This window comes from Caloenas nicobarica, chromosome 9 (assembly GCF_036013445.1).
Source record: "Caloenas nicobarica isolate bCalNic1 chromosome 9, bCalNic1.hap1, whole genome shotgun sequence".
Lineage (NCBI taxonomy): Eukaryota > Metazoa > Chordata > Aves > Columbiformes > Columbidae > Caloenas > Caloenas nicobarica.
In genome coordinates, this window is record NC_088253.1 from 17222802 (window position 1) to 17351291 (window position 128490).

Sequence of the window (128490 nt, forward strand, 5' to 3'; positions counted from 1 at the left end):
CCCTGCAGACTGTATTGTCTGGTGTAGTGCAGATCCTTGGTCTCAGGCCAGGCAAAACAGCTTCTCTATTGAGCTGTACCTGCGCTGCCTTCCTCAGCTCAGTACTTTTCCATTTCGCTGATGGTCTGATGGACAACGTTTTCCAGAATATACAGTCTAGTCTGTAAATCATGTTCGGGCAAGATCCAGAGAGCAGCTTGTGCCCTGGTGGGTCAGGCTGTTTCTCAGAGCTGTACATCTAAATCAGGACTAGGATTTCAAATCCTTGCAGTCAGTGACCTGAGATATTGGTTTGACCACCAATGTTAGTGCAATACGTCATTGCCAGCTACGTGTTGCCAGCACTGCGTTGGAATATTGATTCAGTGCCATTTTAGAGGGAATTCAATTAACTAAATTACCATCTTCCCAGCACTGCATGCTGGCTTACAGTGGTTAATAACTCTAAGAAACTATTCAAAGAGATTGATAGCATGTGCTAAAACAGCTGGAGTGCTCTGATTGCAAAAGGCAAGTCTTCTTTCTCTCATTTTGACCTGAGATACTTCTTCTAAAAAAAGCAGTTTAATCAGGCCCAGAATATTCCTGGCTTTCCACTCACTGAACTGGCATTTTTGTATCTTGGCTTTAAAGTCTGTAACCAGTTCCAGCCTCCTGGAGCATACAATATGCGCTAATGATCACCAAAATAGCTCGCTCATGTGCCAAAGCCCCGAATTCATCCATTTGCCAGAAGTGCAGGGGTATTACAAGAAACACACATGGCTTAGGACCAGAGGAGCTCTGCTGGGACACAGGTGCCACCTCCTGCTGCGACAGGCAAGCTGCAGACCCTACCTGTGACCAGCCCACACCTCTGGCTGTCCTGCAGAAGGGCCCTGGTCTCCTGAAGTTTGGTAAGTTGTTTCACTTCCAGTCTTAGAAATTCCACCTGTGAACTCAGACGGTCATTCTTCCAAAACAGCTCATCTGAAGGAAACACAGGGAGAAGGTTGATCTTACAAGTCACTGCTGTGCTGAGCGGCTTTCTAATGGGCAGGGTTGTTCTGAGGGACCAAAGGGGACCATGGGATCCAACAGCTTGAGGTTACACTCAGCAAAAAGTCTCTGGAGCTGCTTGGAGGGGTTGTGCAACATTCTTTGTCACCCAGAGTCTTGAAAACTCAAGGCTGTAGAGTGGCCAAAGCCCATCCTGCCGTTCAGTGCTGCTTTCCTGTTCCTGCAGCATCCAGGGCATGGAACCGTGGGGCCTCTGCCCCAGGGCAGGTCAGAGGAGATGCCCAGACCCCCTTGGCCTGTGAGGCTATCTCAGGTGACATCACTCCCGTCACCTTTTATACAGGCCATTGAAGTGTGCTGGACAAATGGGCATGAAGGTTTGGGTGGCTGTCAGTTTGCCTGTCTGAGGGCAAGGAGAGACTGAAAATACCTGATAATCACATCCAGTTTGTAGGAAAGCTTGTTTTGGTCCTTTAGCAGTCCAGGTATCCATCCTATGACGTTTCTGGTTCCTTATTACCTTACAGTAATCTTGTTCTTGCTATGCAGTGAGTCGAAGCTCCTAAAAAAGGCATATATGGCATGGCTGGCACTGGCGTAACACTTGTATGGTTGCATTGCATCATTTCTTGTGAGCCTTGTAAAGCTACAACAGCCACTATTTTCTTGATGCCCAGGAGGCTATAGAGGAATCTTTCCATTTTGCCCTGCTGTATTTGGACGTTTGATTTCTTGAGACACAACGACTAGAAGTAGCAGCCTGATCCATGTTTTGTAACATGGAAGCTGATACACGTCTCTTGTCCAGGCCTTCACCCAGCTGCTGCATCAGATAATCCATTTGCGATGAGAGAAAACAAAACAAAACAAAATCCCCCAAATCACAAAGGGTCACAAATGTTAAGAGAAATGAGTCACTTTTCTACAGTTTTGCCAGTTCCTGGTAAGTCCCTAGGAGTCTTTCCAGTGATGCTGGTGAGCCCTCCGAAGAGTGATGAATGACAATGAGTGTAACATGGTGTGATTTTATGCTAACCCTTATGTCACTGCTTTGAAGTACTTGTTTGAAACACACTTCTAAAGAAAAAAAAAAGACATTTTCAAGGCACTCCTGCATAGATGTGCAAAAAATAACCTAAACAAACAGTAAAATCTGAAACACAAAAATATATTCAGGCATTTTGGACAGGGAGCTTAGTTGATGTCAGAAAACAAATCTAAACAGAAATGTTTCTATGGATTTTTTTTTTTTGAGACCTAATTGGAAACAGATCTTAGCTTTGGATTTAAACATTTCCTTGCAGCATCTGCAATGCTATCCCTACATTATGCATTTTAGTCTCAAGGAACATGGGTATGAGGCTATGGAGCAGAGAAGGGAAAAACTCAGCATCCTCTTTCTCGCATTATTGCCACAGGTTTGGCCAGTGGTTTTGGGAAAGTCGTGCGACCTGGTTCTCCTGCGGTTTTTACCCAGTAGACTTCAAGATAAATTACAAAACCAAAGGACCCTTATGCATTGAACTCCGCCTTTCTGCCCTCATAAATCCAGTACTTCTTGCTCCAGTGAGATGGAGCTTTGAGAAGAGTGAGTAACGTAGGGTGGGTCAACATCACAACTGGATGAGCTTGGGCTCTTCTCTGGGTGGACCATGCAGATTTTGAACTCCTGTCATGATAAATATCTCATTCAGCCCTGACATCTCATTTTCTGACTCAGTGCGTCAGAGCGAGTTCCATGGGGAAAAAGATGACCAGACTTCCACCAGATCAAGAGTCCGATTTGATTTGATACATCCCGCAGCCATGCGTTTGTTAAACCCAACCTGAGGAAGGGAACGGGAGCACAGCTGGAGGCAGTGGAGGGGACCAGGACCTGCGACAGGTTGTGGTGCAATCGTGTCGAGTAAAACACAAAACCACAGCCAAAATACACGCACAACATGTGGGAAATGCAGAAATCTGAGCAACTATGGCACTTAGCCCTGACGATGGCCCTGAAGATCGCCCAGAAGGTGACAAGTGTTGCTAGAAGTTTTGCTGTGTTGATGGACCCAGGTCTTTCCAGGGTTGGACACGAGACAAAAATCGGTATGAACACGATGGCAGAGGAGTGTTTGCTGGTTCTCCCGGGAAGCAGGAGAGGCCAGCTGACAGCAGGACAGCTCTGCAGCATGGCAGCTGCCTGGCCAGCACGGGTGGGCGGCGGGGGTTTTCAAAGTGAAACGCTTGGCTGAATATAGATAAAACTCTACAGGCATCATCTAAAAATGGGACCCATCCAACAGCAAAGCTTTTGAACCGTCAATGGGTTCACACTGTACAGGCAGGAGAGGACAACGGTGATCATCCTTTTGTTTATACAGTATTTATTTAAATGCTTTATGTTTTATTTTTCATAAAACAAACTCTTCCCTTTTCCCCCTTATGCCAAAATACAGTCTGGCAGCCTTTCCTTCGCCTGCCAGGACAGGAGGACAGAGAAACCAGCAACTCCAAAATAAAAAATCCAACACAAACATCTGCCTCAGTGCAGCCTCCAAATTGCTGTCTGGGGAGATTATTAATAAAGCAATTAAATAAAGTTATCTTTATGCCATCTGAGACTTCCAGCAATAACACACAGAGCTGATAATGGATAAACCTATGTACATGTTAAAGACAAATAATCCCATTGATGAGGTGTGACAGTCCCAAGATGCAGTTATTATTTTACACATTTATTTATATATTAACATTTAATATATAAATTATTCCTATATATACAATTTATATATTAACACATGGGGTTAGCCTGCATTCATATCGATCCCTCTTTTTTTTTTTTTTAACGCTGACCTTGTCCCCAGAGAAATCTTAAAAATGTTGATGAGAACTCTATATCTTTATCTAGAGCCCTCCTTAAACTATTTAAAAACCAAAACCCTAAAAATCCTGCATGTTAACAATGATTAGTCAAGCAATGAGCTGTCATACTCCAGATTTCCTTGGCTTTTTTTTGTTCCTTGGGTCTTGCTTCTCATCTGTTTCCTATTTTATCCAAGAGAAATGACAGAAACAGCATCTAATTAAAAAAAGCTGTCATGTTACCATTGTGTTAATTGGCTTTTAAAATAAATTGTGGCCCCGCCCCTTCCTCTGGAGGCTCAGCCCCTGTTTGGGATGGTTCCTTCCCCTGTAGGGATCCTCATTTGGGAGCTCTCTGGTCCTGGGGCCATCGTGGAGGTCTCAAAATCCTCAAATGCAGGTAAAACAGGCATTGTAGTACTTCATGGTGAAGGATTTTAAAACCGAGCCTCTCCACAGCACTGTCAGCTTTATATCAAAAGAGCAGCAGCATGTTGTTTGCAACTAAAAGAGTGAATTTAAATGGGGTCTGATCACCAGGTGTACAAACGAGCGTGAGCGCTATGCTTTTACTGACTGATATAAAATTGAGGATCTTTGTTTCTGAATCACTTCTGAAATCAGAATTTGCCGTTTTGGTTTCTTGTAATTAAATGAGCCCTAAAGCTTATACGCTCTCTTCATTCATTTTGGCTCAAGGTGTGAACTCCTCTTCCTCCTGCCTGTAGATACTTACTCATACAAGCATTATGAGAAGTCATAACCCCTTTTAATCTTCCATCATACACACAGACCACAAAACAATAAGCTCAGGAGAAAGACTCAACTATAAAGCCACCAGAAAAAAACACTGATGTTCACATTGCTATTTTCAGCAGTAACGGAAGAAATGAAAAGCCAAACTGAGGTGCAGCTTGCTTAAGATCCCTTCTTTGTATCTCACAGGCTTGTCCTGTTGGGTTTTGTGTTTGTCGTCTCATTTACTGGGTCAAATAACACGTTATCCCTTTTGCTGCTGCTGCTTCTGCAGAGCTGAGGCAGCTCAGAGAGGCACCGCAGCAACAGATTCTGGCACGTTTTAACTAATCTTCAGAACTGTAACCTCTGTTTGAAACCACTGAGACAGTAAAAAAGAAAAAAAATAATCTCTTCGGTGGTGTTTTATGGTTTTTTTGTGGGTTTTGTTGTGGTTTGTAGTACAAGTGGTACTTTAAAGATCTTTAAGTAAATACTCCTAGCAATGCCACATGCTTGTATCTTATGGTGAGTTGTTCAGCAGTAGTAATTATGGGATTACTACCATTTTTTCATTGACTTGCCAGCTCACAAAAGCATAATTAATCTCTGTCCTAATGACGGGAAGTTTACAAAAGTGAGTACTGGAACAGGGAGGAATTGGCTTCTCTGGCCTCAACCGCCGACGCGGGTGCCTCGACCCCTCAAACGAACGCGGCTAACGAGCCTCTCGTGGCGAGAGAGAGCCCTTCCCACACCAGGTAAGCGTTGCTGGGAAAAGGCTGTAATTATAATTTGTTAATCACACTACCACAGCATCCTCGGGGTGTGTGAGCAGCCCCTGCTCCAGCTTTAAACCTGGCTCTGTGGTAACGGGCAACCTTGGCCTGCTCGTGTGTCCACCATCACCCCAAGCCCCCCAGCTGCCCATGACCCCCCTGCCCCAACCGCCGGGCTCCTGTCACCCGCTGCCCCGCTTTGTCACCCTTGTCACAGCCGGGTGTTCCCCCTGGGCCTCTTGCCCATTGCCTAGCAACGCCATCATGTTAGGACCAACCTTTTTCTGTACCCCCTTGTATACAAAATAGCCTAAAGACACTCCAAACATCAGCTATCATCTCCCACCGCTTTTTTCCGCTTCAAGAATTGTGTTGTTCGTTGTCAGCAGAAACTCTGTCTCCTCGGCTTTGGGGGGTAGCCGCTGTGGCAAAGACAGGCTTTTTTTGTTTGCTTATTTTCAGCCATGAATTGACTTTTCTGTCCATTTTAGTAGGCCACAGACTAACCCACGTCTCAATGTGATACAATAACGTGAAAAGTGGCTGCAAGACTTAGCTGCGTGTTCGTGTCCTGCTCTAGGTCGTTGTTCTCCCTGCTTAGCTGACAGCCATGTATGTGCTTACCAAACATCCCTCCACTGGGTATATTCATTTTCTTTCCTGTCTCATCAAGAAGATTGTGACCGACATGATAATAAATGTCTGCACCTTAAAATAGAAACTAACTGTATAGTATGGTGTGTCCATAGGCACACAGGCTGTGTGGAAGGGTGTATCATATTTATTTGCATTTTATGGCTTTTATTTTAATATTTAAGGAAGACATTTGTCAGATTTCACTTGGTGTTCTGTGTGACAAGCTCAGCATAAATATAGACCTGGTTGTTCCAAGGTTTAACCATAAGTATTACACTATGTAAAGCCTTACAGTTTGCTGACTTGTCAAGACCCATGATCATAAACATATATTAACTAAGAAATGTGCATGTGCAAGTCAATTAGAAGGTAATTCTCTAGGTCAGTTACCCCATGCTTTATTTTTTGTCATGCTACTGCGGAATGGAAAATAAAATGTGAAGTCCGATTGAGTTTTAAAATAAAACATCACATTGTTTCAGAGTTTACGTGTTCATTCTTGCCTCTTGACATGTTTTCCTCTTCTCTTTGAAGGAACCAGAGGGCATTATGGAATCTACAGGAGAAGAGTTAATTAATTTTAATGTTGGTGGCTGGTATTTCTCAATTCCCAAAAGTAAAGTCGCTCAGTTTCCTGAATCTCTGTTGTGGAAAGAAGCGTCTGTACAAGATCAGGGTGAAAATCTAAGATTATTTATTGACCAAGATGGTTTTATATTTAGGCACCTTCATTATTACATGCAGACTTCAAAATTATCTTTTTTCAGCTGTGCTGAATTGAACTTATTGTATGAGCAAGCCTTAATTTTGCAGCTGACACCTTTATTACAGGTAAAGTAAGATATTCTGTGTGGCTTTTCTAGGTTTTTTTTTTGTTCTTAGATAATAATGTCTGTAGAAAGATGTCAAGGAGTTTGCATTTATCACTTTATCAATGCTTGTGATAGGTATCCAAACAAATAATTGCCACATTCAACTTGTCTGCCTTGGTTGGTGAGTGCAGAAAATGTTACAAATTTCATGCTTGACCTTTCGGTAAGAGCTCATTCAACAGTCATTACTTGCTTTTTAAAACTAAAGCTAAAGCGAGCAGAGGCTTCTATCTGCTGTTGTGCTTGATGACAGTTACAGTGACTGATCTGGTTGAATATGAACCTTTTAATCTGAGGAAAGTCACACTGCCCTTTCTGTTGTTCCCTGGGAAGGTTCAGTCTGCCTGAAAACAAATTCATCCCAATGGGACACCACTGAATTCACTATCCTGTCAAACGGGGAAATGACAATTCTTCCTCTCCTCCTATTCTGTAGCTGTATAAACAAATGTTAAATGCATATCTGTAATGAATAATTTGCTATTTAGCTACAAATATTTTTAATTGTAAATACAGTGTAGTTGTGCCAGTGAAGACTGAGTCCATACTTCCTGGCTGGATGAAATGTGTGTTTTCATACTTTAATATTTGCTTTCCTCTAAGTTTAATCTAAACTCTGAGTTTCTTTTTGTGGAATTGTCTCAAAGATACTATTATGCTTGCTATTTTTAGCCCAAAATATTAACATTTGGGGTTTAACATGAACGTTTTTGGATTTTCTTTTAGGACTGTGTTTAAATATGTAATATCTCCAAATAGGTTGGGAGAGGAAGACCACCCAACCTCGGTAGTCTTTTGTATAAACAAACTATACATGATCACTTGTTTAATCTGTTGTGTTATGGCTGGGAACACATTCTGGTGAACTAGAATTCTTGCATTTTCTAGCTTTTAAGTTCTTGTCAGTGTAACCTTATTAATTCTTGAAGGTATTTTACACTTATGTTTTAGAAGTCATAACCATGGCTCTAAAGTTACTTTATACTTAATATCATACAACAGTACATAACTGTTTGTTCCAAGTTTAAACTAATTTGTTTATAATCCAGTACAAGATCAGGAGATACAGACTGTTAATCATTCCTATCACTGAGCCAAACATTGATTCCCCTTTCCCACCACTGAATTCTTACAGCCTATCATAAAGATGTTATTAAGAAGAGCCCAAAGGGTCTTTCCGGCTTTGTGTTGGGTTCTTGACTATTTCTAGTGTTGTATAAATAAGTATAGTATTGTATGCTTTTACAAATGTCAGTGTGCTGCCTTGAATTGCAGAACTAGAATACAAGGAAGTGCCATTAAAACGCGAATGTTGAAAAATAGTTGGCTTTTTTGGAATATATTAATGGCTATAATTATATTACAAGTTCTTGTAAGTGTTCTCTACAAGTTCATTCCATTTACCTTTAGGTGCCTAAAACTTAGGAATGTATTCGTTCTGGTCTTATACAATATTCCATGACATATTTTGGTGGATGTGAATTATAGCACGGCATCCATTAGACTCTTTCCCGTGGTTGCTTTTGCTTTCTTGATTAATTATTTGAATTGAAGTAATACATATCTTTATATATCTTGGCAGATTTTAGATAATTTGAAGGACAGGAAATATGATTTACATGTTCAGCCTGCAGATACACCAGTAGCTGAAAGAAAATCTCCGAACTACTGGAGAACACGAAAATGTACCAGCAAGTCATCGGAGATTCCTCCTAATAGTCCAGCATTCACAGGTAAGTATCCGAAATTGACAAGTTCTTTTGCATCCTTAGGAATGCCCAGGGACCGTTGTCAGTTGTTGCACACATGGGATGTTTTAGTCTTGCAAAATTTTTTTTTTGAGATTTTTTTAAAAATAATTATCTTCATTTTAAAAAATAGCAAAGTCCATGCAAATGTTTATTCCTTTGTGCTGGGCTGTAAGACTCCATCCTTTGGTTGTACAAATCTGGTTGCACAAGTTTTAAGTGTTGCACAAGATTAATGCACTTTTATTTGCTTTGCTGTACTAGTCAGATCTCCAAAGTGTATATCTGAGTTCCATTTTTCTTTACTTAAGTCTTGATTTTTCTCTGATTTTCTTTGCCTAGGGTTGCATGCAAGAGCTCCCCTAGGGCTAGTGGATACACCTTTACTAGATACAGGAGACGATGTGAATTACTGTTTTTTGCCACTAGAGTTGGTGGCAAAATATCCTGTACTAGTTAATGATGATAATTTGCTGTGGCTGCTTGAGAATGCAGCCCTGATCGAGTGCGAGTGCAGTGACTTCCGCTTCATAGGTAACTGTTCTTTTTAAAAAATATTCTGATATGTCTAAATCACTTTAATATTAAACTGTTTCTATCTTCAATAATACTTGTTAAAATATCACAGTCTTTAATCTTTTGGTTTTCAGAAGATTCTAGGTTCGACTCCTGGCTGGCTCGCCTTGCTTGAAACCTTGACATTTTCTTTGGCTTGTTTTGCTGTTTGCCAGTTTTACTGCCCTGTTTACCAATCAAGAACCAAAGCCTCTACCCGATGGCTTCCAGAGTACATGTGCCTAAATTTCCTCACTTGTGGCCCTACTTATTTGGGTTTTATTAATCCAGTGGCTTTCCAAACTAAAACACATTAATGACATCAGGTACTAGAACTGCTGTTAACAATCAGTAATTAAGGTAGAAAAAGCTTACATGGTACCTCTAAATACCTACTCAGTCTTGTATCTTTTCACTGGTAAAAAATCTCATGTTTCATTCATTAAATAATCTTCCAGCTTCAAAAAAAGACAGGTACTTCTCAAAAGTACGTCAGGATCACATAACTCCTCTATTAACAGTATTTCATCCTCTGTGAACCCAGTTAAGACGAGATGGATATGAAATTGCCACACTTTTTCCCTGCCAGCCCTCTGATATTTGCATATGAGAAAACACGTGTTTAAATGCACAGTGGGATGGGACTGTGCTTGGGAAGAAAAAAGCAGCCAAACAAACAGGAAACCTCTTATAGGAATTTCTCAGGATGCTGTGATAAAACAAAAGTAACCTAATTCTTTGCTTCTGCTATCGTTTATGCTGTGTCTGGTCTCCTCTAGCATAAAATTTGTTTTCGGGATTGTGTTTTCAAAGTGCTTCCTAGTGTACATGTATTATCTGCTGTGTATGTGTGCATGTGCAAATAGCAATACTGAAGGAAATAAGAACCTATTTTTGCTAGATCTGGACAGTGGACAGAAGATGTCAGCACACATTTCCTGTATTTTATTTTTATTTTCAAGTTAATTTTCTTCGCTCAGAGAAGATGTTGTTGCCTGACGACTTCTCCAACATAGATGCCTTGGAGGAAGAAGTTTTAATTCTGGGAATTCCTGAGCTTATAGATGCTGTGAAGATCTATAGAGGTAATACAATGTACATAGCTATATATTTTCTTCCTTGTATGCATTGATTTAATGTTATCTTGTGAAACTGAGGGTTTGAAGTGGAACTTCTATTGATACGATCAACTCTGAGGTGAGTAGTCTTAGCAACTCATTTGCATAAAATGTTGAAAACAGTGGCAAGTTGTAGAGTGATTATTAAGTGCTGATCTTCTGGGGTGCCGTCTTGACGTCCTTTCCTTGCAGGCAGCTGCTCCACGGTGTCCCCCGCCGTGGCAGAGGCCGGGGGGCAGTGGGGGGTGGCGGCGGCAGGGGGGACCCCACCACAGTCCCCGCTCTATGCCATGGCACTGGGGCTGCTGGCCAACTACCCCGACTCGGCGCTGGGACAGCTCTGCGTGGGCAGCGACCTGGGCAGGAGCCGCCTGCACCTCTCCGGCGACGGCGTCCTCTTCCAGCACACCAGGTACTTCACAAAGGCCGTTTCGACATAACTTCAGGTTCTTTCAAAAGACTGTCTCATGGGTTTTGCAGTTGAAAAGGAGTCCTGTTCTCAGCAGCTTGTCTTTTAGAATTTCTATTCATTTTTCTGTTAAACTTTCAGGTGACTCATCACGCGAGCTGGCATCCTCCTGTTCTGTTGTAGGGTGGTAAACCTAAAATTCCAAAGTAGTATACGGAAATTCTTTAATGATCCCATGTTCTTAAAATGTAAGATTTACGATTCGTTCAGAAAACTTTGTACAAGATTTTTAAAAGCATCTAAAGCCTATGGGTACAGGCTTTTCTGAAGTCACAGAGACGTCGCCCTGCTATGTCTAGTCCAAGAAAGAATGTAGGTTTCTGAATACTGCGTTTGAACTTGATCCTTTGAGACATAACTTCTCCCTATAGTTAGCCTTATTGCTTAGATTTACCATACCAGTGTACTGGTTTAATAAAATCTCTATCGTGTAGGAAAATGGGTCCTTAGTGAATCATTAGCACCTCTTTCCTGAAATAGGTGAAAATGTAAATGTAGAGGTCAGACATCTTTCCTGTGACAGACGGAATTTTTTTTGACTGCAAACAGTCACTAGGTGAGTCATAAAGCTAGACATTAAAAGACAAATTTTAATACTCTCTATTAAAAACTATCTTCCATTTTCTTTCACCTGCTTGTTGTGATTTGAATTAAGAAAAGCAAAACAAATCACAATGAACCGGTTGGTTGTTCAACCCTGCCATGCAATTAGATGGTCAGCCGCACATAATTCCATCAGCCACATATAGAAAAACTTCCTGCAGCTTTTAACCAACTTCAAATTTAGCGCCAACAGATAATACCTAGTCTGTAAAGGGTGACAGAAAGACAGCAAGAAGATCAAACATATTCACCTCATCTCTGTCCTTGGCATCTTGTCTGCACTTGCTGTTGGCGCTAGGGAATGATCCAGTAGAGGAGAAATACCATGTTAAAAGCTTTATTCAAAACTATTGCAGATCATTATTGGATCGCTCTATTGCAATAGCTTTAATTGTCTATGTTGGATTGTTCTCAATACAAAAATGATGTGGAAAGTTATAAGTAAAGCTCGGTAGGTGCAAAAAAAGCATTTTTAGGATAATTCATGTTACCTGACTTGTACTCATTAAAAATGAGCAATAAGATGTAAAACAAGGATTAAAAGTGTATCGATTCCCTTTCTTTTGGATAGGAATTGGCTAGGAACTTGCCGACTCCCCCTCACTGAAAATATTTCTGAAATCGAAGAGCTCTGTGCTTATTTGGACAAAAGAGACACCACATATGAACCAATGAAAGATGCCTTAAAGTGCTACTTGAAACAGCAGATGCCAGCAGAGAGCCAAGATTATAGTAAGTCAAGATCTCAAGAACTCTTTCATTTTAAAGTAGAATGAGCAGTATTGCCTGAATACAACTAATTAGTCAATGATTTACATCTACATTTAAGGGATCGTTACAGTACAAAAATGACCTGAAGGTCTCACTGACTGACAGTGTTGGTTTTCCTAAAATGTACTGTTAACCCTGTTGTTTTATTAACTGGCTGCTGCTGATCAATGAACACTCGAGTAGTTACATTATTTTTTAGGTGAAATATAAAGCAAGTCTACACTGGCTTTAGGTAGTATTATTCATATTTTTTGATAATTTTACTTTCTAAACTTGTCAGTCTTATTAATTACTGAACTAATTACCTGAATCCAGTTCCTTCAAGTGTAGACCATCCAAGTTACTTTCATCAGCACATGTTCTACTAGGTTTCTTTTGCTCTCATTTTTCTGATGTGGGACTGTTCTTACAACTCTTAATATTAAACTAAATCATCTATTTCTAACCTCCAGCCTAAGTGCATTCACAGCTACAATCAGCCCTTGCTAAAACTGACCTCTAACTTAAATGCTGTTTCCTCTTCTCCTCTACTGCATTTATAGAAAAATCATGACATTTTTCTGTCAGCCCATATTGTGGCTTCTTAACAAGAGTTAATATGATTCTCTGATTAACTGAGGGATTTTTCTTTTCACCTATCCCAGTTCCCTCGTATTAACAGAATTTAGGCCAGAAGAGATCTCTGGAGGTTGTTTAGTCCAACTCTGTGCTCAGAGCAGGGTCACATAGGTTGGGTTGCTCAGGACCTTGCCAGGGAACACTTTGAATATCTCCAAGGATGGAGATCCTGGAGCCTTTTGGACTCCTGTTCCAATAGTTGAAAATCCTTGTGCTAAATGAAGTCACACGTGTAATTTCCTATGTTCCAACTTTCTTCCATTGCCTCTTGACCTAGCATTTTGTACCTCCGAGAAGAATCTGGCTCTGTCTTCCCTACACCCTCCACCAGCTGTAGAAAATAAGACCCTCCTCTAACCTCTTCTTCCTAAGGCTGAACACAGCCAGTTCTTTCCACATTTCCTGTTATGCCATGGGCTCCAGGAAAGATAAATTTAATCACACTCCGTACAAGGTAATCCAGTTGAAACCTCTCCAATATTTTAGACTATGTTACTACTAATTCTGCTGGAGTTAGCTTCCTCAGTACATCCTACAGTCTCATTTGCAGTTCCCTGTTCCATTGGTGGCAAACGATCACTTTGGCATGAACGAGCGCAGACATCCCTTTGCCCCATCCAAGCACAAGGTTCCAGTTTGTAGGATACTAACTGTATTTCCTATTGTTTATTTGCAAATCTGACTTCTTATTTTGTAGTTGTGACCTTACTTCACAGAATCTCAGAATGTTGGGGTTGGAAGGGACCTCTGGAGATCATCTAGTCCAACCCACCTGCTAAAGCGGATTCACCTAGAGTGGATCGCACAGGATCACATCCAGGCGGGTTTTGAATGTCTCCAGAGAAGGAGACTCCAAACCACTCTGGGCAGCCTGTCTCAGTGCTCTGGCACCTTCAAGACACTACTTCCAGTTTACTCCACCCTCAGGGTCCTCTGAGTCTTTCTGTAGGCAATGATTATCCTTCCCATCTGGAGCCATCAGCATCTTTCCCCAGAACAAGGTGAAGTGGCTTATGTTTGAAGTATTCTTCCCTGCCCCACCATGTGATGGGTGTGTATGTAGAAAGGAGTGAATCTTATCAAGTCTTAGATGGAATTATAATCCTGGAGAAGGAGGGTTTGATATTAAATTGAAACAGCAGTTAATGATTTCTGTGTCATTACTGTGTGGTCTGTTGGGTAACACATGCTACAACAAAATAACTCTGACTTAAATGTCTTAGTAAATGACGCTTCAGTTGTACATGTGTTATGGAAGATGGATAGTCCCACTATAGCAGCCACATCAGATAAGCATTTGCTAGTTTGCTAATTGTTTAGAGATAGTAGAATCATTATGCATAGCCCTCTAAATAATTTCATTAAGAGTGTGACTTGCCTATATCTTCTGTTAAGGTGTGGGCCATTGTAAGAAATAAAATTCTCCAATCTGGAGCCCTTTTTAAAGTTAGTTGTTTGGGGTTTTTTTAAACCATTGCTTTTGAATGCAAATTATTTTGATTTTCCTAAAACAGTGTCCCAGAATTAACTGACTATACATAGTAACGTGAACTATACTAGTAAAGATTTTGACAGAAACTTTCTTGGATCTTTGTTGCCACACTAAGGTAAGATGTGGGCTGAACCCAAACTAAAATATATCCAAAGCTGTTACGTTATGCTATATCTGCTCTCTGTGCATAAGAGCTCTTTGAGGCTCGCACCTGCCCCAACACTGTCATCTTCAAAGGAAATAATGAAGTGCGGCTCCTTGCAAAGATGGGAAATTATGTGATAGCTCAATTCCAGGTTGCCCTGGAATTCCACTAACTTCACATGTGCTTACAAGCTGAGTCTTCACTTCAAAAAAGTGAAAAATATTTAAATATTTCAGATTTCCCCCTTATTTCCAGTACTTTGGAAATTATTTCTTTCTGTGACAATGTAACAGTATACTTAGATTCACTTATCTTAGCTGACGTGAATGAGCGAACAAGACCGTGCTACTGCACGTAGCCTTCTTGCTATTATTTTACACCTAATGAGGAGAGGCGGTTTGGCTGCAGCATGGATGCACCAAGTTACCCACGACTCAGATATTACCTCCCGACTTGCCTTTTGCGTGTGGTTGTGTATGACCCCTAAACAAAACAGGAGAGTTCCAGCTCTGTGTGCATGGACTACATGTCACTATTTCAAAGAATTATGATTTGCAATATTTTGATGCAAAATCCCGTGTCCTATTAACTTGGTATTTATAACAAAATAATTACTACTTGCAGTTATTTTAGCCATCACCTTTCTGTTTGTTACTCCATCTCTAGATGCAGATTGGACAGCAGAAGTATCCGCATGCTCCCTCCATCAGATTGTGAAAGTTTATGTGGGAAGTAACTGGTATGAAACTTGCCTACGGACTTTATTGAAGGTACAGGTAACTAACTGTCTTTGCGTTGCCTTCACATGAACCTTCCTAAGACAGAATCTATAGTTCTACAGACTAGAATATGTATTTCTTGCAATGAGAATTATTAGAATGGTTTTGACCTGGAAACTTGGAATTATCAGAGCTTCACATGTAGACTGGGAATTTTATATTAAGGGAGTATGTTCAAGTATTTGAGGGAAATAAATCTTGGACTTCCCAAGGAAGTACTTTCTGGGCTAATAATATAAATAGACTTGATGGAACCGGTTTAATTCTGTTACTGAGAAAGGAAAAATCCTGTTTGGATTTCTTTCTATAACTAACACCAGAAATCTGGTCTTAATGTATTTTTATTTCTGTAGTACCCAGAGCTGCTTTCAAATGACAAGAAAGTCTGTTGGATCACGTATGGTCAAAGTCTTCTGATCCATGGAGATGGGCAAATGTTTCGGCACGTTCTCAATTTTCTAAGACTTGGGAAATTGTTTTTGCCAGTTGAATTTAAGTAAGCAGAGTGAATGTGTTTCTTTTATATGATTAGATGTTGTACAGGAAGCAAACACGGGGATTTGTTTTCTGATTTTCATAGAAACGTTATACAAAAGAATTAAGACTTTTCTTTTAGTCCTGAAGCAAACTATTCCATCTGAACATAGATTATTTGGATTTAGAGATTATTGTGAGATACGTTTTTGTTTCAGTGTGTATGCCTTTATTTTAATGAGGGATATGGCAGACGTACTGCAGGGTATATCACAAACTGGGGCACTGTGTGCACGCCTTTAGCGAAAAGGAAAATGTTTTTATCGATGAGATCTTTGCATCCCTCTTCAGATTGTTTTTGTTTGTTTGTTTGTTTTAATGGCAGCTAAGTCTGGCTAGTCAAGTTAAAAAACGCTCCATCTGCCCCCTCTACTGGTACCTCTGTTCTAATGCTGAAAAATAAATCTAAAATTGCGGTGGTACGGGAATGGAGGAACACGGGGTGCTTAAGAAGAGAGGGCCCCCTCCCTCCATATACACATCAATCCGTTATGCCTCCAAACTTTATCAAATGTCAGAAATCGAGATGGCTTAAAACCTCAGTTTCCTGGGGATATTCCTGGGATATTCCAATGTGTTCCACTTGCCCTCGAGATTGCCCAGAACGGATCCTTTCGTGCTGAAGCTTCTCAGAGGAGTTTCCCTGGGACCGATGCTTCTGTCACTGCCACACCTTACAATTTTCTGCATTCCGCCTGGCATCAGAAGATCTTTTGGTCTCTTCAGTTCTCACATCCCTTGTTTGTTGGATCGTCTCTAGTAGGCAGAATATCTTCACTACTTATCACCAGCTGATGTGGTCATTTTTAGCACATGTAGCTGTTTCCACAAGGAGTGTGTGGGTTGTTTTTTTCCCCCAAAGTCAACAGAAATGTTACACCAGTGGCTTCTTTGATATAATAACCACCGATTGCTTTTATGTCTGTCATCAAAGGCATGGGCGGCCAGATGTCAGACAGGACAGTTATATATACAAGCAAACTGAGTATGTCTGGGAATGTTTCTGGTCTCTGGGGCCAGCTGCCTCTCTGCAGCTGATCTGCTTCAGCCTCCCGGAGACATGTCTTCGTTCCTCCTGACCCTGCAAACAGCTCCAGGAACATCTGGATGGCCAAACCGTGCCTGAGGACTGTAGTAAATTGGGTAGGACCATGTTAATAGCTTGTTAGCAGGGATAATAATGTTCTAGGGCTAAGAGTGTTTCTGGGAATGGTGGATGTTCCAGCAGCCCATCGAATCCGTGAACCCTCCTTAAGGGATTCCCTATGGAAAATGCTGTGGTGAATTTTCCACTTAAGAAAAGTGTCATGAGCATCACAGAGCAGAGTAGGACTCTGGTTTCTCAAAATCAGGTCTTACCATCAATAGCCATGCCTAATTAAAGAAAAAAGGGAGGACAGGGGTTTCACTTAACTACTATAGAGGGGCAAGAGATGGAAAAAAGTATTAAAATTAGCAAGTTTCACAAAGATTGAGAGGCATGCTGCTGAACACCTCTGGTTTAGGAGCTCATTTATTTTAGTTGCACCTTTTCAGAACTATGTCCTCTAATTTGGGGTTGCTGACATAAAATGCTGACTCTGTGGAAGTCAGTGATAGTTGATGGTAAAATTTCTATATATGTCAATAAAACCAGGGTTTGGTTTGGGTTTTTTTTTAATTGTTGTTTGGATGCCAGATGTGAAACAGAAAAAAAAATTGGTTTGGGTACTTTTCAGTATTTAAAATGAAAGACTATTTGTCCGTCTGTTAAAAGAAAAATCACTTGTGTGAATGCATCTTTTGTTTTGTGTACTGACTGCCTAAACTTTCAAAATTAATGCATATTTGGAAAATATAATGTGGTGAGATTGTTTTGTAGTGATTTTACAGTTCAGTTCATTTGCAACTTACAGAGAATGGCCTCTCTTTTGTCAAGAAGCAGAGGAGTACCAGATCCCTTCTCTTTTAGAGGCACTTTATCAATCTGATGCATACAGGTAGGTAAAAATCCTCTTATTTCTTTTTCTTTTCAGTCATAGAATGTCTTTTGATCTGACCTAGCAGTGTTTGTCCTTTGAAAGGAGCACAATTTTCTCTGTTCCTTCTGAAACAGCCACTGGAGGATGAGCAATTCCACTATCATTTGGGCCACATTTTTCCCCTGTCAGTTATTTGGAACAGTAACAGAATAGTCCTCAGGCTGTTCTCCAATAACCAAGGAAAAAGGCAACCGAGATATCTCCCTAAGCCCAAATACTGAGAATATTGCAATGCACACTGAAAGCCATTGTACAGGGACACCAGACTGAGCAGATACAGTCTGATTTATGAGCTTTGGCTCAGCCTTGGCTTTGCCAAGCCCAGCTGGTTTCTGCAGACCCACTGGATGATTCGCCAGCACCACAGAGTGTAGAATGGCAAATCTTTGGTGCAGCATCACAGAAAAGGATTGCGATCAGCTGGAATTTAAATCTAGACAAATTAATGTTGAATATGAGCCATAACTTTTTGTATATTAATTCAGCGTTGGACATTTTCTCAGGATTTATTTCTCAGTTGCTGACAACTTTTAAAGTAAGATTGGATGTTTTTCTAAAAGACATTTTGCCAATAAAACTGGAATTAGCATTCAGTGTTACTGGAAACCAGGCCTCATAATCGCAGTGGTCTTCTCTGGCCTTGTAAAATCTGTGAATCTGCAAACACTAGTGTTTTCTTCTCTAGTGTCTCACTAGAGGGACAGACAAGATGTTAAACCACAGGCCTTTTGGAAGCCCACAGAACTGAGACGTTTCAACTCCTGAACACAGAGAACTTTAGAAAATGACCTGAAATGGCCCTTCTCATCAGTGTTTTCCTGGGAGAGCTCTAGAAGTTAGTGGATTCTTATTTAGGCTGCTCACAGACCATTAAGGTATTTTAAAATCAAAATACATCTGACGGTGACTGGAAGTCCTGGCAGCTCCTTTTACAGGTTGACTGGGTGTCACCTCTGGAAAAAGTTCTATAATAATTTTAAATACTCGTTTTCTAGATTATGGATCCAAAAGAATGAATTGCACAATGGAGTTTATTTTCCATGTAGAAGATTAAGTACTGAGTCTTGGAATAAGGAACTTGAGTTCAGCAAAGACCCCAAAGAAGTAAGGAGTGTTCTGAGTGCTGGGCCTTTATTTCTGTTTGCATCCAATGACTGTACGCTGTAAAGTCATACAGGTCAAGGTCCTATGGTCTGTCTTATCTTGGTTTAAACCCCACAAGCCTACATTCTTTTAGATTCTCCTTTTGGTCTTGTGGTTTGCACTCCTGGTTACTCAGGGAGTTTCTATCCCTAAGGGTGAGAAGTGTTTTTAGGCAGATGTCAGTGTGACTTGGGAACTGGGGCACTTTGCTGGGTCACAGGAGATACGGGCTCTGCCCCGCTGGGCAAGGAGGAGCTGGGAGCCAGATCTCTTGGTTTGCGGGTGGTGAAGATGGGAGCAGCAAGTTTAAGCAGTGCACTCAAGCAAGATAATGTCCTGCAGAAACTTTATAGTCTTTGAAGTCAGTGGAAAGGGGAAAAGGACTTTCTGCTGAAGTCTTTGAATACTTTTAGTGCTTGGTTGGACACCAGCAGCTGAGAGTTGCCTTCAGTCTGCTGAAGAAGGTGAAATGCAGGTGCTGCCTCTGTAGCATTTACACGCTGGCATCAAACTGGTCTACTCTGTAGTTTAACACCGGTTTTAACATGGTAGAGTGGTTGCACAGCTTGCTTTAACTTGCCAGGCAACCTTTCTTGTACAGAATGAGCTGCTGTCAGTTCAGATAATCAAAAGCAAAAATTGTAGCGGGGATGTTGAGGTGCTGCTTGTGTGCCTTGGCCACTGCAGTATCTATCTTCAGGTTCAGCAAAATTCAGTGATAAGAACTGAGGTAATTCAGGACAGCACAACATCAGGGCTGAGTTATCAGGGTTGGGTTTGGAGAGCCTTGAGGCACTGGATCCTCCCCAGAAGTCAGAATGCATTTTCCAGGATTAAGAACTCAGTCCTTAAATGCTTATATTACAATAAGTAAAATACATTAGTTATTAGAAAAGACAAAACTTACACTTTCTTCCATACCAATTAGAAATAACAACCTTTCACTGTATTTTTAGGTGTACTCATTTACAGCTGTGGATCCCAGTAAATGCTATATTAATACATGGAGCAATATAAGAGATCTGATGGGAAAGCAAGATGCCAGTGAGGAGAAGGCAAAGTACTCCAGAATGATTTCACGGGTGAGAGGGACAAAGCGGACGAATACACTTGGAGGATACGATGCATCCTTGGACAGCCTGGTCGACTCCAGCTATCACAAGGATTTGTTAAGCCCTCCGAGGAAGAGGGGAATGAGAAGCAGCTTAACAAAGAAAAGAGGAGAAAGTAAAGACTCAGCAAGTCACATCCAGAAATTAATTTCCCTGGTAAAGGAATGGGACACGGTGAGCTCCGAGTGGTGTGATTTTCAGCACATGAGAACGTCTGACAGTTGTATCGCAGAGTATGCATCTCAGTGCAACGCTCCCGAAAAGGATGGGGCTGTCAAAGCTCCCATTGCCTCTGCTCCTGGGAAAATAAGCTTCACAGGTCAAGGAAACCATCACATTACCCAGTACAAAGTCGGCGCTGAAGGAGAGCAGCCGGAGAAATATGTGTTCACACAGAGTTTGCCAGTTGCTCCAAGTGCTGGAACATTTCAATTCAGCACCATAAAAGCTACTGCTGCATTAGGAAACAATGCAGAGAATATAAACAGGGAGCAACCAGAAGGTAACTGACTGCTTTGGGATGGTTGTTTTCAAAATTATGGGAGTAATTAACTAAATGCCTTGCATAAATAAGATACTTTGATCATGTCGATGAATTTCAGTGACAGTCTCAACCTTTTAATTGTTCTTCTGCTCACAGGAAGTTTTTCCAGTGAAGAAAGACATAAGACCTTGCAAACGAAGCTCATCCCTCTAAAAGACAGTGAGTTGATTGCCAGCCGCTAAGCAAGGGCTGGATTTTATTGTTTGTCTGTGAAGAGTTTACTGCTAAAAGTGTTTTTGCCAGAAAGTTGGAGCTGCTTTTAGCTTCACTGTCATCAGAGTTGTTCCTTCACTGTCTCCTTGTTACTCTGCCTGTGAGCTGTGCAAGGAACAGTGAAGCTGGTTTGATGTGCTTAAGTTATCCAGGGAGTTGGTTACAGAAATCTGTAAGATTTTTAATGCTAAATGTGGAAGTTTCTACAGAAATGTGTAGAAGTTAAAAAACATTTACCTGATTAGCCAAGACACTAAATGCAAACTCAAGAAACCTCAGTGGAAAGTCCCAGTCTAAGACTGGTTCTGACACCCTGAGAAGGATGGGATTTGCTCTTTTCTGCTTCCATATGGCAGGTTTTCACAGAATCGTTGACAAAACAAAATGTATTAATGATTGTGGATGTTTTTGTTACTACAGCAGTGCAGGCCAGGTTGTTATTTTCATAGGAAAAAAAAAAAAAACCACCTCTTTCATGTCACATGAAAGAATCCCAGACTGAATTATGCCTGGGTTCCGTTAAGCAGTATGTACAGGTTACTCTGTCTGAATTTTCCATGTGAAAGAGAGAAGCAGAGAAGACCTGTAGTGTTATACCTGAGATCGCAAATTATTTGGTGTAAAGGTTGTAATTTACTGTCTAGTGGTGTTTCACCCTTCCTGGCAAAACATCACAACAGGATAAAGATAGGAGGAGGCATAACTTTGAACAGAAGTTGACAGTATTATTGTCATACTTACAGATGTGTTTCTCTCGTTACTGCTGATCGAGGCTTTCCTGTAAAACTTGAACTCTGTTCCTTCACAGAGACAAGGGACAGCGAACCAATGGACCTCGCTCTGGCAAACCACAGAAATGTGGGGTTGATTCTTAAGGTTGAGCATCCTCCGGTTTTAGGCAGCGACGGCTTTTGTGCGTGCGATGAAGAGAGTGTTGTTTACAGCGCTCAGCTGGATGGCAGCCGGCTGGATGCTCCAAACGCTCAGGCACTGTCCAAAGGTGAGGAGCTGTCAACACCTCTAGGCCTTGCTGTAGAGTTTTTGGTATGAAAACCACTCTGTCTGTCATGGTTTGCTGTCAGTTCTGACTGGCCGAGTAGCTCAGATTATTGCAGCTGAAATGCTGCTTACATGTAATTCTTCAGAACAGCTGGACAGCAGCTGCCCAACCCAGCAGGTGCCTTCAGTATTTACCAGGGAAGCTCATGAGGAAAGATGCAATGGTGTCGAAATCTATACTATTTTTTTTTTATTCAGGCAGACTCTTAGGTTAGGCTGAGATATGAACACTGGCTGTTAGGCCTCAGTTGCAGGAAAACCGTGGACAGCAAAGGCATTAAAGAAGCCAGGGGGTGGTTAACTGAAATGGTGAATGCTAAAACTATGTATTTTTATTTTTTTCCTAATGTATTTGTGTTCTTTCAACTGTTCCTTGTAGATATAGTTTTTCTTACCTTTGCTCTCTCACACGAGGAGATATTCTATGCCAGGAAGTGCCACTTTTTCCTGACTGATGTCATCCTGGACTCAGTAAGGCAGAAGGATCCCAAAGAAATCACAGCCAAAGTCGGGACCCTTGTGAACAGACTTTGGGTAGGTACAAGTTCCCAACAGCCTGGACAAGCCGCCCTTGCTCAGCTTCCCCAGGCCATCGGGGGTGGCAGGAGTTAGAAACTCGGCTCTTTGTTGCTCATGCAGCAATTATTATAATAAACAGCAGCGTGTCCTGTCCTTGGCAGCCTCCCGCTGCCTGCACACCGCAGCATGCGTTGCTGTGGGGTTGTGGCAGAAATAAAGGCCCAGCTTCCAGAGGCCAGGAACTTCTGGGGTTTTTAATTTGCAAAGGAAGTAACTGATCCCACCTGTGGATCTGCTTTAAGAGCTCTGACCAGAAGCGTTTTTCTTCTCCCCTGGGAGAGGAGGAGAAAGGAGTAAGGAGAAGGACTTTGGGGAGCTGGCGCTGGACTGTCCCTCTACGAGTGTGCAGTGCGGCCGCTTCCAGCCCGTGAAGGATCCTGCTGCCCCACACCGGCCTTTTTAACCTTACTGACAATTAACCCTGGCCAAGGCTGGACTGAGAACTTCTCCCTCCCAAGCGTAATGTCACTAACACACAATATTGCTCGCCGGGCACCTGTGAGCGCACCCGCCTGTTGATAGGACAATGTCGTGTATTTTAGACTCGGCAGATCACACCCAGGGAGTTTGTTGCGGATTTACTGAACATGGAGTGTTTTGAAGGGGATGGGAATGTTCACGAAGAGCTGCTTCAGTGGGTGGAAGTAAGTAGTGTTTGCCACCAGGTGATGCTGCAGGGCTGAGCCTTTTCCAAACACTGCTGGCTTTCTGTTCAAATTAGTTCACTGGTCCCACTTTTGTTTGCAGAGCAAGTTAAGGGATAGGGTGAGTATTTTATGTCATGTATAGTCCTAATAAATTTAAAACTGTGCTGCTTATTTACAAGATGGCCCACAAAAAAAGTAGGCAGAAGACTTCCAGAGTTGTTAAAAAAACCAAACCAAAGCAAGTCAGTGATGCTGCTGTTCTGCAGTTGAGTGATTTAATGACGGCCTCGGTTTTGTCCTTTTCCAGTTTACTCTGCCCCTCGCGTGGAAGTACAGCCGCTGCCTCGACTTACTGATCCAGAAAGGGTTTGCTAGATCCATCTCATACTTTGCTGTGGAAATGTAAGTTCACAGAACATTAATAAAAATTTGACTCAGCTACTTCTTGGAATGTTTTTATTTTCTTGTGGGGAGGGGAGGGGACACAACTCATCTGGCAATTAAGAAAAAGCCTTTTTGCTCAGCCCTAACTTTGAACAGTGATTTTGTTTAGTCAGGAATCAGTAGCAGCCTTCTGCTTCAGGTAAGGAAGGAGGAGATGTCTTACACCTTCATTAGTGACACGTGGGGTTTATTTAACAAAAGATGATGCTGTCACAAGGCCAGATTGCAGCTCCAGCCCCCAGGCACCTGCAAAGCTGCTGCCTGCTCTGGTCACGCTGCTTTTCCACCCGTGACCCAGTGCTCACCTCACTCGTGACTGCGGCTGCAGATAAGCTGCACCCTCAGATGACTCCCTGGCACCTGAAATGAAAATATGGCAAAAGCTTGTTCCTTCCCCAGAGCCTTATTTAGCCAAAATGAACAAAAGAATCCCCTCTGTCTGCTAACATACTTGTTAATATTATTCGCCCAATAAACTTAGAATAATAATCAGAGGTCTAGAGCAGTTACTTCATGATTTATTTTAAGCACGTTGTGCAGACGTGACACTTTGCTATTCCTGTTTTGAAAGCTCTGCAGCTCTGGGGAAAAAAGCTGACACTTCTCATGGTGTGAACTCAAGCGAGACACCGTCACTTTTATCCTGTCTAACCACCTGATTAAAAAAACATCACTTCAATCTCCCACCTATATTCTGAGAGGGCATTAAGACACCTCAGGGAAAACTGCACCCCTCAATGCACCCATATCCTCTTCTACAGCCCAGGTTCCTGTGCTGAAATCAAGATACACTGCAAACAATGTTCATATAAAGAAAATAACCTTTATTAGACAACTCAATCAAACCCTGAAAAAACAGTCAGGTAAACATTACTAAAGGTTTTTCCAGCAATGCAGAAACCCTTGAAACTGAGAAGTTCAGGAAGTTTCATGTTCCTCTTGTTGCATTAGTAAAGTCTCTCCCTCTTGTGCCATGAGCTATTGCTGTCTTAACAGCTCAAAAATCTTGCATTAACTCAGCAATTATTTTAAAATAGTAACTTCTAAAGCGTTCCCTGTGCAACTGTTTACCACACAATTTTGTACAAAGGTGTCAAACTCTGTTCTCTTTGTCTAAAAACCAAACCAAAACAAAAAAACCCCAAGGTTTAAAAAAAATCCAGCTTATTAAAAATAAACAAGTTTTCTGTACAGTACAGGAATTTCCAAGTGTGAAGGAACATGGTGTTTACACTGAGGGTAACTCAGTTGGTTGTGAGGTTTAACACCCGCGACTACAGCACAGCACTGGAGAGGACCAGGCAGCTCCCTCACCCCAGCAGCTACAGGCAGAAAAGCACAGATTAACAAATTCCTGCTCCACCTTCTTCTGCAGGGTAAATGTGACACCAGCTGGGGGAGCCTGATTGACAGCACTCCACAAACCAAGAGTAAACAGGAGCTCGGCAGCAAGTAACTACAGTTTCCAAAAATGCTAATTTTCATTTCCTCCAAGAGCACAGAGAGGGTGTCACAGCCACGCAGTGAGCTTTGATATTACTCATGAATAGGCAACATTGGAACACTCCAGATGAGATGCATTTAAGGTTCAGCATTATAATCAACCTTTTATACTCAAAACCTGTTGGTCTCAAATGCCACCACCATCCAAAGCTCCTCAAACAAGCCAAAACCGATAGGGTCGAGTCAGAGGTGAGGCAAGCAGCCAGTCCCCACCACCCCAAAACACCAGGACACAGCACGCTGCAATTTGAACACTGCCACTCACGCCCTGTGTGACTGGAACCCAGCCCAACAGGGAGACAGAGAGACTTACCACAGGGCCAGCAGCCACGCGGGGTACCAGGCTTAAAATTAGAGACAGGAAATTTGGTGATTTGTGCTCCCGCGTTGTCACTCTGTGTGATGTCTCTGTGGCTGCTCTGGAGCCCCTGCTCTGCCTCGGCCTTCCCACCAGCATCAGGGAAGTCTCCACCTGGGGATCTTCCCCCTCTCCTGGGGAACATGCTCAGGTGTGAGGGGTCAGCTGGCAGTTGGTTAGTGCAGAGATGGCACAGGGAGACAAAGAGCTGACAGGTGGTTAAGACAGAGATATGCTCAGCACTGAGGCACTGCAAGAATCATCTGAAGAAACAAGTCATTCTAACAATGAAATTGCTTTTATTAAAACAGAAGTGTTAAGCCAAGAAAATAAATTATTGCTATGATAGACATATTTAGAACATAAGGAAGGACATTAAATCTTGAGCTCCAGGTCAATATAACCCTGAAACAGAAAGTTACACTACTTTTCTTAAATACCTCAGTTTCTCTTCATGCCCTTCCAAAAACTTTATAAAATGTGCAGCTTACAGAACAAATAGTAACAGAGTCACTCGTAACAAAAATCTGTACAGCTCATAGCTTTAAAAATAATTTTTTTTTTTCCAAACTGCTATGTTACTTATTACTCATAAATATAGGGCTAACAAGTTTTAAATGCCCAAGGTCCCATCCAACACCAAAGCTATTGCATGTAGTTCACAGAAACCTTCTGGGGACTTGCCCCCAGCCAGAGGTCAGGTTCTGGGCTGTTTGAAAGAGCCTGATCGTGTGTTTAAAAAAAAAAAAAAATCTTCACGGGTGAAGACTGTCTCCTTCTGCTGGTCAGAGGCCTGGGGTCTTCAGAGGGTTTGAAATGGCAATCAAACCTGGAACACAGCACCGTGCAATGGGTTAGACCGGCTGCACCCCCGTGACAGGGCAGGATCCCACGGGTCCCTCTGTCCTGGCCAGCAGTGATTTTTGCAGAACGCTTGAAAACCACTGTTTGTCAGAGCTGTGTTTTGGTGGGGAAAGAACATTTTACCATAAGAGCCTCACGCGGAGGGCTGCCTCTGCACCTCAGGACTCACCCCAGGGTTGCATGCTGCTGTCCCAGCAGCAGTGGGCTGGCAAACCCCACCGTTTATGTGGCCACTTCAAAGGTCTTGTCTGTGTCTCACCCCCAGAGGGGGTCCAGAGCCCAAATTTTAACCTTGGCTGGTTCTGTTTAGCTGGTTATGAACTCCAGTACCTGCAGATCACAAGCCAGAGGCCTGTGTGCTTGTAACACCCCCACGGTGCCAAACCTACGAGGCATCTACCTCCCTGTGCCTTGACTGTTCAAGCCCTAATCCTGCTGCGTTCATACCCTCTGTTCCCTGTCAAAAGGGCAGCTCTGTCCTAAGGACAGAGAGGAAAAAGCTGAGCCAGAAGCAGGCTAGTTTGTGTGGGTCGCGACATGACTTTCCAAGGGCTGTCACCCACATGTAGGAAGCCCTGCCTGGCTGCAAGTCTTGCCAGGGCTCATCCCTCCTCAGATCAACAGCGACTTCCTCACAGACAAGACATCTGCCAGAAATCAGTACGTACAGGAGAAGCTGTACATACTGGCAGCTCCCTTGGGACATCCTGACCATAACCTAAGCAGGTTCCTCTGCCTGGTGATGTGCAGTTTCAAAAGAAACTGTGGGACAAATCCAGCTTGGGGACAATACCCTGGATTCCCCACAGCAGTTCAGAGGGACTAACAAAGAGCCAGATTTCAGCAAACAGCCACAAGAAACAGATTAGTAGTTAGACAGCTGGGCAGCGTTCAGAGGAAAGCAGCTCATCTGAAAGCTCATGACTAGATGGTGCTCAAGTCTCTACAACCTGAAAGTGACTTTGCTTGTTTGGCTTCTGCTCCTTCAGGCCAGGGAGGCATCAGGCCGGCCATTTAAGGTGACGTCTCTACAGAAGCCATCTCTGTGGGAGCAGGTCTTCTCTAACCAGATGAATCAGAGTCTCAGAGATGGGTCAGGAATGCGTGTGGAACACTTCTCATCAAGAAGCAGAGGGTGAAGTTCTCCTGACTCAGAGCTACTGACAAACCTGACCAGCACTCAGAGCTGCTGGAAAATCCCCTTCAGGGGCTACTTACAACAACTCCGCTTCCTTAGGCGGTATACGTGTGCAGAGGGGCTCACACTATTGTCGAGGAACTTATGGTGACCTGGCCTGCTTTCTGCAGAGGAGAGAAGCCAGCATTAGTACAGGGTTAGAGGACAACAGCGTCAGGACACAATCTAGTGAGAAGGCAAGCAGCTGAGAACTCTAAGGAACATGAGACACACTGACACCTCAGAGTGACTGGCTCCCACTCCTCCATCTCACTGCTCCCCCAAAAAGGCCCACATCTCCCAGGAAAGGAGCTTAGCAGCATCCACAGCAGAGCTCCAGCCATCCCAGGAGGTTATGTATGTGCCCCAACCCATGAGAGCATTACAGCTCACGTGTGCAGCATCCCCTCCTGGTGTAGTCTCCAGCACTGCGGGACCTTTCCAGTGCATCTCCTCAGGGACCTTGGCCACCACAGGGGAGGCTCTTGTGACAGAGGGGCTTTCGCCTGCCCCAGAGAGAGGTCACTTCCCCACAGGGACTCCCAGCCCAAAAGCAGCATCTTCAGTCCCGCCATGAGAGACAGTGGCTTGAACCAGGGAGGCAGTTGCAGAAACAGGCAAAGCGAAGAGAGTATTTTGGCTGCTGGCACTTACTGCAGAAATGTACTGGCTGTTTGTGAACCTGGGTTTCTCCTCCATCGCGGAGCTGTGTTGTGAGCCTAGGGGCATGTAGGGGGGTGAGCCCACGTCTTCACAGAAGCTTTCTTGTGGGATGCTGGAGACACAGCCGCTGTCGGAGCCGCTGGAGCCGCTGCCTGACATGCAGTGTGATGATTCCGAGCTCTCTGTTGCTGGGGCAAGAGAGGAAGGTCACTCTGATGACCATGAATTTGGCCTACATGACCTGTACTTGATAGTTGATAATGTATCTGTTTGCAAAGGCACTGGCCACACAAGCCCACAGATAGGCCACACTCCTGTCTGGGCTCCTTTAAAGCTATAGGCAAACAAAATAACCCAAGGAAGTGTTGCAAATTTTGCTGGAGATTGGTATAGACTGGCCAGGGAAGTTCATACAGGGGAAGCCAAGGGGTCACTGGACCAGGCTGGTGACAGCAAGGGACAGTGTGCCTCATACCAGAGGGGCAGAGACACAAGCACTGGCCTCCAAGGCCACAGTAGCCCCAGCACATGGCACCCAGCCTGCCACGGGGATTGCTGCAGATCTGTGGGCATTTCACTAACCCCTGTGCCCAAGCGAACTCCCCATGATCACTAAGACAGAGCTGGCATGGAAGGGCAGAGGCCTCCTTGCGCCAGTCTGGGTACGAGACAGGGACTGCCATGACCCCAGGGAGCCTGGTCTGACCTCACAGCACAGAGCAAGGCATAGGGGACAAACCCATACATCCCAGGGTGCATCGCAGAGCAGTGGGTTCGTACGTACTCAGTGATGGCTGGCTGCTCGTCTCGTGCTCCAGCTCATCTTCCTCGATACAGGTGCCAATGTCAAAGGGGCGGCGGGGGGCCAGGACGCCCGGCAGCAGAGCCTGGTCCAGGTACATGTGGAGGTTGAGGGGACCCAGCAGGGAGGAGGAGGAGGAAGGGCTGTAGGCGGCGGGGGTGCTGCCAGTGGAGAGCTGCGCCTGCGTCCTCTTGTATGGGTTGGAATGGTCAAACAGAGACACCGCAATTGATGCTCTGGTCCTGGCGCCTGTCAGAAAACATACCAAAAAGGCCTTGAGTGCCATTCCTGCCTAGTTCACTTGGGGCAAGGGGGCAGGCATGGCTGGCACTCACCTCTGCCTTTCATGATGTAATCGATAGCACGGTCACTGATGGCTGCCTCGCTGGGTTTGATATCCAGGAATGGCTTGTTGCCTACACCCATGGAGACCATCTCCTGCATACGGATTTCTGGAGGGGAAAAGACCCACAGCCACATCGTGAGGTTGATCCAACCCACCCCATGGGTGCTAAGCAACCCCAGGCCAGAGCACTTCTCGGCAAGGCTGCTCCTGAACTACTGAGATTAGATCTGTTCTCCGCTTGCTCCCCAGTCCCAAGGAGTCTCCACAGACAAGCAATCATGCCCTGCGCTAGCCAAGTAGCTCAATGCCGTGCCACCTGGGAGAGTCCTGCCAAGCGGGAAGCCTAGGGTGGAGAGGAGGGACTTGGCCAGACAGCTGCCACTCCAGAAGTGGCCTAGATCACAAGGAGAGCAGTGAGCCTTTGAGGAGAGTGGCGAGCCTTTGAGGAGCACAGCGAGCCTTTCAGGAGCACAGCCCACACTCACAGCGCCAGGAACCCAGTGCTAGTATTTCCCGTTTCTCTCATGAAGTCCAGCTGGGTGTCTAGTCACTGAGAGCTTGGCCTGATCAAGCTCCCTGGGGATGAGGGGCAGGGAAGGGACATGCCCAGCCAAGCCCAGCACATGCTTCTCAGGCCACATGCTGGCACACAGCCACTTGCTGCGCAGAGTTGCCTACTAACAGGCTCCAAACCTACTCAGGACAGCATGAGCTGAACAGGGCTCCCGCACCTTTTGCGGCACAGACGCCCCAGGAAGGAATCACACCTTTATTGCGGGCTGCCTGCTGCCACAGGATCTTGGCAATGTCACTTGTCCAGGCCTGCTTAGTCTCGGCTGAGCTGGCCTGGAGAATGTAGGTATCGCTGGACTTCCGCCTTCGGAACCAGATCTCAAAGCGCAGGCCGCTGTCTCCGGAGTTCTCCGTCAGACCGATGTCTGCAGTCTGCCAGAAAGAGTGAAGCATCAACTGGGGCTCCACCAGGAGCAGAAAGGGTAAACTCTGCCTGCAACTTGTGCACTCCCAGCTTGGCAGACCCAGGGAAGGAGCCTGCGGGTCCAGACAGAAGCAGGTATGATCTGGACACAGCTGAGCAAAGATAGCCCAGGCAATTCCCAGTGCTTCATCCCGAGTCAGCACCACCTCCCTGCCACACATCCCCCGCCTTTCCCTCACGCTCCCTGTCCCTCAGAAGGCCTTGGTCCAACATCTCACAGCACAGAGGGGGCCCAGGCATTCATGTGTGAAGTATTCCCTTTTGGCTTCACTGCATGGCTTGGAGAAGGCTTAGCAGTGGTGGGAGGAGCTCTTTGGCTGAAGATGCTCCTGCTCCCCATTTCAGAGCCATGTGCCCCCAGGAAAACCAGCCACGGACAGCTCCTGCACAAAAGGAGCTGCAGGGCTGCCCTTACCTTGAAGGAGCGCTTGTAGATATACACATCAAAGCCACCCTCGATCTTCTTGGGCTTGCTGAACAGGATCAGGTCCTCGAAGAGGAAGACGTGTCGCTGGCACTTCCTACGGCCCAGCCAGATGGTGAACTCATCCTGCCGCACTAGCTGCCCCTGCTCCTTCAGGTTCACCTGGACACGGGGAACATCCTGGTAAGAGCCAGCAGGATCAGGCCTGGGCAGCCCCAGACTTAGTGAGCAGGGTCCCATATGGCTGTGACCCAGGCAAGGAAGTGGCAGCTCCCTGTCATCTTGCGAGGGATCTTAAAGAGGAAAGGTTACATGGCGTTGCTAGAGGACACATCAGGCTGAAATAACCACCTCAGATCTCAAGGGAGAGCCACACCTTTCTCCTAGGCATAGCCCGCAGATGACCCTCTCGTGTCGTGCTGTACAGATCTGTGACAAACCTCTGGGGTGGCACCTGGAGGCAGCAGCCAGAGCTTTATCATAAGAGGGAAGAAGAGAGCAGAAGAGGAAAGGAGTCTCAAACTGCCAGGAGCGCATCTGGGCCAGTCCCTCAGCTCTTCCTCTCCCAGACCCATCTCCTTCCACCCTGAATCCTGGGTTTTTTCCTCCTCCAGTGCTGCACTTTCCCTGCCTCTCCTTCAAGTCCCACTTAGCTGATTTTGGCCTACCCTTGGCAGCAGCATCAGTTTGAATTCCTTCCTGCAATCTGCCTGACTCTTATCACCAGCCTGACAGAGAGGGAAGGATCCAAAGCAGCCTGCAGGACACCATCTGCAAGGGCTGCCAGGCTGCCTCATGTCACCAGGAAGCACCTGGGAGTGTGTTTATGACAAGTGGCTCACCCAGCTGAAGTGACAGCATCCAGGCTTTAATTCCTAGCAGATCAAGGAGACCTTGCTCTGTGCCTCAGTAGCCCTGCTATGCTGTATCGGCAGACTGGCACCCTGACTACTCTGGGAATTTGCGGGGAGGCTCACCATACAATCCATAGACCCCAGGTCTAGAGAAAGGGGAGAAGTGTGGATCTGACTTTCCGGGCAGGGGAAGACACCAAACGTACGTCACAGTCACGGATGGCATCCATGGCGAGCAGATCGTTTCCATGCCGGAGCTGAAACTTCACCATCTCCTCAGCTGCACGGAGGTAGCCCAGCTCCTGCTCTTGTGCCTCACTGCACTCCTTGATCAGGTCCTTCAGGAGAAGGGCGTATTTGCTCATCCGCTGGATGGGTTTCAGCAGGTAGGAGGCCAGGTCCATCTTATCCCCAAGCTGTACCTGCTTGAACTGAGAAAGGCAGAAGAGTGAAGGCAGCAGCTTCCCATGGAGCACCCTGTGGCCCAAGGCAGGCACTGGCACCCACGGCTTTCTTGACTGGGGGACCCTCTTCGCTCTGCAGGGAAACGCAAGGCCATAGGATCAATGCTGCTGTGTGTTCCCAAAGTGCTCACTGCATCTCTGCCCCTGTCTCCCCGGATACACTTGGGCAGAGAGCTGTGACGGGAAAGCAGAGGTGGTGCTGAGCATGCCTGCAGCAGGAAAGCTAGGTTTGTTTAAATACATCAGTGACCTCAACACCAAGAGCAATCATGATGCAGGCAGTGGAATTTACCTTGAAGAAGGTATTCCCATGGCTGGCCAGCAGCGAATCTGACTTCGGCTTGTTCTTGCTATACAACGCGTACATCCCAAACTGGTCTTTCTGCAAAAGAGATCCCTGCGTGAGAGCAGCACCCACCCAGGACACAGTGACAGCCCTGCCCTCGGGTTGGTTACTCCAGTACTTCTGCCTCTCCCAGGCTGCACCAGAGCCTCCTATGATATCAGGAGTGACTTTGCTTCAAGTTCATTAAGAGCCAGGGAATGTTCTTGTCTTCCTACTCCTACAGTAGCTCAGACTTTTTAATCCATTGTCCTGTTACCCCCTTACATACCCCAACAGATACCATTCACCTGGTAGCAGTAAACACACATGGGGTAGCTGAGTCCCTAGCAGCTCTTTTCAACAAGAGCCGCAGGTCTGTACCTCCCCGCTCACTGAAGTCATTCCACACTGACACTGGGCTTTAAGGAACAGATATTTTGCTGCCCTGGCAGTGTCTCTTGGTAGCAAAGAGCAACAGGAAAGGCAAAGAACACCTACTGCTGCCTGGGCTCAGCCTCGCAGAGCCATCCCAGTCCAAACTAGCATTTGAGGTGGCAGGGGACAAACCAGCCCAGCACAGGGTAGTCCTCCCGCATGCGGATGAGCAGCCAAATATACAGGCACTGCTGGGCATAGGAGCCGCACAACTGTCCAGAGGAGCCCGACCCCAGGAGGAAGGTGCTGATGCCTTACGTGTCGCAGGAAGCAGTGGCTGACCCGCAGCGGGTGGTTGCAGCAGCTCTCAAGCTCTCGCAAGAAGTACTGGCTGTGGAAGTCGTAGAGTTTCTCCAGGTTCCCAAAAATGACGCTGCGCTTCCCACGCAGATCCTGGGGGAGGTCAAGGCGCTCCATCTCAGGGAAGTAGCTATCGATGATGTAGCAAAGCGACCTCACATATTCCCGCTCCGTGGTTACCATCTCATCAATGATGTGCCGCAGCTTGCTGCAATAAGAAACACTCAGCCTTGAAGGAACCCAGACTGCGTGGGGCTGCAGCAGTCTATGAGTGCCTGCAAAGCACTGGACTATCCCTAGAGAAGCTCTACCTAAGACCCAGCACAGAGATGAGATGATCCCTTAGCACCATCCAAGCTCAGATTCAGAACTGCTGGTGATAGCTCTGACCCTGAGCACTAACAAAGCTCGTGGCTGACCCAAGGAACTTAGTTGGCTTTTCTGTTCAGGAAGGGTGAGCCCCAGGCTGGTTGTGGGTCCTGACTCAACCTCAGCAGGACATGCAATCCTGAGCCCACCACCCAGCCCTTGCTCTGGACACAACAGGCTGCGCTCCTAAGGCAACAGGGACAGCATAAGTCAGGATAACTTCTGTGAGGAGGAGTCAGCCTGATGACTGGATGCTGTGGGAGGCAATGTTAACCCTTGGAGAACACAAACTGGAGCTAGGTGCCGTTGGGCTTGTCCCAGTAAACATGCGGGTGGGAAACAGATCTCATACTACTTCATCAGCAAACAGCAGTTTCCAGCACGGACTGCTCTGCACATCTCCGAAAGGATCGCAACTGGGTGCTCGAGGTTTCCACTGCGAGGCAGCACAGCACCAAACACAACTACTCAGGACGTGTGACTGCCTTCCCTGCTCTCAGCTTTCTCCCAAGCCAACTCCTCTGGCTGTTCAGAGGACAGAACAACAGGATCACCTCAGTGCCCACAGACAGGAGGGCTGCTGCCTCACTCCCTTGAGAAGCAGAGCAGTCAGCCTCTTATCTGCTGGTGTTCATCACCTACCATGAGCTTTTCTGACACATGCTGGGACATCAAGGGCCCCTTCCAGAGGGGTTTCACTGTCCCCAGCCATCACATCCAGAGCAGAAGCAGTGGAGGAGCAATGTGGTCCCGCTGCAGCCAAGACTTGTTTCTCATTTCTGCCACTCTTTTTTTTTTTTTTTTTAAAGTCTTTTCCAAAAAAGAGAGCAGCCACACAAACAGAAATCTCAGCCCCAAGGGGCAAATACAAACCTTTTTATCTGTGAAGAGGCTGTTACAGGGTACTGGAAGTGCCCCTCACCAGTCCGGGTACAGCCCCCCCAAAAGCAGGGGTGTGATGCACTACGCTTTGCTCTCCCACTGCACCTGTACTGCCTTGCTAGGTGCCCGAGTGCTACATTTCTGCAAACTCTCTTATCTCAATGCCAGCAGTGTTCAGAGACTCCCTCTCCTGCCTGGGAACTGCTCTTTCCCCTGTTACGAAGGAACCACGCTGTGAGGGAAGCTGGAGTTACATCTCCATCTACCTGCCCTGCATCCATCACCAAAGTACCTGTCACTGCAGAGCTCTTCACATCTTTGCTGGCTGCCTCCTCACTACCCTGAGGACCAGAGCACCGAGTGTCACAGTCACTTACCTGCCCCAGCTCTTAGCATCCAACGCAGAGAGGCAGCCCCTCTGTCCCTCCAGCAGACAGTCTGCAGCCCAGCTGTGAGCGGCTTGCTGCCGCAGCGCAAAAGTCCTGTCCACCAGCTCTGTGCTGCTCACCTCCAGCCCCTTAATAAAGACACCGGTGTTGCCGTATCTGGCCGGCTCGCTCAGTGTCCTCTGGCAGCCTGACCACAGGCTCTCACCGCAGGGGAGGTCAAAGCTTTGGGCCTTGCGGAGCATCCTCCTGGGAGGCGGCTTCCCAGAGGCTGGAGTGGAGGTGCAGGATGGCTTCACCTCCAGGGTTTCCAATATGCTCTCCAGGTTTGGCTTTTCTTCAGGCAGCTTTGGAGACTTGGAGGCCCCACTGGCAAAAGAAACTCTGCTTGAGTGAGGACCAGGGCTGAGAGCAGCTTGGCAGGCAAATTCTTCCCCAGCACTGATATCACCAGCACAGCTCGGGAAGGGTGAGGGAGTTTTCTCCTTAGTCCACCCCGGAGAGCAGTTGGGCCTGTTGCAGCAGTGGGATGCACTGCAAGTCCTGTCCCAGTGGGACCCAGAGGTGGCCCCCTCGGAGTGCCTCCGGTGGGACAGACTGCCAGGCTCGCCACTGGCCCAGGGCTGCTCTCCTGCAGCTGCTTTGTGGTCTGACAGCAGAGCCCTCCTCGTTCGCAAGGCTGCTTCAAGTTTCTTTTCAAAAACCAGCTTTGTCTCCTGGCATTTGGACCATGCAAATTTCCACTGCTTGAGTCCCTTGTCACTCTTCAGCTCACAGGCCAGTTCCTTCATCTCCTGGAACCGGGCATCGCTGATGTCCGGGTGCTGCCCCTTGTAACTCTCCAGGCACTTGATCACACCGGCACAGTGTTCGGCGGAGCTGCAGTCCTCCATGCTGATGCAGGCAAGGTGTCGCATCCCTTCCAAGGCCCACTCGTACGCCTGCAGAGAGCGAGAACAAAAGGCAACAGCCAGTCAGAGGGATTCAGGGAAGAATAACCCTAATTTGGTGCCTGAAGACAAGAAAAAGGATCAGTGTGTGGCCACCACAATTCCTCGAATGTGAGAGGAGGGGGGACTGCTATTGTCAATGGGGCTTAACAATTCAGCAAAACAAACAGCTCCTTATGCAGAGGCCTTCAGCTGTGCTGGCTGCGTTGCCACAGCACCACCAGGTCCCCGGGACGCTGGGCACCCCCACTGCTGGGCACGTTTCTCCTCTCTAGGCAGGGGGGGCTCAGAGGAAGCTTTGGCCAAGACTGCAGGAATTCACATCTTGGTGTAAGACCTGGAACTCCTTCACCCAGCCATTCTCACCACTACCATGCAGGACAAGGTCAAGGGGGCATCAGTAAACTGCAGGGAATGGGATTGCTACTCCCCATGCTGTTTCCCCAGAGCTGACAGCAGGCAGAGGCTGGGAGCTCAATCAGAGCTGGGCTCTGTGGATCAAACAAGAGGAGCAGGACAAAATGTGGTCCAATGTGACAGACATAAGGTAAGAGGGCCCTGCTGTGACAGCAGGAAAGGGGCTAATGAAGTACCTTGCACTCAGACCTGTCTGTCATCAATAAAAAAATCAGAGGAAAGGCAAACATCTGAATTTTTCAGGCTCATAAGCCACTGCTTTCTCTACAAAGCAGGGACGACGACAAAGTTTATAGAGTGGATAAGATGTGACCGGCTGCCATAGGCCTGGTCAAGGAACTTTACCACCCCTAAGCGAAAACACAGTTATTTGTTAAAATCAGATGCACAAGGCAGGGAAAACATCCAGGACAGGCTTGCCTGGCACCTTCCACCAACTGCCCAAGAGCAGGGGATGTATGGATACACCACAGGCTGCCCTTGAAGTGAGCCAGATTATCTCTAGCACTTGACCTGTCAGCCCTGCATACCTGCTATGTTTCTGCAGAGAAGCAACACTCACGCTTAGTGCCGAGAACGAAGTGACCTTAAACCATTTTCCACCTTCTGAACAGCCTTACTGTGACAGCCTTCACTCAGAGAGCTCAAAGCACTTATTTTTATGCAAAACAGAGCCTTAGACACCAGGGAGATCCACCCAAGCTCTATGCAGACACGGAGCAGACACTGCATCCCCATCAGGTACGTGGTGATCCAACAGATCAGGTGCCAGGCTCTTCTCTGTTGGTGGCAGAGGTAGGCAGAGCTGGAGGTGCTTCATCCACACGGTGCCTACCCTAGGATGGGGATGGCAATGAGAGCCAAGCAAGAGCTGAATGCCAGCACACGAGGGGTAGCCTGCAGACTGAGCAGAGTCACTCCAGGGACAGATCCCACAGCCATCCACATTGCTCTTTCGAGCTGCAGCTGCACGGTGCACGTGCAGTCAGCCCCATTACTCATGCGGAGCAAGGAGCTGCTTCAGCAACACCAGCAGCTGCTCAGGGAAAATGCTTCTCAAACAGCCCCATGCAGCTGCAGCACAGGACAATCAGAACAGCAGCAGCCCTCTCTCCTCCCATCACCCTGCCTAGTGCAGCTACAGGCCCCTGACCTGCCTCTCCCTTGATCCAGGCCTCACGCTTACAGCTGCCCACTGCTGGGGGCCATGGGGGTGTGCAGAAGCAGAGGACATGCCAGACCCCGGTGAGAAACTGCATTTATCCGTGATGCGGAGAGTCTTTTGTTCCCTGGAGGAAGAAGAACATCAATACGAGGTGAAACGCTGACTGCAGCAGAGCCTGGCAGATCTGCACGGCAGTGACAGATGGCCTATTTTGCTGGGTTTTTTGAGCTGCTCCCTCCAGCTGTACGCAAACCAAACACCAGCCCCTTCCAGCTCTGCCCTGAGCAAGACCTGGCTGCCAGTAAGGGCTAAGGGCGCATCTCACCATTCTGGCTGTGGAGGTCAGTGGGGGATCCTGACCAAGGGCTACATGTGACCTGCCTTTTGCTCACTGATGGGAAAAGTTGAGCTCAAAAAGCTCACGGGGCTCTGAAAGAGGGTGCTGAGAGCAATGTGCAGCAGAGGCACAGCCAGGAGGCCTGCCTGGCCTTTACAGCAGCTGGCTGGGAGGGGAGCTGCTCTGTGAAGGCCTTTTCCAAGACTGGGTACCTCACTTCCATGCACAGAGTAAAAAGAGAGAAAAGAGGCTTCTTTTATTTCTAGGAAACTTTGCAGATCTGCATGGGGCCACAGAGAAGAGGAATCAGGGCTGCAAACAACACAGGGAGGCAGCCCTGCCACCTCTCATCTTCATACGGTATCTGTCTGTTCTTGGCAAGGGCTCCCAGGGCTGCGCAGAAATGACTCTAAATCTCACTGGCATTTCTTCCAATCCCAGTGCCTGTCGCAGGCCAGTGAATAGCTCAGCTTTGTTCCCTGCACAATAGCAGCAGCCCTCCACACCCCACAGCTCGCTTGGTAACATGCTAAGCAGCCACCCAGGCCTTCTTCAGTCACACAAAATGGCAGCCTGGGACCAAGCGTGACCCAGCACCCAGGAGAGAACATCCTTGTGCAGACAGAGGTATTGCTGTCATCTCTGTCCTGGTTAGGCTGTACACCAAGCTCAGCCAAGCCAGCATACTGCCCTCCAGCTGTGGGGCATTTGAGGAGCAGGCAGCCCTACAGCTTCTCTGCAAAGCTGCAAAAGCTGCTTGTATGTAAGAGGAGGCAGCTGTGTGCAGGGAAGCTGAGTCTTCCCAACCATGTCTGGAACCAGGCAGGAAGGAGCCTGCACCTCAGCTTTTCACCTTTACAGACAAGTCGTTACTGAAACTCTCAATTACGGGATTAAAGACAAGCGTGCTTCCTGCATTCACAGGGCTGACCTAACCAGCAGCTGTGTCAGCAACAGGTTGGTCCTGTCGAGCTGCGGGGGGAGGCAGGGGCTCTCCGGGACCTGCTCTGCTGTAAGGAAGAGCCAGGGACTTCACCAAAGCATGGTGTAACCCTCGAGCCCTTCACCCTGTGTTGTTCCCTGCTCATTTCAGCATGGGAAAGGCTTGCGGTGCACTGACAACAGAAGCTCCTGGAATCTAGTGTCTTTGGCACCTCTGAAGTGCCATCTGCAAACATGGGCCAAGAGAAACTACTCCGTCCTGGCTCAGGGCACATTGCCAGTGCTGCGGGGGTCCCGGATCCACACTGCCAGTGCTGCAGGGGTCCCAGATCCACACCTGAGCCACCATATCGCACCTCCCCAGCCCAAACCTATCACAAACCCACCACATTCCTCTCATACTCAAGGTCCAGTGATCTCTCATACACCTTCTAGGTAGCCAAGACAGGAGACAATCACCATGCATCTGCAGACATATACTAGAAGGGGCAATTTCAAGGGGGCCTGCCCCTGTCCAAATCTTCTCCTTCATCTCTTACTGAGGGAGACAAAGATTATAACTGTATTTTTCTTGTTACATAGGAAACTGGAAGGCTGAATGGCCAGAGGTAGGTGGAGTAGGCAGATCACAAGCCCTTCAACTTTCTGCAGAAGAAAAATGCACCTAGGTGGCTGACTTACTTTGCTGCTAGAAGGTTTCCTTCTGAATCTGAAGGGGCTGCACAGGGGAGCAGAGATAGGGGTGGTGAAAAGCCCAGGCTGATCCTGGTAAGAGCAACAATACAGATGGGGATGCGAGAACAGCTGTGGGTACAGTGACTGAAGCACAGCAACAAGACAGACCAAGTCCCCCATCCTTCTGTGACCATGTCCCAGGACTGCAAGCCCCCCATACTCCTGCTTTCTACAGCACAGAAAGAGAGAAGCAGCAAAACAGCTGGGAACAGTGCCAAGGACAGCAAAAAAGAAACCAAGGTAATCAAATAAGCCCTGATCCAGCTTGCATGCAGGTCCCCGTGCTCCACTCTGCTGTTTGTTAGTGAGACATAACTAATCGCAGGTCTTTGTGGCAAGAAACAACTGCACAACTCCTCATTTAACCAGACCTCATCTCATCACTGCTAACTTCACTCTAAATGCCCTTAACTTCAGCCGTGAGTTTGGAGAGCAAGACGAGGTTGACTTGCAGCAAAAGAGACAGAACTGGTGCAGCCAGAAGTGGTAAAAGCATCGCAGGGACCGATCCCAACAGTTATGCGTGGTGCCAAGTAGGCACTGACCCCCACAGCTGCTCTGCTCTGCCAGCAGCCCAGGGTCTTGGCACTGAACCGAGATGCCAGATGCAGCACTCACAGCACGAGAGTGACAGGGCACTTACCAGAACACAAGTCCAAAGTAAATGCTGCTCTCTTGCATGAAAATGGCTGCTCCCCCTTGAGCTTCTCTCATTACAGATGTTCAATTGGGCTTACTCCCTCTAAAATCCAACTTGACTTTAGGCTGCTTTGAGAATCAACCCCTGCTCACACCACCAATGTGTCCCTCGTCACAGGCTGCTGCACATGCAGCATTAGCAGGGACCCATGGCTGGAGACTGCCCTATATACTGACAGTTCAGAAGAACCACAGTTGAAAAGCTGTTTTACATCAAAATATATTGAAAGCAAAATTATCCAGGCTAAAACCTTACTCTCACAAGAGCTGTCAGCTGGCAAACAGTGACAATCCAGTTTCTCTGCTAACTCAGAGACCCAGCAGCTACAGGAGAAAGTGGTCAGCTCACCACTCACTCACATCCGATTTGTACTCTCCTCGGTCTGCCACTCACTGATACTAACAGTGCCCACGAAGGAAGGGGCAGGGAGAGAGCAAGACTTCAGAACCTACACGTGTTCCCCTGGCAAATCAATTAATTGGTTAAAAACAGACCTCATCCTACCTTCCCATGTGTGCAGAGGGCGTCCATCTCCTGGCTGGTCCAGCTCTCTGCTGTACGTTACCATCCCCTGTGGCTGGACTGAGGCAGGGCCAGTGCTTCAGTGCATGATCTCTGCTCTAGCTATTCACAAGCAAATGCTGCTAGCCTAAATACCAGATTGAGGAGCCCTGGAAACCAGAGACAAGGCAGAGCGGGAAGGGGCTGTGCTTCACACAAGAACTACTGAAGTGTGGGGAGAACACCGCGACTGGGCACAGCCCAGATCAAAAGCAAAAAATGGGGAGAGAAAACATCCCAACAGACCCCAAATTCGAGCAAAATTCAAACTAAGCTGCCACCCAACACACAAGAGCTTTGGAGAAAACAGTGATCCCTCCTAGACATTGCGATGCTTTTTCCACATCTCTCAAAGCCAAAGCCCCTGTTCACTTCTAGCAAGATTCGCAGCTCTGCAAACAGGCAGCTGCACTTGGATGCACAAGAAACCATGTAATTTCAGAGCATAAGCATTTCAGCAAAGCCACCAAGTTAGAAGTAATCTCTTCTCTAGGCAGAGGTTCACTGTTATTCTCTTCCCCACCCTGTAGCATTCAACTTTTCCAAACTGCATTTGAAGTCCTGCCTGGGATTCATTAGCAGCAGAAACCAAACTAATCAAAACTGTGTCCTACGTGGGATGTAGCTGGTAAAAGCTCAGCTTCAAAGACTGAGGAAAGGACCCACCCTCTCAAAATAAAAAGCTAAACCATTTCTGAGTTGCTGTGTAGCTCACAGTGCCTCCTCTCCTCCCTTCAAGGGAGGGGATACCACCGAAATCACCAGTTTGCCTACAACTAGCTGCAAGGGAAAGTAAACTTTAAATCCTATATTTGCATTTCTGCCTGTCACCAAGTGCCAGATGCTGTACAAACACTGCGGGAGGGCAAAGGATGAGACAAGCGCAGACTACAAACTCCTTGGATTTAAGCATAAGACAGGAGAACAGGTAGATGCCCACAGCTGGACAGGAAAGAAGAATAAGGGGTCAGGGGAGCAACACTGGTCAAGGCTGGTCTTGGCACACCACAGCCCAACCACCATCAAAGAACGCTCGTTAGAGCAACATGCCTGGAAATTCTTTTGCAGCAGCACTCCAGGTGAGCACAAACAGAGCTCAAAAATCCCTTAGTTTCCCCTCTGGGCAGTCAGGCTTGACAAGACCAAGAGAGTCTAATTACAGGAGAATATAATTGGATAAAATAGGATTGCACATGATTTCTGCTCTCTTGATGACAGCACGAGGACCCAAAGGGCAAATGTGGCTCATTGTGCTGGAGCTGGTGTGCAGGACAAGTGCTTGCCCTTTTTTCTCTCTAACTGCTGCAACTGCCAGGCAACACCTAGGGTAGCTCCATTAGGAACAGGCTGACTCCACCAATGAATCACTAGAAGCCACAATAATCCCTGTTTGCGCACAATTCAGAGCTTTCACAGAGCAGCCTGTGCCAGTTTCACTACATACTTATATACACACACGTATATATTTATGTCTATGTATGTGTAAAATGACTCCCCAGGAAGCTGGGCAGCAAGCTTCTGAGCTTTGCCCTCCCCACAGCTTCCACTGCTCTGCAGCTACAGATCTCTCAAAGCCGACAACGGGCAGTTTTGCCTCAGTTTTTCCTTTTTGTTCTACAGTCGCTCATGACTTTCCACCTTTTGGTAGATTCTGCACTGATGTTCTCCCCCCCATTTTTTTGTCCCACCAAGGGGATTTTCTTCTACACTTAAAAACTCATGCTCCCAGTAAAATCAGAACCTTTAACATTTGCATTTGCTGCAAACCAGCCTTTTCACATGTGAGGCACTGCCCATCTTTTCATTAGCATTGTGCATTCATTGCAAAGCTTTTTTGCCAATGAAATTCTGCTCACAACCCCTTCTTACCAGAATAAGAGCAAATGCTGTTTCTGTGCCTCGGTGAATATTATCCTACCTCTTTTCTGATGCTTCAGCAGTTACAAACTCAAACTGCATGCTGAAGTCTGCTTTGGCCACCGCTCTTCTCTCTGGCTGCTCCTAACAACTGGGATCTGGTGGCTGGTCCTTCATTTGGCTACAGCCTATATCAGTCACTGCAGAGTCATGAAACCATCTAAAGATTGACTTGAAAGAAGTTACACACATTGAGTGTAACTCACTTGGCTGGGAAAGCAAAAGGCATGAAGGAGCGAGCGTGTGTCTTTGTGGATGTACAACCACTGCCTAGAGGAAAAGGGCAGCACATTTTCAGGTTTCTTCTAGTGAAGAGGAGAACTTCCCTCTTTGGAGAGCCCTGAAACCCTCATGTTACCAGCCAGATTCAAGAAAGCCACGATGCGATGTGTGAGTCACCAGAGCTGGTAACTTGCACAACAGCAACAAATCGCTCTGTTCAGAGACTAATGGCACCTCCAGAGGTTTTTTTGCATGCTTCGCTTTTCCATCTGTCCCAACAGCTGTATCATTACGCTGTACAAGTACCCTGCTGTCACAGTACACTGCAGACCAGTGAGGACAGACTGTCGTAGATGTCTCTCATCTGCTCCACACTGGCTCCTTTTTAATGGAGTTCTCTGTGCCTAGCTGGGGCCTGGTAAATCTTCAGTTTGCTTTTGGGCCTGGATGGGGAAGTGCGGATGCTTTCTCTGAAGTCTTCAATTCAAATCCTTTCCTGTGAGGAGCTGAGCAAAACTCCACTTAATTATTCAGTGACATGCAGGATCTCTCTGCACTGCACTGTGGGTGCTTGTGCCTCGGGAGGTGTGGAGCTGAAAACTGAACGCAGACACCCAGTGCACCTGTTGGGCCTCCCTGCTTCGGGGTAACTGACAGAGCCAGAAACAGCTCCCCTGTTTAAAAGCACATCAAGATGTAATTGTAGGATGCGAGCCTCTGTGGAGCAGCGAAAGGAGCCTGGTCAGAGGCAGCGGGTGCTCAGGAGAACTCTGTCCATATGTCCAGGGCTTTGATATGCAGATAGAAACCATTGTGAGCGTCAGCCCCATCTGTACACTGAGGGGAGTTTCATGTCCAGACCGCTTGAACGGATCTATTTAACTCCCGTGACTGAAGGGAATTCCAGCCTCCAGGAGGATCTGAGCATCCAGATGGATGCCAACACACAAACATTCAGAAAAATCTGTCACCCTGCGCTGCTCCTATCCCAGGATCAGAGTGAAAAAAAGCACCCAAACCCAACATTTTTCCACACAGGCACATGGCTGGGGTCAGCTGAGGAAAGACCTCTGCCAGCATTAGATCTTACACCTCAAGTGCAATGTGCTCCCCTCGCAGCGCAGCTGCAACTCAAGCTGGGAAATCTCTAAACCTGCAGGGAGGAAAGGCTGCTTCCCTGCCACTAGTGACCGGCTACCAGTGTCGTGATCCTGCAGGAGATCTGATCCCACCTGACCCACAGAAGGGGAGCCCCAAACTTTCAGACAACTGTCAGTTTATGCTCATGAACAGCTGAGGATAGCAAGGAATATTTACACAGAGGTGCTCTGGTGATCAAGGATGAAGACAGCGGATGTTTTCAGCATGTCAAGCTTTGCTCCCCTGCAGAACATGTTGGCACTCCTGGGATCAGGGAAGGCAGTTGAGGGGTGAGCAGCCTACGCTACATCCCAAAAGGTGCTATGCACTGGCTGGCTCACCCAGCCTCATCTTCCTGCTGTGCCCTCCAGCAAGGAGGAAGATTTGGCCAGCACAGCAGGAGGGAGAAGGACCCCAGACAGACAGATCAAGGCTTTGACCCCCTGCACATGACACAGACACATCACACAGACCTATACTGCACTAAAGCAGAACCTGAGGTGCTGAGACAGGTGCTCAAAGGCATCTCAACCCAAAATGCTTCACCTTTGATTGCAAATTCTGCTTGGATTTAGCACATGAAAAACCCCAATTAATTCACTGCTGCCCTATAACACTGAGGGACAAACTTATGCATCAGTCTCGCACCCGTGTTGTGCAACCAGAAAGGAGCACTGAGTGCTGGTGCTAACCACCATTTAGCATTCACCTACTGTCATGGAGCTCGTGGGAACCACAGGCACTGCTGTGATGCCAATTTGACAATAAAGTCATTGAAGAAACACAAGAGAAAATAGCCTGGGCATCAGTAGATCTAGCGGTGAATTACTGGAGAATTCATAAAACAGAACAGTTTCCAAATCAGTAATTTTGCAAGACAGAAAAATAGGGGGGAGCTTTAAGATGTAGCAGGTCAGATTTAAACAGTCAGGATTTCTTGTTTGTGCAAGAGGGTTATCTCAAACTCCAAAGCAAAGCAGAAACTTTCTGATACATGAATACCTTTTGATGGGAAAGTAAACATAAGAGGCTTATTAACCTTGCAAGACAACTTCTCCAGCAAAAACCTGGCAGGAAGGAGAAGGGAGAGATTTCACGCATTAACCTTGCATGAACTCTGCCAGAGGATCGATTTTCCAGCCTCGAGGCTTGTTCCTCCAGCTGCTTCAGGCTGTACATGAAAAAGGACACCCCTGAAATGGGAGAGCAAATCAGACTAGATGTCTGTCTAGGGGCACGACTTTACAAGTGAAGAGAGGACAGAAAGATGAGACAGCTGCTGTCAGACAATGCCAAAGCCAGACAACAGTGGCTTCCCATAGAACTGTTTCACAGCATCAGGAAGGCACGGTACGAATTCCTCTCTGTTGTGCTACTCGGACATTCACCATCTTCAATACCCGCACTAGTAATCTGATGAAAGCTGTTTGGGAATTTCAGCAGTCCCCAGAAAAGTAAAGCCAATCTCTGGGCAGAGGTAGAGAGAGAATAGTGTGTGTTAAGCCTCTCCCAGAGACTTTCTAATAAGCCATGGAAAAAATCTAATTTGCTCAGAGGTGCTGGGGGGCAAAGCCATATTCTGACCTGCACAGGACTGCTTGTAAGAGGCAAGCATCGTGGCACGGCGACCTGCATCTCTGTTCATAATAAATACACTACGGTAATGACACATCAAATGCCTCTTTTGCCACTTTGGTGCTAAGTTCTACTCTCCACTTCTCCTCCAACCACATTACCAGAGCAGTGAATCATAATGCCCTTCAGTAAAATTATCTCTCAACCTGGGTCAAACAGCCTGCAACAGAAAAATCACACTCTTAGGTCACAGCCACCAGAATTCTTTCCAGGTTTCCAGAGACCACCATTCACAACCCTTCTTTCCTTATCAAAGGTGAAGCAAAAAGAAACATCAATAATTTCCTGCCTGAAGGGGACTTGATTTTTTTTTTCCCTCAGAACCATCACCTGCTACATTGTATCTGGTACATCATCAGAAACCAAGCACAGCAGAAAACAAGATATCAGCAGGTCACTGTTCTGAATCTTTTGGCGAGAAGTGGGAGGTAATGACATCTGCAGAATTCAGCTAATTTATCATGCTCTGGATTTCTGCTGTCACATCTAAGATCAGATCTATCTCTCAGAGCTGGGAACACTGTGCCTCAGTCACTCACAGGACAGGAGCCCAGCAAACCCTGGAGTTTAAGTGCTTTTTTCACTCTGATCTTGAGACAGGAACTGCAAAGGGTGACAGCAAACCCTGGAGAGCAGCCCCCCTCTTCTGCTGCCCACAACCTTTAGCAGAAGCCCGAGCAGACTGAAATGTATCATCTGCCCTCTGTGTGCACCCAGCTAGTCCGAGGGCATGCAATCCCAGCAAAAACTTCCAGCCGCAGTTAAATTATGCCCACTGAAATAATCATGCAATAACCTCTAATAAAGAGAAAGAGAGACAGGCACTGCTGTGCTACAGACAACGCAACCCTGGGATTCGGAGAGACCACGCAGACACACACAACCCACAGGGATCTGTCTGAGCGCACAAAAGGCACACACAAAGCACCCTGATTCATGCTGGATGCGTACAGACGTGCACAAGCAACCCAGTGAAAAGCCTTCTCTACATTGTTTCCAAACAATCTCAATACAACTCACACGTCAGCCAGGGCGCTGGACACTTAGTACTTACAAGAGGGTTTGCTGTGTCTGTCTGCTGCCGGACTCAGGCCGGGTGTATTCGCCTCAGAGGGAAGGTGCGTGGAGATGTGGAGAGGAGGGATGGGGAGAAGGGCCCCAGCCCCGCTCTGGGCCCCAGAGGCAGCAACACTTGTTCAGGGGATGGAGCGCAAAAAGGCTGGCATTCCTACAGCAGCAAGGACAATGGGGAGGGATGAGGAGGCGCTGCCATAATCAAATGCAGGCCAGCTGGCCCTCCCCCAGGAAGGGCAGGCACCTCCTTCACTTGCCAAAGGCTTTGTTTTCTAAGCCACAAAGAACAAAGTGGCTGAGGAGGAGAGTCAGAGAAGGAGGAGAGAACTGGCTGTGGGGGCAGATCCACACGTGAGCACAGGTAACCCACTCTGCAAGAGATGTCAACACAGATGGAGCGGGGTTGGGCAACACTCTACCTGGTCCAAGCAGAGCTTGGAAGCAACTGCATGCAGCAGAAAGAAGCCAGGGATGCCTGAAGATCATTGCTGAGGAACCAGGATCAGCATAGGCTGATGGCCAGGGCACCTTTGAGGAAAGGGATCCAAGGGTGGCAGCCAGAGAACGCTGCTGAAGGAATGGCTCATGGAGCAGAGCCCAAAGAAATCCCAACAAGGCAACCGCTATCGTTTCTCTATCCTTCTCACCCCAACAACCCTGAGCACAGGGCCTCCCAATGGCTTCCCTCAGAAAGCAAATGCAAGGCAAGGGCCCAAGCTGCAAAGGGCTCCCAGGCCATGGCAGGGCAATGCCCATACTTTCCCTGAGCACCAAAAGAGGCAGCATCTTGCACAACATCCTGACCAGCAGGAAAAAGCCCCTGGGACTGCCTCAGGCCCTCCTGTAATGACATAGGCAGTTCAGCTGTGATGCTCTGGGCACCACACAGCTTCAGGGCATGCAGGTGCTGAGCTGGTAGGATGAGGCTCTGCACTTTCCAGTTGCATCAGTGCATTCTTCCAAGAGAGAGACTTTTGCCAGCAAGCAGCATGCACCTTCGGTACTGACCTTCTCCAGGCCTGCTTGTCATCCTAGTGCTGGCAGAGTCCGTGCTGTGTGCTCTGCCTCATCAGACATGCCACTGCCGGTTAGGTCACTGCGGTCCTGACAGGGCACACAGCTCTCACGTGGGCCATTTCAAATCTGTGGACACAGGCAGCTGGGCACTTCGCTCGCTTATGGTAAAGTCAAGAGCATGCAGAGACTTAGGATATGAGTGACCTGGGAAAATATTTCATCCAAAGAGAGCTCAAGAGAGCAAGAAATGTGAAGGCTAAGATAAGGAAGGAGAGGGAGAGTTGCTTTAGCTCCTCCTGGTAAGGATGGTGTGCCTACGGCAGTGTTAGTGTGAAGCCAGGACAGGCAGTGAGAAAGAAGGGTATGGGTGACCGCCCTTGCAGGCACCTCAAACAAAGCAGATGTCAGTGCTTTTGGTACATCATACACCCCTGCTTGCTCAGCTTCCCAGTCCTCCCCCAAAGCACTGTGTGGTGCCAGATCCCACCACAGCCTTGGAAGTGAGTAAACAAGGGACAGCAGCCAGACCAGGCTTGTGGAGCCACAGGAAGATGGCAGGTCCCTCAGTATGCCCGCACTGGGCCTGTGGTACTGACAAACAATCCTCTGCCAGCAGTCAGAGATGGTGAAGGCAGCTTCTATCACCACTGCTTCTGCCTCAGCCCAGCCATCATCCAGCCCTTGTCAGGCACCAAGAGCTCCTGCCGCAAAGGAAGCGGGGACAAATGGAAACATCTAGCTTGGCACTGGTCATGGCTTTGGGGAAGGAACCCTGCCAGCCCATGTGGTCTGGCCCAGCTCAGCCTGTCTCCTCATAGAGAGTTCTGACAGGCCCTCAGGAGCTGCCAAGCACTGGAAAACACAGTAAAGCATCTTGATGGACCATATGGGGTTGTGCTGTCCTGTCCCATGGCCTGTCTGGCAGTCACACGCAGCATCCTACAAAACACTCGTCCACCACATGCAGAAGGAGGGCCATTCCTAGCAGACAGCAAGGTACGTGACAGATGAACACCATAATCCCTGTGGTGAGTGCTCAGCTCCCTTGACACATGCTGAGATGTTTGGAGAGAACTGAGCTTGCCAGCTCATTACCATAGTGTACATTGCTTACGCATCCTCAGGCTTCTTCCCCAAATCCTGGGGTCTGGCACACTCTTTACAAGAAGGAAATCAAGGACATTTCTTAGTTTATACTCCTGCTGTTGATCTCCTCAGATATTAGGCAAGAGAGAAGGGGGTTAGGCAGGCACTAACAAGATCACTGCAGGAAGGTCAAAGCAGTTCAGCATCAGAAGAGAGTGAAATCAGTTTAGATAAAATCTGCTTTCTCCTCATCTCCCAGACCACACCACTGACTTTGCTTTGGGAAGGCAGAAAGCATTCTGGAGATCAAGATCAAAATAATCAGCACTGAAATAACTTTCGTGCTGCACAGTGATTTCTGCATTCAACCTACTCAATCCCCTCCACACCCCTGGTTTCAGTTTGCCACCAGTTCACAATACACACGTGTTGTATTTACAACACCAGCGCTGTTTATAGTTCTACTCAAACCAGGGAGATCAAAATCCTCCTCCCTCACTAAGCGAGATGCCTCTTCTCCACACCAAAGCAGCATGCAAACACCCTGTGCTCACTCAGTGTTCACGGGGGCTGTGCTGCACGAAAGGCACAACCAAGAGGGACGATGCTGCTGCCGCTGCCAAGAACTGCATCAACCAGTTGTCATCTACCACAACGAAGTTGTATGTGTGGTGCTATGACGCCCTAAGAAAAGCAATGAGCCATCTTTGGGGTCTGTGTAAGGTTTGTGCCTCTGGGAATGGCCCAGGCTTTGAATGGCTTTGAAGCTGTGGAAGAACACCCATTGCTGTTGAGTCACATCTGACTACCCCGGCAGCCCAAGAGCTACTACCAAGATGTAGTTTCCATGCCTGAACAGAGGACAGAGCAGCCATTAGGTGCCACAGTCCACATCTGTGCTTCAGAGATCTCCAGCTTTGGCTGGGTGGATTCGTACAGGACTGATGTCTGGCTTGGCCACAGACTTGCCAAGATGCTGAGCAAGTCTTGGCACCTTTGTGTGCCTCAGCTTATCTGAAGAAATATGACAAAACTCATCCTTCCCAGGATCCCCCATGAAGGGAACAGGTGTTCAGGGACCAGAGAAGCCCCTGAACATCTGGCTCAGTGAACAAGCAGAGCGCAGGTTCTTGCCATTCTCCTACAGCACAGACGACACTCTTCTCTCCACTGGGGAAAAAAAATAAATGACACGTTCCCACAGCAAGAAGGTCCCCCACCTGCACAGCAGACTGCACAGATGAGCTAGAGCAGACCTGCCAAGCAACATCAAATAAACTCAATCCTCACATGTCCTGACAGCAATGTTCAGGGCTGCCTTCTCCACTCTCCTCCCTCGCACAGGATGCTTCTCCATGTTTTCATGTTTAGCTGAATTTCCTCCCCCCTCCTCTGAGCACTTCTAGCTGCCAAGGCAGCTCAAAGACAGCAACTAAGTGGCACCTACATCTGGTACAGCTTAACATTTCGTGTCTATTCCTTCTGGAATTTGAGAACTTCAATATCCAATGTTTGTACAAGAGTGGAATAAACGGAGCAGAGGCTCCCTGGCTGTCTGTGATTGCCAAAGCTATATTTTAAAACGCACTTAGAAAATCCTACTGTTTATTCATCTGCAACTTTAGAAATTAAATGACACCGAATCCAACTGCAGGTCTGCTGAATGGGTGCATTTGCAATAAACTAAACAGGTGAGAAGGCCGGGCAGTCAGCAAAGTCACCACATGCATCCTCTCCTCCTGCTTCCCAGATGCCTGGGCCAACCCAGTCCCCTTGTTCCCTCAGCCACACTTCCCAGCACTCCGTTCTGGTGCTCCATTTCCTCACACAGGCCTCCACAAGAAAGAGCTGGGCTGTATTTAGGGCTGAATAGCAGAGAGCTATTCCTGATGTGTCAACATGCTGAATTTACCAGCACATAAAGATACAGTATGAAGAAAATGCAGGTAACCTACCCTGGCCTGGTGGCAAAGACTGGACACAAGTAGCCAATCTCTTGGCCCTTGGTGCCAGCACTGCGATGATTCTTCTGTCCACTGCTACCATGAGAGGGGCCTACAAGCTCAGACAGCAGAAGACCTCTACTCTTGAAGAAAATGTTAATACACATCCACCCCATTTTCCATGTATTGACTTGAAAAATCACTCCAGACATATGAGCATAAAGGGACTTTTGCAGGTTACAGATCCAGCTCCTGTTAGTGCACACACTACATTTCACATCTTTCACAAACACCAAGCTCTGGACTGAGTCCGAGCAGGTTTTTTACACCCTCCTCCATGCAGCAGATGCCTTGTCTTACCTTGTCAAAGAATTCATACAGCCTGACCGTTTCACAGATTCGATGCCTGTTTTCATCCAGTTGAGTGCAGAACTCTTCCAGTTGATCTTTGTAGGTCTGTAGCTTCAACCTATAAGAATGTACATCCACAGACGAAAAGTCTTCCCATCGATCCATCTTCTTTAGTGCTTCCTGCCCCCTTCTGCAATATTCCTGAAAGCAAAATGGGATTGTGTATGAGAACAGAGACCTGACATGGATATGGATAGTAGATAGTCTTCAAGGTCATTAACAGGTAGGGCTAATTAGCCTGGTTTTTAAGGTTCAAATCACATGAGCAGGTATGTATTTGTTTACAGCAGAATTCTGGAGTGTCCTGACCTCTGCTATGATTTACATAAGCCACACAGCAGCTTGTAAAGGCCTAAACAGTAAGGCCACAGGTCAGTTAGGATTCAAAAAAAGACAGTGTTACAAGCACATCAAGGGATTAACAAAAAAATCCATCTTGCATTACAGTAGTAATTTTCCTCAGGACTGGCAGATCCTGAGGGGCTGAGCTGGTAGCTTTGTCTACAAGAGCATAGCAGGGAAGCCAAATAGCGTAAAGGATGACAAACACCTTAGTGATGAACTCTCTACCGATGCCATCTTAGCATCACAGGTCTGGCTGAGCACATGCAAGGCACATATGCTGCCAGCTCAGACTCTGGAGAATATGTTTTTCCAACCAGACAATACTTACACTGGCAACAAGATCAAACTCCCTGAACTGCTTTTGTGCTTGAAGCAGCATCTCCAAAGAATCGTCCAGGTTGATTGTTTCCTTTAGCCGTTTTCTGCCAACATTCTCGATCCAACTGCTGACCTAGGAGAAAAAGGAAAAGCTCCATTATTAGTCACCCTGTGCTACTCACCAAGGTAGGCCTTTATGTGGAAAGAGCAAGGAATTGCTCTCATTATGCTGGTCATTTCATTACTGAAAAGAACGTGCATGTACACTTCTCCTCCTATCCTGGCATTTCAGACTGAGCCTCCTGCTAGGAGTTTTTCCACAGCAGGTAACTGAGTAATTGCAGAGCTCTGCTATTGCTCACTAGCCTTAGGCAGAAACAGGGCAAGTAGCTGCTTGGGCTCTGTTTCGCGTGAGCCATGATCTAATGCAAGCCACGCAACCTGCAGGCTGGCCTGATATTCCTATTGTTACCACCAAGTAGAATAAAATCTCCCTGCTGTCAGATTTCCTGCACCACTTCCCTTTTCTGACTGATAGAACACAAACTACGTCAGTGTGAACATACTGATGGATTCTCCTCATCTACAATGTTTCACGGTTCTCTGGGACTCTCAGCTTCTGGTTTTCTAAATGCAGATCACCACAAAGCTGTGCAGGTTCCTCGACAGAACCCAGACGCTGCTGCAGTTACAAGCCTACATCCTCAAACATGGGTAGACAACTGACTTGTGTCTAGAGTGTCCTGAAAGCAAAGCAGACATAGAAGGTCAGGCAGGAAAATAAAGCATCTTCATCAACAGTAGGTTTAAAAACAGGCTAGTAAACTTGTCTACAATGCTTCAGGCATAGCTGCACCTGGGGGAAGGGACAGACTAAATGTTTCGTAAGGCCCATGCATCCTGTTTTCCTGGATCATCTAAATCCATATCCCAACTCAACCCCACAGTCGAGGACAAACTCCCAGTCTTCTGGACTGAAAGAGGATCAGTGCCCGTAGAACAAGCCCACCAGCAAGAGACGGGATTGGGGTGGGTTCCCAGGAGCTCCTAGGCAGGCTTAAAAGCAAGAGTAGCTGCTGCCAGCAATGCTGCCATCATTGGTGATCTGCAAAATAAGCAGGGAGCAATTAGTTTTGCTCAATTTGATTAAAAAAAAGTTCAGCTTAAAGCAGGGACAGGTTACAGAGCCTGCCTTTGTGCCTTTTTTGATTTCTCTTTGGTATTGGGAACCTGTGTGTTTAAAGGAGCCTTTACTAGGTTCTTGCATCACACTTCTTGTCCTGAACACATACTACACGGCGTCCAAGTGTCTACCTCCAAATGGGAAGTCATTACAACTCTCAGATCCACCTTGGCCTGTGAAAACAACAGGTAGGCTACAGCCTCGTCTGCAAATCCAGTTCTCTCCAGGAGAGCCCAGAATCCTAGAAGAGCAGTGGTAGAACTGGTCATAGTACTGGTCTTTAAGGATGCAGGTTCCTAAGGTGAGCTCCAAACAGCACACAACCCTTCACACACACCAGATAATAAGTGATATACGAAACTTCTCACTGTTTACAAGCTACAGCAAAGGAAACTATGCAACTCCCTAATCTCGAGGTTGAGTTCAGGCTTAAAGAGCACATCCGTGATCTACAACACTGAAAGAACCAATCAGATCTTGTAGAAGGCTCAGACAGTCTGAGCTACATTATGACTTTTTAAGGACCTCTATCTACACAGCTACAGGTTTCAAAGGTCTTTCTGAAAAACAGTGCCTGTTTGCTTCAGTTATCCCACAGCTGTAAAAAATTTCAATGAGCACCACATGAAAGGAATTTTAAGCTCCCACAGAAGCGCGGGGAGGTGGAGGCATTAAGCACAGCTCCTGGGCTAAGGACAAGAGGCTGTTCCCCTGCCTGGACACTGAATATAGGGCTGCACCCAGAGGCAGTAGCATGCCTGGGGCTGTAGCCAGAGAGGAAGGAGCGTGCTGGGGCTTATCAGACAGCAGGGACCTGAGCAATCTAAATCTGGGGAATCTGATCAGAGTGCATAGCACACATGGGCAGCTAGCGTGGGGTACATGATGTGTGGCTCATTCAGCAGCAGGATATAAGCAAATCCTGAAGGATCTACAGCCCAGAGGGGACACAGACTCATCGCCAGCTTGTTTGTATCACTCTGCTGCTTTTTGAGGCAGAGCACGAAGGCAGAGCTCCTCAACAGTCTTGCTGGGAGGGTACTTTTGCTGACCAATGAGAAAAGACGCCCCATCTCCGAGTGTACTGCCAACCAACAAGCCACTACATTGTGGTCTTTAAGTCTGGAAAAACATCACAGACCTTTATGGGGTTTGACTGATCCACATCTAGAGAGCAGCCAGGAGACCTTTACTTGGCATCGAAAGATACCAGGCAAAATAGTGGGTTGGTTCTTAGCACATCTGAAAAATCTGCCTTAAATCCTTACGTTCAGTTGTTCTTTTTAAGGGTCTACAGTCATCATTCTACACCTTCATACAAGAGATCAACAGGTCCAGTACCTGCCATAGGATATAGAGTCTGAGGGTAGCAGCAGGAAGTCACTGGGACTGACAAACAGGCCTTACCTCCTTAAAACATTCTTCCACTTTCTCGAAATCCATCACCAGCTCCAGTTCCTGGATGCGTTTGTTCGACAGCATCACCAGTCGGTGAACGCCCTCATCAACTCGATTATAAAGGACGCTGGCAACATCAAGCGCGTCTCTGGAAAGGGACACAAGTCTGGTCAAGGGATTTGTGTTATGTCCTTATCCCAGCACTTCATGCAAACATGACCTGGCTAACAGTGGCACTTCAGTCATCCTCCCTGCGGGACCCGTAATGGCCATCTCCATACAGAGAACAGGAGAATAACGCTGCTCCCTGCACCTTCCCATGATTCACCACTCTGATCCCAGCGCAGACAACTGGCAGGAAGGACAAAAGCATCTCCTCCCAGCCAGGCTGCTTGCAAAACCTCGTGTACTTGTCACACTTTCAGATAGCATACTCAGCTTTTCATAAATGCAGATTATTGCATCAGTGGGCTTTCACAAAACACAGGTTCAGGCAGACTCGGTGTCTAAAACCACCATTTCAATTGAATTTAAATAAGAAGCAATCACTGGGAAGCAAACCTCTCCTAAATGACAACAACATAAAGCATATGACGCCCCACTCACTCTCAGGAGTTGCCACCAGTCAAACAAAAATGCGAAGTGTACAGAACCCCAGCACCAAGAGAAATGGAATTTTACAGCGTTGTGCTGCAAAGATGCAAAGACAGAGCTCCTGGTCTTGCACAGGCAGCAGTGCTGACCCAGGCCCAACGGGCAACCCCAGGCACTGCTCTCCCCGCCAGCCTGGCCACAGCAGCAGTGAACGTCTCCTGCGCGGCGGCAGGGACGGAGGGGATCGGGCTGGAGCCCAGTGCCCTTGGACGCTGGAGCCAAGGCCTCAGCACATCCTAGCAAGACAATGAAGGCTGGTGAGTTCCTTTCACACATCACAACGCCTCTCCAACACAGGTTTGGGTGAATTATAGACAGGACCCACGAAACAGAATAACATTATTCTTTCTTTCTCATATTTATTCTCTTCTAGATGTCATCTCCTTTTACAAGTATGGACTCAACAGATGCCTACAGCAAAAACGACAGCTTCCTTCAGCTGTGCTCTACAATAGCATGTCCAGCTGCCCAAGCATCTCCTCCTGTACTCACTCTAAACCAGCTTTCATTTTGCAATTGTCTTACAACCCGCTGACTTATGAGAGCATGGCTTTTTTATCATATTATTAAAATTATCCAAAGCACTTGTGAAATAGGTAGCTAATAAAACTCTGAAAGCTTTGCTCATGGAAATTAATACAAGCAATTCAGCATTCACATTTATTTCTTTCTTGGGTTACAGGCAATCTTGAACCTATGAAATGCAATGGAATACAAGCATTTAGTGGCAACCATCCTGCAGTTTTTTAGATAGCACTTAATTGACGAGGTAGTTCAATAGGTCTGGACAAGTAGCTCTGCAAAGCAAAAATCCACAGGATTTTTCCATTCAAAATTCTGCCCAGTGGACAACAGCCAACTGCTCAAACCTCAGGCGCTTAGATACTTTTGTTTTTCCTCTTGAAAATGCCATTAGACTGAATGAATTTCTCCAAAGTGCAGCCAAAAAAACCCTGAATTGTTTCTGGACTAAGATCAGTGCTACTGCAGTGCAGAGGGGACAGGTTCTCTACAGAGAATCTGTAAGCTTCAATGGAAAGATCCAAGCTGTAACACTGCTCCCGCGTTTCCCGAAACCACCATAAACAAAAAGTGATGATATGAGCCTTCTGTTTTGTAATCCTTTCCTAAAGAGGGACCCAGATCCAACCCAGAAGACTTGCAGCAGCAGAGCCACAACCACTGTCCAAGCTGAGCTCTGGAAAATGTGTTTACAGAGCAGGTTGTGAAGGCCAGTTCCCGTCAGCAGCAGTGACACAGCTAGGACAGCTAATGAGAAACAGTTCAGAAGATTGCTGGAAGTTATATTTGGCAAGAACATTAATGCTGTTGGGTTTTGTGCAGCTGAGCATTATCTGTCAGGTCCAAGCTTCTGAATAAGGCTCCAGCAAATACTGATGCCCAGACAGGGAGACACCCCTCGGTCTGAAGTCCCTGCTGGCATGAACGTTCTCATCCACTCGGGAAAGCACACCGACACAGCAAATGCTCTTCCTCTCACCAGCGCAGACAAACAAGCTCCTAGAACTTCAGCCATTACTGGCTCCTATATGCAAACCTTCGCAATTATCCTCTCACAAGGCAAAATATTTTTCCAACCTTTCTCTCAGCTTTCATGGAAATCACTTTGGTGTTGATGCTACTGTTTTGATGGCACTCGTCAACAAGCTAGACTGACCTGCTAGACCTTTCTGCAATGGAAGTCCTTATGTTCACCCAAACCCATGATAAAGAAAGCATGCAAGGTTTCAACGCTTAGCAAGATATCACAAGATGGTAACACTATGGTGTAGCAACTGGAAACAACTGGATTTCCAGCTCTTGTGTTGGCTTACCTAGCACAGAGTGTGAGCTGGTTCTCTGCTCTCATGAGAACCCACTTGGGAGTGCTGCATTCAGCCCTGGGGCCCCCAGCACAAGGACATGGATCTGTTGGAGCGAGTCCAGAGAAGGGCCATGTAGGTGATCAGAGGGCTGGAGCACCTCTGCTATGAAGACAGGCTGAGAGAGTTGGGGTTGTTCAGCCTGGAGGAGGCTCTGGGGAGACCTTATAACAGCCTTTCAGTACCTAAAGGGGACCTAACAAGACAGCTGGAGAGGGACTTTTTACCATGTAGTGATAGAACAAGGGGCTTTAAACCGAAAGAGGGGAGATTTGGATAGATGTAAGGAAGAAATTCTTCCCCACGAGGGTGGTGAGGCCCTGGCACAGGCTGCCCAGAGAAGCTGTGGATGCCCCATCCCTTGGAATGTCCAAGGCCAGGCTGGATGTGGCTTTGAGCAATCTGTTCCAGTGGAAGATGTCCCTGCCCAGTGCAGGGGGGTTGGAACTAGACTATCTTTAAAGGCCCCTCCCAACCCAAACCATTCTATGATTCTATAAGGGAATCACAGAATCCCACTCCACTCCCTTCCACATCTGATAGAAGAAACCCCAGTTGCCTCAAATCTGAGTATTTCTCCTTGACAGGAGTCAGTCACAACGTGGGCTGAAAAGCTCTAAATATTACAGACTCCCACGTAGCAGACAGCACATTTCCCAAAGTCACAAAACACAGGCTCTCCTTGAAGACAATGCTGCAACTTGGTGGGGGGCGGCAGTGTAGGTATAATCACCCTCAAGGTAGAGAGATAGGAAGCAACTACAAACCAAACATGTTTTAAGTATTTTTTTAATACACAATGAGCTTGTGAGTTCTGTTTAAAGACGTAAATTCACTGTGTCAGCATGGAACACACATGAGATCAGCATTTGTCTTATGACCAGCAAAGCACCCCAGGAAAAGTAAAGTTCAAAAACACAGCAATAAAACACTCTCGCTGGCCCACCCACCGAGCCCAGAGGAGCCCACTTCAGGAAGAGAACAGGGGCTCAGGTGAACTGCTTGCTGCTGAGTTGAAGGACTGAAAATAATGCACCCCAAACAAAACAGTGCTCTTCTGGCCCCACTCATGTTCCTTCCACAAAAGGAACTATCCCAGATTATTGGTACTACTAGAAAATAAAGAGCTAGACTCTGAAGATGTCAATTAGACCAAGCCTTTGTTGCATTTGCAGAAGGTGGTAGGGAAGAACCAAGCTAGAGTCCCAAGTTTAGCAGTGAGCATTCAGCCCTCTGCGCCATCAGATGTGATCAATGTCCCAGCAAATAATGCAGCAGCTACACACATCTACAGATGCTCAGCCACCTTCCTTCTATCTCAGCTGATTCAATGGCTCTAAAAATGGCATCCTGGTACTGAATGCACACATGGAAAACATTTGCTCAGGCACCTCAAACTTATCTAGAGTGAGTCTAGGACGCATTTGGGAGCTTATACTGTAAGCGGGGACTGGACAGAGAATGTATTTCAGATAAGAGGGCTGGAAATTAGTTTGTGTTTTCATTTAATGTTGGGCCATTTAGGGCATATATCATAAAAAACCTTACTCTTGTGGTTTAAGTCATCTTGTTTTCTGTGAAAGCTTGCAGCAGGGTATTAATGCACTTATCAGGGCACAGCTCAACACCCTAAGGCTGCCCCTTCTGTTGGTTCTGCCAGTGGTTTGCACACAAGCCACCCAGGAAAAGGTTTCCAAACAGCCCCTCCAGGCTCAGAGCCCCAGAGAGACTCCAGGTGTGGCCTTACACCATCCGTCCTCCTCCTCTGCCAAGCTCCTCCAGCATCCCAGCACCTCAGTCCTTTGGTTCAAGGCCCAGCCACGCTGTTTTCACACGTTCTGCCTCACTTGGCAGACATTCATTAAAGCCTCAATGTCTAGTTGTTGGTTTTCTGTTGCATCTCCAAGGTAACTCCGTTCATATGTTGTCAGCTCCTGACAGGTCACTTTTACCAGCCCGACAGGCTCCCTGACTAACATCCATCTTTTACTCTCTTACACAGAGGAAAATACAACCCTTTCCACTCCTTAGTATAAAGTAGGTGGGCAAACCAAATCAAACAAAGAAACCACTCACAGTCCATGGGAAAGTTTGTTTTTCCAATCCACTTTGGCACTTCCAGTGCTCACAAAAAGTATCCATTGGGTAATTAAGAGCATTTTCCCAAATCTCTGGACATCTGTTTACCTATCTATGCACACCCACCCATTCGTTGATACCCATCTTTAAAATTTCTTCCTAAAGCATTTGTAGTACACTAGTAAACTCAACAATATCCTGCAAGAGGGAGGTTTCATGGGAAAATGATACTTTGCATAAACAACTCTCTCTTTTGAGTCAGCCTTGGGAGTTTTTCATTCCTGTCCTCCTTTGCTTTCAAAGCAGCTTGGAGTAAACAAACCAAATATTGAAAATTTGGTTGAAGAGGAAAAAGGTGACTTCCATCTTGCCACACAAAAGGAAAACACCTGGTTGTTAAGCACTTTAAAGGTATTTTAATAGAGGCCTGTGCAACTCTGAGGAAGAAAAGCAGAGAGTTGTTTGAAGTCAGTGGAAACTCTCATCTAAGTTTAGATTTGTTTGGATGCATTGCAACTTCCCTGCACATGTGAGTGGGGTAATAAGCATCTTTAACTACATTCTTCCATGGTCAAATCATCCACAGTAATTTTGCAATAGTGCAGAGTCAATATAATTTATAGCAAAAAGGAGTAGCTTGATGTCAGTTTATGTTTCCTCCAATCCTGTTTTCATTGGGCAATTATCATTTCAGTGGAAAAGGTTCCAAACATCTTCAGTTTTCTGGAGCAGTGCCAAGCAGTTGTATAATGGTAGGGTAATTTTAAACCTATAATTTAGAAAGACCATTTCTGTCTGAATCCATCTTTCAAAAAAAAGCTAGCTTTGGAGAGTTACACTTTAGTTTTCAGAGCAAAATACCTCATTTGTTTTCAAAAATAAATAACCACAGAAGAGGTACCCAGCAGGCTTGCAAAAGCAGGTGCTGCAGGAGCCATGTCTGCCCATGCCAGTGAGACACAGACAGAAGAACACAGGGAAGGAAGCAGCAGAACCATTACTATTTTGCAACTTGCGGTCTGCCCCTTGAAAAACTGCTCTAGCCAACAGCAGGAGGAACAGCTAAAGTGAAGGTTAAAACCAGAGCTCATCCTCTGACTAACCTGGGTCCATTGTAAAACAGCAAAAACCTGCAGGTGGAAGGAACACAAGACACACGGCCTTTTGCTAACGTATTCAATGGGGTTTAGGCAAATATATTCCAGATAATTTGCCCTGGAAAACCAGCTATCCCTGATCATTCTATGATTTAGGAGAAACACAGTCAGATGTTACAACATTAGCCTCATCTAGTCTTCCACTCCTGGTGCTGAACTTCATTTGTGGATGTCTCCACAGGTTTTGGCAGAAAAGGAATAAGATCTGGCAACTAAGAGATTTACAGGCTGGCTTGGTCCAAGGACATCACCCAGATCATTTCTGCTGATGCCTTGGCTGCAAATCATTTACACATCCTAAGCAATGCTTCAGAAAGAAATCTGTCCAGCTCTGCAGGGAGAATCCTAATCCTGTGTGCCTGAGGGCTGTTTCGCTGGAAGAAAAATGCAATACAGACTTTCTTGGTCATGAATGCATTTTGATAGCAACCTGCCCGACTGCCATATTTGTAATGATCCCATAAAAGGAGATCGACCTCAAATGCAAGCTCCTGTTCTTCAAGCTGAAAACTTCACATGCAGCTGAGGTTAAAATTCAAACTGTCCATGGCAAAGCTAATGCAGATATTGCTAAATAAACTGTAATTATTCTCTGCAGCACACAGCCACGGTGGTTTTAATTATCTAATAGAAGTATTTGAGAAACTGTGTACAGTTTTTAGAACCCTGAAGTGTCCTTAGAAAGGCACAGAGGTCAAATACCTAGTTTGGGGTTGCCTGTGGGATTCCTGCCATTCATGATGAGAACAGTGGATCTGGCCGAGACCACAGACCTGACTGAATCCCTCCTCACTGCATTACCTGACAAGCACACACACTGGGAGCAACCATCCAATTAATACAACACATCACAGACCATAATTGCTAAGAGAATTTTCTCTGGAGCACAGTTTATTTAAACATGTTTTTTAGTAGAAAAATAGTCTAGAGTCCCTTTTAAAAGCAAAGGGATTGATGCATACAGCTAAACAAGTGTCCAAGTGTGGTCCCCAAGCTGCAACCTTCGGATCTTTCACCAGCCTGGTTTGCACTCAGTTACAATAAAACTGTGTTCAGACTCTGGTTGACTTTAAATCCTGGTAAGATTCAGAAAACTGACTGGAAAAAAACATTATATGAAATCCCAAACCAAGAAGTAGCCTACTTATAGGGAAAGCTCATGCCGCAGAGGAACCTGAGGATGTGGAAACACCATTCTGGGAATGCCAAGCATCAAGCTGTGGTTTTCTACCAGTCATAAAAAGCTCCTGCCTCCAAACCTTTTCCCATGCACATTAACCTATTTATATTTATACTTGTTATCTAGGTCGACTGCACTAGTGTTGGAGTTAGGACCACCAGGGTTTCAAGATTGCCTGCTCAAATATATACCCATTGCCATTTAAAGCCACATACCTATTTCCCCGATACATCCTCCTTTTGCACACTCCCAATGTTTATGACACGTATAATAGCCGGGACTGTGCTATTAACTACCCCAGCAACAGAAACATCTACCCCTACTCAGCCATATAAAACACGGTGCTTGTGGGATGGTCTGGGCTGAGCCAGGAACTTCACGCGGTTCAGCTAATATCCTATACTGGAAACTTTTTATCTGTTTAAAAATATTACGGAAAAAATTTCAAAACCACAGCATGTCACTAATTACCTAATGCCCTGTTGGCATGCCAAACATTGCAAACAAGAACAAGCAAAACTGGAGTCTTCTGGGTAAATTCCCACTGATTCCAGGAAGATCTAGGACACAAGAGAGTAGAAAATAAACAGCAGAAGGGGACCTAAGGGGGATCATCTCATTAAAAGCCTAAAAGAACAATGAAAACTTACCTAGACAGAGCTCCGCAATCTTTTACCTCTCTGCAAATGCCACAACTGGTTCCACGCAGCACGTCATACACTCATAACGACAACAGCTCCACGCTCCTTTATGTGCGGAGCAACAACGTTTGTTTAATGCGAGCATAAGTGCTTTTTACCAAGCTAAAACCACCACGCAAACAGAGGGAACAGGTTAGACTGTAATGACAATGAATACCAAGCAGCACAGTATGTGTTTGGATAGAAATGTTGCCGTGTGCTCCTCCCTCCACCTGACAAACAAATAAGACTGTGGAAGAACACTGCCACTGCCGAAGGCCAAAGGTTAGTGCTCGTCAGCATCTTCTGTGTCACCAGCAATAGCAGAGACATCTCACAGTACAAAGCTGCAAATTTTTGAAGCCAGGATTTAAGCATAGTTTTTCATTCTTTTCGAAGTATACTAGGAGCTTGTCCTAAGCAAGATATGAAGGGTTTAGGATTAGGTCCACAGGAGAAACATGCAAAGGACACCTATCAATGGAAGATCCATCTCGCAGACCAGGTCTTGTAGTATGAGAGGTTCCCAAAGCTCCTAAAGAGGCAAGAAGATGAGCAAGCACTAGTTTAGCAAACCAGGAAAATGACATCAATGAAAGGGACACAAGCACTGCCGTGTTTTGAAGCACATACAAATGCACAGAGTAGTGACTATCAAACTTGCCAAGCACAGACAGAAACAAACACATCTCTAAAGCAGTAAGGGGTGGCAGAAGACAATAATGCCTCCAAGAATGATTTCCCGATGTAGATTGCCTGGCCATGACCACCAGCATATGACAGCAGCTGTCGGCTTGCAGGCACACACCTTTTGTCTTCGAAATCAAGGCCAGCCATCCCAGTTTCCCCAGACTGCAACTTACACACCAGACACCTGTATCCCCTCTACTTTTGTCCCATGTTTTGGAAGACCAGCTTAGTCTCTCTGCTTAGACCCCAGACAGCCAGAGCTTCAGAAGGGGCTTGTGCAGTCCCTCAGCAGGCCCTCCTGGAGCCCGAGAGCTTGTACATTATCCGAGTTTACCTCTGTCAAAAGGAACTTGCACACCACTTTGCAGAGCGGCATGTGCCTGCCTTGGAGCATCCCAGGAGTTGCTACTAAGAGGAGTCTGGCTAAAGATCCAGAAATATGAGCTCCTACAGCTATAACCTAGTGCTTCATCAACAGCAGAGATCCCTGCATTAGCTGCCACAGTTTCAAGCAGGCCTAGTGCCTCAACAGCGCGTGTTGAAGCCAGACTCAAGAGCTGCAGAGGCTGTTGGCTTTGAGATCACCCCCTTTGTTGCTGTAATTGAGTCAGGTCCAGCATCAGGAACCTGGCAGCTGCTGCCCAGGAAGTCTGCTCACCGCTGCCCATTACCCCGGCTCAGCTCAGGTCCCCACCCAAGGCTTCCAACCAGATCACCAAGCCACGCTAAAAATAGCTGGCTCACAAAACCAGCTCTTGGCTGCAGCCACTCCACCCTCAAAATGCAGAGACTAACTATAATGCCTTCTGCAAACAAAAGGAGAATTCACTCCTCCATCTATTTATAAGCTACTTTTTCACAGCTTGCAAGCACAAATTCTTTTCAGATGAGGAGCTGAGGGGGGAAAGACGATGCTTTTTGTGGTTCCATGTTGCACAGAGCCCAGCACCCAACCTTGTCATTCCTTCACCACCTGAGGTTCTTCTCTTTCTTTCAGCTCTCACATCTAGCTTTGTGGCTATATTGCCCACCAACATGCAGAGCACGATGCAATCTCACTCCTGTGCTACACTGAGAACGCAGGTTCACTGGTAGAGCATGCACTGGGTGTATTCTGGTTAAACTAGCATAAAGCATCTTTATATTAATATGTTTATACCTTCTTTACTCCACTTCTGACTCATAGCGTATCTACAGGACAAAAGGCATCACTGGACACTTTGTCTAGGCAAGCGTTCCCAGCTCTTGGCTATGCTAGAAGAGCAGCAATAACGAGAGCAACAGCGGAAAATGTCTGGCTAAAGACCAGGTTAAAAGTCTCCCTGCCTTGCTGCCCAGCCCCATGCAACTGCCTCACTACCTGGCTTCTGGCAGCTTCTCTGCCACTTCCATCATAAGCCTGGAGAAGTCTTCAAAATCAACCACAAAATAAGCAATGCATTAATCCACATTCCACAACTGGCTGAGTTGCCTGCAAGCCACAGGTTGGTTGATCAATACACTAGATATCCAGAAGCCAAAGATGCACCTGCTAGCCAATTCTATGTAAACTATTAAAAAGATGGTGTTTATTAAACACTTCCTGTTCAAACACATAAAAATAAGTATCAATAGCAGTGCAGAGATGGGTATCTCCATGGCATTTGTCCACACTTCCCAATAGGAACTTCAGCTAGGCTAATATCTCTGCATTTCAATCCCCAGAAAGGCTGGGACAGCAAAACCTGGAAGTGTTCAGCTAACAGACCCGGAGCAGCACTGAGCTTTCAGCGCAGCAGATGGTGTGATGGCGAATGTGCTGACTTTAGAGCCAGCCAGCTCCACCACCAATGAATAAGTGGCAATGCCGCCTTCAGCAGTGCACCTGCATCTTTAGGTGACCAGCTTGTGCTGAAGCTATCATGACAGCACTTAAAGATGCCACAAAGACACTGGCTTGTCAGTACCACACCCATGCCAACTCTAGGCCAAATTCAGCCTGGTCTTCCCGGAGGTGGGAGAGCAGTGTGGCACCAGCCAAGCACACGACACCCCCTTAGCCAATTCCTGTGGTGGGCTGCTGGCAGGATCAGTATTCTGGTAACAGAGATCCTCATTTCTAAACCAGGAAAAGGCTGAGATCCAGAAAGACTGCTTGGAGAAGTATTTTTTTTCCCTTTGTGGATAAGCAGCAGGATAGGCAAGGCTATCTTTTACAGTGGTACTTGGTGGAGAAAGGAGTATGGAAACTCTTGGTCAGCTCACATTGGGAGCAGATAGCAAGTAGAGTTACCGGTCAAAGGCACTGCTGTAGTGCTACAGCATCTCTCAGGATGGGAACATCCAGGAGGGACTCCCGAAGGCACTTAAAGATCTGTCAGAGAAACAAACGGATGTCCCACAACTCATCTCTCCTTCGTGACCACATCTCTGATGGGATGAGTTCAATTTCTGCAGGAAAGGAACCGTCACTGGCTTAGCAAATCCTCACGAAGACTGGCTCAGACCTGAGTAGTAATGAGATCCCACTGCGCTGTGTCCTGAAATGCCCCAAAGGGTATCTCAGCTCCCCAGGAGGCCAGAGCAGGGAAACATGCCAAAAGCAACCCCAAGGGAAGAGTTTCATTACTAAAGAAAGGCTAAAGCAAGTCTTGTTTGCTATGTGCTCCAGAAAGGTATTTGGCAGATAACATCTGACTGCTCAGAGCACAAGCCTGCTGCCTCGCCTGTTTTAGCATACTGTGTCTAACCAGCAGTCAAGCGTTTTCAGATGGGTTTGTCCATCTCTATTCTTACCACCTCCTGGTATTCTTTTTGCCATGTGAAGCCACAAACTAGCAAGGAAGTAAGCCATGAGATTGGCAAAACACGTCCTCTGCAAAGAAGCAAGTCAATCTCTTGTTTGTTTAATCCCAAGGTGATGGTGCAGCTGGGCTTGTCCTCTTTGTGCCTTTAAAGAAAAATCACTGTTTTTACCTTTAGCTCTGCAGTTCTGGTTGGCATGTTTTAACTAACAGGAACTAAGAGTCCAGAAAACTTGCGCACTTACGATTTTTGCCTCTACTTATGTGCAACTCTTGCACATTTTGGCAGTTATCTGTTCACAGCTGGCCTCACAACTTCTGCCTAAACAGTATTTGCAGTCATGACCCTCTGCTTGATCAGGCTCTTGCACAAGAGAGAAGAAAAAAATTAAAACAATAGGACATGTAATTAACAGAAGAGCCAAAAGGTGGCTCAGAAGAATAAAACCACTTGACTTGCTTTTGTAAGTAATTTGATTTCAGGTATTGGGGAAGCGAGTGTGAAATGAAACACCGTTAAGCATTGATCAAAATTTTACAATTCCAAGTTCAGAAAAGCAATACAACAGGCCCTGGGGCACAACCAATCCTGTTCGACTTTCACATGTCGCCAGAAATCTAATACTGGACCCACATACATCAATAGCCATTCCATGCTAGCTCAGTAGGCCAGCTACAATATTTTGTCCCTATCCTAATTTGATCCTACTAGTTAAAGAAGCCTTTGAAAAATCATAACCACAGGAGCCTTTACAGGGTTAGCACAACTCAGAACCTTTAATATTTGCACGCCAGTTTGGAGAGAAGGAGCAAATACAGAACCATGGAGGATCTAAAACCAATAGTGCCTTAAACGAAGTTCTCTGGCCAAGCGGTAGAGCTTTTTCCCCATTTAAAAGGATTCTGGAACAGGGAAGAGTTTCTTTAGTCCTCTGCCCCAAGTTACATGACAAGCGGGCATTTCCTCAATACATGTATTTTAGCTTCTGGAACTGCATCACAGGCTACAAGAGGACTAACTTTCTCCCACTATATTCATTTACACTCCTCAGGCTAGAGAGCGCCACATATATTTGACCTGTTGCATACACTCTCCATTCATACTAGCAGGGAATAAATAACCTGAATTTAACAGAGAACATGCTACACAGTCTCAGCATGCACTCAAACACTGCGCAATCAAAGAATTATGTGTGTATCCCCCATCCCTGCCCTTGCTAAGGTAATCAAAGCAGTAAATTGTCCTTAGGGCCTCTGTCAGATCAGATTTCAGAGTTGATCATTTCCCTGCACAAGAACATATGCTTAGCTTAAAAACAAAACAAAAACAAACATAAAAAGCACACACATTCTCCCAAGATTCTAAAGTTGCTGTGTGTTGCTTAAGATAAAAAACCAAACCAAAACATAGCCACCCACATCATCTGTGCTCCTCACATCATGTCAAAATGAACAGGCAATACCGTACTAATTCTACCCAAAAGTGCATCACGAGTACTCTACCAGTTCAGCAAGGAAATTGTCTCTGCATGGCCTGCCAGAGCTGCTGACAGGAGTCACAGCAAGCACGGTAAAGAAATGGTTACACCTATCCCCACAGTCCCCTCTCACTCTGCACCAAAATGCTGACCCCCATACCCCAATCTCCCAGCGACAGGTAGCAACTTGCACTATCATCCACTGGCTGAATTTTCAAAGAGAAATGTTGTTCTTTTCCCAGTGTTTGGGTGAGATTCCCTGCAAGCTATTTTGTTATCTTCTCTCCGTTCCCTCCCTTAAAACCTCCCAGCTTGTGATGGCAACAGAGAGTTTAACTAGAGCACAAGGCTGCGGATGCGCGGAGCTGTTCCACGCCGCCCTGCCATCCGCTACACCCTCGTCTGCACCCACATGCTAGCATTTATCTCATACTTGGGCTGGAAGCTCCAGGGTGCAGGGGCTGCCCTTTCTGACTTGCTGTTTGCACAGCGCATAGCACAGAGGCCTTCACACGCTGATAGGCTTCAGGTGTTTTAACAGTACAAACAGTAGTTGTGCAATGCCCTGGGGATTTCAAACAGATGGCCTCTCTCAGTCCCTGCTTCTCATACTGATTCTGCAAATGCGCAGTGGATATTTGTTTGTGCAAACCATACCAATGTATGAAAAGATCAGAGCTCGCTTCAGTCAGAAAGCATTCCTCACAGTTATGGTCCTTGGAAATGCCCTTGCATAAGGAGTGCCTTGGTAAGTCATACAGTGATAATGCCTTGGACCTAAACATTCATCATTAGTATCATCAAGACAGACTTGTGTTTTAGAGGCGCACAGAACATCAGCCCTCTCTCCAATACAGAAGATAAGTCTGATCTGGCTTGGAAAAAGAACTTTAAACCGTTTAATTGAATCCACCCAGACAAGTTTCTGGACTGGAGAAGAAGCAGTCAAGATAAGATTAAAATTCATTACACTTTTCGCCTTTGCTGTTTTCAACAAAGTCCTTGCTACACAAAGCTGCTCTCTAGCCTGCACCAGTGATGGGTCATCTCATAGAGATTCCCAGGGCTTGCTTTTTGCTCATCTCCATCTCTTCCCACTCTTGGGGCTCACCTGTAGTCGTGAGTGAGGGTGACACAAGACTCCTCCTTCCTCAGCCTGGCCAGGAGCGCTCCACCCTCCAGCTGCAGCCTGACCAGCCGTGCGTCTTCAAGAATGTTCTTCATCAACTGCCTGTAATTCCTCAGCAGCACAGCTGCTCCCTGGAGGGATCACAAGAGCGAGATGAGGAGTTACTGCAACTGATAGGGAATGAGGGAACAGGCAAAAACCAGTACCCAACCCAAAACACACACACAAACCACCTTGGTCCACCCTAGGAAAGAGGGAGGTTGGTTCCCACAGCTGTTTCTCTCAAGCCTGCCAAGTCCAAAGTGATCAAGAGTTCTCCTGATGCTCCTGATACTTTCCCCACCAGGCTAAAACTGAAACCCAGTTCCTATCACTGTCCATACTCCATTTGCTAGGCACAGAAAGAATGAGGTTTCTGGCCTCATTTTCCACTCTCAGCTAGCCCTGACTGCTCTTAGAGCCTGGAGCTGCACAGCTCCAAGCTGTGGGATGAGAAGCACATGAAGGGTTTATGGAAATATACATGTGCAGGAAGGCCAGAGAAGCCACCATTGTATCTTCCATTGTTCTACTGCTGTGACAATGCAGAGTTGGCAGCAATTTCCTACTCTGTCAGGCGTACAGCAGCTTCTTGAGGGCAGGGGACATAATGTGTTTGCAACAACACTGGCTCAGCCTTTGTACCTTTCTTCTCTTGCCCACTTCCAAATTTCTGTTTTGGAAGCATCAAAGCTGGAACCACAGCACAGCCTTGGCCTTGTGAAAGCCATCATCTGTGTTGTCACCTAACTTTATTCCAGGCCATTCAAGCCAACCAGGTGTGGCACAGCCTGAGGCAGCTGCTCAGTACTAGAGACACCAAAGCTGGTACCAGCTACAGAGTGGTGGAGCTGCCAAGAATGCACGTCAATGTTGGAGCAAGCATCCAGCAGCAACAAGCACAGCTGAAGAGTAGATCTCTGGGGTGATGCTGAGGGATCACAGAACCAGATTCTACCCCCAGTGGAGCCTCCATCACTTCATTTAGTTTAGTTTCTATGAGTCCCGCTGTCCTGACAGCTCCACAGTGACACACAGCACTCGGAATAACCTGCTACTACAGCTTGCAAATTGAAAGCTACAGCTGCATAAGGTGAGGGACGCACTCACCTCAGCTTTTTCTGGTAATTTCCCTGATTCCACTTTATGAATGGCTCCCTGGAGAAAGGCACAAGCACCTTGGCATCCTTGTAGCAGATGTTCCAGCTTCTACAAGAAGAAAGGACCAAGGTGGAGATTATGGTCTCATGGTTTACAGAAAAGCTGTCTTTTCAGCTTGCAGAAGGTTAAAAGTACAGAAATCAAGACAGGATCAAACACGTTACCCCAGGGTTTAATTATACCATTTGGTGAGGCTGAATCAGCAAAGAGAGGCCCATCAGGGGCTTCAGATGCATCGCTCTCCATCGAGACCTCTATGCAGCCCTTATAAACTTGCATACCTATGGTTTCTATGGGAAACACTTTAGAGACAAAAAATAATAATAAAAAAGTCTGTACACTTATGTCCCACATTCTTCTACTATTAGTGTTTCTTGTAACTTCCCACTAAGATGAATCACTGTGCATGAATTTTGGAGGAACAAAACATAGAACGAGTACTTGGAATCTCTCTACATTAAATAATTTCTCTTCATACTAAAAGTAGTGTAAATTAAAGATTAGGAAAACAGAAAGCTTCTACAATTAAGCACCTTAAACTACTGACAAATATGAAATGGCTCCTCTTTTCAGGGCAGGGGGGAAGAAAAAAAATATACTAAAAAATAACCCCTGACATTCCACAGAGGTTCATGAGACAGTACTTTTAAGAAGTCACTTATATAAAGCCTAAATCAGAGAAGGGAGAAGCAGCTATTCCAAAATAACCATGCTCAAAACAAAACAACAACAACAAAAAAGAGCATCTGTTTGAATCTTTACTGAACTGAACTCCCTCCCTGGAATGCTGGAACAGCCCCAGCAGTGACAGATTAGCAGGCAGGATGCAGGTGAGATCACGGAGACAGGAAATAAATGCTGTTCGACACATCGCTACAGATCTAAAGGGGTTGAACACATGGGTTATTCCCACACACAGCACATCCCATAAACAGGCAACCCCAACTAACTCCTTTTGGTAACGTTTTGCATGTTAAGATGCAAGACACAAAGAAGAAGTGTCCTGACATCATGCTCCTTCCTTCAAGGATTATCCTTCTACAAGGACAGAGCACCTGAACTGTCAAGATTTTCTCAAACTCTCCCCAGAAAACTAAACCATAACCTCTTGAAAAGCCTCTCTGCTCACTCATGACCAAATAATCTTCAAATTCTCAAAGTAAATCCCAGGCACCAAGATTAGTCTTCTGTACATTTACTGCCTCGGCACAGGTTCATGCTGGCACTTTTAGATGCAAGTTTAAAAAAGAGGTTCTAAAATAAGTTGGAAAAGATAAGTTAACATTTGGCATGTGCTGAGCCTAACTGCTGAAGCTTGCCACCAGCACCACAGAAGAATTATCAAGGATATCTTAACCAGCTTCAAATTCTGCACTGTGTGCCATGCAGCACTCTGGGCAGAGAGATCACAGCCAAAAGACCACGGAATCTTTTGGAAGCAGAGGTGACGGTTCTGTCATCCAGCAGGGTGAGCAAATCGAGCTCAACAGGAAGACAGCCAATTTGTGCACAGATTTAATCCTGTCTAGTCTCAGCGTGCCAAATCATGTCGCAAAACAGCTTTTAAAGATTCAGCAAGCACATGATCCACAGGACTTACGCTCCCTCCACAGCACAACTGTATACAGAGCTGGGTTTTGGCACCACAGATGCTACTTTTACAGACTTCCGGCAGTTTGCACATACCCTACTGCACAGCCAGCAATACCTGCAGTCCTGCCACAGATCAGCATGTGCTGCACTGGTGGCTGCAGCACTCATCAGTGCTTGCAGCACCCTCTGCCAGGGCTACCTTCTTCATAAACTGTGTCTAGGTGCTGCAGTTTCAGTCCATCTACCCCTGAGGCTTAACCTGGCTCAGCTCAAACGTTTCCACAAGGCTGGTTCTAATCCACACCTGAGTACAGTTCACTGTAGATCTCTTGAGACTTTTCTTGATAAAAGCACAAAAATCAAACAGGATCCTAGTACCCAGGCATACTCAAAGCAGTCAAACAACAGGGAGAGGAACTGATTGCTGGGACTGCCTCCTGCTGTTATCTCGGGCCCAAGACTCAAACGGAATCTGCATGTTTCTTTTGTTTCCTTGCCTGGCTTGGCTAGCTCTCAAAGAGGAATACAATGCTCCCCCTGGGCTGAATCTTTTCTGTGTTTTTAGCTTAGATCCTTTCTAAAGAGTTAAAATTTGATGACAGCTTTGGTAAATAAGTGGACTACAACTAAAGGAGGAAAAAGATGTTCCTAGAAGTATCTGAACTGATTATCAGGAACTTACAAGTCTCACTCCTGCCAGGACTGCAGTTTTTACTAATGAGCTCTTAGCCTGGTCTGGGGAACCCGCTCCAAAACCAACAAGCTCTAACTATTTTTATTATGCTTGAGTTCTTGATTGTTAGTTCAATAACACCACGATATTGAAACCTTCCCCTGAGATCAACATAAGAACTGTCTGCCCTTAAACCTCAGAATATAACTGAAGAGAAGTACCACTGTATATCACAGTTCACCAGGACTTCATTTCTTCCTTCGCTTCACAATATGGTGAAATCTGAATTAACACAGTTCAAGAGATGAGTTAAAAAAAGGTTTTGTTCCTGCAGTTATGCTAATAGGCCACAGTGTGCATCCATTTTATGAAAACAGTATTCTTTTGATAAGAGATTCATTTGCATACATAGCTATTACAGGAGCCATTATCTTTTAATGCTTGTCTCCTCTTGCTTCGACTCCAGCACCTTGCCATTTCTTCTCTCAGATACCAAAGAATACGAGACATCTTACTCACCATGCGGAAGCTTAACCAGTCCCGGTGGCAATAAGGGAAAGTCCCATCCAGTTCTAGAGGCAGCTGTGAGCTGTCTATGTGCTTATGAAGCGATTTCATGGAGGTGAGAACTTCAAACTGCACAGGAACAGAAGAAATAAAAGCACATACGGATTAGGGTATTGGAGGAGGAGGGGAAGGTTAACTGATGACAGTATCCTTTTTTTCTTTATCTGTCTTGCATAGAAAAAAGGCACACAGCGTATATCTGCAGTATAAGTACAATATGAACAAAAACAAACAAACAAACAAACAAAATCAATCCAGTCTTAGAGCAGCTTGCTGTACAGCTTAGTGGGTGAACCCTGAGGGAATGCAGGCCACAACATGCTGTTTCACCGAGCAGAACATCTGTGATGGGAGTCTGGCAACAGTTAGCCTTCTCCAGAGCCAGTATCTCCTAGTATAAGCAGAGCAACTCCTTCAATGTGTTCCCAACTCCCTCATACATTCCCACATTGTGCTTTAATTTGCATTTGTTTGGAGAGTCTGAGCACTTAAATCCAGCCCCCAGTTTCCCCACCTCACTTCCTGGAAAAACAGTCAAACAGAGCAGCCTCTGCCCTGCCCTCAACTCTCATCACAGCAGCTCCAAGTGTTTCCTGGATCCTCATACAGATAATTCACCTTCTTGTGAGTCTGTAGGACCTCAGAGCAGTTTTATACACAGAAAAACAGACAAGTGCTCCTGCAGGTACATGGAAGCCAGCTCAGGCACCAGGAACTCAGGTGCAGACATTTAGCCCCCCCACACACACACTGAAGTTTCCACCTCCTTGCAAAATACTGATGATGCTTCCAATTCCTCCCGCATGCCCATGCCTTTCTTAGCCTTTGCTCTGCTCCCTCCTACGCACTTCAGATTTATTCAATGTGCTTAATGTCTTCTGTAGCTCTCCCTGTACACACACGCCTGCAGCCCCTTTCTCGCTTCAGATTCTTCTACACGGGGGCTATGAGGAAATGGACTAATAGCTTCTGTTATTCTTCAGTGTTTCGGGGTAGCAGTACACCATACACGGAGCAAACCTGATGCTGTTCACAATGTCTACAGCCACAGGAGCCAGAAGGAAGGTCCTGTCCCACTCTGAAGTCTACAGGTTTTCAGCAGGCACAGAATTTCAGTTCAGTCTTGTAGCTTGTGACAGTCTTCGAGCACGAGATGACCCAGGTGCAGTCTGGTGCTCTATTCACTCACCACAGAGTGGCTGAGAACCTACATTTCTTATACAGCTATGGAATACCAAGGACAGATCTACTTCTAGTGGGGGTGTTCAACGACATCGTGATGATTTTTCCCTCCTCCATTACCACCTCCTATTAGTCTTGCCAGACATTTCAGCTGCAAAAGAAGCCTCACAGACATACGTGTCTCCTCTCCCCCCTCTTGCAGATGTTTCTCAGCCACTGACAGCAGCAGCTATGAGGAGAGGAAACATGAGAGATGCAAAATCCAGGAAAGCAACAAGTGCCTTCAAAGGATGGAGCTCAGGATTTAGCCTAACGTGATCTCTTCCTGACCAAGGACTTCCCCCCTGCTTAACAGAAGAACATGAAAAGCATCTCTGTCACTGTTTATTGTGCAGGGCTCCTCCATACAGCTATCCACGTTCTCAACAAACCCCCTGTGTCTTGAGAGCCCTGTCAGACTGACATAATTACGGTGCAAATGTCATTGACAGACTCTGGAATAAACACAGCATGACAGAGATATATTCAGCTTGCATAAACTTTACGACCCTATAAATACCACACCTGTAAGAGACCACAATTATAAAATACAGAGAATAACTACAGAGATTTCATGTGAGAATAAACATACACCAACGGACAGAGATCTCGCTGTTCAGAGAGTTCAATAGAGGATATCAAGAGCTCTCTAGGAACGCCTGGATGAATGGTTCCATTACCTGTACTGCTGGTGGCTTCTCCATCCGAAAAGTCAGATCTCTTTCAACCAGAAGCAGTACTCCGTGAATACAATGAGGATCCATGTCCTACAACAGAACAGAGTGCAAATCCATTACTGATCCGCCTGGGACACTAAGGAGAAGGTACCATACGAGATTCGTACACAAGACTTCAGTTTATCCTTCAAAGGTGTCTACGAAGCCTGGAACACAGTCACCAGGTATAGGGAAGGCCATTCTGCAGAGCACCAAGGTTATGTCCCTAAGGTAGTATGCATCAGATGAACTAGTCCTGCAGTATTTAAGGAAGCAATGAAAGAGGTCAGGTCTTGGCTGTACTACAGAAACTTTGCCTTCTACACAGGGAAATGTGTCAGGGGGAAAAAAAAAAAAAAAAAGAACCATGTTCAATGTCCAAGTTTTTTCTTGATAACTTCCCTGGTCACTTCTAACTGAAAGGAAGTTTGTGGTTTTGTTTTTGTTTTCCCCCCACAGCACCAAAAATGTCATCTTTACTTACTGCCAACTCACAATCAAGGACTTGCATCCTGTTGCTACTGTTAAACCAACAGAAATTCCAAATACAAGGGACATCTGGCAGCTGTAGTTCAAACTCTGTGATCCAGGAGCAGTTGACCAATTTTAGAAGCATTCTACAGGGAAGTGAGAAACAGGCACAGAGAGCAACAGCAGGAAGAGGGAAACATAGCAGAAAGGTCCAGACCGTAGAGACAGGGCCCACTGTGTACATGATGCCTGGACCAGGATAGCAAGGAGAACAGCCATGTAAGCTGTTGTTCCACATGGTTAAATAAAAGCCATCCCATCTAGATGTCTCCCAGATGGTCTTTGCCTCTGCAAATATCTTGGAAACTGTCAAGCAACAAATCCTTTCTGGTATTGCTTGAGCTACAAGGAACCTGCCACACAGCAGGCCATGCCAGCAAGGGAAACCCGTTAAAATAAATGGTATCAGCAGTGTTTAGGGTTAAATGTCTGGCATGAGCAGCAGAGCCAGAGTACAGAGGCAAGTGGACCAGCAGAGGCTGATCCACCTAACACTGGGCCTAATACAGCAATTAAGTAACAATGCCAACTGAAGGAGACCAAATTCTCTAAGTGAAAGCGGCAGCAGAGATTCTAGAGCAGAGGAAAAGACCTTTCTCTCATCTAGTCCTAAAATAGGATCCTTTTGAACAGGCAGGAAAAAAACCCTAACTGAAACGCCTCCCAACGCAGTAAGAGGTTTCCAAGTCTTCTCAAATCCCCTTCTCCAAAACAAATTATTCACACTTTCACTGTTATCTGAACACTGATCAAAAGGCCAAAAATAATTTACTGCATAATTAGTCTGTGTTAGGTAAATACTGAAGCTCATCTGAGGAGAGGATGGGGAGGTATTACAGCTGTATCAGCAGCTCTGAATTTGTCTACTACAAAGTACTGAAGGATGAAGACTAGCCACAATTTCCAGACAGATCATGGCACTAAATAAATTTATTCTTTCACAATGCCTCTTCTACTCCAACAGTCATGAGATGTGCAATCTGAGTGAGGGATAAAGGTAGTGATGGTGTAACACGAGGTTACAACAACAGCCAAAACACTCACTTGTTTGTTACTCCTGAAAATAGAAACTGAAAAAGTCATTCATAAATAAAGCTGTCAGGGGAGAAGGTCAGGGTTTTCCAGTCCAAGAAGTAGTCATATTTCTAAAGAAATCAAGTCTTTTTCACCATATTTTTTTTCTTTAAACAGCTGAAGATAAGTCAGTCTCATCCAGCACTGAAGGAACAATCCAAATAGAACAAACCAGTTTACAGGAGCGTCTCAGGAGACAGACAGAGCTGGAAACAGCAGAATGCTACTTGAGGAAATCTTCCTGAAGCTTTCCACACAATCTCTTACCACCTTTGCTCACAAAAACAGCTCTCTGGAAGCAAAGAAACAGAGTCTCTCACAGGTAAGTGAACTCTTCACCTCCCAAAACAGGCACAGTGTGGACAGTGCAGAATAGAGGGGCATCATCAGGAGTTCAGAAAGCACCAGGGTAAATACCCATCCTTTTATTCTTCTTTAAAAAGAGCATTAGATACTTTCTTCCATCTTTCTCAGACTGAAGTTTCAAACAGTCTTCTGGCTTCCTGACCCACATGGAAGCCCATGGCCAGACTTAAAACCGCTGGCCCAGTTTGAAGCACAGGCTGCCAGGAATGCCTGTGCAGATGGGACAGTCCCCAAATACCACATTCCACCTCAAAGTGACCACTTCTAAGGGAGTAGGAGGAGGTCCCTGGTCTTTAATGTCAGACCAAGGTCCTCTGTACTTCTGCAGTAACAGGTCATGCAAATAAATCTCTTGAACAGAAAGGTTTGCACAGAACTCTTCTGCTTTTAACTGTTACTGCATCTTTGTCTGCATAAACAGACTCTTCCCAATCCAACACACAGATGCAGCAGATTACAGGATTAAGCGTTTGCACTGATACATGAAATTCAAAAGAATCTCACTCCACGAAGACTCAGGCAGAGGGAAGTCCCACAGGTATCTGTTCACTGGAGGCCAGTGCACACATTCCACTGCCTGCGTCCTGCCTGCTCACTGACCAAGGGATCAGCCCAGCACTACTGAACACGTTCCCCAGCACGGAGCTTCCTGGTGACAACCTGTGACCAGACATCACAGCAGCATTTACCTCTGCAGAAATCCTTGCTCCAAAGCATTATTATGCAGCTTCCCACAGGAACAAGCATGATCTATTCTTGCAGCACGTACACACTGCACATTTCCCTTCACCTCCGTACAGAGCTGCCAGAGTTCTTCCTGCTCCTTCCTGATTTAGCTCTGCTGCAGCACTTTATTATGCCCCTGCTCTGTCTGCTCCCAGTGCTGGCTGGGACAAAAGGATTTCCCAGCCACTCATATTCTAAAAAGGGTGAAAAAAATCTTGCAGAAAACAAATGCCCCCACCCTCAAGGCAGAGAAGATGAGAAGCTTTCACCAGTTTACTGAATGGCTGTAGGCAGCGCAACTGACAGCCTCCCAGTGCTGTGGGGAAAACTATCTGCAAGCACCAAAAGTGGTCTATGAGCACTTCATTCTATTCATCAATTCATTCTGGAAAGCTGGAGAAGTGGAAGAAGTATTTCCTCAGACTGACAGATCTTGACCCAGAAACCTGTAGAATGAGTCTTCCCTCCCCAGGGAGGTTCCCCAGGGTTAACAGACCCAAGCACTGCAGCTGGAAGGGACTCTGCTTTAACACATCCCATCTGCGTTCACCCACTGTGAAGCTCTTCACTGCTGAGTCAAGAGGAAAACAACCCTTCAAAATTGAACAAACAACACTGGATCTCAACAGTTAACAGATTCCACCCACATTATCATAGTAGGCTTCACAAGAGGCAGGTAAGTAAAATCCTGTTCAAGTAGAGAGCAGAACAGCAGATAAATGAGCTCCAGAAAAAGTCTGTCAAGAGTAAAAGACACTGGGACGTGTGTCAGGGATTTCAGAAAGGGGTCCAAGGCGACAATCTGTTCAATAACCTTAGAGGCACAACATATGGTCTTCTCTGCTGAATCCACTAGCCAGCAAACCTTGCTGCAGTCTAGAAAGCTTAGCTTGCCTTGCTGTAATTATTGTCAGTTTTCTGTATTTCTCTGTCCTTGTTTCAGAGCAGATGAGAGTACCTCCATGGGATCAGAGAGATAAATGCTAAGGATCTCCAAAAGGCTCAGAGGAGCCAGGGGATTATTCCTGTGCCATAACCAGATGATGCACTAGCTGAACAGGTCTCGTTTAGAGTCTGCAGAACAGTCAGAGTAAAGATCAAAAACCACACGCAAAGTAATCAGCCTCTGTCAGTCAGTGTTACTTGGAGCACACACTCAGCTCCATCAGTACATTAATCCCTGTTAACTGTTGCACCACCCTGATAATGAGGTGCTCAGAGCCAAACAGCCATCACAGCAGGATATTATAGAGGCACTGCAAAAAGCTTCCTCCCCCTCCCTTGTTTCAGAGGGTAGGAAACTTAAGGTTAGAATGGCTTTATTCCTGCCATGCTTGTATGAGACTGGGCACAGTCTCAACATGTTACTGATTTCCAAATCATCCCACTAAGACACAACCATGCAACTTGGTCCATTTCATGGGCAAAGAAATGCTCAAAAGCTTCAGCGAGGCCACTGCCAGGTGGGCACAGCATAAAAGAGAAAATACTTGCTTGTTACCTCTGCAGAACTGAGCAAGGCACCAGATTACTCCTTGACCACAGACAATGAGCCACTGATACAGCTCCACCCAGCCCAGGAAGCAGGAGGCCAGACCTCTGACTCAGCCCCAACTCTCAGATGTGGCACTGAAGCACATAAACCACAGAGACACCAGCCTCATTAAAATATGGCCCTGTTCTAGTTCACAGAGTTTGAGTCATGAGAGACCTAAGCTCTGATTTAAAAGGAACACCTGCTTAAACAAGATTAGTCATAGCTACAACCCAGCATCTCCTTGGCTTTCTAACAGCAGCAGATAGCTTCTAACTGGGAGCAGGGGAACACAACCCACTTGCTTTCCAAGTGACTGATACGAAAGCCTTTGACCTGAAGCAATATAGAGTTACAGCATGTCCGATTCCAATCATTCACCAACAGCCACATCAACAGCTGCATGTGCTTTTCCACCTGGCATGACAAGCCGTGTCCTTCCTTTCCCTCCACAGCAGGCAGAGGCCTCTCTTCCTCCCTTCTCTGCGGTGGGAAAAATCCCTGCATATTTCACACAGCCTCTCCATGCAGAGACAACATCTCCAAGCATGATAATTCATGACAGCATTTAGACTTGGGTACAGGCTGTCCTCAGCACAGAGCTAAAGCAAATGTGGAAGGGTGGGGATGGGGTGTTATCCCCTAACTCAGACTCGCTCTGTTTTTTTGCTTTGTCTGCAGTCTGGCAAGTCCAGGTCTTCGTCCTGAAACAAGGCTGGGTGCGTAACCCCACCTCCCAAAGCCAAATGAAAGCCAGGTGGCAGATGGAGACATAAGCAGCAGATGGAGATGACAAGACAGCAAGCCAACTAGTGTTGCTTTGCCCAAGCTCAAGGCTCACCTGCAATGTGCTGAATGCCTTGAAGAGAGCAGGAACCGGTGAACAGCGACGAGCATCCACAAGAACAGTTAGACCCAAAGCCTGACATTCTGGTCTGCAAGGACAGAGAGAAAGAGGCCACATTATAGCTCTGTAATGACAGGTCTACCTTCTCCTAACCAAAATATACACATGGAAACAACCACCTGGATTGCTCAGTTTTTACCTCTGGTATCTCCACCTGAACTTCCCATTTCTCCAGCTTCTAGGATACATCTCACTGATAGCAAAGGTGCCGACACCTGCTCTGGGTAATCCACACAGGAAAACCAGTCCTTTCTAATTGCATTCAGGGACAAGCCTGGTCTTAGCCACAGTGCTTCACAAGAACAGCTATTCTGGATCAGACTCAACATCTATCTTGCCCAGAATCAGATTTGAAGGGAGAAGCATAAGAAACAAAGCAGGAGTAGCAGAAGCTTTCTCATGGGTTAAGCCTGCTTCCTTTACCAATGGTTTAAAGTCTTCAGGGGAAAATAAATAAATAAATAAAAACTCACTAACAGAACCTGAGCTTTACTTCTTACTAGTTCAATCACCTAAAAGTGAAACAAAGTTTCAGTAGAGCCTGAGATGAGCTCAGGGGACAGTCTGTAGTAGTGAAAGAAGAGTAGCTGCAGTAAACTCCAGCTTGCAGACTCCAAAAACAATTGTCAGCCAGACATCACAGCAGATTTTCTCAACCCTTGCAGATCCTCCTTCCCTTTTGGCTTGGAGGGCTGGCCCTAAAATATCATGTCACAACACTGTATCACGAAGCTGCTGCACGACTGCCCCATCATAGCTCCCAAATCCCATTTTCTGGGCTAATGAAGGATAGCAAAAATGGCTAGGATTCACAGCAATGCATGAAAACATTCAGTACATACCTAATTCTATCACACTATGTGCACAAGGCACATACAGGATAGCCGAAGTGCTCAATGAATACCAGCCAGTTCACCCTAGCAGGAGATTCTCACCTGTACAGTTTCAGGACTGTCTGGACAGGCTCCTAGGCCAATAAAGTCAACCTGTTCTACTCACTGCCTCAGCTTCCACCTCCACGACAGGTGAAGCAGACATGGCAACAGCTGTCCACCCTGTCAGCCCAAGAGCGTCACAAACCTTGGGATGCTATGCAAGTACAGCAGAAGTCGTACAAGCTCAGTGGTGTTGCAGTGAGGGTTTAACCAAACTGTGTTCCTTGTTGTTATTATGGCCACTGCACGTCCTGATTTATCTCTGGTACCTGTAAAAAAAAAAAAAAAAAAAAAGCAGGGGAAAAAAGTCACACAAGGAAGTCAAAGGTGCCTTGTTTCAGGTGCATATGCCTCCTATGCCCCTACTACCACCCCATCACCTTCCTGGAAATGCTCCCCAGAACTAGATATAGTGTGTGCTGCAGACTGCAGGAGGCTATAAGCACACTTGCAAGGTGCTCAAACGCTGTCCCAGAGGGAAGCAGCTGAGCTCTGCTTGTCCTTCTCTCATGGTAGTGTTAAATTCGGACTGCTGTCTTCCACCCAAACACATTCTTCACAAAATATGGCTGAAGTTAGCTAATGATAACCCAACCTTTTGAGAAATGCAAGAATCTCATAAACTCAAATAATCTCACCTCTGCTTATGTTACAATGTTCACATTGCTGTCAGACAAGAGAATGCAGACAGGTTTGCAGAACAAGATGCACTGCTAGACTGGGCAGACGCACTGCAGGCTGAGCCTAGCGTGGTACCAGACATCTCCGCCTTGGAGCAAAGTCCTGAACTGGAGCCCGAAGCTCCTCCTCAGAGGCTGCAGAGCGGACAGCCCAGGAGCACACTCCTGCCTGCCTGCAGCTCTGACAAGGGCAGAGTCGGTGCCAGGCTTTCATTAGTTTCAGAGCTTGCTCAGGGCCCAAGGAATAGATAAGGCACAATATGGGCAACACAGCTGAGCTGTGATATGTTGAGGAAGGAGAAACCCCTTTGCTTCACTTAGCCATGACAGCAGTTCTCTGCTGTCGGCTTTCTAAAAGCCCAAAGACAAAGGAACCAAGCCTTCCCTATGAGCTCCCAAAGCTAAATGATAGTCTGGCTTTGGGCTTCAGGCGTAAAAACGACATTTCTGGAATTACATCCAACCTCTTCTCCAGGTGCAAAAGAGAGGTAAAGAGCAGGTGGACACACCACCTTGGAGACCCAGAGCTGCCTCTGCCACTCAGAGCAAGCAGTGCCCGTGGAGCAAGTCTGTTCAAGCGACCAGCGCTCTGCCCTCCCGCACATCACCAGCAAGGTGATTTGGAAAACAGTAGGGACTACACCTCTATTGTGTGAAAAGTAATTCACAAGAACAGGAGCCATTTTCTCTCACACAATTTGCATGACAGGAAAGGGGAAAAAAAAAAAAATCCCAAGCACAAGACAAAACCAGAGGCTTGGAGAAAGCCAAGTCTTCCTGTCTCTTCTGAACTTTATTGCTACCACAGGAGATACTGCCCTGGACCACCTCTCTTCCCATCCCAGGGACCAGCATGCAAGTTGACAGGTAAAATGGATACAGATGGACAGCCCCAAGCACCAAAAACTGCCCTGGTGTGATCTCAATCTGTCACTAGGACGTGACTTGAGTAAAGGCCACAGACACAGATGGGCATCACTTAGAAGCAGGGCCTTCTCCCTCCCAGGGACCAGAGCGGTGGCACAGGCATTCTGCTAACAGCACAGACAAAATCTTTCATTGTGTGATTCAAGAGCAGTTTTTTTACTCATGAAATACGGTATTCTGCACACTGTATAATCAAAGAGCTGGAGAGAAATTAGTAAAATCTTATTCATATACTCTGCTTCATAAGCTAAGGGGATTATCAGAAAACAACAACAACAACAAAGCACTCAATTACAGGAAAAATGGCTCGATAACCAGGCTCAGTAAAAAATTTATTACTCTGAAGCAACATCTTTTGTCCATCAGGGAGGCTGGGCATCACCAGAACTTGATCAAACCTTGAACTTCCATATAGGAGCCCAGGAACTGCTGACCAGGTCAAAAAAAGCAACTGCGGCCATCAGGGCTAGGTCTCCAACAGTGGCATAACCAAGAGCATAATTCAAGAGCAGAATGCAGAAGTGAAACCCTCCTGAAAGGAAAATTTCTTCCTAACTCCATCAGCTACTAGTTTATTAATTAGCTCTGATTCACTATTCATTATAAACGGTATCCTTTCTAATGTAATTATTATATCATTACCAATATCCAACATAAAGTGTGTAACTGAGTGGTGAGTGTATTCCCTTGGGTGCAAGGATTGCACGCTGAAATCCAAAAGGAGACACGTGAGAGATGTCAGTCAAATCAGATACTGCTTCTACAGAAAACATGATTCCTCCCTTAGACAAAAACTCCCTTGGAAGTGGCATCAAACCCAAACCTTGCTTTCTTCAATGCTTTTCCAGGGCATATCCATTCAGCCCATATTCAAATGCATTTGCCTAGTTAAACAGTTGTACATTCTTATAGGAGCCTGTGACAAAGGAAACAACTAGAGCATTAGATCGCATAGACAGGCTTCTACAATAGCATGGACTATGAGCTTCTCTTAAAGAGCCCTCTCTCAAACCCTGTAATTTTTTGGCTGTGCAGACCAGAAAATTAGAAATCTTCCTCTGGAATTTGTTCTTAACAGTTTAACCTCCTATGGCAAAGTTACATGTTTGAATGTGACTCTGTTCTGCATTTGGTTTCTCATTTCGCCTTTTTCCAGAAGACTGGAAAAGTTTTATTTCCCTTTCCTCCTTCCCTGCACAAAGGTGTTTTCGCGTCATTCTGAATCATCTTGTAATAGATAAACCACCTTCCAGTGTCTTGCCATGAGACATCCAGTTCAGTTAAAAGAAACGGTTGTCACCCTTCTCTGAACCAATATTCATCAATTCCTTTTATAAACAAAGGCATCAGAACAGCCCAAATTATTTGAGAGTCAACACCAACAAGTACACAGAGGTAAAATCACTTTATTAATCTGACTAGTCATCCCCCCTCCTTTACACATCAAAATTGGTCTTGCAGTCCCAGCACTGAGTGGGAATTCCCTGTGCTGCCTTTCTGCTCTCCTCCCCAACTTCTCCACACTGCACAGGTCCACCTGACCTCTTCTCTGCCCTTTGGCCAATTTTCAACTCATCTGCGGCTTCTGAGCTGATCGAACACAGCCATCTTTCTGCCCCACACTGGACAACCCCCTCGCTGGCTGTGGAAGGAAGCGACTCCACAGGGGCGGCTTATGCAGACGCTGCCAAAAGGCTGCTTCACACTGGAGAGGTAGAACTCACTTCCTCTGCTTTACTTCATATTTGGTTAAACACAAAGACCTCTTGTGTGGGCCCTGCACACCAACCGACCCTGGCTGCTCTGTCCAACAGCCTCAGCTTTGTATATCACTCTGCCAATATTTGTCCCATCCAGAAGCTTTATCTGCAGCAATTTGATACTTGCTGCCGCATCAGATGTAAACACTGAATAATGTTTGACCTACCACTGATCTCACCAGAACAATTCTGGGAAGTCCTCCCTTGATAGCTAGTTTTGTCATCTGCTATTTAGCTACACTATCATTCATCCCACACATTGCTCATCCACACTTCATTGGGATATTTCCTTTCAACACTATGTGTCATGAAATCAAATGTTTTCTAAAAATCTGTTCTATCTATGCAGCAGCATTCAATCAACCAAACTTCTAATTACCAAGTATAAAACTGGTTTTACAAAAGCACTGTCAAATAGCATCTTCTATACTCCTATCCTCTAATTATCTACCAAGTGAATCAAGTTCCTATTGTTTTGACCAGGTCTGATGTCAGGCCCACCAGCCCATCATTAGCTGCATCCTCACTCTTCTGTTTGAACTACTGGTATGAGCATGCAGATTTGGCATTTCTGACTCATGCATGCCTGGTTAACATTTTGAGGCTCCTGGGAGCAAGTTAACGTGACTTTTATGAGAGGGAAGTTCTACTTCCTGTCCTTCCCATCCAGAAACTTTAGAGGAGTCAAGAAGTGTTGCTTCTGGAGAGGTTTGGGATGAAAAGAATGGAACTGTCACCAGTCTGCAGCACTGCAAGCAGAGGTTCATCTCCCTTGCCCTTCCCCAAACTCACCAGGCAGGCAGGCAACTCCGCTCCTGAGCACTTCTGGGTTCACCTCCTTGACTACGGCAGATGCAAACCGACCACCCCAGGCACCCCCAGACACTGGGGATGTTGGGGGAGTAACAGCTGTTGAAGTTTCCTCCTGGGCACTGGCTGTACTCACTGGTTTCAATGCATCTGTGCCAGTTGCTTCTTTTCTCATCTCTGCCCCTTCCGACACCACCTCTGTAAGACAAGCAGCAGTCAGAAGCTTGAACAAAGCTCCACCCAAAAGGTCCCAGGTAAGTCCCAGACTGGGGAGGGATGTGCCCCCAGCCCCAGCACTCTGCAGCTCCTCCAGTCCTCGTACCAGGAGCATGCATGTTCCAAAACTGGCTATAACATTAATACTACTGTAATTCTAAAAAAATAAAGCAATTTATCGCAAAGTTTTCAAGTTAGAAAAACTCAGTTCAGATCAGGATTACTGTGGTCATAGTCATTTCTAAAGGTCCACATCTGCTCAGAGCCTGACAGCCTGGCACAGTGCAAGTCCCTGGCTAAGCTCCAGCAGCCTGAGCATGCTGAAGTGATAAACCAGCTCCTGACAGGGAGAGATGTTCCATCAGAGCAGAATTACTCCCCCAACACCACTTTCCGACTAGTTCCTGAAAATATTAAGTCAACTCAAGGCTGGAAATTAGCTAAGGAGACCTTGTTCTGCTCATCCAGATTGTTTTAATTAACAGTTAACATGAAAGTCTGAAACCTATTTTAAAACCCTGAGGAACAGGGTGATTACACCAATCAGCTCTGTGGAGAACTGTAGAAAATCCTTCCTTTGCCTGACACCTCAGCTCTTAAGTTAGCAGAATCAGATAATTCCAAAATTAAATGTCTTAGCTACCACAAGGAAACTAATGTTAGCTTTATCAAGTTTCAATTTTCACACAGAAGCAGCTGGAGAGAGGAAAAATATATATATACCTACTGTGTAAGAAGTTTTATTCCCCATTTCCCAATATTATAAGAATTAGAAGCCAACAATGTGTCTTCAACAATACATCTTTAGCATCCTAAGTACTCAGCTAGGCTATCCCACAGTTTAGCAGAAAGATATGTTAAAGAAAAAGCTATACTTTGCTGTAAATCCTGATACTTCAGTATCTACCAACAAAAAAACCCCAACCTATCTTTAGGAAAAGACTGGAGCATTTATTTGCTTGCTATGAAGTCAGACATTTTAATTGCTATTTAAAATTAACTTCAACCATCCTACCTTCCTGCTACATCAACAATGCTGACACTTGACTCAGTTTATTTACTAACAGATTCCAATACTTCATTAAAGAGCAGGACCAGGAACAAAGCAGTCGTTGAAGTGGCTTTCAATACAAGTTTTAGCAGTGAAGGAGATTTACAGGTTGAGGCTCAGCCCAAACTACTTTCAAAATTGCTAAGTGGGTGAGAGAAGTGCCCTGAGCAGCATGGCTCACTGCACAAAATTACCTGACAGTGGGGGGAAGCTAGGAGGGGCTCCAGGGCTCTGCACCATCGAGGCCATGATGGAGTAGCTGCTCATTACTCTTTGGTAACACTCCTCTTGAGCGAGCATCTCTGGGACCCAGCTTGGCATCTGCTGCATTTGACTACATAAGCTGCTGCGATGGCTTTGCAGCTCTGCACAGTTCTGGGACGCATCAGAGCTCAGTTCTGTTCCTAAGTCTACCTCAGCCTCCTCTTCCCAGTGACGCAAGAGGTCATTCACTTTGGACAATGCTGCTAGATCTTTCTGAAGCAGCATTTCAGACGGGCACCAGTCTCCTGTAGATGGGGTATCTTGAAGATCAAAAAGTCATGTAAGTTGTGCCCCAAAAGTTTCACATTAAAGATTGAAAGACTTTCTAAGGAGAACACAGAATCATCTCCTCAAGAAGCTGTAAGGCCTGGTAATAAGCAGAACCACACAGTTTGTAGTAAATGAATCTGCATTAAACGAGAAAGCCTGCAAAGAGGACCAGAAGGTGGCATTTAAAGAAGATGAGAAATGGAACATAGCTATATTGAAGGACAAGAGAAAGACATAAATGTACATGGTAGCCCTGCCCTGGGTATCTCTTAGGAATGAGGTAGCAACTCCCAAAAGGTAGAGAGAAGCATTTTGCTTAGCCCACCAGACACAGTCCCAGAGAAACCTCACTGGAATTGTGTAGCGTCCAGACTACGTACATCTTGCCCAAACAAACCTCTTCCCTAAGCTTTTCAGGCTCAGTTCAGCTCTGCAGACCCCACCTCTCCGCCAACAGGTCCAAGCACACTGGTAGTTATTTGCAGTCTGGGGTGGAGGCATTTACTAAAGCGGAAATTGTAGAATGCGGAGGATTACATCAAAAAGCAAATTGAGAACTGAGACATCTGAATTTGCCATGTTTGCAGGTTCCACCTTTCCCCAAGGTTAAGGAAGTGGTAGAGAAGGATTTGCTTGTGTGCATTTCAAAGAGACATTAGCATTTTTCCTGCAAACTGCCCCAGCACCAGTATCATCTATGCTAACATCACGTAGTAACAGGCAACGGGAATGGAACACCCTAACAGGTGCTGCTGAATATGCCCCAGTGTGGTTTTTTCAGCCAATTTATTGAATATCAAGATATTTTCCACTCCCAAATACAGGAATTATTTCCAGAGCTGTAAAGTTTCAAAATTCACTTAAAGTTAGTCATTAGGGGAAAAACAGCAGTCAGACTTCCTGTGAATGGAACCAGTGTAGATTTTAATCTACCAACTCAGAACATCTCACATTTGACTTGAAATCTAAGTTAGATCATATTTGTCCAGAAAATAAGATCAGTCTGTGACTGGGAGTGGAAGGGGAAAGAGTTGAGGGACAAGGAAAAAATCTGTAGATAACAGCAAACTCAGGTGCCCCAGTTTTGAATGTGTATTTTGACATAATCTACTAGACCTGCCACAAGAGCAAATCGTACATCTGCTTACTACTACTGAGGTGTGAACTGCAGACCTGAATTGGCCCAGCAAAGCTTAAGCTTTGTTGTTATTTATAGTTTAAGCAAGATATCTACAATTTCCAATCACAGTAGCAAAAGAACCCCAACAAGACACAGAGCAGCTAAGTCGCCTACAGACTGACTGGAAAAGTCCATTGGTAGGACTGCGCATAGGACATCTGGTTCACCTTGTAATTCTATCTCTGAATTATCTTCTTATTGTATCTCTGAGGGTTTAATAGGGCTGGATAAGGGGATGGCTTGTTTGGATCTCAAAGCAATCAAATGTAATTGAATGGATTAAGCTTATTATAGTTCCAGCTATAATGTTTAAGAAATACTCCTGGCATTAACAGATATTTGAGCTGCCGTGTGCCTTAAAGAGTTTGGTTGGTAGGTTTGGGGGGTTTTCCCTGCAATTTAGGTTGTTCCTTTTGCTTTTGAAACTCCGAGATGACAGGGGTTTTTTTTAACTGCAATGCCAAAGTTTATCCTCATCAGAAATGGGCCATGAATACGTCACTTATTTCAGCCAAATCCCCAGAAACATTTAAATTGTCTGTCATTTAAGAACAAACTCCACACATACCCCAGAGGGGTCCGTCATTGTTGAAATCTGCAGCAGTGGCCAAGATTTGTCTTGTGGATCAGCAAAAAAATCACACTTATTATCTTGTACACAAGCTGGACCTGTCTAATTTTAGACAGAAGAGATGGGAACACTGAACAAGCAACCACCAGAGCCATGAGGAAAGCATCCACCCAGCACTCAATGCAGCCTAGGTTTTTCTGAGGTCCAGTCCTTTGCAAACATTAAGTCAAGCCAGATTTGGCTTGCTCAGGGGAACGGATACCCCCGGCATGGCTATTTATTGGCGTAGATCGCTCAAGAGCTACAGAGAGGCAGAAGGTGACCTCTTTTTTTCTGATCATAGTGATGGACACTCAGAGACACACACTTCTGAAACAGAAATTTGAGCTGACCCCTCTGTTTCACAGAGAAGAATGCTTGTCGCTCCAAACATACCAGAAATGCCTGGCAATCATGGGCTTGCCTAATTATGAAATTAAATATTTTGGTGCGGGTGATAATGAAATTCCATTTTAATCAATGGACACTTCAGGTCCATTAGGAGGTCATGGTAAAATGTGACTTTTGGACACTTGAGAAAGCAGCTGTGTTTGCAGCCAGTAGTACCGCAGCAGCGATGTAGGCTCTGATCCACACAACTTCAGACCAGTGCAAGCATTACACTGGGAGCCCATCCCAAGACAACTAGCTCTTGATCTGCTCCTCCAGAGGGTCTGACACTAACAGTGTAGGTCTCTACCTCCAAGCCTTTCACAAGAGACCTCACTCTAATCTTTCAAGCTGGGTAATTTTCCTAGCCAGGGGTCTCAGGGAATGAGAGCTGTTGAACTGGAATGGCATGTTTCACCCGCCCCCGCCGCACACATGCTCCTCAATGTGATCTGCATATCTAGCTACAGCTTTCCAGACTCAGCAGACTGAGGCAACGCCAACATCGTGTCCGTGCAGTTACACACTACCTGTTCACAGCCTGGTGCAAAAGGCAGAGAGACCTGGATTGGCTGCTCAATTCCTTCTAAAGGAGCACAGCTCCAGCACAGCAATCCAGGCATTGCAAAGTCTGGGCAATACCTCCTTAAAGATATCGTTCGAGTTGAACTTGGACGGTTAGTTTCTCAGTGCTCTCCCACTCAAGTTAAACAGCTCCTACTTTAAACCTGACCAAGCTGAAGAAAGCTCGCCGGAGGGGAAGGGAGGGAAGAGGGGGGGGAATCCTTCAACTCTGCAGTTTGCTTCTTAAACCAGTTACCAGCACACACATTTGTTGATCCTCAGGTCATGTTACACAGCTAGCATTTGACTGTGGCATTCACTGCTGCTTCCTCTTGCTGTAACTATCTTCCTAAAGGAAATTTCCAACTACAAAAAATTTGTACAGTTAGACAGTCTCTTCTCACACATTCCTATTGCATGCATCCATAACGTACAAATGATGAACATAATGGGTGAAGGTCACCAGCAATCAAGTTAACTGAAATTAAAAGTCTTTTAAACTGGAACTTTGTTCTGTATCAATGTAAATTTGCAAAGAACTGTTAAACAAAATACCTACAATAAACCCACCTCTGAAAAGAAAGCTAATTTCAAGACACAAAACCAACAACGTAATCATTTTCCTGTATTCGTGCTATTACCCCAAAGCCTCCTAGCAGCCATACTTGCCAGCGGTACCCCTTGAGAACTTTGCTTTTGATCCATGCTCTCAACCAGATAAACACACAAACATACAATTCCTGTACCTTTAGGAGATGATGCCCCAGAAGATGCCTCTTGGTGGGAGTGCAGAGTAGCAGGCTCTGCGTCCCCCTCAGTGGGTCCTGAGGACAGTGGTCCAACCTCCAGTTCCTCTTCAATGGATTCCAGTGTTTTTAAGGCTACAGTCTTTAACTTCTCCCCATAAGAAAAACTTCTCTCATTCTCCTCCCCTTCCTGCAAGTTCTGTACTGCAACACGCTCTGGGTTCAGCACAGAGTTCTCTTCACTGTTACCGTCCTGGTTTTCTGCCCGTTTTTGTGGCTCCTCACACCACTCTCCAAACCTCTGGGTTCTGAATTGCCTTGAGCCTTCTGCTCGTGCATCAGGGCCCAAAGAGTCACTGTTATTTAATCGTTCTGCTGTCTGACCTCCCTCTGCTGACAGAGCAGTTGCCAGTAGCATGGCTTCTTCAGCTTTCTCATGCTGACAGGCAGAGACTTCTTGCTCTTCTCCATCTGACAAGAGTTCATCTGCAGGAGATTTGACAGAACAGTGGCTATAGGTAGTCTGATTCTCATTTACAGTCAATATTTTTTCCATCTCTTCGACTTCCTCTCGGCTGTCCCTTCTTTCCAGCTCAAATTCATCTACTTCTCGGTTCTGTTCTAGAGAATTTAATGGAGAACTAAGATTTACTTTCTGATCACTGCAGCAAGCACCGACTGCTCCTACATCGGCAATGTCCCCTGAAGAAGAGCCTCTCTCCACACCTACATCTGAACTCTCAGGAGTGATAAGCAATGTAGTGGCCTGGATTGGCGCAATGCTTTCACTGACACTCTGGCAAGAAACATCAGAACCTTCCTTCAGTGCGTGACGTGGTCCCGAAGGCCCAGGGACAGACACATGAAAGGCATCCATCTGTGTCACCTCATTTTGACCCTCAGTCAGTGGTTTTCCATGTATCGCCTCCTCTTTAGCAGCAGTACCATCTAGAATTGTTTCTGGGCTCTGCTCTGATGTTTCAGCACCAGAATTTCTGCTAGGATCATCACTTTCTTCTTCCATGTTTCCAGGATCACCAGGAATTTGTGCTTTGCTGTTGACACCCTCTCCAGCACACACATTACTGTAGCTGCACAGTGCATATCGCCAATCGACTGAGTGTTCGCTACAGGTCTCTTGCTCTACAGATGAATCTTCCGCACTGCAGGCAGGAGACTCAGACACAGGAAAGCTATTTCCCATGTTTCCAGGACCACCCGATATCAGCTGACCTTCTGGCGATGGTTCTCCACGTGCCGTCATTTTGTTGCTTTCCAACGGAATTACATTTTTGAGAACTTCTGTAGAAGAAGTTCTCAGAGTGTCCATTTGACAGTGCTCCTTTTGCATAAGCGCTGACTGAATTAAGTTCTTGGAGTAGGTACTGTCTTGAATGACAATAAACCTGTGGTTGCCTTTAGACGTATTCACTCGTGTTCTGGGCTGAGTCAGATAATTTAAAGCTAGCGACTGGGTTAAAGAGCCTGCTTGTGGCCCAAACCTGGGCAGTGAAACTTCTGTCAGCTCAACGTACTCCCCTTCAAGGTCACTGTTCAAGTTGTCTTGAGGGATAGGACTTGTAGAGGCACCATTGACAAGAGCTTCACTCAACTGCGGAGCTGCGCTGCTAACGACCAGGTTGTCTTGATTTAGACTTTGTTCCTGTAGATACTGAGATCCTGGGTCTGGTGAACTGCACTCAGCATGGTCCATGGGGAGGCACAAAATGGAATGTTCCTGTGTTATTTCTGGAGAGATGATATTGTTTTCAATTATTTTTGGCTTATTTATAAATTCAGGATTAACCACTTTATCCCAAGGGACACGAAATATTTTATCATCAGTGGTTAGTAAACAATTTTCCAGTGCTATACCCATCCGCTCTCCATTGAAAGTACTCAACCATTCCAGAGTAAAAATGGAGGTATAGGAAACTTCTGGAATCACGACTTCCTCTACATTATGCTTGTCTTTTGCCAAACATTTCAATACAATTCGTGGAGACTTCTTCAGATAGGGGACCACCTGCAGGTAGAAGTCACCAGGCTTCAAGATTCGCCAGTCAATGGAAGCCAGCTGGACTACAATCTTCTCATGAACACACAGGGGCCAGCCCTCATGGCGAAACAGCAAGCCACAGTACTGAACCTATGGAGAAAAAAAGAAAGTGTTTTCAGCATCAGGAAGAGATCTCAGCTCAAGCTTTTGCACAAAAAAAAGATGAGTGTTTCTCTTCCACAGCTGTAGCAATAGAACAGCTGAATTTAGGGCCTTTGGTTATTGGTGTAGAGGAGTTTTCCATACTGCGGTCTTCTCTTTGAAGAGCAGAAACAAGAAAAGCTAACAACACAAATCACCAGCATCTGAGAACTAGAATATGAACTAACCAGCATCTCAGAATTAGAATATGAACTAACTAGCTCCCCGAAGTCTCAGCCCTGTTTTGAAGCTGGTCAGCACAGACAGGCAGAGGTCTAAGCCCCAGAACCCCAGTGCAGAGAAATCAGGAGTTCTCACCTCTCTGTGGTCAAGCCAGGAGACCCTGTCTCTACCTCAACTTCTGACTCATTAGGACCAACTGGACTCACTAAGAAAGTGAAAGTGCAGTCCATACAACATCCCTACACAAGTGCCATTAGAGAGATGCAGGCAGACAGCAGTCTGATTGCAACGTGCAGACAAAACCCACTGTCCTCAACTAAAGACCAGCTACAGCCTTAACATAGAAAGTGGCTCTGGAAACACATTATTTCCAGAGCATCCACAGTGAGCTCAAGGTTGTACCAGGTACATTTGATACCAACCTGCCAGGAGGAGGCTGTAGATGCACAAACCTCACTGCACAGGTTGTAGCTAGTCAGCCTGGCACTGCAAAATGTCTTTTCTCTGGTGAAGCAGTGGTGGGTCTTTAGAGTGAGGCCTGCTGGAAAGGAGGTAACGAAAAGCTTTGCTGATGAGGGAAGGCAGAATGAAAATGCCAAGGTCTGAGGACTTCTTTTTATTCCCTAATGTGCTCTGCTGGAATATGCAGCACGTTCTACCTAATTCTGGTTAAGCCAAATTGAAGAGCATTAAGCCAGGTAGGTTTAAAAAAAAAAAAAAAAAAAAAAAAAAAAAATTCACTCCTCTGGTGCTATCAAGACTTCATGCAAGACAGGTGGAGACAAGTTATGTGGGATGCAGCAGCAAGGGATGGCTGCAACCTGCCAGTGAACCGAAGGAGATACTGCAAAGACAAAGCAGGAGAAAGGGGGCAGCAAATGAGGAAAGCACAGCAGAATCACAGAGAAAGAATGCAGCAAGTCTCATCAGCAAGCTGCTAGGAACTACATTTGGCATACCAGGGATTTCCTCATTCCCAAAATACAGCAGCACTCAGGACAAGTCTCAGAAAAATCCCAATGAAGTAAAAGAACTGAAGTTTCATGGCTGAACTGACTCAATTACCTATAGCTTTATCACAACTTCAAAAAATAAAATGACTGCTTTGAACTAGATTCTGTTTGGGTAAAGTAAGATTTAAATTGAGCAATGACAGAAGCCATCAGTTTCATAATTAATTTCCTCTTTCTCTGTCAGGACAAGAGCTTAGATGGGATTCACCTGTATCAGATGAAAGTCCAATGACTTTAGTATTGTCAGCATTAGACCTCAGACACTTTATCTTGTTTCTTTTACATGGTCACATGGAAGACTTGACAGAGAAAGCAATTTACAAAAATGCCATATTCTGCAGGACAGGCAGATTAAAGAAAAAAAAAAAAAACTTTAATTTAAATATTTTGCCATATAGCAGGAAGGAACTTCCTTGGTTCTCACACACCTTGAAACAATCTGTAATGGCATCAAGTAACTTCTTTCCTATGTTCATCAAGCTTTACATTCAGCCCAGCCAGGTTTCTTATCCTCACTGCAGCTGACGCAAAGTTGCTCAAAGGCTTGAAAAGCCAAATCATCCTTTAGATTCAATAATTCCTCCTCCTCAACCCTGAAGCTTATTCTCTGGATGTGTTCCCATTGCTTAAAATTATTAAGCCATGTTACATCACCTTAGCAAGACTCCCTTGATCATGTCTTAGACCTGCCAGAAGCACCTTCTTAGTAATGTTTGGGTTTTTTTTGGTTTTTGGGTTTGTTTGTTTTGGTTCTGTTTTTTTAAAAAAGCTATATTTCCTCGTTCCACTTTTTCATTGTGCAAAGCACTGCAAGCCACTCTGTATAATGGCACCAACACTTCCCAACTGTGCTAGAAGCATCACTTAAAGCTAGAATCACACTTGTCTTCTAGTCATGTCCCTATGGTACCCCAGTTACCTGCTAGTTTTTCTTCCCAAACTGAGGAACCTCAGTTCACAGCAGAAATTCTGGCCATTGTTTTGTGGAGGCACAGGCTTGCCCTCCCAGTCTACTGTTATAAAAATTTAAGTATATAGTTTTAGAGCTCATGGTGTGTAATACTTTTATCACCCTCCTCCTCCCTTAGGTTATTGCTCACATATCCCAGACTGGTTTCATCACAAAATATCTGTCATCTGCATACTCTTACTTTCTATGCCAAAGTCATGGATGAGGAGTAGTGTGTGTCTCATGACTCCTGCCTCCAACTCAGTTTTCACTAGAGTACAAACACCCTCCCTTTCACCAGTTTGTTACCCATCTTGCAATACTTGCATAAGCCTCCATCCCTTTGACACAGTAATTAATTTTGCATATGACTCCATAATAAATCTTTTACAGAAGAGATTAGACAACAAACCATTTCTCTCTAGGGAGAGCCAGTTTATGAAAAAGGCTTGTCTTACACTACCTGCCATGGAGCAAACCACAGGAAAAATGTTCTCCAGTTAATTCAGTCCTCAGTCAGTGCACATTGTTGTACACTCAGCTTGTTCTCTGTATTTTGTTACTAGCCCTGACTTAACAGATTCAATAGAAATCCCCATTATCAGACATTTGGCATTACATGGTAACTTCTTCCACATTCCAGGATGGAGACCAGCCAGTCCCTTTTCTTCAGCGTAGGCAATTAATTCAGTCATGGCACTTTTATTTCTGTTCACTCAGTGCAACTGCCTTACTGTTGTACCTACACGCTGTATCACTACTAAGCTGAATCTTACTTTAGTTTTCATTTGTTTGAAGGATCGTATTAATGTTACCTTTATATTCTAACCTTGAACTCAGAGCAGACCCACCTCTCTTGCTTTTCTCTTTCTATTAGAGTTAAAAAGCACTACAACCTAACCCACAGTTGCCTGTACTTCCCTCAAAAGTAGGCAGACCTAAGTCTTGCAGTCTTAGGTTCTTATGCTTCCTGATGCCTCTACCAGCCAGTTTGTTCCTTACACAGCACAGTTAAATTCAGCAAACTAAGACCTCCTTTTGCAGCACACGGTTTGCACAAGTTGCTACTGGCTTCAGCAAGTCTCAGGCTGTACATACTTCACGGACTTCTCCATCAAGCGCAGGACTCACACAGCACCTCAGTCAATAGAGCTTTACCTCCTACAGAAGTGCCCAAGCCAAGTATTTTGTACATAAGGTTTGAAACAAAAACAATTTGCAGTTTTCCAAACAAGACTAAACAATCGCGCCCTACACTACACCAACCCCTCTTCTGCCATTAGAATATCTCCTAGTAGGTATATTAAGAGCATCTGTACCCAAAGGCCTTTCAGGGGAAGAAAAGGTAGATTAAAAATAAAGGTCAGTTCCTAAACTATTAGACTGAAAAGTAAGCAACACAATCAGCAGCAGCATAAACATAAAGCTGATTTCCATCTGCATCTACGTGACACAGAGTTTCTGTTAAAACCTGAATGCAGACTAACCTATTTGGGGACCATTCATACATCAAGAAATCAACAACCCAACAGATGAGCTGTCTGCCTGCCTGACGAGTAGAAGAAAACTCAGCAATAAAATCACAAAAAACAAAACACAGGATGCCTTGAAGTTCCTGAAAAACCCAACAAAGCCACAGTCTAAACGGCAACAAGAGCTAGAGTAGCATCCAAGCAGGAATGTAAGTCCTTCAATAGCCTAAACATTTCAGAGTTTTAGAACTTTAGAAGTGAAACATCCTCATACTGCTCCTGTTCCAAAAAGCACCTTCTAAGGGAAGATTACACGAAGAGGCTCATTTCAGTTGTTCCAACATTTCACTTTGAGGCTCAAGTATTTGCTCTTCTTGTATCCATTCACTACAGAGCCAAACCAGGCTTGACAGAGGAGTGCCAGGAACAGACTCTATGCTCAGCAGTTGCAGCCAGGAATAAACTGCCTCTGAGGAAAAAGCTGGGCACCAATGACAAAGATGGCACAAAAGTGGTAGCTCCCAGAGCTACAGGGATGGGTAGGCTGGAACAGACCAACAGTCCACTTAGCTAAGGATGTCATCTGAAGGCCAAGGGCAAAACCTGGTTTCTTACTCTGTGCCAAGCAGAGACAGAGGCTTTCGCACAGACCTCCATACTCCCTTCTCCAGCCCCAAGGATCACATACAAACTATTAATTTTAATACACCCAGCTGAAGCCCATGGATTTGTCTAATACTTCGTGAAACCACTTACACTCTTATCACTGCAGAGGCTGACAAAAGATCTAGCTCTCTCAAGATTTCCTACAACAGTCATTCAGATAGGAGTTACTTCTTTTCCCTTTAGTGCGTTTAGGAAAACCTCACATGGACCAGCTGAACTACAAACTAAGGAGTAAACATTACTTTTGTTTAGACACTCTAAATGGCAGACAAAAGTTTTAAAGAACAAGTGACTAGAAATAGTCCTGTGATTTCCGACAGCAAAGACAAAAGAAGGGGCACACAGTGGAGGTTTGGGGAAGAGGAGGAGTCCACAACAAAGGAAAGAAATAACTTCCAGCAATAAAAATTCAAACAAGTAGACTCGTAAATAAAATATAGAATAGCCTGGGCCCAACTCTAAAGACAGTACAAGACACCTAGAGCTTCCCTTGATCCCACTGAACTGCCACTCTCAAAGGACAAAATCATGAGCCAAGGTCGCAAGCAAAGAGGAAAGGCTCAAGGCATCCAGCTGTGCTCCTTGAGGCCTGTGCCTGCACTCTTGTCTCTTGCTGCTCACTCTTCCAGACATTTCACACCTCAGCAAAAGCTCCCGATACCTAGTGCTGAGCTCTGGGCAGCCCTCACTGGAGGTGCTGCCCCACCAGCCCCGCACCTAGTGGCTACTCAGCAGGCCACGGAGTACCAGGCAGGCCCTGAGCTCTCCCCCATTCCTCAGCCTATGACAGTAGGGTGACTCAAAGCACAGGTCCTGCCCCTCCACCCCAAGCAGTGCTGCATGTGTAGGACACCCCCGCCACACTGGTATCCCCCTCCAACAGGACACCGCAGCCACCACCACCTCCCTCACCTCCATATCACCTGCGTCCATGCTCCAGGCCAGCCTGGGGGGCTGCCAGCACCCTGAGCTCCTCCAGGGCCCACAGCCTTTGCAAGTCTCCCACCTCAGGGCCCCCCAGAGCCCACCACCCTCACCCCTCTCCCACCTCCGAGCCCCACAGGGTCACCCAGGGCCTACTGTCCTCACCTCTCTCCTGATTCAGGGCACCTCTCTCCTGATTCAGGGCACCTCTCAGCCCTCCACCCTCACACCTCTCCCACCTCAGCGCCTCCCAGGGCCCACTGCCATCACACCTCTCCCACACCAGTGTCCCTGGGGCCCACCACCCTCACTCCTCTCCCAGATCAGAGCCCCCCGGCAGCCACCAGCCTCGCACCTCTCCCACCTCAGGGCTCAGCGCCCCCTGTGCCAACGATCCCCGGCTCGGCCGCGGCCACCATGCCTATCAAGGCAACCCCATGCTCCTATTGGCTACTGCAGCCTCAGCTGTTCTCCTATTGGCTGCCGGGCAGCACAAAGCCCTCCCTGCCACCACACCCCTGTTCCACAGCGGCCTCCGCCCCGAGGGCAGCCACGGCCGGGGTGGGTGCGTGGCCTCAGCAGCCCCTGCCCGGCCACCCAGGGAGGGACAGACCCCCTGGCTGGCACCCTTCCTGCGGGTCAGTGCCCCAAACACCTCCCCGCTGGGAGAGCAGCACCGCGGGCCCAGCTCCCTGCAAGCCACGGATGGCAGAAGCCAGGCTGCTTTCCGGCCCTCCCTGCCAGCCCCTCACCTGCCCGGGGCGCCGCTGGGTGCTCGGGAGCTGCCGGCACCTCAGGGAGTGGGGAAATTGCTACCTTGCCTCCTTTGGTGAGGGAGGCGGTTTGGGGAAAACTGTGAAACATCTTGCAGTAATTACTGGTTCGTACAAACGAAAAGCCTTTTATTTCTTTAAAGGGGAAAACCATGCTACGCACTGTCAAATTAGAAACTGCAGCTAGATATACCCATGGAATAATTCCTTATGCACAACCTTGGATCTTCCTGGGCTCACAAACACACGGCTGGCACCAAGCTGGAGGCTGGTGACAACATGGAAGGACAAACACTGCACCAAAACACGTGCAAAGTGACCAGCTCCCAGGGCTTGTTCCATGGATCCTTTGTATGTGATGGGCGTTCCCCCACAGCATTTCACCTCGAGACAAATGAGTAACTGACTGTTTCAGCTTCTATTTAATTTTTTTTTTCTCCCCTCCCGGAAGTTCGTTGCCCTCCACCATGAGGACTTCTATCAAAAGCCTGGCCACACACACCCTCTAGGTTCAGAGACAAAAAGAACAGAATGAACCCTAGTTTTAGGTTGTTGGGATTGCTTTTTTTTTTTTTTTTTCCATCTTGCAGACTTTGAGCGAAGTTTGCCATGGAGGCATTTAATTTATCATTCCTAACATTTTAGACTCCCAATAGTAAAGTACGTTAATCTTGGACTCGTTCTGGCAGTAAGTGTAATGCGACTCCTCAGGGCTACTGAGCCTTGCGACCATTCCAGCAACCAAAGGGGAGCCAGAGTTCTGGGAAAAAACACCAACTGGCAGCATTTTGCCCCGCACAGGCCCCTGCCAGTGGTGGGGGCCCAACAGCTTCATCCACAGGGCCAGGGAATGGCTGGGGTTAGAAGCCACCCAAGTCAGCCATATCCAGCAAACACTTGGCTAAACTTCTGCCTCTGATTCCCTTAAGCCTTCTGTTTGGTGTTCCTGGTTATGGAAGATGAGGGCACTGCTCCACATCTGATCTCTGCATGGTTCTGCTTCGATAACAGTTTCTCAACTGTTTCCTAATTGTCTGCCTGCCCTCCCACCTAGGCTGCCATACACATGCAAGCGCTTTTTGCCAGCCATTTTACATACAAGAGCAGAAAGAAAGCTCTCCCAGAAAGCCCTCACGGGCCTTAGAGGGCATGATGTACTCACACAGGCATCCTGCTGAATGCACTGCAGGATGTGCTTGGCTGGAATCAGGAAGTCTATGAGGTAGCGCAGTCCATCCCCACGGTACGTCTTCTCCACCACATCAAAAACTTGGCACAGAACAGTGGCTGCAGTGGCCTCAAATGGAGGGTAGAGTGCTGATAACGTACTCTGAATGCAACCGTCCAGCGACTCCGAGTCCTGCCAAGAGAGACAGCGTTAGCGGTACCACGGCACGATACCCCCCGCTGCCCTGACGAGCCCTGCACCCAGGAGCACAGCCATCTCCAGATGCAGGAGCAGAGGAGATCAAAGGAGCAAACTGCTGTTCTTTCTAGCTTCTTTTGGCACCGGCGGCTCCAGGTAAACACAAAAAAGCTCTCCCAAAATGCGAGTGGAGCGCTCGCAGAGCGCTGTGCACAGCGGCGAGATTTCCCAGCTTCTGCTTACGCAGCAAGTCCTTCTCCTGACTGCGCTGGGTGGGGCTGCTATTAAACCATTACCGCAGCACGTGAGCGCGTGTGAGCGAGCGAGACTATCATGGGGTGGACGCTTCAGCGGGCCCCGTGTTTTGGATACCTAGGGCTGGAGATGCCGCTCGGCACTTGGGTACATTAAAGCCTAGTGTTATGCTCCTCAGTGGGCTGAGGGGATTTGCAGGGGCAACAGTTGGGCTGAAGCTACTCAGCCTGCTGTGCTCAGAAGTCGCTGCACAGGATAAGCTGATGGAGCTGCTTGGGACTGGGGAAAGCCGCTCACCAGTGCAATTCGTCGTTATTCAAAGCTGTTTATCTCTCATGAAAGGCTCACTCCAGGAATTTTCTGCTGCCTTTGGTGCCCGAGCACACACATCGATATGTAGGATGCCGGTTTCCTGCCCAGGGATCAGAGGCAAAGGCTTCCCTACTTCCACCTTCATTCGGGAGAGCCTGTGAGCCAGGGCCTGCTCACGGTGTCAGGACCAGTGCTAGAGACTGAATTCTGCCTATTGTATGGGTGTAAATCAAGAGAGCTTGCAAAAAAATAATGAAAACATAAATCTGTACACATCTGGAGAGAGGATCAAGATCCTTCCTTTCCCTTCTATTTTAGAGGGGACCTCTCTGGCTAACTTACAGCCAGTGGGAGTGAGTTTTGCTACAAAACCAAATGAAAGTTTACTCAGGTGTCTGGCCAGATCCTCGTCTGATCTAAATCCACCTCCCTTCACTAGAGACAAGAAAAGCATTTCAGCTGCTGGCCCAGAAGCCCTACAGCCTCCTGCAGAACAGGAACAGCTGCATGGACATGCCTGAAAACATACCTCAGTCTCACAGCAAGATTAGGAGTGAAAGTTAAACAAAGCAGTGCCACAACAGCTTACGCCACCACTGAGGAACAGTGGGATGAAGGGATCAGGAGGAAGCAAACCATTTCACTTCTTCCACTCCGAGGGAGCACATGTTCACCACTCCAGACACCTCCATTGGCTTGAGAAAATGCAACAGTCTCAGAGGAATCCTGAACTGACCTGCAGCCAGAGCAGAGATGATGCTCCTCACACAAGCCTTTCCATCTCCCAATGATCTCAACGATCTTTGAATTCCTCCTTTTGAGGGCTGGGTGTTTCAAGCACAACATACACTCCCTGCTCTGTTGTAAAGCTTGCTTTGTAGGACAGCCTGCAGGATTGCACAGGAGGATGCCCAGGCAATGCCTGCCCTGAGCTGGCAGAACGCGGGTGACAAGCAAACCACATGCTGCTTGTGGCACAGCACCGCTTCATTACTTTTTCTGCTATTTCTCCTGTTGTCAGCAACACGGCAGGCTAAATTGCAGCAGGCTCCTAAAGCGTTTGCAACTCTTCTGAGAGACCAGCTGCCTCCCTGCAATACCCCTGAAGGTCAATGCAACCAGATAAACAGAGGCTAAGGAGCTGGTTTTCATATTCTTAACCCAAGGACTCAAAAAGCAGGACGTCTGCGTGCACATTTCTAAGTGTTGAATGCTAAGATCGAGCATTTAACCCCAATCCTAAATGGAAGCAGAAGGCTGTTTTAAACCAGCTTCTTTCCACTCAGAATGATATAAACCCTCAACTTTCATTCCATTAATTGAAATTAAAAGCCTAGAAGTTCCCAGGCACTTCCTTCTCTGCAGGAACAGGTCTTCAGAGAAAATCTTCTAATAGAGATCATGGAGGTCAAGAGAAAACTGTTGAGAGCTGACAGTCTGCAGCTCTCTGCACAGTTCTGGTCAAGACCACCCCCACACGGGGTGCAAAGGGAGGGCTTAGCAGAGTTCAAGAAATATAGGAAGAGAAAGCAGACTGATAGGGACTGTGAGATGAGGTGTACAGACCCAAAAGGGCCACCTAAATAAGAAGTGTTCCCTTTACATGCTATCCCAGACCTACTAAAAAAGGTATGGTAGGGGCCATAGGGTAGGGAAACGGGTACCAAATCCAACATGAGGCCTCTCACAATTTGACATATTAATTATATTGGTAAATATTGATATAACACACTAAACGTTACACATTGTTCCTCTCCCACGCTCTTGTGAAAAGACAGAGAGGCAAAGCGCAGCCGGCTGAAGGCGAGCGCAGCTCCGGTAACCTCTGTTGACACCAACCTGTCCCAGCAAGCATCTGTGCCCTTGGCAGATAAACCTGGCCTTGACACAAGTGCTCTCCCACCTGGCACCAGCCGCCCAGCCAAGGGCTTGGGCACTCACACAGTAGCATTATGGCTGGTAGCATTTGAAAACAATTTCCTTCTGACCCTCCACAGGTTCAAAATCTCAGTCCAAACTAGCTGGGGGAGGTGGGGCATCTGTCCTGTCTTCTGCCCCATACCTCTTCCCCTGCTTGAGCAAAATCAATCCTTCTCTCCCCGCCCCCAATTAAATCTGTTAAGTTTACTGTTGCAAACAAAACAAAGAAGTCAAAATATTTGCACATGAGTCAGTGCATTGCTCCAAGGTTCTCACACCATTCCTGCTGCCTTAGCAAAGCCTTCACAGGACAATTATTAACATTGGCATCGAATCAAAAATCCTTTATATGGTTAAAATAAACCAAGTTGTATGTTATCCTTCCTTTAGTAAAATACAGAATAACCATAGCCTGTAGCCATTGCAGAGTTCAGTGCTAAGAGTGCACCCCTTCGCACAGAGGCTTTATCTCTCTCTGGCTAGACTATACCACGAAGCCATGACAGCTGTGCAGGCTTTGAAGGGACAGACAGAAGGCTTCAACCCCTACCATTGGTGAAAACATCTTTTTCTACCCAGTCTCTGCTAATTCCACATTAAAAGCCCCCAACCTGGGAGCAAATTCATACATCCCATGGTTGTAGCACAAGCACGTTTGGGCAGCTACAGAACAAGGATGGATGCAGCCTCCGTGTGCTGCAGGTGAACATGGAGGAAAAGCTGCTTTCCAGTGCTGCCACCCACCCAAGGTGATCTCCCAGGGATGGGTCCTGCCCAGGTGGGGGGTGGAAGTATGGCAGAGCCTCAGGGGCTTGGAAGCCACCTTGAAACACAGAGCGTGAAACATGGCAGAGCTTGGAGCCTGCAACAGCAGCAGATTCACTTCTGATAATGGACTCATTAAACCAACTCACAATCCAAGGGATGGGGTCGCTTATTTGTGCTAATTAACTTCTCAGATTGCAGAGTGGCCTGAGGAAAGAGCCTCAGCAAGGGCTGCAAGAGGCTGCATGGTCCTGCTGTTTAATGCTGGAGGGCAGATGGCCAGCCTCATACATCTCACCTGCAGGCAGTGCCTCCTGCCACACACACGGAAGAGCCATGGTTTGGAGACACAGGGAGCTCATACAAACCAGCTCAGGACAGCAAGAGAAAGGGATAGCATCCTGTGCCCCAGAGGCTGATAAACCTGAAGTCTAGAGCTCATCTTACCTAGAAACCACATCCCTTATCTCAAGCAGGTAATGCAACCCCCAGCAGGCATGAGCAGAAACCTCTGCAACCCAGGATGAGGGGACAGTGCCCAGAGAGGAGAACAAGCTAAACCCAGCAAGGATCCAAGGAGGGGGCACTCCTGCCCTGGCACATTTCCACTTCATCCCATGCCTGCCTGCACAGGCCCCCAAGAGCTGGCAGAGCCCAGCACAGAAGCCTCCTGGAGAAAGTAGCCCCATCCAGGGAATGCAAGTCTCGGGCTTCCCTGCCTCCAACAGGATTGCCACATCCCCCTCATGGGAAAGGTCCTGGACACTTGCTCCTTTTAGCCGCCCAGCACAAAGGCAAACAGGAGCGCTTTCCAACCAAACCAGAGAGCATCTCCCCAAGCAAAACGTGTCTTGGGACTCAAATGCTTCTTTGTCAATACAGGGGAGGACCTATGAACTCCAGCTCACTGCCACCACTCCACCACACACTCACCACACCTCCCAAAAGAGAAACACACTTTTAAAATAACTCCTCTATAAATCAAGGCGCTAAATAAAGCCCAGGTTAAGGTCATGTCCGGCCATACTGGCTTTCGCTGCTCCTCAGCTGGGAGCTGGCTGCTGGTGCAGGGGCTGGAGCGCAGCAAGGGAAGAGGAAAGCATCACACAGGGACAGGCTGGGCTCTCTGGGCAGAGCTGCGTGGTGAGGACAACCCAGCATGGTCCAACCCAGGAGGGCTGGGGAGAAGGGAGAGCCAGGGAGGTTTCACAGCTAGCAGAGAGCTTGCGTCTGAATGGGGGTAGAAATGAGCACGGTGCACCCCCTCGATATAATGGGAGCCACAGATGCTGTGAAATGAATAGAGGGATGAAGACTTGTGGCAGCAAAGCTGTGCTGCTCAGCCCTAAGGGCCCCTCTCCCCATCACAGACCACAGCAAGAACCAGGAGTCAGGGAGAGACGAAGTTACGAGTGCCTGGGCAGAAGCCCCAAGCCAGGACTAACAAGCAGGCAGCAGGATGAGAAGCCCAGGATCAGTTACAACCCTGCTCAAGGAACACCTCTACCTCTCCTGGTGCAAGCTGCTGCAGGATGGGAGAGGAGCCTGCCAAGAGGCATCCGGAGTAACCAGGAGTTTCTTGGGCTTTTTTATGTGCCCTGATTGAATTTTCTGCCTACCTTTGTGGGCACAAAGACAGCTACATAGCAGCTCCTGCCACTGGGAACTCTTGCCATGCTACATTTCTTTCTGACTCAGGACTCCACTTCTTCCTCTTTGCAAGCTGCTGCTCACCAATTAAGTCTGAACCCTGGAGAGGTTCCAATGGGTTTGGAGAACAAGAAGTCAGCCTGCCCAGGGAGCAGAGAGAAGATCCCAGGGCTACACACCTTGTGCAGCATCAGAATACCTGCACTTTCCCAGCAAGTGCTTGGGACAGCAACGCAAGTGGCTCAGGACAATGCAAGTCTGTGCAGGGAAGGGCTGCGATGCTGCTGGACCCACCTGGGCCCACAAAGCCTTGGCAGCATTTTCCCCACAACTCACCCAAGCACCTTGCTAAGAAGTCAGTGTCTTGCTCAATAATTTTGTCTACAGAATGCTGAGTCTTGGTCAAGGAGAACATGAAGAGGCACAGATCTTCGCAGCTGACAGCCCAGGTGCTGTCTGAAGACTCCTAAAAACCATCAGTATGGCGAGACCAGACTTAACTCTTTCACCAGCCTGTGACTTATGGCAGACAATGCTCCTTTCTAGCAGGCTGGACTGGCCCATATAACACACCAAGGATTCATCTTGCAGCAGGAATTTAGCTAAAGGATCTGCAGCTCTGCTCTAAAAAACCTAGACTCCCATCTGAGCAGCCAAAGAGTAAAACTACCTATCCCAATGTGCCCCAGTTAAATCCAGCAATTGCCGTGGCTTGGCAGAGCGAGGAGCATGGCTGGTGGAACGGAGCCTGAGAGGCTGCGAGCACAGTGAGCCGTGCCCGTGGTACGCCCAGCTCTGAGTCACCGAGTGTCTCGGCTCCTGCTCAGCAGAGGGGTCTTGCCAGGATCTCCCACAACTTTGCCCTCCTTCTGCCAGCTGCCCAGAGCCTGGCCATGTCCTGCACACACCCATTTTCTCCCCTCTTGCCCATGTACCAACAGACAATGCGAAGGCAGGACAGGGGAGACCAGAGTCTGCAAATGTGAGGGGAAGAGAGACGACGACCCAACCCTCCCACACCCCAGAATTGGAAAGTAGAAAGAGGAGCAAAACTGGGAACAGGCAGTGCTCCAAGCATCGCGGCACCAGCCTGTGGCCCCCAGACAGCTTTGGGATGGGGAGAAAAGGGGCGCTGAGCAGGGCTGGGATTGCTGGTCCCTCTTCCAGAAAAGGCTGCCGTGCTGCGCCGCTTGGCTGGGGCTGTTCAGCTCTCAGCTGACGTGAGAAACCTCATTTCCAGTAAAAACAGACCTCTGGGCTTTCCACGAATCCTTTCCACTTTCTGACATAAAGCCGAAAGCCAGGCCGCTTTGCCTTTAAAATAGAGACATTTATCCATTCAAAAAGGTCTTTGGCTGAAAACAAGGCTTGTTTTTCTGACAAAATTTGAGATTTCCCACTCCATTTCTGCAGGGAGGAGAACCCTCCCAGCCCCATTTCCTGAGCCACTCTAATCACAGCAGCAATGAGTTCAAGAGAGAAAAATCTTCCCAGAGCAAGTGCCAGCTCCCCCCTCGGCTGCTCACTCCACGGCTCAGGGGGAGGCTGGGAGGAGGGCGCCTGCCTTCGGCACCCTGCCTGCCTCTGGATGTTTTCACTGAAATAATGTACTATTAAGTGGTACAGCTATAGAGGTAGGCATTCACACTGCTGTAATTACACCACCTTCCTGTGAGATAACCAGGAATGGCTCTACCTGTTCTTTGGGCTATTGTTTCATGGAGAAAAGCACAGCACCCAGTTCCACTTGGGAGGAAAATGTTTCCAGTCTCACCCGGGGCCAGCTTCGTTCACAGGCTGTACCTCCAAAAACGAGCTGCCTTCTGCGTGCCACCATGCCATGGTCGTATCCCAGCTCAGTCTCCCTGCTGCTGGGGCAGGCAGGACGGCTCCGCAGGCTGTGGATAAACCAGCTCCTACAGCCTTGCAGGGAGTGGTGCTCCGCAGACAGAGCCTGGAGAATCATTTCCAGATGCCTCCCTCTGTTCCCCTGGCCCTTCTCCGGGTCGACGCGGCTGCGGCAGCCAAAGCAGCTCCTACTGGGCAGCGTGCGGGATTATCATTCCAGGCACTGCAGGAAAACAAGCGCTTGGAAGTGATTAACTCATGATCTCTCATTTAATTAAACAAAGGGAAAAAATGATGTATTTGCTTTTCAGCTCTGAGGTCCGGCTTCTGCGCATGCTGTAGGTCTGGGCACGCTCAGCAGGGTAAGGCAGGCCCAAAGCTGGGTGATCACCTCGCCAGCCCAGGGCTGGTTTGTTTTCACTCAAGAGGGATCACCTACATTGCTTTGAAAGCCAAGTGTGACTTCCTGTGAGCCTCAAGACTTGGAGCTAGTGTACAGCTATGCCAAAATTGTTCTTGTGCTGGAGCGAAAGGCAGGGAATAGTAGGGGGCAGAGGCAGCCGCGTACAGGTAGATCCCTGGCTCTGTACCACACTTTCCGTGGCCAAATGCAGGCATTAGCATACAGCAACACGACCAGCACCTGGGTCCGCTCCCCTGCCTAAGAGCCCTGTGCCCCAGCAGGATGTTTACACAGGTCTGAAATGCAACACAAGAAGCAAACCTACTCTTAAGATATCCAAACTCCAATATTTATCCGTACCAAAGACATAACCTGGGGCAGTCCTTCGGGGAGGAAAGCGGTGCCTTCACCAGCCCTCCCTCCACTCACGCGTGCCCGGAGGGAAGCCAGACCCAGGCGGCAGCTTGCACAGCGAGCTCACTGCTGTTCCACCATTGCCTGACCACGCTGCTCCCCGAAGGAAACGGCATCACGTGCATTCGGACACAGCAGACCAGCACCTCTTCCCACCAGAGCTCTATACTCATGTTGCTGCTCTCTACCCTTTATTTTAGGCTTTCATACTCCAGGTTCTCTGAACAGGGCCTGTGGCTTTCTCCTTTGTCTGCACAACACCCAACACATCAGAAAAGCTTCTGACAACTGCTCAACAGATTAGAGAGGCCAAACTGGGGATGAAACACTGACCCACAATCCAAGAAAGTCCTCTTATAGCCAGAGGGAAGCAGAACTGGGAAATGGAGATAAGCCTTTCCTCGCAGGGAAGTGTCCCGCCCATAACTGAGCTCTCAATGAACTGAGAAGGTGGGTCTTATCCAGAGCAAGGAATGAGCCCTGCTGCCAAAGGCCTGTTACTTTCTATTAGCAATAGATCAGGCAGATGATATAGGTGTTTAAAGGGCATGTGAGAGAACACACAAAGCCCTGTCCTTAAACAGACATCTTCCAGCTGAAACAAGTGCCTCCAAGTGTATGAGAAGAGCTGTGTATAAAACACCATCCTACAGTTGGAGACCAGCTTATTTTGGTTTAGTTTAATCAAAGGATTAAGTCCTTAATCTGAAATAACTGTCTAAGCACAGATTTTTTTTTTTTAAATATCATTGGCATAGATCTAACCATGCAATTAATTAACAAAGCTGTGCTCCGTGTGATGCAAAGCTTTGGGTACTTTTAAAACACCCTTTCCAGCAATAGACTCACGCTGAAAGAGCATAAATGTATGGTTGCTGTGGTTTCACTGCCCAGTATCAACAGCATACACCTCCCCACCTCCTCGAGACCCCCAGAGCTCTCCTCTTCACTCCCATCACCAGACCGCAGGGTCTGCCCTGCCTTGGGCACTGACATCTGGCCACGGCACCATTTGCCATGGTCCAGCCAGGGATCTCCACGTTCAAAGCGTCACATTCCTACAACAGGCTCGGACAAGGCTTGCTAAATCCCGTCAGATATCACAGACAGAGGCAAGAATTTCCCAGGCCACTTCTACCTAAGACAAGTCCTAGGACATTACAGCAGACTCCCTTTCTTTACAGGGCTCTTTTAGTAAATGCACTAAAAATCATTCTCTCTGCTACCCAAGAGAATTGCTTGAGCTCATTCATCTTATTATTACAGTATTTGCTCCACTGTCAACTTCAAATATTGGCATCCATCTGGCAAACCAACCTGAGCAGTAGCATCTTGTACCCCTTACTGTTTGTGCCTATACTTACTAAATAACAGGGCGCTCTAGGCAAATGGAAGATTTGTTTATATCAGGCAGCTATAAAATACCCCGGGTAAGTTCTCAGCTGAAAAGGTCAGCTCATTTTAACACCTTTTAGTCAGAGGCATGAAGCCATAGCCAACACCTTGTGTTCAGACACCCATCTGGGGGCATCTTACAACAGATGGGCAGTCTCCTGTGCTCAAAGAGAAAATTATAATCCTCCAGCAGGACAGCTGACGAGTGCCAGAAACAATCTTCACAGGGTCAGCATTTAGATTATTACTTATGGGGCAGCTTTGCACATGTTCTGAGCTCAAGGCTGTGGCTGGATCACATTCAGATCCACTCTTTCCTCTGCAAGGTGCATGAGCTGCTGGACAGACTCCCAAGGGAACTGGTGGGTTCACTGTCTCTTGCAACCTCCATAATTGAGGGTGGATGCTGCTAAGAAAAGATCATGTTTTAGTTAAAAAAGAGCTTCCAGACTCTGTGTAGGAGCTAGCTAACACGCTATGGTCCCAGTGTCCCATAAGAGATGAGCCATAGTTCCTTTTGGCTTTAAGCACTCTGTATTACCATGTGCTTGTGAAATACAAGTCCTGCTACATCAACGGGGAACAGAAAATGCTCTGAAGCTGCTTAGCAATTCCAGGAAAAACTGGCTGATTGCATGAGAAGACAGTAACTGCACAAGAACCCTTCCTTGAAGGAATACATCCCTGCACACCTTTGACATGAGAAAGTGGCTGGCAGTAGCGATCAGATGCCACCTCTGAGGAAGAGGCTGTGAGGAAGGCTCAGCCAGAAGGACAGAGCAGGCAGCCCAGAGATGGCCATGGCTATGCCAGCTCAGCCCGGGGCCACTGCAAGAAGCAGCAGAGTCTGTGCCCTGCGGGGAGGAGTTCTTCTGGGCAGAGGGACCCAGATTCACTCCAAGACATTCCGAGCTCACTGGGGAACAGACACACACGTGCTCAAGCTCTTCTGCCTCTGAGCAGCCAAGCCTGGGACTTAACACTTGGAGGAAAACATTTCCCCCATATTCAGATATAGCGCTAAGAGCATGCCTCCTGGAAAGCCAAGTAAATCAGTTATAAATTCAGGACATTGCTTTTACTAAACTCCTGGGTTAGAAAGGAATAAACACAGACTTTTAAAGCTACTCCTTTTATAGCTTTTTTTTTTTTTAAACAGAAAACAGTCTCACGTGTCCCATTATTTCCATACATATCAAAGGAGGGTGGAGATTTAACCAGAGATTTCTAAAAGACATCTTTGTGCACAGAAGGGATGTATGCCAAAACGTGGGTGGTTATAAGCCCAAACACAAAAGAGAATACATCCACAGGCATTTTTCCCCTTGATCCATTAACGGGTCTGCATACCAGCCTCCTGAGCATATGAGAAGGACCTTGTTCAAAAGGTAAATGTATTCAGAAAGATGACAACAGACAGCAAATAATCCACATCCTTTGGCCATGTTGGAGACTCAGCAGCACAAGGTTTTTGTTGGGAGTTACCAAGATTTGACAGGCAGCCCCAGGGAAGGCATCCTCCTGATGGAACCTGCTCAGGAAACTTCACAACTCGTCTCCTGCAAACAAGCACTGCCACACCTCACACAGGCTGCAAAGCTCAAGGTGGACATCTAGCTCAGATCTCCACAACTCCTACAGCTTTTCTTCCCTGCACCACGCAAACCATCATCCAGCTACAGCACTGCATCCCATTGGGGCTGACCATGAGACCCCATGGAGCCTCCCCTCTACTGCATCCACTGATGTCCAGGAGGAGCACATGCAAGTCTTTGGCTGGTCCCAATTGCTCTTCAGCTGAGCCATTTGATTCCATTCCAATCAGTAACTGGTTGCACCAGCTGAAGCAAAGGGTTCATCCTGGGCATCCCAGCCTGATGGCAGGATGGTAAATTTGAGCAGACAGAAAGACATTCAGATTCATTCTGTGCTGCTTTGATCTTGGGAGTTCCAACTTGGTGCCCAGCGATGCAAAAAAAAATGGGATACATGTGAAACCAGCCAGGAGCACTTACCACAAGAAAGGCCCCATTTTTTTGTTCATTTTTTAATGAAAGACTAGGCCAGACAACAGAGATGAGGCACTCTCTACAGCAGAGAGATATTAGCATGGTCAAACCTTCAGAGTGAACAAGGGCACATCCATTCACTTCTCCGAGTTGCAAGCCAGGTATCACGAGTGGTGTAGAAAGCACAAGACAGAGCATCCCACCACCAGAAGCAGACGGCTTCCCCTAGCAGGCTAGCCTTGCTTTTTATTGCACTTCAGTCAGCAACACAGCCGGTCCTGGTGCTACTGCTCACCTTTTCAGACCTTGGCTACATTGAGCTTTGCAGGACACGAACAGGGGGGTCCCACATGTTAGAGCACCAGGATATAAGAACAAAAGATGCTCTGATATTGGGTGCCCACAGGTTGGTTGAGTTTATAGCTTCTGCAGAAGACACCTTGACTGTTTTAGCAGAGATTTTTTCAGCACTTCAGTACTAAAGGGGCCTGTAGCCCTTGTATCTGTGACTTCCCTACATGCTCAGCACTGATGCTCAGGTTCAGGCTGTGCCCACAGGCTGTAGGATGGTTCCGTTTTGCACAGCTTTGTTGCAGACAGGCTTATTGCATGGGCTGAAACTAGAAAATTAGGCTCTGGGAGCTGAGAGGCTGTGACTGTGCCCTAGTATTTAGAGGCAGACATGCTGGCTGGCTATATTTTCTGAAGTAACCAGCAGCAAGACACCCATAAGGCTCTCATGTTCCGATGTCTTCTGCCAACTTCCCGCTGAGGAGCAGGGTGCACTGAGCAAGGTGTCCCTCGGAGCTGACTTCACATGCAGGTAGATAGCCAGCAGCATAGCCAGAGGACCATGCTACAGGACACCAATTTTCAGAAAATAATCGCTGACACTCAGCATACATTCCTCCTTGGACACCTGCGGTGTCTCACTATGAGCACTTGCTGTCTTGCATTCCCACCTGGTACTAAGAACACCTTCGGTGATTGCTGGGCAGACACGTGGATGCAGCTGGCCTGTCACCTACATTTAGCCATTATTTTCTTTGCTACAATGAACAGCATGTTCACCTGCCCAGCATTTTTGGAAAAAAGCAGGGCATTAAACACAAATTGTCATCCTTGTTACCCCAGAGAAGATGCTTTCAAACCACTTCCATGTGCTCAGGATTACATCTCTGGGCTTTGTCTGTGTTCCAACATCTTGCTCATGGCTTTGGCACAGAAATAAAGAAAGAAGATCCCCAATGCTTAAAGCTCTTTGTGAGTCCCAGACTCATTTCCTTCCCACCCCAGGGGAAGACAAAACCGGAGAATAAAAGAAAGTATATTTTTTGCTGAAACCCATCCTCTCTCCTGCCAGCATGGATGTGCCACCTGAACTTCTCAGGAAGACACCAGCATTTGCACATCTTGTGATATACACACGCTCTACACATCTGCATGATGACTGGAGACTTGGCGCATGCCACTGTATGAGAGAAGTAGCCCGGGCAAGACCAAGGGACAGTTGTGGGAGCCTCATTGATCTCATGTGCTGGGTCCACAGTGTCCCAGTTCCCATTGAAGAGCAGCAGCAATCACCCTAGCAAGGGTGGAAAAGCAGCCTTGGGCTCTTTGGCCAGCCACTGCAGCTGGAGTGACTTCCCAGAGGGGAAGCTGTCCCTCACAGCCTGGGGACAGAGGCTGGAAGCAGACCCCTGGATGGGGCACTGGAGGAGTGGGGCTATTGCTTGCTTTGCCTCCAGCCAACCCACCCAAGAGCACAGGGGTTTGTACCTGCTTGGGTGGAAACTGTTCCTCAAGTGGAACGCACTGTGGTCCAGCCGTACACCCTGACCATCTCCTGTGCCCCATCCAGCAGCAGGCACCAGGCAAGGTGAAACCCAGTCCCTCTCCCATGGAGAAGAAATCCCCACCAGGGAAGAAGGGCAGATCCACAGCCACAAAAGCCACAATGAGCCGAGCAGAATAGAGAGAGCTCAGCCAGGCTCCTGCCTTACTTGCACCATGGGGTTTTCACAGCTGCAAAAGTCAGGTCTAGTGGCAGTAGGCTACTTTGGCCTAAGGTATCTTAGACATTGTGTGCTTTAGGCATCCCCCAGCTGCAAAAACCTTATGTACCCATATACATGCCACATCATCCATAACACCGAAGCATGGCAGACACCCCATGAAGAAGAATCACCTGCCTCACACAGAACGAGGCAGCCAGCAGTTGCACCACACCAGGCTCCCATTGGGACCCAAGCATCTGAGAGCCCTGCAAACTTCCAGAGGCCATGGGGAAGTCTCATGCAGGCCAGCACATTCACCTAAATGCAAATCTTTTGCCTGCAGGGTTCGGTTGGTTCACCAGGACATCAACAACTCAAGGCAAACAGAACAGTTTGGAGCTACAGTCCCAACTCAGCCACTCACAGATCACACCTCCTGAACCGCAGACTGGTCTACCACAGCACTGAGAACAGATACCTGCCACATAGCACAGGTGACCATGGCATGGCCAGCATCCATTGCTGGGTCTGTGGCAGTTTGGCCTCTGATTCCTGCTCCTTGAAGCTGCCAAGCCTGAACTCAGAACCTGCGAGGCACACAATCCCTCCTCAGCAGTGACACATGGTCCCTGCACACCCACAACCCACCGTGGCACCTGGACTGGCCGTGGCACTGCTCTCTCTGCACGAAGGCCCCTGCTTCAGACAGCTTTTGCATCACACATTAGAACAAGGTGAAGGACCCTGCACCCAAGGATGAAGCATTTGGGAATCAGAAAGTCACCTCCAGTTTGCAGGAGCAGAGTAGCAGCAGCCAGTTTCTGCCTCAGGCCTCCTGGAGCAGAGCTTCACAAGCCCTGCTCCAGCTCCCATGGCAAAATGCAGCCTCCAAGGGATAGCACCCACCCTGTACAGCCCCAGAGAAGGCTCTCCTTTGATTTCAACTTCATACAATAACCAACACAGACTGAAAATTGCTGGGAACACACTAGGCATGGGGTGAGGTGAGGGAAAGAGCTCTCCTGACTGGGGCAGGGAAGTGGAAGGAGTGAGATGCCTGCAGGCCTCCACAGCAGGATAGGATGGGAGAGGAGAGCACACCACAGCTCTGACAGAGACACTTAAGGGTACAGAGGACCACGGGGTCTTCAGCAGAGGAGCTGAAGGGTGGCAAAGGGAAAGAGACATGGGTCTGAGCTTAGCTCAGGTTGCAGAAACCAAACCTTGGGCAGCTCTTCCTTCATTGAAAGACAAGATTCTCCAAGCCCAGAAGCTGAACTTTTAAGACAAAGCAAGTCACGGCCAGGTACAACAGCAATTCAAGCTGCTTGTCCCCCTCACGAACTTTGTTCTCTCTGCTGTGGAGAAGCAGCTCGTGACACAGGAGGACTCATCCAGGAGATTTAAAGCTGCTGGGCACATGGATCACAGCCTGAGCCCAGGAACAAACCATCAGAAGCCAGACTGGTGCTCAGCGGGATCTTGCCATAGGGCTAGCGATCCCTCCAGCCTCTGCTGGGCTGGGCACCTCTGTTTGCAGGGCAGTGCCAGTGTGGCTGGGCAGGGGACAGCCCTGCAGCCACTCCCAGGGAGATGGGGTGCCCTGCTGCCCGCTGGGCTCGCCAGTCTCTCCCCTCCCAAAACAAGGACCCCCATGTGCAGAATTTGACACTGAAAGGATCTTTGCCTGGCTCCGAGGGTTTCTCTGAACCCCTGGCTGCCCACCTTGGGCAGCAGAAAAGCAGCAAACGCTCTCCCTTTCCCTGGGCTCTGCAAGAGGGCAGTGGCCACAGCCCCAGAGCAGGACCAGCAAAGAGCAAGGGCAGGAGGAGAGCTCAGCATCCAGACAGCCCAAAAGGCAGGGCCCTGCTTGACCTGCCCTGTCCCAGCCCCTTGCTCCAGGGTTGCACCCCTGATAAGCACCCCATGGGGGACAAGTGCCAACAAGAGCCCCGTGTCCCTGCAGCCACCATCCAGGGCTGGCACCCCAGGGTACAACGTGCCATCCAAGCAATGGAAAGTGCCACAAGAGCCATTTCCCACTCCTGGCATTAGCACTGTGCACTGGCTCCCGGCAGGCTGCCCCGACAGCAGCTCCATCCCGGCCACCCCCACTTGTGCCCAAGGCAAGACCCTTTTGCAGAGATTTCCTTACCATGTTCCCGGCCTCCTTTATTCCCCCTCAATTCCGAAGGCAGCGTTTTTTCTCTTTTTCCTCCATGTGTGCGATGGGGCGTCTCCTCTCCCCTCCGACGTGAACCACCGAAGCACTTTGAGTTCTGGACTGTAATCCAAGCCCTCACCGCCCCCAGCACAGCTCCAACTAATCTAACTCATGACACTACCGCGGCTGAGCAGGGGACCTCGAAGGTTTCTCTGACAGCCAACTCCAGCGCTAGACGGCAGAGGGGCATAGCAAACACAGGGTGCCGTGTTCCCCAGCCCTGTGGGGACCTTACGGACACAGGCAGAGCCAGCAAAGCTCGCAGGCTGCTCGTCACAGCATCGATGCTATCTGTGCCCCTGCCCTTCGCACAGAGCTGCTTAGTGCAGATGCTCCGTGGCGGGGAGCTGCCTTTGCCCGGGAAGATGTGAATAGCTGCTAGAGGAGAACAAGCCCACGGCAGGCATCCCGAGAAGGTCTCCAGCTTCCCAAAGAGGTTTCCAGCAAAACCCTCCTCTCGCCTCCTCTCGGCTTGCTCTTCTCTAAGTCCCAGAGAAGTTTCTCCTCTCCACGCGATTCTGAGGCAGCGCCTGCAGGTTAAGCAAAATGCCGAGAACTAAAAAAAAAGAGTGCTCCGAAATACTGTTTTTCTAACTTCTAGAGGGAAAACAGAGACGCAGTGGCCGCTTCAGGCAACAGCAACAAACTGCATTGGTATTAGGGGAGAGATGTGGAGACCTCACCCCCCTCCCAAAGGAGGAAGTAATTTAACATGGCAAGTTTCTCCACCCCTCCATTAATTGTTTAAGATGGCCAGGGGCCAAAATACTGCCCGAGCAGTGGGAGCAGCGGGGAAGGTCACCGAATAGGCAGGCAGCAGCCTACAGAAGTGACAACGGGAAAGGGCAGAGCCACAGAGGCAGAGAGGGAGGGGAGAGGCAGGTGCCGCGGGGCATCCCAGGATCTGCTGACACACAAAGGCTTTGTGTAACGGGAAGCAGGCGGGAAGTGACACACAGGCGAAGCCCCGCAGCCCTGGACATGAGATGCCTGGCCTGGCGGCAGGGCGTGGGACAGGGAGCTGCTCCCCCAGCTTGGGCCAAGCAGGTCTGGGCACTCTCAGTGGGGACCGACACCCCATCAAGGAGTCCACAGTGCTGGTACCTGGCTGTTGTCCCCCCATCTGGGAGAGGTCACACAAACCAGTCCATCCCAAGAGGAAGGGACACTCAGGCAGGACCTGAGGACCCACAGCAGGAACAGAGGTGTCCCCTGCAAGGGCAGGCTAGCAGAGGAGCACAGGGCACTCAGCTGCTGAAACTAGAGACTGCTACCAAACCCCTCTGCTCCCTTAGCTCAAGGGACAGACCCCCACAGCCTTCCCAGGCCTGGCCCCACAGGGTCAACAGCAGAGCCCACGTGGGCTGGTCCAGCTCAAGGGCACCTTCGGACCCTCCTCTTCCAGGGCAAACTGCCAACAGTTGGCCCTAAAACCCATTGCACATGATGGCCTCACGGCATGTTTTCAGACGTAACTAGCGAAAAACGGTTCAAGCAGCCCCAAAGCAAACCATTCAATACACCAGCTGCCTGATGTGCTGTTGAGTTTCCTATGGGTAGCAACGATGGCTGACAGTCCCTGCAGGGATGCAGTTTGCTTTCCTTAAGCAGAGAGAGATGTCCTCCTAAAAGAGGATGGGACACTGACAGTGGACCAGAGCTGAGCAGCTGCCTCACTGTTCAGTGCTGGTCTTTCAAGCAGCCCTTGCTTGCAGAGCTCCCCCATGGCCTCTAACAGCCAGTCACCTTCTCCCTTCAGCACCAGGGCACTGCCTGTAGCACACCACAGCAGCAAGAACCTCCAGCCCACATCAGGTGAGATCAGTTGATAATCCCAAGCTGGCTGAAGGAAAGCATCCCTGCCCAGCACGGGCACTACCTAGTTGTTGTTGTCCACAACAACAGAAGGAATTTGTGATCTTGTCTGTGGATGCAGGAGATCCTTTCTTTCCCCCTCATATTCACAGCAGGAGGATATGGAACATGGCATACTTCCCCAGCAGAGCCTCCAACCACAGATTTCACTCTCTGCACAAAGCTATGTTTGCAGAGTAGCTTTGCCCTTCACCTATTCCCCAAACACGTCTCCCAGCCCAACACAGCCACACCTTTGCAACATCCTCCTGCAGGTGCTGGGAGTCTCCCTAAAGCCTGTCCCCTCCTCCAAGGAAGGGAGGACAGAGAGCAATGTCCCTGCAGCATGCGAATGGCACGCAGCTGAGCATGACAAACCTCGTGCTATCAGAGGTGCTGAGCTATTTCTGTTGGAGGCACAGGCCCAGCCGCAGAGTAAAAGGAGGTAGAAGAGATCCACCATGCCTCCCATGCCCAGATGTTTTATGGAAATCTTCTTGCTGTTTTTCTTCAACTGCAGCAATACACGCAGGTTTCCTTTCAGGAGGCCACAGCTGCGCAGGGCTCACCCAGCTCCTTGCACACAACTGTATTTACCCAGCAAACAAGTCCCTGCAATTATCTTGGGATCTGCAGAGGACCAGCCTCTGAGTAGAGATCTGAAGCCTCCAGGCAGCCTGGGTACCGAGACTGGGCTCTTCAGGGCTACTCCAGCAGCAGGCCAGAGCCCTGACCAGTTGTACACAGCCTGTTTGAAAGGCTGCTACAGGGCTGGAAGGGGCCCCACAGGCTCCTGCACAAGCCAGGACCTACCTCACTTTTGGAAACAGAAATGTGCTCCCCAGGCACAAAGGGCAATGCAGACCCAGATGGGGCTGGGACAACCTGAGAGCCCATGAGGATGAAGGGGATGGAGCTGAGAACCTGCTCCCATGCTGTTACTGAACCAGTCAGGTCTCCTGCTCCCAGACCTCTGACAGCAGCTCCAAGGTGAGAGCAGCTTTTGGCTTTTCTCAACCCTTCAAATGGTTTGCACAGGCCTGGGAGCACAAGGTTGCCTTCTTCTTTAGCTCTGAGTTGGCAGATAAGACATTGTCAAGCCACCTAATTCCAGCTCTTTGAGGGCCAGAAAGAAAAAAGCGGCATTTTCAGGGGCTGGTGTAAGAGTTTGCAGCATCCCTATAAACACAGATGAGGAAGGCACCATGTAAGCACACAGAGCCCATATCTGGTTCCTATCCCATCTTTCCCCGCTGTGACCAGGGACAGAGCCAGGTGCTCCCCAGACCACACAGCCACCACTCACTATCCAGGTCCTACTCAAACCATTTAGCCATTAACACACACTTTCTGCAGTGCAGCGGCCAGCTTGGTTGCAGACATGACCACTGAAAGCTCTCCTCAAGTTCCCAAGCCAGTGCTACCCAGGACAATGCAGGAAAGTCAATGGCTGTAGCTATTTATTTACGGAATCAGAGTGGGAATGAGTTGTCTAACACAAGAGCAGCTTAAAGCCCAACCTCACTCATACTCCATTTTCTACACTGTGCAGAAAACTCAGGAGCACCTTCCTCCATCAAGGCTTTCTAGGCTGAAAAGCCCAAGTCCAGCTCACCCCCATCCTGGCTGGAGGCAGTGACGTGATTTCCTGCACTGTGCCACTGTGCTAAGGGGAACATCGCACTGCTGTTTACTCACGGCTGGATCCTAATATAGCTTTTTTTTAATTGCAAAGTGGTCTTTCCCTCCTCTCCTGCATTGTAGATCCATTTCCTGCACAAGCACATGGGAGACAGCTGTAGCCAGCACTCCAGTGGGTGTTAAAAAGCCCCTCTTGACTGCGGCTGACAACAATGCTGCGCTTGTTCCCCCACACAGTCTCGCACTGTCTCCTCGCAGGAGCAGCTCCTCACTCTTGCATGGAGCCTGCGCTTTCCCCAGGCTTGGTTTAATTGCTGAAGCTACTGCAAAAGGCTGTTGTCATCCACCTCTGCCAGCAGAGATCTGGGTGCTTCAGCTTCCCAGCCAGCAGACACAGGTCCTTTGCATGGACCACTGGGCAATTTTAGCCCGAGAGAACCACTTTGGTACCCGGCTGCAGTGGCAGCTGAGTACTGCTATGCACGACCTGTCCCAAAGGTGAAATATGGCGAAAGGCAGCAAACGCTGACATCAGGAAGGATGGGGAGCCAAACTTTGAAGGCTGTGAGGCCTCCCCAGAGTTGAAAGCTGAGGAGGTGGGAGAAGGGTCAGTATACCAACTGTTCTGAAAACTTCAGGCGTCGTAACTTCAGACCCTCGTCTTTTTTTCTCCCTGCTCCCTTCCCCTTTGTTAGATCTGGTTTCTGGAGCTGCAGTATTTCTCAAACGCCTGCTGAAGCCATACCACAGCCAAGAGCCCTGTAAGAGCTGGGAAAGAGCACAGGAAGAGGCGGGAGGCAGGCGAGGGACCTCTGCCTTTGAGCCACCGCTAGCAGACTTCTGCTTATTTTCGGCTGTACAAAACAGGGAAAGCTCAATACTTTTACCAATAGGACTCAGCTGTGCTGGAAGAAATACAGGACAGATGTTTCAGACGCCACATAAGGACATCTCCTGACCTAAGGGAAGTTGCGCAAAATGCATGCTAGCTAGACGATTACACTACAGCAGCCAACAGCTCTTAGGAACACCCCCATGCATTCCACATCAGCGTAGCATGATTACTGGGGTAGTCCTCAGCACAGCACAGGGAACTTCATATGTGCATAGGGACTTCCAAAGGAAAGGAGAGCCCAGGAGCAGGCTGTGGCAGAGCAGTACTCCAGGACCTCCAGCCCCTGCTAACCCACTGATCAGCAGATATCTACAAATCTACTTCCAGGCATCTCCTCATCACCAGACTGGGGCTCTTTGCCAGTGCCCGTGTCCACACACATGGCTATGCAGATGTCCCGTGGATTAAGCTGTGCCCTGAAAAAGCAGGTTCGAGAAACGTACATTAGAATCCCACCAAGCTACTCACTGTGAAGCCCATTCCTCTTCCACTCAGCAGCCTGCAGAGGACACAAGAAGCCAACAAGAAGCAGCATTAGATGTCGCTCAGCACTAACAGGCGTCTTAAGACCAGTGATAGATATTTGCTTGAAACAGGTTTTGTCAAATGAAAACAAGTGCTGCAGCAAGTAGAGCTGCAAGCAGTCCTTTGTACCAACATTTCAGGAAAGAACTAGTTCTCTCCCCATTAGGGAGACAAGAGGGAATTGTATGCAGTTTAATAATATTTAAACCTTTATTTCAGATCACACATAAAGCAGGCCTTGGTTTCACAAAAGCACATCTTGGTTTAACTAATTAATTTGATAATCCCCTATTTGCAACCCTCAGGAGACATTCAGCTTCTAAAGCAAGTAATTACCACTAAGTGGCAACCTCATTGTGAAGCCCAGTCTGATTAGGGAAAAAATGTCTTAAGCCAGAAATATAATCGCGGTGTGATTTCCCAGAAGGCCTGGAGGGGAGACTACATAACAACAGCTGGTCATGCTCACCATTTGAAGGAACTCAATTACCAGGTCTCCAGCTACACTTCAAGATGTTGTTCAGTGCCACATGCAAACCTGGTGTGCAGTTAACCATCAAGAGGCTTTACAGGAGATATTTTATGGGTACAGAAGTCAGGAAGGACCCACTTAGGGCTCTCAAATACCCATGTGTGCCACAGGGTGCAGGAAAATAAAAATAAAATCCCACATTGGGCCTGCTGTAGCACGTTTGCAAGTTCATAGTGTGCAGTCCCACAGAGAAGAAATCCAAGCGGGGGAATGCCATCCTTATAGCCTCCCTGGACAGATATGAAGGCACACCTTGATGACACACAGCATCTCCTCCAGACAAGCCAGTTGGACTCAATACATGCAGAGTACTTGACAGTGTAATGCCTGCTCCAGGCATCCCCAAGTGCTCAGGGTCTCAGCTCAGCAACAGCTCAGCACTAATCACTGCCAGAGCCCACAGGACAAAGTCCTGCTTCTGCATATGCCCAAGACGCCTGTCTCAGGCTGAGCAGCTTTGGGCTTCTTTAACTTTGGGCGGTTCTTGTGAAGGCACAAGCCTTGCAAAGTGGCCATGCTGCACGCCACTCTTGGGTTAGCGCTTCAACAACGGCGTTCTCTGGAGACTTCTCCTTAGGTGAAAAATCACGAATGCACCCAGGTTGGGTAGGAGCAAGGCTTGGATAGAAACTGGGCCTCCTGCTCTGACCAGGCACCTTCCCAATAGGTACGTTTTTCTCTAGAGCACATACACACTGAGATGTCTCCCCACTGGGGCAGACTCCCCTGTTTGGGTCCTGAGTCTTAGCATCCCAGTGCTCTGACCACTAGGCAGGTGCACTGGTTGCCAGGACGGGATCACCCTGGAGAGAAGACCCCAAACCACCCCCCAAGAGCCTGAAACTGAGACCCGTAGGACATAGAGCCTGGCAGGGGCACACCTCCATGGACGCAGATGCCATTAGGAGAGCTTACACCCTTTAAGACAAGCTGCTTGTTTGTCACTCTGGAGTTCAGGCACTGCCTGCCTTTCCTGAGGACAAAGTGCTCTTGGCTTAGAAATTCGTCTGTGGTTTCAAGACTGCTGCTTCAAAACCCACCACCGTCTCTAGTTAGAGAAGGACAGATTGGCTTTTTCTGAAGAGCAGCCTAAAATTGACCCATCTCTTTCCAGATCCCACGTATTCAACAGCATAAGACAGTCATCTGTTCACCTTCCCTGCTGGCAGTGATGTTGCATGCTATTTAGTCCCTGCAGCACGGGTTTACCGTACTCTCCAAGACAGCACACTCACCTCTGAGCTAGACGTGCCTGCGGGCACCTACACCCGTCCTGGTCCAGCCCATCAACCACCTCCCCAGCCCTTCTCCCACAGACACAGGAGACATGGAGCACAGGGTCTCACAGCAACCGAAAATGTTCTCAGTGACAGCTGCCAGGGCCAGCTCCTCTTTCCTGGTCTAGCCTGGCAGAGCAAGGGTTGCAAGGACAGACAGACACTCCCCCTCCCTGTCTCTCTGCACCACCAAGAGCACCCCCCATGTGCCGCTGCTCTGTGCCAGGCTCACACCTGAGCAAACCAACACCCATGAGATACCTGCCCAGCCCATATCAGAAGCAGACACAGACCTCAGCAGACACCCTGAGCAGGTTCTAAGCACCAACCATTACCAGACAAGGGCTGGGACACACTTCTGGGCTGGAGACCCATCCCTTCTCTTCCCAAAAGCAACCTATACACAACCATGCCTGGCTAGGAAGGAGAGCTACCAGCTATAACCACCCCACTGCAGGGGAGCAGGGACCCCCCCCTCTGACAACTGGCTGAAGTCTGTGTCTCACAGGTCCTACCTGGGTGGCAGCCAGGACCCACAGCACATCCCTCACTCTGCTCCAGGAGCTCTGACCCCCAGGACTGCTATTCCCCCTGAGTGCACACTCTGCCAAACCTCCACCCACCACCCGCCCCCCCCCCAGCCCCTCACAAACCCCACACTTACAGCCAGCGCTTGCAGAGCCTGCGCCCAGCAGATCCCAGCAGATCCTGCAAACCATTCTCCCATGGCAGAGCTTCTCCAGAGAGAGGGAAAGCTCCCACCTGCCTGCAGTTTGCTCCTCCAGATCACACAGGCAGAGAAGCAGCTGGGTTAGCTCAGCACTCACTGGGACAGAGCAATAGCCCCAAGGTACAGCTCCAGCTGTTGGCATGCAATCAGTGCTTTATACAGCTGTATGGGCGTTCCCTGGGACCAGATCTCATGTTGTCTGCTGTGGCTGGGCTGTGTTACCCACTGAACTTGGGCAGTCCCACTGTGAGTCCTCCAGGTGCTTCTCAAAGTACTCTCAATCCTGCTGGTATTTCCAGCAGGGGAATGGCAGCCTGCTCAGAGCTGAGCGATGGTTTCCCCTGGTACAGGAGTGACCTGCTTTATCTCCCCCCAGCCTTGCCCAGCTGGTAGCAAAGGGGAAAGATCTGGTTCCTTCATCTCAGTCTCAAAAGAGCAGCTCCACAAGGCTCCAGGCTGAAGCTCAAGTCACTCTGCAGCGGGCAAACAGCAGTTTGGGGTGAGGGTCTTTACTCCAGGGGAGTCTGGAGCCAACTCTGTTGACTGCAGATCCAGAGCACAGGACATGATGGGAAAGTTCCTCAGGTGCCCCTGGGAAGGGCTGGTTTGACAGGGATGGGAGCAGTCTGCCATGGTATATCTGTAGCTGGCAATTAGTGGAGTGAACCTCAAGGAATGCCTGCAGCAAGGATGCCAGGCAGGAACACAGAGCAGGTGCAACACAGGGCACAGCAGGTTCCTGGAGAACGTGGTATGATATGGATCATGGTTCCTACACCAGGGACCCTTTTTTCCCAGGGCAGCTTGGGGTGGGCACCTCCTCTCCATGGCACCAGTGCTAGAGAGCACCAGCAGGAAATAACATGATTTAATCCCACCAGCAGCAATTACAATGCGTCTCCTAAAATGAGACGAGCAGCTTCTTCTTCAGACAGGTGAGGGCAGAGGGCTCACGCCTCCTGTCAGTCTCTCCTGCTTTCTTCTCACTCATCCGTCTTCCATCACAGCTGCTATTCTCTTCCTCCTTGCAGAAGAACCCCAGATCAAGACAGGGTAAGGGCAGCTACAGAACAGCCATAGAATCATAGAATAGTTTGGGTTGGAAGGGACCTTCAAAGCTCATCCAGTGCCACCCCTGCCATGGGCAGGGACATCTTCACCAGCTCAGGTTGCTCAGAGCCCCGTCCAGCCTGGCCTGGGATGTCTCCAGGGATGGGGCATCCACCACCTCTCTGGGCAACCATGAGAAGGGACCAGGAGGCTTAGACCCCTCTAGCATTCATATAGGGCCCGTGGTGGCCCCATGGTTAGGCTGGGACCACGTGTCTCCGAGGGAGCTCAGCAGTAAGTGGGACAAACGGGTCAAGAGCTGTGGGGCTGAGACTCCTGCTGTCCCTGGAATATCCTGAGTGCCCTGCCATGGAGATTCCTGGAAGCACGGAGAGTTCAGCAGCCCAGCCGGAGCCAGCAGTGCTCAGCCCTCTGAATCCAGGCAGCAACTTCCTCACCACTGCTGCGTCCATACAGCTCCATGCGTGTGTTCTTTGCTGCCTTTTCTTTCTCTTTAAAAAAATGCTTTGGGTTTGGGTCACACTTCGCCCCCCACGAGGCAGCCCCTGCCTGCGTTCGCAGCTGGGTGACGTGAAGGCATCTTGAGGGAGAGCGTGAGCTGCAGCCTCAGCCGGAGCGCTGGCGGCTGCGCTGCGAGGTGTGCAGCCGGCAGGGGCAGCAGCTGCCCGCACACCGCCGGCGGCAGGGCGGGGGGCAACGAGGGGAGCGGCTCACCCTGCACACGGCTGCTCCCCGGCACTCCGAAAGAGACCCCAAACTATCACATACATATTGTTTTATCCCCTTAAGTCCAGCCCTTCGTGGCAACGAGCTCAGCCCCCGGGAGGGGCCGGCAGCGCCGCCGGAGCCCCGCGGAGGGGGCCGCCATCTGGACGGGGGCGACACCTGCCGGCCGCGCTGGGCAGGCCTCCCCGCGCCCCCCCGCGCCCCGCGGGGCCCGCCCGGCCGCGCTGACGGGGACCCTGCGGGGCGGCCGCTCCGGCACCGCCGGGCTCCAGCGACGGCCGGCTCCGGCTCCTCTGCCAGCCCTCGGGGCGTCACCCTCGCCGCAGGGGACGTGCTCCCTTCGCACCGCAGCCTCCCGAGGCAACAGCCCTTTGGCTCCCCAGGGCCGAGGGGGGCACGGGTCCCCCCGATTTCTAGCGGTTTTGGGGCAGTTTGGTTGACTTTAGCCAATGGACACCCCACGTGGAGCTGGATTTGTAGACAAACCCAAGCACAGCGAGGTAGCTGCTAGACTTCTGTCACTCTATTGCACTCTGTAATTTCCTGTTTGCTTCAAAAGCTTTTTTTGCTAAGGGAAAAAAAAAACCAACATCAAACATTTCTAACAATTCTGTCTGTTCCCTAGCAGGAGAAAGCAAAGATCGGACTGAGCCTAGCAGGGGTCAGCCCTGGCGAACCCGTTCCCGCGGCCCCGGCAAACACCAGCTCGTGCTCCTACCCCACCGGCTCCCATCAGCCAGACCGGCCCCACGACATGGGAAAACATAATCATAGAATCGTTTCGGTTGGAAGAGACCCTCGGGATCATCGAGTCCAACCACAACCTAACTCTAGCACTAAACCATGTCCCTAAGAACCTCGTGTGCACACCTTTTAAACCCCTCCAGGGAGGGTGACTCCACCACTGCCCTGGGCAGCCTGTTTCAATGCACGATTTGTTCCTAATATCCAATCTAAACCTCCATAGCTGTTTTCTTTTTTCTTTTTTCAATCTTTCTGGGGTAGCCGGGAAAAGCTTCACAAATGTTTCTCCATAAATAAGCAAGGGTAGGGATGCCTCCTGAAAATACAGAGTGTTTCAAAAAGGTGGACCAGATTTCATGATAGCAACATGCTATGATTACACAAAAATTTACAAGCAGTTTAATGAGTTATCAAGTTTTAGTAACCTGCATATGTGCTGTGTGTTCCCTCCACCTGCTGCACAGACAACATCGAAATGATAGCTGAATTCGTACACAGCAATTTCAGATTGGGTCCATCTTTTTGAAACACCCTGTATATGTACCTGCATGCCTGTATGTGGTACAGAAGAGAATATCCTGGCCCTGGGACATGAGGCTTTCTGAGAAAAGAGGCAGGACCCTAAGTGTTCAGGAGAAGTCTGAAGAGGGTGATTCCTGCATGAGTGATGCTCACGTGGTGCCAGCACCAGCCATGCCTAGAGGAGGGCTCTGGGGCAGCTCACAATTCATCCACAATCAACCACGATTGATCCAGCTGCTTGTGAGAGCCTCAGAGCCCCAAAACTGCCAGGAAGAGGCACACAGCGAGGCCCCAGGTGCATGCACAGCCAGAAACCAGCCTGCCCTCAACCAGAGGGCAAAGCTTTGACCAGCTGTCCAACTTCAGCAGCGTGGGCTTAGCTGGGTTCTGGGAGGCAAAGCTTGTGCATGTGCATTGCCGCGAGAGAGGAAAGCACAAATACAGCAGACCTGCCACAGAGTCTGGTCCCCACTGCACTCCCGTGGCCTTTCTAAGCCCCTCTTCTTCACGGGCTGCCCGCAGGCTCAGGGCAACCTGTGGTCTGATGTAGACCAGACCAGCTGGGCTGGTGGCCACCTCCCCAGAGTGTCCTCAGCACCCTCCTTCCCTCTCCAACTGACCCGCCACAGGTTTCATTTACCTTTGGGGCAGCCTGGCTGCACGGCACTAGATGCCAGGTGAAGGTGAGACGAGAGGAGCCCAGGTGGCTTCTTCAGGGATCTTCGCCTTCCCCACGGCTGTAAGGAACAGCTCTGTCTGGCTGTGGGGAAGATCACAACTCTAGGATCTGCAGTACTCATAAAATCAAAGCCCCTGCCATGGCAGCATCCATCCTGGCTGTTCTGCAAGAGTCCCCGGGAGCGGCAGCCTGGCCGCGCAGCCGAGTTTGCTCCTCCAGGCAAAAGTAGAGAAGTGTGAACCACAAAGATGGGGGTGGATCACCCCACCCAGCTCCTGCTGACCTAAAGATCCCACTGATCTTGTCTGTCCTCAGCCTGTCCACGCTGCAGCTTGTACCCTCGTACAGCCAGGGTGTGAGGGAAGCCTCCTGGCCAGCCCTGCAGCCCGGTGGGTGGCACAGCCACTGGAGAGGGTCCCCAGCTCTGCGGGGAGCCTGGGGACGTTCACCGTCGGCAGCCGGTGAGGAGACACAGGTGAGTGGAGGGGCTGGCTCGACGCATGCCGGAGGGGTGCAGCGCGATGCACAAAGGCTCTCCCATCCTGGCCGCTCTGCCCTGGAACGCAGCATGGGAACCGCTGCCCAGCTCAAATCTGTTCCTCATTATCCGCCCCGGCTGCCGACTGATCCCAGCTCCGTCACCAGCCACTCGCCGCGTGGCCCTGGCCGGCTTGTATCCCGTCAGCCGAGCCACTTCTGCACGACCTCACCAGCCAGTGCAGCAGGCAGAGCGGGGCCAGGGCTTGCATCCACCCCTCCGGAGGTAATGCCAGAGTGAAAATGAATAGCTCCCTCCACCAACAGGCAGAGGAGGCTTCCAGTGAAAGCAGGGAGCAGGGATGGCTGCTTCACGTGCAAAGAGTGGGAAGGCAAACACAGCAGGATTCAGGAGAGGTGTTCAGTCTGATCATACCCAGGTGAGATGGACACCTGGACAGATGGACAGGGGCAGGAAGGAGCAAAGAACAGACTGATGTGTTTCCAAAATGTGTGTACCAGATACGATCAGACTGAACACCTCTCCTAAATTCTCCTGCATTTGCCTTCCCACTGTTCTTTGTGAAAATGTGTGGCCAAAGCCTCTGCCACACTTTGTGCTTGCTGGGACCAAGTGGGAGGTGAGAAGCTGGACTCCCTTTCACTAGCTTCCCACCATTTGTGCCTGTATAGGCCATCGTGAAAATATCACATGAGGGTGTAAGAAGTGCTCCAGAAACAGAACAGAATAAAAAAAAAAATCACACAAGGTTGCCTGTGAGTCAGCAGTACTCTTGCTGCAATGGAGAATGTGAAGCCGGCAGGTTTAAGGAAATGATTATTCTTTTTGACTTGGTACCTCTGAGACACAGCTGGGTACTAGCTCAAATCTGGGCCCCCCCAGAACAAGATATATATATAAGTGTAGATACATAGATATCAGAGAGAACCAGCTTTAGGAAGACAAGGCAAAGAGGGGAGCTACCTGCAAGGGGACACAGAGAAACTAGAGCCCAACTCTTCTCAGAGACACACCTGGAAGGACAAGAGGCAACAGCAACAAGCTGCACCAGGGCACATTCTTGCTGGCCATAAGGAGAAAATCATTCTGTGCAAGAGGGGTGCAGCCGTGGTGCAGCTCTAGGACAGGGAGATGGTGACACCTCCACTGTTGGGGACTTTTCAAACCCAACTAGACTGAGCTACCTGCTGTAGCTTTGGCACCAAGCCCTGCATGGAGCCAGGGTTGGACCGCAGACCTCCTGAGCCCCTTCCAGCCTAAAATTTACCTGATGCTCCAACAAGCATTGTGAAATGGCAAGGTGATGATTTTAAGATGATTCTGCTGCTTAGCTGACTTGCGAGATGGCCAACACCAATGCATCGCCCGCAGCTTGGCTGTTCCATCCAGGTGATGCCCCTTTTACCAGAGCTGCTTTACATCTCCTGCTGACTTCACAAGTTCTGGTACCACAGACAAACTGGAGGAGCTGAGCATTGGAGAAAGTAAATCACTGTGGAAAAAATGTGCAGATTTAATGGCAGGCTCTAAGGAGAAGCCGGCGTGCAAAATGACGGGTCTGCAATAGTCAGGCAGCTCCAGGATGGGGTTGCTTATAATAACAGTCAGAGGGCTGTATGTTCTGGGTTACAGCTCCTTTGGTTATACTTTACTCAGTCCTGGAGAAGAAGTTTGGGCACATATGTTCGTGGTTTGGCCCAGTTCCTGTGTTTTTCCACTGAAGCAGTGCAGTATTTTTAGGCTGAAAGAGAGTTCTGTGCTATGCTGGAAGGATCAGAGCAGTCCTGTGCAGGAAGGACACTACCTGCTATCTCTCCCTGTAAAAGGAAACACAGAAAGTGGAGTATGAGAATAAAAACTGATAAAACCCTGTGGGGAAGGATGTAGTAAGAGCCACCATCCCTGGTCACACTGTGGCTGGGGTCGAGGGTGAGAGGGGACTCCAAGCTGCTGTCTCGTGGCATGGAGAGCCTGCACACGCGTTGGCTGCTAGGCTCAGATATCTGTGTGAGACAGGAGCAACCAGCCCCACTATTTCCCGAAGCTGAGATGTCTACTTTTCCTCCTCTGAGGACCTGAATGCTGCAAACCCAGCGCTTCCAGGAAAACAACCTGGCCCACACAACCTGGTGCACTGCCAAGGTGATCGCGTTCTGCAGAAAACACTGGCACGGAGGTCCGGCACGCAGAGCATGGCTCGGCCAGCATCACTGTGCAGTGGGATGGGAGGCAGATGGGAAACGTCAGGAGGAGCAAGAGCTTCCAGAGGATCCAGTGCAAAGCTCTCGGGGCAAGGAGCCGTATAGGGAGCCTGCCAAAAAGGACCTGGGGTTGACGGTAGATGCCAAGTTGAATACAAGCCAAACATTTATCTTGTGAATTAAGTGAACCACATTTACTCTTATTTAGGAGAAGCGGAGCCAGCAGATTGAGGGAAGAGCAAAGCTAGCACATACCGATGCAGGGTTCCTGTGATCCAGAATAGCCTGAAACAGACCCATTTGAACCATAATTTGGGCAGAGGAAGCTTGGATCTGGGAAGATCTGGGCTCCCAGCACCCTGCCGCGGTGCAGGCAGCCACGACACCGGGCAGCAAGAGCCCAGTTGCCTGCTGGCTGCTCCCCGAGGCACAGCCTGCCGACGGCTGCAGGCAAGCTTCTCTTTAGAAAGAATGTCATATTTTCCGCAAACATTATTGAAACTAGGAAATCCAGCTAGGCACAGC

General features: G+C 47.7%; 2 protein-coding genes across 9 annotated transcripts; one reads left to right on the plus strand and one right to left on the minus strand.

Moving 5' to 3' along the window:
* Positions 1–6734: 6734 nt before the first annotated feature.
* Positions 6735–23424, plus strand: KCTD19 (potassium channel tetramerization domain containing 19). The gene is given in 17 exon segments (XM_065641180.1): positions 6735–6827; positions 8451–8601; positions 8959–9150; positions 10134–10256; positions 10517–10544; positions 10546–10701; positions 11933–12093; positions 15054–15157; positions 15520–15662; positions 17596–17679; positions 18717–18825; positions 19821–20478; positions 20617–20679; positions 21542–21733; positions 22172–22326; positions 22914–23015; positions 23326–23424. Coding segments are annotated over 17 exon segments (2613 nt in total).
* A 327-nt stretch (positions 23425–23751) lies between these two features.
* On the minus strand, positions 23752–114619 carry PLEKHG4 (pleckstrin homology and RhoGEF domain containing G4). 8 transcript variants are annotated; one of them, XM_065640677.1, is made up of 24 exons: positions 114001–114619; positions 98674–98871; positions 89332–91480; positions 84023–84238; positions 80009–80132; positions 78863–78956; positions 73755–73841; positions 71806–71922; positions 68970–69068; positions 67803–67951; positions 54117–54255; positions 51537–51659; positions 50813–51004; positions 34603–35552; positions 32933–33182; positions 32207–32296; positions 31657–31881; positions 30588–30758; positions 29907–30120; positions 29165–29281; positions 28812–29078; positions 28019–28215; positions 27406–27489; positions 24294–26152 (listed from the first exon to the last, which is right to left on the minus strand). In XM_065640677.1, the coding sequence occupies exons 1-23, from the start codon at positions 114001–114003 to the stop codon at positions 27448–27450; spliced, it is 6213 nt and encodes a 2070-aa protein (XP_065496749.1). In that variant the 5' UTR covers positions 114004–114619; the 3' UTR covers positions 24294–26152; positions 27406–27447. The 8 variants fall into 8 exon arrangements, 7 of the variants coding, with proteins under 7 accessions (XP_065496749.1, XP_065496750.1, XP_065496748.1 ...); XR_010606627.1 differs by lacking the exon at positions 24294–26152 and adding an exon at positions 23752–23822 and having other exon boundaries at positions 27406–28215; XM_065640678.1 differs by lacking the exon at positions 27406–27489.
* Positions 114620–128490: the final 13871 nt, after the last annotated feature.

What these genes read in the sequence shown, in the direction of transcription:
- PLEKHG4 (XM_065640672.1), bottom strand. An exon ending in AGAAGCCACCAGCAGTACAG is followed by an intron (nt 71,923 to 73,754) that starts GTAATGGAACCA and finishes GTTCCTGTGCAG; the next exon opens with TTTGAAGTTCTCACCTCCAT. An exon ending in GCCACTGCTTCCTGCGACAC is followed by an intron (nt 32,297 to 32,932) that starts GTAAGGCATCAG and finishes TCTCTTTTGCAG; the next exon opens with AAAGACCAGTTTGGGATGTA.